We start from the raw sequence: 134,443 nt of genomic DNA on the forward strand, positions 1-134,443 counted from the left end.
TGCGTACAAGTGCAAATGCACATTTAGTTCTATGCAACTTTATCACTTGTGTAGATCCACATGACCACCACCACTACCACTGTCGAGATACAGAACTGTTCTGTTTTTGCTTTTTTTTGAGACAGTCTCACTCTGTCGCCCAGGCTGCAGTGCAGTGGTGCCATCTAGGCTCACTGCAACCTCCACCTCCCAGGTTCAAGCGATTCTCCTGCCTCGGCCTCCTGAGTAGCTGGGACTACAGGCATGAGCCACTACACCTGGCTAATTTTTTGTATTTTTAGTAGAGACAGGTTTCACCATGTTAGCCAGGCTGGTCTTGAACTCCTGAGTTCAAGTGATCCACCCACCTCGGCCTCCCAAAGTGCTGGAATTACAGGCGTGAGCCACCGTGCCCAGCCAAGATACAGAACTGTTCTATCACAAAGGTCTCATCTGGATTCTTGATGTTTCTCAACGTGCAACACTTAGACACATCAGAATCAGTTGAGTCTTTTGTTAAACGTGCAGATTCCTCCCAGCTCAGCTACTGAACCAGTGTGGGGCAAGAAGGCTGGGAATCTGGCCTTTACTTGAACTGGCCCTCATTTCTATCCATCCTCCCCTTTGTGGCCGCCAAGAGGATCCTCCTAAGACACAGCTCTCACTGTGTTTTTTCTGCAGCTTAAAGCTGTGTAGTGGCGCCCCCTGCTTTCAGGGTAGAGAAACCAAAGCCTTAGCAAACAAAGCCTTCTCCAGGCCGCACCTCCCTTCTTCCACTCACCCCACCCACTACAGTTCAATCCCTCCAAACTTCTCTAATTCCCAGAACGCCTTTGTTTTCATCAGGCTCATTTTGTTCATGCCGTTCCCTCTGCCTGGAATGTCCTGCCCACTCTTTTCTGCCTATTGCAACCCTATTCCACTACCCATTCTTACAGATGAGGACTTGGAGGTTGAGAGAGGTTTGGTGTCACCCAGCAAGTAAGGGCAGGGCGCACTGGAGGCCCCAACCCACCTGACTCCCAGGCTCCCGGTCTTACTGTTCGCCAGCTGTAATGGAGGCGCTGGGGGAGGCCATGGTCCCTCTTCGGAGCTGTCTGCTCACCTCCACTTGGGCCTACCTCCCCATCCACCTCTCAGGCGTCTCACCAGGACGGTTCCTCTTCCTCCCCTCCCAGACGAGCCAGGCAGGGATGAGGGGTCTGAGAGGAGGGAGGAAGGGAAACGGGATTGAGCCCAGGGGTAACCTGACTCTCTGCAGTGGGTCGTGTGGGGGCCAGGCACACTACGGAGGAGAGAGCCTGGAACAAATACCAAGGGACTCCCTTAAGCCGGGCCGGCGATGGGGGCTCCTGGAGGGAGAGAAGGAGCCGAGTGGAGTCAAGTCCCTCCTCTGCTGCCCCCTCCCTCCACGGCTCCCTCGCAACCCGAGCCGGGGGGCCTAAAAATAGCCCCCAGGCGCAATCGCCGGCCGCCCCGGTGACCTTCTGGGTAGCACAGGCCGAAGGCGGGCGGGCAGCAGGAAGGCAGGCCGCCGGCCCCCCAGACTTGTCTCCTAGGGCACTGTCCCGCGGGTGCCCCCGTGGCCGCCCAGTTCCAGCGTCCCCCCAGCCCAGGTCTCAGTGGCCATGCAGAAAGCCCGGGGCACGCGAGGCGAGGACGCGGGTACGAGGGCACCCCCCAGCCCCGGGGTGCCCCCGAAGAGGGCCAAGGTGGGGGCCGGCGGCGGGGCTCCTGTGGCCGTGGCCGGGACGCCGGTCTTCCTGCGGCCCCTGAAGAACGCGGCGGTGTGCGCGGGCAGCGACGTGCGGCTGCGGGTGGTGGTGAGCGGGACGCCCCAGCCCAGCCTCCGCTGGTTCCGGGATGGGCAGCTCCTGCCCGCGCCGGCCCCCGAGCCCAGCTGCCTGTGGCTGCGGCGCTGCGGGGCGCAGGACGCCGGTGTGTACAGCTGCACGGCCCAGAACGAGCGGGGCCGGGCCTCCTGCGAGGCGGTGCTCACAGTGCTGGAGGTCGGAGGTAAAGGGCAGGTGGGGGCCGCGCCCGGCAGGGGCGGGGTGCTCAGAGGTAGAGAAGGGCTGCCCAGGCCACGTGGGTAAGGTACTGGATACTGGTTCTTCCGCCTTCTTCCCAGGTGCCCTGGCTTCTCGGCTGCCCGGCCCCAGAAGTGAGATGAACAGCCAAGTGCAGGGAATGGGGTGTCAAGGTAGAGAGGCTCCCCACAGGAAGGTCAGAGGTCAAGGGGCAGCAAGCAGTTGATAAGCCAAGCATGAGACCCACTCCCGCCTCTCAGGGAATTCTGGGGTGGAAGTTCTTATCCTCCTGTAGAGAAAAGTCTCCTGGGGGAAAGGATGTCCTTCAGTTCCATAATTTAAATGTGAGATTGACACTCTGATCAGCCCCTTAAGAGGGAAGTGCATGTCTGAAGGAGGGGGCCAGCTCCTCTGGTCCAGGCTGCACTGTTGAAGGGATGGCTCAGAGCTCCCTGCAGGCCACTGCCGTGGCAGGGTTGATGTGGTCAGCTCTAGGCAGGGTGTGGAAGAGGCCTATGGGTGGCCACGTGTGAACAGGGTCCAGGGTAGGAGGAGGTGGAGCCAGGGCCAGGGCCCCATGGGCATGAATGGAGGTGAGTGCTTGAGAATCCACATGCAGGCGTGTGCCTGCATGGGTGCTGTGGAGGGCTCTGGATTCTGTGTGGTGGTGCGAACAGGTGAGGTATGGGCACGTGGAGCTGGAATGGGAAGCTCGTGGACCATGTCTACCTGAGCTTCCAGAGTGGATGTTTCCAGAGCATGGAAGAGGGATGCTCTGGACCAGTGCTTGTCCCCCGCCCATAGATTTCCAGGTGCAGTGTGAAGAAAAGGCTGAGGGTCTGAGGCAGAAGGGGAGGGCAGGAGGCTGGGCCCAGTGCTCATGGTCCAGCTGGGGCTGCCATGGAGGCCAGGCCAGGGCTGTTAGCCTTGGGTCCATTTGGGGGCTTCCTTTTTGATTTCCTCAGCCCTTGAGTATGCCAAATGGTTCTTCTCTAGCCAAAGGCAGAGCCTTGGGCAGGTTGCGCCTTGAGAAACAGAATTCTGAGGAAGTAGGCTACAGCTGGGAGAGATGGCAAGGAGCGGGAGGTTCACTCCCCTGGACATTTTTAAGAGGGACATGTCACTCCCCTGGGTGCTGCTGTGCAGGGGTAAATCCTTGGAGGCTGGGGAGGAGGCATAGGGAGGAAAGCCCTCAGCAGCAGGTGGGCAAGAAGGCTCTAAGACACAGCCGAGTCAGGAGAGGGAGCCGGGCTGGCCTCCCTCCATCGGCATCTCCTCTCCCCCAGCCCTGCTCTGCCCACCTTCCTGGAGTCTCTGTGGCCAGGCCTGGGCCAGAGAGGGCCAAGGCTGGCATCTCCTGGTTGGCCTAGCACCTGGATAGGTACAGGCTTCCCCAGCCTGGGGTCAGGGGATGGGGTGCATTCTAGCAGACTTCGGAGCTGGGGAAGGTGTGGACTCTTTGGGGATCTCAGCTCTGGTCCCCCCAGGGGCAAAGAGGGCTGAAAATAGAACATAGATCAAAGGGTAAGATAGATGAGTTGATGAGAATGTGACTGGGGGAGAGATTAGGGAAGGGAACAAAAGAGCTGAGAAGGAGAGTAACGGTCATAATATAAGGTTGGAAAGGCTCACAGAGAACTGCAGCTCCAAACACATCCTTTCACAGGCAAGGACACTGTGGGCCAAAGATCGGGAGCTCTGACTAAGATGTACTAGTCTAGTCAGAGACATAGCTAGTTATGGCCATCCCAGAACTAAGAACTCAGTCCTCCTGGTTTTGGCTCTGGGGGCCTTGTACTCCTCAAGAAGTTCTGGAGAGAGAGGAGAGAGCGAGAGAGGGAGGGAGAGTGCTGGGAAAGTAGCTGTCACATGATTGGCCCAGGCCTGGCATTTCTCAAGATGGGTGCCTCCTGGCCTGCCTTGGTCCGTCAAAGTGGGAAGCGGTGATGAGGTGTGAGAGCCCCCAGCAGGGCTGTTTGCTCAGCCCCTCTGCAGTCTTGGTGGTGTGGTCAGCAGTGCTGAGCCTGGCTGGGCATACCTAGACAGAGGCCAGGCTGACACTGTGCAGGCTGGGCTGCTCTGGTGGAACAGCAGGCATGAGAGGCTTGGGGTGAGAAAAGGGTCCTGGGTGCTGTGGGGCTGGATCGGGGCCCTTTGACATTCATATGAGAATAGGAAGAGGATTGGGCTGCAGCAAATAACCTTTGAGAACATGTCCTGATTGTGCAGATAGAAGGTAGCAGAATAGGTGGAGGCCTCAGTCTGTCCCACTGCAAAGAACCATGTGTGTAACTATTACACCTATCCCACATGCTTTGGAGGAGGGAGGGGCTTTGCTTTGGTGATGCTGAGGGACTGACTGGGTGAATCTGGCTTCCTATCCCTTCTGTTGCCCACCCCCACCAGCCCCTGCCCAGTGATAGCTCCTGCTCCAGGGCAGCCGGGCAAGCAGCTTGGCATTGCTCAGACTTACTCATGGAAAACTTTCTTGGTTGGAAACAACAGCAGGAGGACTTCAGGGTACTCGAGGAAGCCAAGCAAGGACCTGGCTGCAGAGGGAAGGACATGCTTTCCTGGCTGGGATTGCTGGCTCAATAAGACAAAGTGATGCTAGGTTCCTGGCACTCCTGAAGCCGGATATGTTAGCTCAAGGATGGAAGGATTTGGGCATGGCTCTGGGAAGTTGGGGTCATGAGAAGGCGAATGGGCTACAGCCTGGAAAGTTTGGAGGATGGGAAACTAGGGGTGGTGGTGTTGAGATTTGGGGGATGTAGAAATGAGGAAAGAATAGGAAACAAAGGGGGTGAAGATTGCAGAAATGCAGGATACTTGTAGAATCCTTAACATGCGTAAGTACCCTGTCTCATTTAATTATTTAATCTTCCAAACCCTAGGTTACTTTTATGACCATTATTCATATAGAAGAACTGGGGTTCAAAGAGGAAATTTACCGAAGTTCCCATGGCTAGTGAGGTGCCAGAGCCAGGTCTGAAAACCAGGTATCTAAGTCTGGGTCCATACTGCCTGTCCACAGAAAGAGAAGTGTGGGAAGACTGTCAAGGATTTATCATCATCACCATCTTTCTCGGTCAATATCTCCAAATCCATCTCTGGCCTAGTTTCCAAGATAGGCAGGCATTCTTCTTTTTCAAAATATCAGGCTCCCACCTGCACAGGCTGAGGAGCCACATGCAAATCCAGTGACCACAGCAAGTGCTACCCTCAAAGCTGTGGGTGTGCATGTGTGGCTGAAGGGCAGACCTGCACTAAAGGGCAAAGGGGAAGCAGGAGAAGGCACAGCCGAGAGAAGAGGTGAGCTTATGATGCTCACATGGTGTGTTAGTTGGAGCTTCATAGCTAGGGTCTGGAAGATTCTGGTGTTAATCAGAAGGGCCAAAGATCAATACATGGTAATGAACCATCCTGGGGACTTGAAGGCTTGGAGGGGAGAGCTTAGAGATAGGGAGAGAGGGCCAATTTAGGCAAGGAAAGGGTTGAGGAATGTACCAGAACCTGTGTTGAGGAATATTCTGCAGTTATTCTTTTTCACCTGGAATTTAGAATGTCTGGCTAGAAAAGCCAGGTGGAAAGTAGTATGGAGCTGGGAATGGGTATGGGGAGTGTCAACATGCATGCATGCCAAGTGCTGACCAGTGAGCGGAGGAGAGGCCAGAGTGGGAGCAGAGAGGAGCTCTGGGACCCTCTCCAGGGGAATCCTGAGTGGAATGAGAGATGGTCACTTTTCTGGCTAAAGACCTCTGGGGACAGAATATGGGTTAGGACAGAGAAGTGGGAAGGCTGGATGAATGGAAGCGGTTGCAGGAAGATGTAGTGTCCCATTCCCATCACTTTACCCTCTCCACCTGCAGCTCTGCCACCCCCTTCCATATTTATTGAGTGCCTACTATGTGCTTTCGATACACAAGTCAGGGGGTTGAGGGAGACCAAAATTTATGTCCTCCAGGGGATAACTTTCTAGTGAGGGGAGACAGACAATGCACAATAAACATAGTAAATACGGAAATTACATAGTATGTCAGAAATACAGAGCAGGGTGGTAAATGAGGGAAGGGAGAAACTGAACTGAGGCAGGAAAGAGGAGACAAATGGGAGGTGGGGTGGGAGCTTGTGGCATAGGATGGAGATTTGGATTTTCTCTGGTTAGAGGGAAATGCTGGCAGTGCAGAAATTGGAAGTCTGGGTTTGGGGGAGTGGCAGGGAGACACAGCTGCCCAGCTATGGGAGAAAAATGGGGCAATCTGGGGCCAGCTGGGGAGGCCCACCGGGAGAGCATGTTCCAGGCCAGCCCTTCAGGAGTGAGCAGTGCTGACCCAGAGCAGGAACACAGAATCCTGCTGGCCCCTCCTGGGCCCAGCTGTCCCGTCACTCACGCCCGCTGCCCATTGGTTATTTTTGCTACGGAATGTGCCAGCCCCTCGGATTCTCCTGGGGAACAGGGGCTCAAGTTACCCCCTCTCGTCACTCAGCTCCCCATCTGTGAGTGGGTGTGTTTAGGGGTGTATAGGGAAAGTGCCCATGGGTGTCCAGGGTCCTCTGGCTGGAAAGAGTGTGGACACACATATGTGCCCTCTCAGCACACGTCCCTGTGCATGTGTCTGTACTTGTAATTTGCTCTGATGATCTAGGAAACAAGAACACCTGTATGCACCCAGAATGTACAAGACATGACCTAAACTTTAGAATAAAAGAGCAGCCAGGTGCGGTGGCTCATGCCTATCATCCCAGCATTTTGGAAGGCGGAAGCAGGAGAATAGCTTGAGCCCAGGAGTTCGAGACCAGCTTGTGTAAGATAATGAGACTTCATCTCTACTTAATATTTTTGAAAAAATTAGCTGGGCATGATGGCATGCACCTGTAGTCTCAGGTACTTGGGGGGCTGAGGTGGGGGATCTCTTGAGCCCAAGAGGTCAAGGTTGCAGTGAGCCATGATGGCACTGCTGCATTCTAGCCTGGACAACAGAGTGAGACCTAGTCTCTAAAACAATAAAGAAATCTAAAATAATATAAAGGGGCCACAGACTCACATAACTGCAGGGGTCAAGTAGAAACTGAAAATGAGGGAGGTGCGCTGAGCTCAGGCATGATTGCTCCAGCCCAAACATTGTGCAGGCTGAACAAAACTCATCAGTCTGTCCCTGTATTTATTTTATTTTATTATTTATTTATTTATTTATTTGAAGCAGAGTCTTGCTCTGTCACCCAGGTTGGAGTGCAGTGGTGCGATCTCTGCTCACTACAACCTCGTCTCCTGGGCATAAGTGATTCTCATGTATCTGCCTAAGTTGGAATTCCGGCTCCCTCAATTTATTGGCTGTGTGACCTTGGGCAAGTAACCTCTCTGTGTCTTAGTCTCCCTCTTGTCATGAGGATTAAATGAGCTCATTCACATAGAGTGCTTAGCACAATGCCTGGCACATACCAAACATGCAATAACTGTTAATAGTTACTTAGTAGTCACAGCTCAGAAACCAGGATTGGCACTACCTGTGCTCACTGGGATGATAATTCCCATCTCCAGGACACATGGAGTTCCAGAACCTGTATGGCTTCGACTAAGTGATAGGACTTCTCTGAGACTCAGTCACTTGTCAGTTAAATGGGTATAGGATTATTCATAACGGTTTCAAGCTCATGGGATTATTGTAAATGACGTAACATTTGTAAAGTGCTTGGCATTTAGTAACTGCTAAAGAAACATAGCTATAATGGTCATGGGGAGGATAGAATTTTGTGTATGCAAAGTGTGCATAGTGCTGAATAGGGCAGGGGTCGGGTGGAACACACAAAAAATTTGGTGAGTGTGCTTCCCTGTGATTGAGAACACTGGCCAACTTTGTGAATAATGGGGGTACCTCTGTGCACCTTTGCTTGTGTGTGTGAATGTATGGGGGTAGGGGGCCGCGCATGGGACAATCAAGAGGTAAGGCAAGATAAAACCTTCTCTGGCTTTCTTGAGAAGCCTTAGGGTTTTCACAGTCTGAGTCCATGTTAACACGCAGTCCACACCGGCCAGGACCCTTGCCCTGCGTTTGACCTAGGCGCCCCCACCCGGCGCTTTGCCCTTCGGCGAGTTCGGTTCTGCCTGGCACAGTGTGTGTGCGCGCATGTTTGTGGAATGAGCAAGTCGAGATGCTGCTGACCTTCCAGAGAGGCCCCGTGGGAGGAGGTGAGGGTGGGAGGAGGCTGCGCTGGGCTGCCAGAAAGTGGCCTGAGCTAGAGGCCATTGCACCCCTTTCTGTGCCTCAGTTTCCTCATGTGTCTAGGGCTCAGGAGGCAGATGCAGGGTGGGTGTCCATGGCTCTCGGCGTCAGGTGACTGGTTGTTGTGTAGGGAGGCAGGTGAGGGCCTCCCCAGGGAAAGTAGGGGGACAGGACAAGGAAGGGGCCCCAGGTGGGGTGCAGGCTGGCGAGGGAGGGGCGGACTCCAGCGCCGCCGCCGCCGCTGCCGCCGCCGTCGCCGCCTTACCCCCACCCGGCTCCCGAGGCCCCAGGCTCCTTCCGCCACCCGCGCCGGCTCCCGCCCGCTCCCCAGCTCGCCCCCGGCCCCGCCTCCGACTCCGCCCCGCCCCCGCCCGTCCCCTCCTCGCCCGGCCGCCGGCCCGGCCCCCTCCCCCGCCATGAAGAAGCTGTGGGTGAAGAAGCGTTTCCAGGTGAGGGCTCCGGGGGCGGGCGGCGCCGGGAGGGGGCAGGGAGGCCTGGGCGCCCCGGAGGGAGGGCGGGTCACCGCAGCTGGGCCCGGTGGAGGGGGTGCTGGATCGACGCCTGCCCCACCCGAGCCCCGCCGAGGGCGGCGGGCCGGGCGCGATCTAGGGGCGCCCCGGTCTGTGTCCTGAGCGCGCAGGCCCCTCCCCGCGCTGAAGGGCAGACCCCCCGCTCCCCGATCGCCCGCAATCCCCGCGACCACCGGGGAAGGCCCCCGCTGCAGCGTTCGGCGTGGAGCGCCCACTTGCTTCTTTGCCACATCTTTTCTCTCCTCTGTCCAACCTCAACCCCGGGCCCCGGCCCCCTGCCTGGTCTGCCCCAGCCCCCTACTCTGGAGCTTTCCATCTTCCGGAGCTCCTGAAAGCAATGCGCACGGATCCGCGCTGAGCTCAATATATTCCCCAAGCCCTGCCCTGTCCTCCGCGCACCTGGGCCTCCTGCATTCGTGAGGCTCTGGCCCTCTGCCCCCATCATCCCTCCCCCACTCCCTTGACACCTACCCAGGTATCTGTCCTCCCCCCAGCAGGAATCTGTGCCCTCGTTCCTCCATCTCCCAGTCACTCAAGCACCCCGCCCCCCGCATCCCCATCTTCTCCTTCTCACTGAGCCTGACTACCTCGTCTTCTATCCTCTTTCTCTCGGGCTGTTGCCCTGGTCCCGGGCTGTGAGCCTCTGTCCGGTGGGATGTTCCAGCTTCCACCTGCAGCCTGCCGTTCTCTCCTTCCTCCCCCGCTCCTCCCAAGAGCCCAGCTGGGTACCCTGGAAGAAGGCAGGGGAGCCATTCCCTATAGGGGAAGCTGGTCACTCTGGGTCTCTGCCCACCTCCCCTCTCACACACACACTGGCCAGGGAATGAGTTTCTGCTTGATGTTGCAGGTCTGGATGGGAGGCACAGGGACCTTAGGAACAAGCCTCCCCCTCAACTACTCATTCTGGCTTTTCTCTTTCAGAAAACCGGCCATTCCCGCCGGGCCTTTGGCCGACTCACCCATGGTGCGTGGACCGTGGGCGTCCTTGCTGTAGCCCATGCCTACTCCTCCTCTTGGTCCCTGTCCCTCTGTGAGGCATTGAGGCCCTGAAGACAGCCCATGAGATGTGGGACCCTCCCACACACCCCCACACTTATCTACCACCCACCCGACCAGGCCCCCTGTGCCCTACAGCTGAGAGAGGACCCAGCAGCAGGGAGGGCGGCTCACTAGCACACCTCTGCATGGACTGGGTGCCCTGTTCTCCATGTGAGGCCTAATGGGAAGGAGTTCATTGCCATGCTTTGGCAACCAGTACATGGCTCCTGCTTGTCATGGCAGCCAGAGGGAAACTGAGGCACAGAACCTGCTAGAATCTGGGAAAGTTGAAAATACTCCCAGGAACCTTTGCTCCTAACCTAACCACTGGGCATTTTTGAGGACGATTCAACAGTAGAAGAGAGAGACCTTGAGGAAGGTGCCTGTCACATCATGATGCAGACAGATAAGGGGTTGGTTTGCAAGGAGGGGTCAAAGCACAATGCAAATATTGTAATAGAGGGTGGGCCTGACTCCTAATGGGAGGCCCAGGTCTGCGGCTGGACTGGACACAAGCAGGTGTGTGTGTGTGTATGTGGCCAGTGGCAGCACCAGTAAGTGCCAAGGATACCAGAACCACTGGGGCAGCTGGAATAACAAGCCCAAGTATGGGGGTCCCCAGTGCTGGGCACGTCCCAGGTATCTCCCTCCCCACCCATTGCCACAGGGCACCTCTGGGGACTGGGTACCTCACGCTCCTTCTGTCCTGACTGCCCTCCATGCCCTGCCCCACAAACGCTCTGATAACAGTCTGTCCCTGTCTCTCTCCTGCTGCTCCTATGGAAGCGAAGTTTTCCGCTCCTGCAGAAAGCAAAGTTACGGTAGGAAACTGGCTCCTGCTCTAGCCCCCCATGTCCCCTCCTTTCCCACGCGGCCCCGGCCTCTCCTCACCCTGCCTCAGCTGTACCCGATGCCTTCCAGCTGGTTTGGGGTAGAGGACAGGCTGGCCCTGCGGTTGGTCGAGTGCCCTGGCAGTACGACTCTGAGGTGACTCCTCTTTGTTCCTGGGGTACTGGAACCCAGACTTTAGAGCCTTGGAACCTAGGACCTGATGATTTTGGGGCTGCACAGGGGCTTAAGCTTTCACTGACAAGGGGAGGAGGGAGAAGGGAGGAGGCCCTGATAATCCATTAAGATATTGGCAGGCGGGGAGGGGGTGGCAGTTTGGAGGGCCCTACAGAGGTAAACGTGAGTAACCAGGGGCCCAGAGATGGAGCCAGGGCACTGGCATGGGAGGGGTTATCCTGAGCAGCCCAGGCTGGGCAGGGGATGTAGGGAGCAAAAGAGAGGAGGTGCTGGCAGCCCTGCCAGTGATAAGATGGAGCCTGCTGTTGGCAGGGAGGCAGAAGGCAATAGAGAAGAGTTGGAGGCAGAGGGAGGAGGGCCCTGCCCACACAGACCCCTTCTTCTCCAGACTCAGAGACTGCTGAGGATGACATCAGCGACGTGCAGGGGACCCAGCGCCTGGAGCTTCGGGATGACGGGGCCTTCAGCACCCCCACGGGTGAGCTCCTGGGGTGTACAAAGAGCAGGCAGGCGGGTTTCCCACAAGGGGTGCCTCAGTCTCACGGTGCTCCTTTCTCTAGGGGGCTCTGACACCCTGGTGGGCACCTCCCTGGACACACCCCCGACCTCCGTGACAGGCACCTCGGAGGAGCAAGTGAGCTGGTGGGGCAGCGGGCAGACAGTCCTGGAGCAGGAAGCGGGCAGTGGGGGTGGCACCCGCCGCCTCCCGGGCAGCCCAAGGCAAGCACAGGCAACCGGGGCCGGGCCACGGCACCTGGGGGTGGAGCCGCTGGTGCGGGCATCTCGAGCTAATCTGGTGGGCGCAAGCTGGGGGTCAGAGGATAGCCTTTCCGTGGCCAGTGACCTGTACGGCAGCGCATTCAGCCTGTACAGAGGACGGGCGCTCTCTATCCACGTGTAAGTAACGGCCTTACCTGGGCCCGAACTGCCCCATCTCACCACGCTGTCCTGCGCTGCCCTCACTGCTCAGTCAGCCTCCACCCATCACCCTGCCCCATCCATCTCTCTGTGCACTTCTTCACCCCCTGCTGCCACTCCATCTTCCCACACTGCTCCCTCCTCCTCCTGAGCCACCACCGCCCACATCCCCCTGCTCCCACCTGTCCTGGCTCACCATGCCATCTCCATGGTCTCCTGGACCCTGCTGTCCCTTCCTTGTCTCCTCCAATATCTCCAGTTTCTCAGGGGCCCTCTTCTGCCTCACCCATTCAGGCTCCAGTTGTCCCCAGGATCCCTCCCCCCACCCGGGGGCCCCCTCCGTGCCTGCTGTCTCAGCAGCTGCTGCCTTTTCATCTCTCTGCACATTCCTGTTCCCATGTGGGCCTTTTTCTGGGAGGAACAGAACCTTTCCACACGGCAGCTCCCGGGAGAGCAGGAGAGAGCAGGGGAACAAGCCAGCAAGCAGGAGAGAGAAGAGAGTGAGGTGGCCAGGGGCAGATGGGGCAAGGGGCCTGTGAAAGCAGGAGGCCATGGGCTGGGGGCGGCAGGGGGCTGGGAAAGGGAGGGGCTGGAAATGGGGCCAGGCCAGAGGGAGAGGGCGGGAGTGATGGTGGCAGGGGGCTTGCAATGATTTCTCTCATGGGAAACCCCTAAGTCCCCGAGGGTGGGGTTCAAGATTGTCCCGGGAGGGGGTGTGAGGAGCGGAAGTGTTGGAGGCACTGGAGCCATTTTTGGAGATTTGGGGCTCGCAGATACAGGAAAGAGTGCTATAGTGGAAGAGGGGAGTGGCTGAGGATAGAGGTACTGGGGCATTTGGGGAGCTGAGGGGGGCCTGGTTTGTGATGGGTATGGGTGTGGGGGCAGCTACCACCGTGCAGGAGAAAGAAGGGGCCTGGTGGGGGAGGCTGCTTTGAGGGTGGTTAGAGTAGGGCTAGTGATGGGCAGGGGAGAGGGCCAGGGCTGGGCCACGGCCAGGGGGAGGCTCCCTTGGCTTATCTTCTTGGCCTTACCCGGTGTTCCTGTGCCCTGGACTTGCCTTTCCCTCCCTGCCTTTCTTTACCAGGCCCCAGCCGGAGCCTGGAGTTGCTATGGCAACTTCGGAGGAACCCATTTCCTTAGTGATGTCTATGGTACAGAGACTGGCCTGGAGCTCAGAGCTGCCGGCAAGAGGCCTCCTCTGCTGTCCTCAATTTCTCTCCAGGCCTCACCCACTTCCCAGAGGCCCTTCCCTGGGGACTCTGCGGCCCTTCCCCCAGAGAAGACACTTCCTCCCTGCAGGTGGCTGGCTGGGGTTTCTGTCTCTCAGGCCACTCTGCATTGCCACCGCCCCTTTTAGCCCCAGTCAGAGGCGGGTCTGTCATGTGGGTGGCTGACTCAGGTAGGCTAAAACATCCTTAACTCGGGACCCCTAGAACTGCTCGTGGCTGGCACCCTACTCCTTGTCCTCCCTTCTGTACCCCTGGAAACCCAGACACTTTGGAGGGAATAAGGGCTCAGGATTCTGATTGCCTGGGTTTCAATCCTAGCAACAATCATTTCCCAGCTGTGTCACCTTGGTAAGGCACTTAACCTTTTTTATGCCTCAGTTTCTTCATCTGTAAATGGGGGTGATCACAGTTCTTACCTCACAGGGCTGTTGTATTAAATGACTCAATGCATTTTAAGCACTTGGTACAAGCCTGACACTCAGGAAATATTCAATGAGCTACAGATTTTTATTAAGCTCTCTCTGATGTGTCAGGTATGGTAATACATCTAATTCCTTTTTTTTTGCTAATCTTTATTTGTGATGTGCCCCCTCACCCGCTCCCCTCCCCCGTCCCCACAAGGGTCCAGATGGGGAAAACTGAGACCCAGCTCTTGGGCACCAAAGCTCTGTTAAGTGAAAGCGATACTCTGGGGTGACCGGCTCCTTCCCTCCTCCTTTTCTCCCACACTCCCTATTCAGGCCCACTTAGTAGCTATTTCTGAGCTGAGTTATTTCAGAGCATACCCCTGTGGGGGGCCTTCTGTGCTTCTCAGGGGGGATTTCCAAGGACTCAAGATAGCTTTCCCAGGGGAAGGGCAAGTCAAAGGCCTATGGGGGGCAGACTGAGCAAGGGGAGTAGGAGCCTGGGCATCCCGTTGCCACCTGCTGTGTCCCATCAGTGCTCGTGGTGGCAGCAGGTATAGGCTCAGGTCTACACAGCAGCTAGGGAATCCTAGGGATGGGGCACTGCCCCCCAAAGGCTTGTGCCTGGTCCAGAAGGCTGTTGCTTGGCTTCCAGGGACCACTAGGAAGGGGTGTGCCCTGCTGATGATGGGCAGGGGTGTGGGGGCCAGCTGGGGGCTGGAATGAGTGGGTGGCTGCATTCCTGAGAGCGCCCCTCCCCACCCCCCCCCCATTGTCTTCCCTCCCTACTTCATCCTTTGGGTCCTAAGCCTCATTCTTTTCTCTCCCTCATGCTCAGTTCTGTTTCCGCTGTTTCTCGGCTTCCAGGGCTGGGGGGAGGAGGCTGGCCCGAGTCCTGGGGCTGAGTCTGTACCAAGACCCAGCCATTAGCCCAATCTTGTGGTTCCAGAGCCGCCGGCCTCTCCCCAGCACCTGCTCTGGCTGTGCGCTCCTCGTGGGGTGGGGGGTGGGGGGCAGGAGGATCTGGCCCATGTCACCCCCAGCCTGCCCAGCATGCCCACCACCCAATTCGTGTCACAAGCTAAGGGTCTAGGAGAGGAGGCCCCCTGAATCTTCTACCCTTCTCCATCTTGGTTCTGCAGCAGCGTCCCTCAGAGCGGGTTGCGCAGGGAGGAGCCCGACCTTCAGCCTCAGCTGGCCAGCGAAGCCCCACGCCGCCCTGCCCAGCCCCCTCCCTCCAAATCCGCGCTGCTCCCCCCACCGTCCCCTCGGGTCGGGAAGCGGTCCCCGCCGGGACCCCCGGCCCAGCCCGTGGCCACCCCCACGTCGCCCCACCGCCGCACTCAGGAGCCTGTGCTGCCCGAGGACACCACCACCGAAGAGAAACGAGGGAAAAAGTCCAAATCGTCCGGGCCCTCCCTGGCGGGCACCGCGGAATCTCGACCCCAGACGCCACTGAGCGAGGCCTCAGGCCGACTGTCGGCGTTGGGCCGCTCGCCTAGGCTGGTGCGCGCGGGCTCCCGCATCCTGGACAAGCTGCAGTTCTTCGAGGAGCGACGGCGCAGCCTGGAGCGCAGCGACTCGCCGCCGGCGCCCCTGCGGCCCTGGGTGCCCCTGCGCAAGGCCCGCTCTCTGGAGCAGCCCAAGTCGGAGCGCGGCGCACCGTGGGGCACCCCCGGGGCCTCGCAGGAAGAACTGCGGGCGCCAGGCAGCGTGGCCGAGCGGCGCCTCCTGTTCCAGCAGAAAGCGGCCTCGCTGGACGAGCGCACGCGTCAGCGCAGCCCGGCCTCCGACCTCGAGCTGCGCTTCGCCCAGGAGCTGGGCCGCATCCGCCGCTCCACGTCGCGGGAGGAGCTGGTGCGCTCGCACGAGTCCCTGCGCGCCACGCTGCAGCGCGCCCCTTCCCCTCGAGAGCCCGGCGAGCCCCCGCTCTTCTCTCGGCCCTCCACCCCCAAGACATCGCGGGCCGTGAGCCCCGCCGCCGCCGCCCAGCCGCCCTCTCCGAGCAGCGCGGGGAAGCCGGGGGACGAGCCTGGGAGGCCCAGGAGCCGCGGGCCGGCGGGCAGGACAGAGCCGGGGGAAGGCCCGCAGCAGGAGGTTAGGCGTCGGGACCAATTCCCGCTGACCCGGAGCAGAGCCATCCAGGAGTGCAGGAGCCCTGTGCCGCCCCCCGCCGCCGATCTCCCAGAGGCCAGGACGAAAGCACCCCCTGGTCGGAAGCGGGAGCCCCCGGCGCAGGCCGTGCGCTTCCTGCCCTGGGCCACGCCGGGCCTGGAGGGCACTGCTGTACCCCAGACCTTGGAGAAGAACAGGGCGGGGCCCGAGGCAGAGAAGAGGCTGCGCAGAGGGCCGGAGGAGGACGGTCCCTGGGGGCCCTGGGACCGCCGAGGGGCCCGCAGCCAGGGCAAAGGTCGTCGGGCCCGGCCCACCTCCCCTGAGCTCGGTAAGGCCTCAGGGAGGGCTGACAAGGTGCCTGAACCCCGGTCGGGGGGCGTTTGTGGAGAGCCAGACTGCTCAGCAGGAGCGGAGGGGTCGGGGATTTCTCCTGGGGCTGCTAGCCGGCTGCAAGGGTGGGTTTGCCAGAGAAGTCACAGACACAGGCACAACTTTGAGTAAAGGACTGTGAAAGTCCTTGTGCTAGGAGTGCCACTGGTGAGGCGGAGCGTGAGTGTTGTGATGGAGGCTAGGTGAGACTGAGATGTGAGCTAAGACTGGTGCCCAGATGCCTGCCATAGCTCCCCTGGGTCCAGTGGCCTGCTAGGCTGTTGGATCAAGAACCACTACTGGGGGGATGCACTGGTGGGAACCTAAGGACCCCCCCTCCATACCCCCAATCCCTCTGTTGGGGAGAGATGGTAGATGGTCTGAAATAATTTGCAAATCCCTGTTACAGACACGCTTTGTACCAGATAACTCTTTACTCTGCCCCTCCCACCTGGGCACCATCCCCTGACCCATGTGTGGCCACCCAGCCTCCCCTTCTAGCCTCCTCACCCCAGGCTTACACCCTACGTGGCTGAGCTGACTGTGGTCCCTACACAATGCCTGCCTGTGTGTTGTCTCCCAACCTTCCCATGGGTGATGACAACATCACCAACAAGAGAATGGCTCTGCACCCACCCCTCATCCTGCACATCAACTTGAGGCCCACTCCTGGAGAGGCAGAGGAAGGTGTCCTTGACCCACTTCCACTGCTTCTCCAGAATAGATGCCTCTACCTGCTGCTCCTGGGAGATCCTGGCAGGATCTCTTTCGTTGCACTTACTACACTGTATTTTTCTTCATCAAAATTATTTTGCATTTAAGTATTACCACCTTAGAATCTTTAGAGATAACTAGGCCCCTGTCCATCATTCTCCTGGCCACCATTATTGCAAACACACAACTATATGCCAGCATTGTGTTAACTAGGCCCTTACAGATGTTATTTCATTTCAGCCTATATGTCAGTTTCAGAGGGTCTTTTCCCCTCCATCTTACAGATAACAAAACTGAGCCTCAGAGAGGCTAATTTGCCCAAGGTTTTGTAGCTAGGAAACAGCAGAATTGGGATTTTCACTGCTTTTTTGGCTACGTACATTGTCCTTTATCTAGCTTACGGAATGTCAGAGTTGGAGAATGCCCAGAGAGAGCCGTGACAGTGGAGTTTGTCATCTCTCTGTATGTATGAGCTTCCTGTAAGCAGGGACCACTGATCCTTCCTCTAGCGCTCTTGGTACCCATACAGTACTCAGTATGCTGGGAGTACAGGGTCACTATTTGGTGAACGGATGAAATCAAATCTGATCTTCGTAGGCCTCTCAGACCACCTACCATTCACTCTTTTGAATCCGATGGCTTCACACATTTGACAATTCACCTCGTGTTGCCCTGTGACACCGCTGTTATTGCTTAAGTCTTGGGTTGCTTTTAGCTTGTCCTTTGTCTGTTTGAAAGCTTGTGCCCCTCCAAGTGCCTTGCACAGGGCCTGGTATGCCATACACGATGGCTGATATATTAAAGACATACACAGTGTGGTCCTGTCTTTCTCCAGAAGCCAACGCTCTAATTGTGGATGAAGGTGAGGAACAGCCACACTAACATGGAGTCAAGGCTGCCCTGACCTGTTTTGAGAATGCGCCTTCTGACTTCCTTTGTTCCCTAAGGACATTCAGGAGGCAGACCCTCTTCTCCCCAAGTCCCTGCTTTCTAGAAGCCCCTCTGTCTGAGTTTGGCTTTCTAGGATGCAGGCCACCAGGACTCTCTCTCCCGCTGTCATCCCTGCAGGGATCATGGCCCCTTACCCCGTTATTCCTGTGTCCGGCAGAGTCTTCGGATGACTCCTACGTGTCTGCTGGAGAAGAGCCCCTAGAGGCCCCCGTGTTTGAGATCCCCCTGCAGAATGTGGTGGTGGCACCAGGGGCAGACGTGCTGCTCAAGTGTATCGTCACTGCCAACCCCCTGCCCCAAGGTGAGCTCCAGCACTGGGCCAAGGTGAGGTTGAGGTTGGGAGGGGGTGTGTGAGAAGGGAAGGGGAGGTTCCCCCGGACTCCTCCAAGGGAGGGGTGGGAAGGAGGGGAATTATCCCCTCCATGGGGGCTGCCCTGACTTGTGTGTGTGTTCGGGGACATTTCTCAGGACCCCCGAGAGAGGGGAGGGCAACCTGAGCTTCCCAAAATGAGGGCGGACTCTTCTGGATTCCCTGGGGTGCTGAGAGGAGAGGTTTGGGCTCCTGTGTGGTGTGTGGGGTAAGAGTGAGAGATTCTCAGTGGGCGCCTGTGGGCCGTGGTGAGCCGGGTCCCTGTGCCTCCCCACAGTGTCCTGGCACAAGGATGGGTCAGCGCTGCGCAGCGAGGGCCGCCTCCTCCTCCGGGCCGAGGGTGAGCGGCACACCCTGCTGCTCAGGGAGGCCAGGGCAGCGGACACCGGGAGCTATATGGCCACCGCCACCAACGAGCTGGGCCAGGCCACCTGTGCCGCCTCACTGACCGTGAGACCCGGTAGGGAGCCCATCAACCCTGGGGTTGGGTGGGGGCAAGCCGTGACTCTTCCCTGGCCCAGACCCCAATCCCCCTCCCTTCCCACTCTCAGCCTCAAGCTTGGGCACCCCGCCAGCGTACGCAGTCCATGCAATCCCTTCTGGGTGTCGGCAGCTCTGGTGAAAGCATTTTAAATGGCCCTGGCCTCAGGGCAGGGGCCAAATCCCCAAGGCGCACACAAGGCTGGCCAATTCATGAAGTCAGTGAAATTTGTGTTTAGCCATCCTCTAAATGCCATCCTCCCATGGCATTTCCCTGAACAGGGTCCTATGGGGAAAGCAAATTGTCCTTGAGTTTCCAAGAAAAAGAATCTCTCCGCTCACAGGGCTTAAGAGCCACCACAAGCCTTCTGAAGTCATTTCCCCTGTAAGACAGTCCCCCCTCCCAGTAAAAAGAGATGCTTTCGAGTGCCGCAAGCCACTTTCCCCCTACTTTTCTTGAACCCAAAGTCGTAGAAAGGGTACAGCCAAGAGCACTTCTCAGGGGCTGGCAGTGCCGAGGCCGCCTTGTTTTCTATTTTTGTGAAAGCCCTTACTTGGTGTCAGACTACTTTCTTTGGGATTCAGCCCAGTTTCTTTCTGGTTCAGCTGGATCAGTGTCGGTGTACATGGTCAGTTCAGCTCATTCAGCTTGCTGGGCCTGACAATGCACTGACCCCGGGCCTGGGGTTCGGGGAGGTGAGGATGGTCAGGGGACATTACAGAAGGAAAACACACTCAACCCTCAAGGGGGTTCCCCATTGGGTGACCAGACCTGGATCAGAGGACCTAGGTTGGGGGACAGTGCGGAGCAGATGAATCTAGTGCTGAGGACATCCGAGCAGTTGCTTAGTGTTCTGGGATGCCTGTGCTGAGAGACGTTGGCGCCCTGAAGGAGGCTGGGATTTAGACCGGCACGGGGAAGGCGGGACATGCCAAGAGGGGGAACAGCACATGGTGTTCTGTCCCTTTCTTCCATGAAGTGCTGCAGGAGACAAGATGGCAGAGCCTGTGTGCCTGTCCCAGGGCCTCAGCACCTGAGCAGTGAGGGAGTTCTTGACGCATCTGATCACAGTCTTGTGCTCCAGTAGAGCCTTTAGTTGCACAGTCTGGCTTGTGCCACTGCAGGTCTTCATCCTCCTTAGCTGCATATCCCTCCCAGGGGCCCATTTTCCAGGCTTTCTCCTCCTCCTACCCCTCCTACCCCGCTGAATCATGCCCATCCCTCCACCACATGCTTCTGTCCTTCCATCACCTCCGGGATCTGGCTTCTGACTCAGCTCCCAGCTCCCCTGAGGGGGCCCAGGCCTGGCTCCAGGACTCCAGTCAATACCTGGCTTGGGCTGAAATTTGGCGAGGGTTGGGATGGGGGGTGCCCCGATACTGACTCAGGGCCATTTGGGAGCCTTTTACGGTTGGAAAGGCAGCTTGGGGCGAGGCAGTTGTCAGCCCTTGACTGAGAGTTCTGTATTTGCGGCATAGAACCTCCTGAGCTTCAGTTTCCTCATTTGTAAATCGGAGATAATGACACCGTCCTCACGGATGAAAGCGAATGTGTGAACGAGCTTTATGAACTGTAAAGCTGTAGACAAATGTTAGTTGTTAGCGTTATTAACGGGAGATGTTGTGTACAAGAGCTCAGGTTTCTACAAGGATCTGGGAAGTAAGTGCCTTATCCTTCTCTGTCCCTTTCTTCAGCCCATCTGTGCCTTGGGGACTCCACCTCTCCCCTTGGAAGGCCCATATCCTGCAGACCCTCCATATTTCCCAGCCCCTGTGTCCTCAGCTCATCACAGCATCTCTGCACCTCTGCCCTGGGGAGCCAAAAAGCCTTCATCGCATTAATCTGTTGCATCAGGCATTGCAGCAAGACAGCCACCTCCTTAAGTCAGGCTGGCTCGGGGGCCCCAGGGCCTGGAGGGCAGGCATGTGGGTCCAGACTTGGCTCTGGCTGTTGTGGAGCAAGCTGACTTTCTTACCCTACAAGGCACTGTTTAGTCCAGAGTGGCTGGATGGGGGCCAGTGGACTTGAGAGCAGCAAAAGTGGGTGGAACCTGGGGATGGCACAGACATCTGGCAAGGGGTGGTCCCAGGCCTTGAGTCTGCAGGCAGTGAGGGGTGGGGCCAGGGGAGGCAGTCCAGCAGTTTGCCCGTGGGCCTGGTGGGGAGCAGGTAGAGGGAGGCAGTGGGCAGTGTATTGTGGGCAGTGTATTGTGGGAAGAGGCCTGCATGCAGCCACTGCCCTCTCTTTCTCCTCCCCCTCCCCGTCTTGCTCTTCACCCTCCCCCTGCCCAGTGCTATGGTAACCAGGGCTGGTTGCCCAGTCCCCTCTTGGGGTCCACCCCAACAGGGCCTGCTTTTGAGGGCCCACAGATCTCAATTCCTGGTTGGGAGCCATGGTAACCAGGGAATGGATAACTAGAGAATGCGGCCCCATGGACCACGGTTTAGGGGCAGGGTCTGTGCGGGCAGGAGCTGGTCCTCACCAGCTCCCCTGGTCCCTCCCACCCTTTCCACCCCACTGAATCATTCTGTTGAGACCAGAGCCGTTCTCCCAAAGCGGATGTGTGGATGGGGGCGGGTGGCTTGGGAGTGTGAGAAGTGTGCTTAACCAAAGCAAAGCATTCCCCACCGCTGCCCACATCCATCGCACAAGTATTTATTGAGTGCCAACCAGGTGCCAAGTGCTACAGCTCTCTAAACAGTTTCTTCTGTTTGGAGGGTGTCATAGACTTTCCCAAGCCCTTTCACATCTCTTTCCTGGCGATAACATTGTGCCATACATATCCCCTGGAGGGACGTGTGGCAGGTGGGGACTTTCTCATTTTACGGATGAGAAGACAAAAATATGGATAGAAAAGTGAGGTAGAGCTAGCACCAGGCCAGCAGCCTTTATTTAGCACTTGCAATCTGCCTAGAGATGTTATCAGCAACAAGTGATTTAGGGTGATGGAAATAACTGCCCATGAAGCAAATAAACTTAGTGTGGGGTGCAAATAAAAGTACATGACCAGGCCGGGCGCGGTGGATCACGCTTGTAATCCCAGCACTTTTGGAGGCTGAGGCGGGTGGATCACCTGAAGTCAGGAGTTCGAGACCAGCCTGGCCAACATGGCGAAACCTTGTCTCTACCAGAAATACAGAAATTAGCCAGGCGTGGTGGCATACGCCTACAATCCCAGCTACTCTGGGGGCTGAAACAGGAGAATCACTTGAACCCAGGAAGTGGAGGTTGCAATAAGCCGAGATCGTGCCACTGCACTCCAGCCTGGGTGATAAAGTGAGACTCTGTCTCAAAAAAATAATAAATAAATAAATAAATAAATAAATAAATAAAAAATACATGACCAATTAGCACTTATTGAGTGCTTCATATATACCAGGCCCTGTGTTGATCTGATTATTTTGTTTAATCCAGCCTTATGAGCTAGGTTCTATTATTATGCCTATGTTACGGATGAGGAAACTGAGACTTGGAAAACTTTAGCAAATTGCTCTCTGGACACAGTGGCTGACACCTGTAATCCCAGCAGTTTTGTCTGGAGCAGCATTCATCAATAGACATTTCTGTGATGATGGAGATGCTCTATATGTGTGTGGTCCAGTATGGTAGCCCTAGCCACATGTGGTTAGTGAGCCCTTGAAATGCAGCTGTGGTGACTGAGGAACTGCATTTTCAATTTAATTTCATTTTAATAACTGCGTTTAGATAGTCTCAGGTGGCTAGTGGCTGCCTTCTTGGGATGGTCAGCTCTAGGAGCTTAGGGCCAGCTAGAGGCTGGAGCTATGATTTGAAGCCCTATCTCGGTCTCTCAAGCCTACACTCCTAACCATGACACTGTCCCACCCCCGTTTCCTGTTGCCCTGAAGAAGTTTGAGGTTGAGTTGGAACTGAGCTCATGAGCTCACTGGGCGGGCACTGGTGATGCCCTCTGTGGATGGGTCGGACTAGGGGCTTTCTCTCCTTCCTCTGTTGACTCCCCACCTCCAGCACAGCTGTGGTCCTTTTGTTTCCTTGCATGCCTGATGTGAGCACACCCAGCTTCCCCACTGTGTGCCCCGAGAGGAGGCCCTCTGGGTGCTGGGCAGGAGGAAGTGGGAATATGGGAGGCCCCATGGGCCTGGGCCTCATGCTGCCCACCTCCAGTCCTTCCCTCAGCTACACGTCTCCTATATTTGAGCCCAAGATTCTTGCATTTTCCAGCCAAGACCTTGGCCTCTTCATTGTACCTCAGCTGGTCATGGTTTTCTTGGCTGTAAAGTGAGGATCTTCATACCAGACAGGCTACCTACCCGGTGAGATTCCTGAGGGTCTGTGAGGAGGGCAAGTTGGCTTAGGACACTTGGGACAGAGGATATAGCTCATCGAAGCACATTCTGGTCCCACTCATAGAATCAACATGACCACAGCAGAAAATTGGTTGTTTATTGGGGGCCATGAAAACAAAAACAAGGAAGAAAACCTTAGCATCCATGTCAGTCCCTGTCTTCTCTTGCCCCTGGTCTCTGGCCACCTGTGGCGTAGTTGCAGATTCTCCTTTGTGATGGCAGTGGCTGCCGATGGGGAGGATGCCACATGGCCCCCATCGTCAGTCCTCAATGGGGGTTTGGGCAACACCTGACAAAGCAGTGTGGCGTGGTCCCCTTGCCCAAACTCAGCCCTTCCTCTACCCTCCTGTCTGCCAGAAACAGGCCTGCCTGACAGGTGGCCTCCCCGAGGCTGGTACCTAGAATGGGGGCCATCACTCACAGCCTGTCAGAAGAATTGAGAGCTCATTTACTGTTGTTGCAGCCACTTTTCCTCACCTGGAGCAAACTAACATAATCATATGTAAGAAATTAATCATGACCGGGCGCAGTGGCTCACTCCTGTAATCCCAGCACTTTGGGAGGCCAAGCAGGCGGATCATGAGGTCAGGAGTACGAGACCAGCCTGACCAACATAGTGAAACCCTGTCTCTACTAAAAACACAAAAAATTAGCCAGGTGTGGTGATGGGCATCTCTAATTCCAGCTACTTGGGAGGCTGAGACAGGAGAATCACTTGAATCTGGGAGGCAGAGGTCGCAGTGAGCCAAGATCACACCATTGCACTCCAGACTGGGCGACAGTGCGAGACTCTGTCTCAAAAAAAAAAAAAAAAAAGAAAAGAAAAGAAAAGAAAAAAGAAAAATTAATCACTTTTGGGGCTAGGTCAGGCTGACCATGTGAAATGATCTGACGGCTTGTACATTTTGAACTAAGCCTGAAACATTCTCAGTCCAAGGGGAAGCATTCATGTCAGCACCCTGTGGAAATGCCCACCTCCTGGCCAGCCGTGTCCTCCCTTTCCCTGACTTTTTCACAGTGGGGTTACCACAGCAGACATTTCAAGAACTGCCTGTGGAGGACCTACTGAAACAGCATATGTGGAGGGCCAGCTGGGAAGGGCCAAGCCACAGGCAAATGCTGGCTAACCTGCAGCCTATCACTCCCTTCCTCAAGAATCATAAGGAGAAAAAACCGTTTATGGACTGGGTGCCGTGGCTCACACCTGTAATCCTAGCACTTTGGGAGGCCAAGGCAGGTGGATCACTTGAGGCCAGGAGTTTGAGACCAGTCTGGCCAACATAATGAAACCTCATCTCTACTAAGAATACAAAAATTAGCCAGATGTGGTGGTGGGAGCCTGTAATCCCAACTACTGAGGGAGGCCGAGGCAGGAGAATCGCTTGAACTTTGGAGGTGGAGGTTGCAGTGAGCTGAGATTACACCAGTGCACTCCAGCCTGGACGACAGACTGAGACTGTCTCAAAACAAAAACAAAAACAAAAACAAAAAGAATTGTAAAGAGTCCATCTTGCCTACAGAGTAAAGGCTGCGCACCTTCGGGTGGCCTCTACCATCTGCACCCATAGGGCAAAAGGAGCCAGAGGCCTGAGGCTGGCCCTCGGGTGGCAGTGGGAGGCACCTGCTTGAACAGTGGATGCTCCACTCCTTACTTCTTTACCCAGTTTATAGACAGACAGTTGAGCTATAGTCCTCTGCACACATGCCTTTTGCTTCCAACTTTTCTGCATGCACTTTCCTCTGCCTGGAATACTTTTCCCTTTTTCCTGCAAACTGCAATTCCACTACTGCCTCTTCCTTCAGTTCTCTCTTTTTCCCTGGGCCAAAAGTCATCTCCCACCTTCTGTACTCCCACGCCCCTTACCTGCTGCTCTCTTGCTACCTCATACTTCCTGCTTGCTCTTATAGTCACTTGTGTATCTGGCTTGTCTTCCCCACCACCCAGAAGGCTCCTGAGGACATGACCATGTCTTTGTCACTCCTTAGCACTGGCAGCTGTGCCTGGGGGCCCTCCTGGACGGTTAGGGGCTGTGTGGACTGCAGAGCTGTATGTGAGGTGGCAGTGAGTAGGCAGAGACCCCCATGACTTTTCAAGACCTTGAACAACATGGGTGACACACACAGGTGAGGCTAGGCATGACACCCAGCCACAAGGGTCATGAGGCTCTGCCTATGAGGGGAGCTTGGGAAAGAGACCATGGAGCGGTGGTCCTCAGAGTGGGGCCCCCAGACCAGCAGCATCAGCATCACCTGAGTATGTGTTAGAAATGCAGTTTCTTTTTTTTTTCCAATAAGCGTTTTGCACTCTAAGAAATGCAGATTATTGGCCCCCGACCTACTGAATCGGAAATTCCGTGGGTGGAGCCCAGCACTCTATGGTCTAAGGAGCCCTCCAGGTGATTCTGATGCACAGAAAACCTTGAGAACCACTGACTTAGAGTTAGAGATTGTGCCCAAGATGGGAGACTAGGTCGTGCCATGGGAAGCACATGGGCTGTGCAGCCAAACCTCCTAGGTTCAAAGCCCTGCTCTGAGGTTGACTGGCCCAGTGAAGAGGGGCTTAGTGATACCACCTCTTAGGGCTGTCCTCCTCCCATAAAGATCAGCAGTGGTCCCTAAGTTTTCATGTGCCTAAGAGTCACCTGGGGTGCTTTTTAAAATGCAGTTTCCTGACATCTCATTTCAGAAAATCTAATTCTGCAGGCTGGAGTAAGGTTGAGGAATCTATATTTTAAATAAGCCCGAGGTGGTCCTGATGTGAGTAGGTCAAGTAACATTCTGAGAAACCCTGAAGCAAAGGGCTGTGTGTGATACCTTTTATGTACTAGATATTCGCAGTGGTGGCTGCAACTCTGTCTATTGTGAGAACACATCAGGGGACACTGAAACAGTTGGGGCCGGTGGATGTGCTGGTCTGAGGAGAGGGAGTTCCCTGTGTGCTTTCCTAACGCCAGTATTTTCATCAAATGAGTTTGATCTGAGAGTGATGTTGAAAGGGCAGACATGAGCATGGGGTCAGCGTGGGAGATTGGGAGCCAGTGTGAAGGGGCGGTACTTCCGTGGTGGGTTGTTCAGAGCCATTGAGTGTATGTGCCTCTTAGGTTTAGGGGGGCACCTGCCCCCACCTTCCTGGCTGATGTAACTGTGTTTGCCACAGTGAGAGTTGGGCTTGTGGGTGGAGCAGGGCTGGGATGTCAGGGACTGGTTCCAAAGATGGTTTTTGCTATGGGGCCAGGGAAAAAGCTAGGTGGCACCAGATTCTGGTATGGAGCCTCAGGAATCCTCGATCAGCTTCCTTGGCCACTCACTTTTGGAGGTATGGAGGGGCAGAGGCTACTGCCTTGTCTGGAAGAGGCCTGGGCTGCTCTGACAGTCTCTCCAAGGGGCTTGAGGATGGGGGCTCGCTTGCTGGCTGGGTGCCCTCCAGCATGCTGTTCCCCTGGACACCACCAGGCGTCTCTGAGGCTCCCTGCAAACCTTGACCATCTGGCCTTCAGCTCTGCTTCCGCTCCCAGTCCCTGGGCCCGTGAGCCGCCTCAGTACTGTCCAGCCTGGAGGTGACCCTGGGGCAGGACTCCAGGCTCCACAGAGGGGTAGGACCGCCCGCCTGCGGGGCTGTGCCTGTGATCTCAGCATCAGCTGCCTTAAGCACCAAATGCCATTCTGACTCTTCTCCCCAACCCTACCTCAAGACAGCCAGCCTGAACCGTGGGTCCCTCCTCTGCCTGGCCCCCAGCCCTCCTTCCTTACTGGCCATGCTGGGAAACACATCATGGCTTGGGAATGTGGCCCCGGGTTGGGGGGTGAGGTGATAGGAAGAGGGAGAAGGACATGTGATCCCTGCTCAACAGCCCCCTTCTCTCAGGCTCTGTGTCCAAACCCCTTCCCCATCCCAGATACAAATGGGTTCTCATGATAAGGGGCCATTTGGGGGAGGCAGCCCCTGCTGTCCTCCCTAGTGGGGCCAATGGGTGGCGGGCAAGTTGCCAACAGGTGCCCCGGCGGTATGGGTCGGAAGGCTGGATGTGGGCTTAGGCCCTGTGGTGGCTGCTGGCCGGACCTTCCATGGCAGGGATGAGGGGCAGAGGTGGGATTCTGGGCCCCCTCAGATTCCTCCCCCATCTCTGTGAAGGAGGGCAAAGATCTTGACAGTTCTCTGATTTTCGGGGCCAAAGAAAACAGGTATGCCCTGGCTCTGTAGTATTTGAGGCTCGTTAGCACATTCCCAGGTCAGGGATCTTGGTGGTTCCGTCAGAGCAAGGGGCAACACAGGGAACATTTCCCACGGGCACCTCCTTTGGTGGACGTGTCAGAACAAATGGGTCAGAGCAAGCGTCTCGATTGGCACAGCGCAGTGCCACCCCTCCCCTGTCTTTCTTGGGGACGGAGGCCCCACACCTTGAGTCAAGGCGCCGCAGAGCGGGCTTTGCTCTTGTCAGAGTCTGAAGCCGTAAGGAGAAGAAAGGCAGGTCGCGCGGCTTGGGAGTGAGCAGAGTGGCTAAATCCAGACAGCCGCACTCCGCCCTCCCTCCCCTCTCCCCTCTCCTCCCCCTCCACACCAGGGCCCAGGCTGCCTGTGGTCTCGGCAGGCACCACCTTCCTAGCCAGCTGCCTGCCGGCCTGCCATCCAACCTCCTCCTTCCCCTCCTCAGGCGCCTTCCCCTCCCCCAGGGCCTTCTCCGTGCAGGGCCTCAGCTGGGTCAGCCGAGTGAGTGGGGCTGGGCAGGCTGGACAGGCCGGGCTCCTGCTCCCTGGGGAGCCACGCTGGGGTGGGCAGTGGGCAGGCAGCAGGAGGGCCTGGTGCCAGGGCAGAGCCTTCAGGACAGGCACAGGCTGGGGTCTGTGTGCAGAGCCTCGGGGTGAGTTGGGGTACAGCCCTGCTGGGGGCTTGGGGTGGGGGGACCCCGGGGAGAAGCCAGGGGGCTGTGGCAGTTTCATGTCTGTATTTGGCAGTCGGATAGGAGCCAGCTCAGCGAGACTGGGACCCTGGCCAGTTGCAGGGGAGGGCGTCAGGGCCCTGGGGACACCCCTCCCCCAAGGCTGACTCTGGTGCCCCCCTCCTCTTCCCCAGGCTGAGCTGCCCTTTTCTGTGGATGACTCCAGCTCTGCTTTCGTATCCCTGGAGCGTTTGGGGGTGCAGGATGTAGGGCCGTGGCCAACAGGTGCCCCTGGGGTTTGCACGGCAGGAAGCTGAGAAGGGAAAGGGGGAGGGGCAGGCTAGATGGTGCCGCCTCATTGGCCCTGGACCGAGGTCGGGATGTGACTTGTCTGCGGTGTGTGTTCCTCTGCACCAGGCCCAGCTCGCCCAAGAAATGGGCATCCTAGCCATGCTGGTCCAGGGTTCCATAGACCTGCTCCCGCTGCTTTTGGAGCCTGCAGTTGGTAGTTTAGGTCCCTAGTCCATGTCAGGAATGTGGGTTCCCTGCTCCGGTGGAATTCTCCCACCAGGCCCAGGAGTGGCCCCTCTGCTGCCAGAACCCTTTGCCCCAGGCCTTTCCCTAACGGTGTCCCCTCTGGGAGGATCAGCAGGGTCAGTGTTGGCAGAGCCAGTGGCAGAGGAGGTTCCAGGGGCTCAGGGAGGGGAAGCAGCTGGGCGAGGTCGCAGGAGCCTGGGGGTGAAGTCAGGGCAGGGCCAGCCTTCGGGGAGCTGCCCTAACTCCTGGGCTCTGGGCGACATTCCAGCCAGCTCTCCCAGGCTCTCTTCTTGCCTTCCTCCCTGGCAGCTATCTCTGTCTCTCTCCAGGTGGGTCTACATCCCCTTTTAGCAGCCCCATCACCTCCGACGAGGAGTACCTGAGCCCCCCAGAGGAGTTCCCAGAGCCTGGGGAGACCTGGCCCCGAACCCCCACCATGAAGCCCAGTCCCAGCCAGAACCGCCGTTCTTCTGACACTGGCTCCAAGGCACCCCCCACCTTCAAGGTCAGACCCCTGAGGCTGGGGCCCAGCCTCCTGTGTGCCCCTGTTCCTTTGGGTGCCCCCTTGTTCTTGGGGCCATGCTTAGGCACCAGCAAGACCTGGAACTTTGCTCCCATTCAAACCCTCTTACCCAGAGCCAGTCTCAGTCTGGCTGTGGAAGAGTCCTCCATCTCAGATTCCACAGCCCTCAGGACCCAAGGCTCTGCCCCGACTGTCTTCCCCTGACACTTTGGGGTACCCCCTTCAGGTCTCACTTATGGACCAGTCAGTAAGAGAAGGCCAAGATGTCATCATGAGCATCCGCGTGCAGGGCGAGCCCAAGCCTGTGGTCTCCTGGTGAGTAGCCGCACTTCCCACCACCCACCAGCGACTCTATGCCAGGCTTGGCTCTGGGAGGTCTGGCTTTGGGTGGAAGGAAATGGAAACCTGGTGGGCTTCCCCATGATCTGCCTCAGGGGCCTCATCTCAGGGACAGCAGTGTACTCCCCCCAGCACCCCGTCCGTTGCCCCATGTTCCAGGCTTATTTAGGGCTTCCCTTTCTGGGGAGGGGTTTGGGTCTCATGTCTGTCCATTTGGGATAAATGGCTGGGTGCGGTGGCTCACGTCTGTAATCCCAGCATTTTGAGAGGTGAGGCAAGTGGATCACTGGAGGCCAGGAGTTCGAGACCAGCCTGGCCAGCATGGCGAAGCCCTGTCTCTACTAAAAATACAAAAAATTAGCCAGATGTGGTGGTGTAAGCCTGTAATCCCAGCTACTTGGGAGGCTGAGGCAAGAGGATCACTTGACCCTGGGAGGTGGAAGCTGTAGTGAGCTGAGATCACACCATTGCACTCCAGCCTGGCTGACAGAGTGAGACCCTGTCTCAAAAACAAAATCACCCCCCTCCCAAAATTAGCAAGGAGCAAGACATTTCAGAGGCCAAGGAAGGAGGATTGCTTGAGCCAAGGAGTTCAAGACCAGCCTGGGTAACATAGTGAGACTCTGTCTCTACAAAAAAATTTTTTTAAATTAGCTGGACATGGTAGTACATGCCTGTAGGCCCACTTACCTATGAGGGTGAGGAGGAGGATCACTGGAGCCCAGGAGTTTCAGGTTGCAGTGAGCTATGATCACACCACTGCACTCCAGCCTGGACAATATAGCGAGACCCTGTTGCTGAAAAAAAAAACAAAACGCATAACAATTTGTTTCTGAGCTGCCAGCAGCCCAGAGTTAAATGTGGGTCTAAGCAGAGGGGCCTCGCTCATCCCGGGTGCCTGGAACATGGATTACTCAGCTTGCTAATTTTTTATTGGTTTGAATTCTGTTTTTAATTTTTAATTGATTGTCTGGTCCCCACTGTGATTTTTTTTTTTTAGATGGAGTTTCACTCTTTGTCACCCAGACTGGAGTGCAGTGGTGCGATCTGGGCTCACTGCAACCTCCGCCTCCTGGGTTTAAGGGATTCTCCTGCCTCAGCCTCCTGAGTAGCTGGGATTACAGGCATGTGCCACCACACCCAGCTAATTTTGTATTTTTTGTAGAGGCAGGATTTCTGGTCAGGCTGATCTCGAACTCCTGACCTCAGGTGATCCACCCACCTCGGCCTCCCAAAGTGCTGGGATTACAGGCATGAGCCACCGTGCCCAGCCCCCACTGTGATTTTTTTTTAACATTGTAAGTTTTTTCATATCCCTTTTGGGAAGTGGGAAAGCTATCTGTCCATTATAAATAAATAAAAATAAGACATGGGGAAGTTTAAGAATTATTAAGAGCTAAATAGGGTCAGGCATGAGGGCTCAATGTCTGTAATCCCAGCACTTTGGGAAGCCAAGAGAGGAGGATCATTTGAGCCCAGAAGTTCAAGACCAGCGTGGACAACATGGTGAAACCCTGTATCTACAAAAAATACAAAAATTAGCTGGGCATGGTGGCATGTGCCTGTAGTCCCAGCTACTCAGGAGGCTGAGGTGGGGGGATCGCTTGAGCCTCGGGAGGTAGAAGTTGCAGTGAGCTGTGATCGTGCCACTGCACTCCAGCCTCGGTGACAGAGGGAAACCCTGTTAAAAAAAAAAAAAAAAAAGAAAGAAAAGAAAAAAGAGCTAAATAGCATGGCTCCACTCTGAATGCAGCAGGGTTCCGAGAAGGGAGAGCTCCAGGCAGTTAGAAGTGACCTGGAAGCTCCTAGAGGTGGGTGGGATGGCAGAGTGGGGGTAAAAACCTAGCCCTGGAAACCAGGGATGCCCACGGTCAGTGGGACAGATCTGGGGACTGACTGGGCAAACTGCACAGGCAAGGAGAGGCCTGCACAGTGCTGCAGCCCCAGTTCCTGTGCACGCACATCAGGCCCCTGGGCCCTGGGACTGAGTTTTTGCCCCTCTAACAGGCTGAGAAACCGCCAGCCCGTGCGCCCAGACCAGCGGCGCTTTGCAGAGGAGGCTGAGGGTGGGCTGTGCCGGCTGCGGATCCTGGCTGCGGAGCGTGGCGATGCTGGTTTCTACACTTGCAAAGCGGTCAATGAGTATGGCGCTCGGCAGTGCGAGGCCCGCTTGGAGGTCCGAGGTGAGTACCTGATTTCTCCATGGACGCCCACCTGGCCCTGGCCCCTTCCTTACCCCACTGTCTGCTCTCACACAGCCTCAGTTAGAGGATGCCATCACTGAAAGGGCCTTAAGGGGCCCCTAGTCCAGCTGCTTATTATTATTGTTGAGTGAACCAAAGCCCAGAGACAGGAAGTGACCTGCCCAAAGCTGCACAGCACATTGTTCCGTGCTCAGCTTACTACACAACACCACCTTCCCTGTTGCTCCATCATGGAGCCCTGGCGGCAGCCAGAGACCCTGCATCTGCCACTGGCCAAGCTCTCTCTACACTCTTCTGAGCCTTTGTCACCCTGCTCTGCCCGGGACCCTCCCTCATCTCCCTCCCCCTCTCCTCTCGCCCCTTTGCCCACCCTCCCATCCCATTGCTGTGCAGAAGCTACTGTGAGGTAGTGGTGGGGAGAGTCTGGTGGCTGGACCCGTTCGGAGGGGCCCTTGGGGTGGCTTAGGCTTGTAGCATCACATGGACCCTAGGGTGCCAGGGTGAGCACAGCCGTGACGTGTGAAGAGGCCTGGGCCCCCAGAGCCTGGGGCATATTTGCAGGGGCCCTCTCAGGCAGCAGGAATGCCAGGCCCTGGCTAGGGGGCCCTCGAGAGCCGTGGGTTTTCCTCACCGAAGGCCACAAACGTTTATCCTGCCTTCCACCTCACCCTTCGCCTCAATGGCTCCTTGCTTCCTCTCCTCACTTCTCACTCGGCCCCCAGCCCCTGACCTTCCCCAAGGCTCAGAGCTCAGACCCTGACAGTCGTGGTCCCTCTGCTGGCCCCCCTGCCTCAGTTCCCCTCCTCTGTGCCTGCCGTTCCTGTAGTTGCCACTTCCTTGGTCTCCAGATTCTTCAGCCCTCCTCCCTGGCCTGCTTTCTCTCCAGGGCCTGGCTCTGCCTCGCTTCTCTGTATTAACCCATGTCTTCGGTGCTTCTTTCTCTTGGGGATTCCTTCGGACACCCTGAGGCTTTGGCGTGCTCCTGATCCCATGAATGCCTGGTTGCCCGGGGTCTCTGCCTGCCCAGGAACCCCAAGGAACCAGTCTCTGGCTAGCTGCCAGCCCTCGTAGCCCAGAGCTGACCTTGGGGGAGCCAAGAGTGGCAGTGCTGCCCTGGCAGTGTGAGAGGCAGCCCTCTATGCAGAAGGGCCCTAGCCAGGTCTGCGTGCCTGTGCGTGCATGTGTGCGTGTGCGTGCGTGCATGTGTGCATGTGCGTGTGTGTGTGTGCATGTGTGCATATGCATGTGTGTGCATGCATGTGTGTGCGTGCGTGTGCGTGCGTGTGTGTGTGTGTGTGCACGTGTGCGTGCATGTGTGTGTGTGCGCGTGCGTGTATGCTGCACTAACCTGCCGCTTGCTGACTGAGGTTTTTGTCTGTACACAGGCGAGTGAGCTCAGGGGGCCACCTGCGCTCCCCCCGCTACCCTCCGAGCCGCGCCCCTGTCTCAGGCACCTCTCGGACCTCGCTGTGTTTCACTGCCTCCTGCCCACAGACCCAGGCCCGCCGGCCCGGACCCGTCCCAGCCTCCCCTCCCCACCCCATGCAGCCCCCAGGGGGATAGCCCATGGGCCCCTGTGGACCCTCCCTCCCCAAGTGGACACATGGCTGTGCAGGCCAGGAGGCCCACAGATGGACTGAGTGCTGGGAAGGGGCGGCTGCGAGGGGTATCAACCCCCCAAGTCTCTCCCTGAAGGGGAGCACCGGGCGAGTGCATGTGCTACTGCTGCTACAGGCCTGTCTATCTGTTTGTCTGTCTGTGTGTCTGTGACAGTCAGGGAAGGATGCCTCGGAGCTGAGGTGGGGTGAGAAAGAGTGGGAGAGATTAGGGCATGGCATGGAGGGGCCCAAGGAGCAGGGGCTGTTGATAAGGACCTTACCAGGAAGGGTTAGGACACTGACCATTCTAGAAATGGGTTTCGAATGGCATAACACTTTCTATTCCACAAAAGACCAAAAGCCAGAGGCCCCGGGCTCTGTGCTGATGAACAGCCTGGCTGAGCCCTAGCCCTGGCGGGTTTGGGGCCCCCTCCTTCCCTGTCAGGGCTGGGGTGCTCTGTCTGGGAATGAGGGAGTTAACCAGGTTTGGTGCAGGAGCAGGGGCAGGGGGCCACTGTAGTGAGCGTGGAGAGATTTGGAAACACCTATTTCTTAACTCAAATAAAGTCCAGTTTGTACCCAGCTGGTGTGTTGTGTTGTTTTTTTTCCCCGCCGCTGTCTCTGCCACCGCGTGGCCCTCTCGGTTTCCCCTCCCTCAGTTCCCTCTTGCCTCCATGAGTCACCCTCCCTGGCCCCGCTTGGATTGCCATCTCGAAGCCAGGTCTGGGCATGCCTTGCTGTCCTGGCCAGGTGGGTGGGCTTTCCCCATCTCCAGAGAACAAAATGCATCTCTCTCTCTGTGTCTGTCTGTCTCTCTGTGCGTGCGTATGTGTGTCTCCCTCACCCTGTGTGTCTCTGCTCTGTGTGTGGCCCCCGTGGCTGCTTTCCCCTCAGCACACCCTGAAAGCCGGTCCCTGGCCGTGCTGGCCCCCCTGCAGGACGTGGACGTGGGGGCCGGGGAGATGGCGCTGTTTGAGTGCCTGGTGGCGGGGCCCACTGACGTGGAGGTGGATTGGCTGTGCCGTGGCCGCCTGCTGCAGCCTGCACTGCTCAAATGCAAGATGCATTTTGATGGCCGCAAATGCAAGCTGCTGCTTACATCTGTACATGAGGACGACAGTGGCGTCTACACCTGCAAGCTCAGCACGGCCAAAGGTAACTCCCCACTCAGGCCTTGGGCTGCCGTGGGTGCCCAAGAGCTGGAGGGAGGGGACTGGAGGTGCACAGTAAGATGCCCGGGAAACGGAGCTCCAACCCCTAGGGGAAGGGGGGTAGGGTGGGAGCTAGTACATTGCCCTGGCCTCAGTAAAATGTGCACTTAGAATAGGGCGTAGCACAAAGGAAAGGCCAAAACAGGGTTAACTGTTCCTAGGAGGGAGTGTGTCTGCTGAGGTAAACGTGGGTTCCCACGCCTGCCCTGCAAGTCACCAGCCACATAACTTTGAACAAGTCACTTCATCTCTCTGAGCTTTAGCCTGTTCATCTGTAGAACAGGGATGGTGATCATTCCTCCTCTGTAGAGGGATTGGTAGGATTAATGAGATAGTGTATGTGAAGAACAAAGCACAGGGCCTGTCACAGGGCCTTTCCAGGAGAGGGTAGGGCACTGACCATTCCAGAAATGGGTTTCAAATGGCACACCTTCCTAATAAGTGCCAGCCATTGTTACCACTGATGCTATCTCTGACCTGGGCCTGCCCTCATGGAAGGGCAGAGATTATGGCACCTGCCTCACTATTTGTGGGTGACGAAGACCTAAGTGGAAGCTGGAGGGGCTTTAGAAGCAGGAGGGTGCATCGGGTCAGCATAAGGGACCCTTATCTCCTCCAGAAGCTTCTTTGGGGGTTGGTAGAATGGGGCCAAGGGGCATCTGCTCTGGGTCTGGGGCAGTTGGCTAGGAGCATGGGCATGACCCCAGCACAGAGGAGAATTCTGAGAAGGAGATGGAGGAGGGGTGGGCTTGGCTTCTAGGACCCTCTCAGAGCTCGGCTGTGCTTCATCCAGGGTGGGCAGGGTGAGAGGAGGAGTGGGGAGCTGGGGCCAGGCCCTGGGCTCCTATGGAGTCCCCAGCCCACCATGGCAGTCTGCACCCACCCTTGCTGACCTCCACCCTCTCGAGTTCTAGTCTCTGGATCTGTGCCCACTTCCTCCCCTGAGTACCCAGAGCCTTTGCTGGGCTCTGTCCAGGCTCCAGCTTCCTGCTCAGCCTTAGGTCAGGAGTGGTGGGTTGGGATGCCTGGGCCTCCTTGGCCTTCCCTATCTCTGAGCTGCCCCCTGCCCCGCAGATGAGCTGACCTGCAGTGCCCGGCTGACCGTGCGGCCCTCGTTGGCACCCCTGTTCACACGGCTGCTGGAAGATGTGGAGGTGTTGGAGGGCCGAGCTGCCCGCTTCGACTGCAAGATCAGCGGCACCCCGCCCCCTGTTGTTACCTGGACTCATTTTGGTACGGCCCCTGTGCTGCAGGTGTTGAGGGCCCCACAAGGGTCCAGGTGGGGATGGGGTGCACCCAGAGGGCAGGGCCCCTCACTGTGCCTGCTCTGCATTCCCACCTCTCCCTTCTGCAGGCCGCCCCATGGAGGAGAGTGAGAACTTGCGGCTGCGGCAGGATGGGGGTCTGCACTCACTGCACATTGCCCATGTGGGCAGCGAGGACGAGGGGCTCTATGCGGTCAGTGCTGTTAACACCCATGGCCAGGCCCACTGCTCAGCCCAGCTGTATGTAGAAGAGCCCCGGACAGCCGCCTCAGGCCCCAGGTACCACCGGGGTCCCAAACGATGCTGGGGCTGCCTGTGAGGGGCCAGCCCGGCCCTGGGGTGGGAGGCATGGCCCTGGGCCTCTGGGCAGCCATGTGATCTTGCAGCTCGAAGCTGGAGAAGATGCCATCCATTCCCGAGGAGCCAGAGCAGGGTGAGCTGGAGCGGCTGTCCATTCCCGACTTCCTGCGGCCACTGCAGGACCTGGAGGTGGGACTGGCCAAGGAGGCCATGCTAGAGTGCCAGGTGACCGGCCTGCCCTACCCCACCATCAGCTGGTTCCACAATGGCCACCGCATCCAGAGCAGCGACGACCGGCGCATGACACAGTGTACGTGTCCGGGTAGGACCCCGGGAGTGTCCCCTGCAGCACCCTCTTGGCTTGCAATGCCCTGCCCCTCTCCCCAACTTTCCCCAGGCCTTTCCTCTGTAGCCTGACCATAGATGGGGTGCCTGGGGGAAGGGAACCCGGAGGGACTGTGAGGTCATTGCCTCCCCTGCAAGCCCACACAGCACTCATCTGCTGAGTCACCCCTCAGTGCCTGTTAGCACTGACTGGGCAGGCAGTACAGCCTGCTACTAACCCGCATCAGGCCCATGAGCAAGTTACAGAAGCCCTCTGTGCCTCAGTTTCTCATCTGTAATTGGGTTGTTACGAGACTAAATCAGTTAATGCATATAAGCCCTAGAGCAGGGCCTGGCACCTGGCAAGCAGTTGTGAAATCTCACTATTCTTGTTTTAGTAGCCATTATCATCAGCGGTGGTACTTCCTGGAGACATTGCAGTGAAAAAGCAGGTGTGGGCAGTGTCTGGCATGGAAGGGATGCTCTGTCCAGGGTTGCTAACAAACAGCAAATAAAGAAGAAGGGGCCAGGGGAGACACAGAGGAATGTATTTGGGTTGGTGTCCTCTTAGCCTGGGATACTTTCTTATGGGAGCATCTCAGTTCCATCCTTGGAGGAATCTGAATCTTGTGTGAGAACGTCTGCCCACCTCCCATAAGACAGTGCCCACTCTTTGACCCACGATGGTTTCCTCTTACGGCTGCAACATGACAAAGATCACCTTCATTAAGTGCTTTCTAAGTGCCAGGCCCTGAGAGCTGAAGGTGTGACAAGGACCATCTTACCTTGCCACAGGCCTGTAAGGTGGGTACTATTAGCCCCATTTACAGATGGGGAAACTGAGGCTTAGAGAGATACAGGAAGCTGCCCAGAGGCAAAAAAGGACTGTCTGACACTGGTGCCCAGCTCTTAACCAGGATGTCCCTGTCACCTATGCTACATTCTCCCTGCCTGCCCGCCTGCCCATCTCCAGTGATGCCACCCTGGCTCCGACCGCTGCCCACAGCCTCCCATGGCTGTCATTCTCAGCAGCAGGCCTCCCTGTCTCCCAGTCTGCTCTGAGGCCCTGGGTGAGTGTCTGTCTCAGGATCTAAGCTGGCGTCTCCGCTTCTGCCTGTATCTGGGGTCACTGGCAGCCCTTGGCTTCTCTTCTCTTATAAATAGTGTCAGCAGAGATAAATGAATGGGTGACTGTTCTATGCGGAGATAACTGCAAAGAGAAGGGAGGGATGTCTGGGGACAGCCCTGACATGAAGGAGGACAGTGCAGGCCTCTTCTCTGTGTCCTCGCCAGAGACAGCCTCCTTATCATCCAGGGAGCAGGGAGTAGGGAAAGAGCTTTGGAATCACATGGTACCAAGGTCAAGCTATCATTTATTAGCCGTGTGACCTTGAACAAGTCAATATCTCTGACCTCATTGGTAAAATGGGGATAATTTTTTAGGGTTGTTGCGAGGATTCGCGGGGGGGAAAGCATGTCAGGTACCTGGTATAGGCTGGGCACAGAGCAGGCAATTCTTGTAATATATCATAGAATGTATTTGGCACTTACTGTGTGTGAGGTTCTGGGTCTGGTGGGACAAGCAGATCTGACAACGTCAGCCCTCTCTTTAAGGAGCTTGCAGGCCAGGTCAGGAGCTATGACTGATGCAAGAGGAAGAGCCCCTGCCCATGAAAGGCAGGGTGGGCCAGTGCCCATCAATGTGCTGGCGAGAGGGTTGGGGTCCTGGGAGGAGTCAGAGGATGAGGGGTAGAGAGCGGGCCAGGGGCAGGGGGGCTTCATGGGCTGTACCCACTTAAACTATGTCTTGAAGGACAAGGAAGCCTTAGGTAAGAGGAGAGCATTCCACAAGGGAGGAATGTTGTGAGCAATGACCTGGAGATGGAACTCAGTGGCTCGTTCAGGGGCCTGATAGTTTGCCAGCATCAAGATGCAGAGGAGCAGCAGAGACGTGGCTGGCAGGGAGTTTGGGTTGAGGGCTTTGCTGTCCTCCTGGAGGGCTTCCCTGAAGCTGTGCTGGAGACAGAATGGCAGTGGCCTTGGGGATGGAGAAGAAGGGCTTAGGGGAGGGGCCTTGGGAACAAAGCTTTGTTCGAGTTTTGACATAGAGGTTGTGACCATGCAGAGGTGGGGAGACGAGGGGCCAGTCAACAGAGGCAGGGACCCCAGAGGGTGGCCCAGTGTAGGAGGAAGAGAAGATGATAAGTTGCCTGGCCTGACACACTGGAGGGACAGACCAGAGGGGCCAGGGCAGATGTATACTTGGAAGCCAGCCCGGGCCCGGACCCAGAGTTTGCTGCACTGTGGATGCACTTCCTGCTGCCTGCCCCATCCTTGCCCCATCCTTCCCCACTCGCCTCCTCCCTGCAGTGGATGGGGGTGAGGGAACAGGCCCGGGATGGCATGGGCCTACCCCTCAAGGTATCCTCCGGGCTCAGGCCCAGTGTCACTGTCCCTCCCCCACCAGACAGGGATGTCCATCGCTTGGTGTTCCCTGCCGTGGGGCCTCAGCACGCCGGTGTCTACAAGAGCGTCATTGCCAACAAGCTGGGCAAAGCTGCCTGCTATGCCCACCTGTATGTCACAGGTGAGGCAGGCACCCTCGTGGTCAGCTGCACGCACATCCTGGCCTCTGGCACTACATGGGGGCTCAGGGAAAGGGGCCTCCACCCAGCTCCCTTCCCCTCCATCCCCTGGGGACCCTCCTGCCTTGCCCCTGCCCCTGTGGCTGAGCCCCCGGGCCCTAGCCTCCTGCCCTGAGGCTCAGTGATCTTGTGGGGCTGTTGGGCCCTTGGACCCAGCAGACATTTGACCTGTGGCTTTCAGATGTGGTCCCAGGCCCTCCAGATGGTGCCCCGCAGGTGGTGGCTGTGACGGGGAGGATGGTCACACTCACATGGAACCCCCCCAGGAGTCTGGACATGGCCATCGGTGGGTCAGCGCTGCACAGGGTGGTGGGTGGGGAAAGGGTGTGGACACGGCAGGCTCAGGCAGGTCACCCTGGGGGCCAGGCCCCAGAAGCAGATGGGCAGGGGCAGGAGCTGATGGAATGCTGGCGGGAACAGCTTTGCCCGTCTTCTCTCCACGTTGCATGGGGCTCTTGCTCTGGGTCAGGAGAGGAGGCACGGGGCACCGCCACATTCCCTTCCCATCCTCAGAGTGGGTGCCTGGGTCGGGACTTGCAAATGCTCTGTCCTCCTCTTGTCCAGGACCTCCTCCCACTCCGCCTCAGTTTCCCAACCTCAGGTATCAAGGAATCAAGTTCAATTCCTGCCCCATCTGTGCCTGTACTGGTACCTTGTTGGCTCTAAACCTCCCAGGGAAGTGGCTGGGCAAGAGCAGATGGGGGGGACAGGCAGGAAGCAACAGTAGAGACTGAGGAACGTCCTCAGAGCAGACTAATGATGAGTTCCAGGGTCCTGGGCCAGCTGGATGGGGAGGGGTTGCTGCACCTGCAACAGCAGGCTCTAGTAGCTCCTCTCCCGCCAGACCCGGACTCCCTGACGTACACAGTGCAGCACCAGGTGCTGGGCTCGGACCAGTGGACGGCACTGGTCACAGGCCTACGGGAGCCAGGGTGGGCGGCCACGGGGCTGCGTAAGGGGGTCCAGCACATCTTCCGGGTCCTCAGCACCACTGTCAAGAGCAGCAGCAAGCCCTCGCCCCCTTCTGAGCCTGTGCAGCTGCTGGAGCACGGTGAGCCTGGGTGCTCCTGTCAGGTGGGGGTGGGAGCTGCTGGGATGGGGAATGGGACCCTGTGGTGGAGGCTCAAGGGCTGGCCTGGACATGGTAACTGGCAGGAGCAGCCTGGCCGGGGGGGACCTTGGCCCATCTGTACATTTCCTTCTCCCTCCTGAAAGCAGCAGGGCACAGTGGCTGAAGCTCAGGCTTTGGGATCGGCCTGCTGGGGTCCAACCCCACAAGCCCAGCTTTGCCACTCCCTGGCTGTGTTCCCTGGACAAATTGCTAAACCTCTCTGAGCTTCAGCTTCCCCATCTGTAAAAATGGAACTCAAGTGTTGATGAGGGGTGTTAAAGGAGTGGCAGGTGCTGAGGACCTGGCGTCAAGCCCAGCACAGAGCCTGCGCTGTCCTCCCAGGCCCACCCCTGGAGGAGGCCCCTGCCGTGCTGGACAAACCGGACATCGTGTATGTGGTGGAGGGACAGCCTGCCAGCGTCACCGTCACATTCAACCATGTGGAGGCCCAGGTCGTCTGGAGGAGGTGGGCCCCTTTCCCACATGTGGCAGCCCAGGTCTGGCCCAGCCTGGCCAGAATGCCCTGGGGCAAGATCTGGGTGACCTCCCTGTCATGTGTCCCCAGCTGCCGAGGGGCCCTCCTAGAGGCACGGGCAGGTGTGTACGAGCTGAGTCAGCCAGATGATGACCAGTACTGTCTTCGGATCTGCCGGGTGAGCCGCCGGGACATGGGGGCCCTCACCTGCACCGCGCGAAACCGTCACGGCACGCAGACCTGCTCAGTCACATTGGAGCTGGCAGGTGGGTGACAGCGGGCCTTCTTCTTAGCCTCCCTCCAAGGCCCAAAGCTCTCTCTTCACACCCGCCAGGTACACAACCCACCTGACACTGCTGCAGATCCAAACCCATGTCCTCTGGTCAGGCCTGTCCATGTCATGGCTATACAAATACCATACTAGTAATAATGACAACAATCATACTAATGAGATTTATTGGCCAGACGCAGTGGCTCACACCTGTAATCTCAGCACTTTGGGAGGCCAACACGGGTGGATTACCTGAGGTCAGCAGTTCGTGACCAGCCTCGCCAACATGGTGAAACCCCGTCTCTACTAAAAATACAAAAATTAGCTGGGCATGGTGGCAGGCACCTGTAGTCCCAGCTACTTGGGAGGCTGAGGCAGGAGAATCACTTGAACCTGGGAAGCAGAGGTTGCAGTGAGCCGAGATCGCTCCATTGCACTCCAGCCTGGGCAACAAGAGCAAAACTCTGTCTCAAAAAAAAAAAAAAAAAGATGTATTGAGCCTAGTGTGTGCCAGTCTCAGTACTAAGCACTAAGCACTTTACGTGTATTGCCTTATTTAATGTTTACATCAGCCTTGTGAGATGGGGTTGGTTATTATCCCCATTTTACAGATGAGGAAACTGAGGCTGAGGCTAAGAGGAACTGGCCCAAGTTCACAGAACCTAATAAGTACAGGATTTGGGTTCAAGTGTGGCTGCCTGACTCCTAGCTCCTGTGTTAAACATAATAGGAAACAGTATCTCAGATATAACAAACATGGGAAGACCAAGTTGGTTTTTAAAGAAACTCATGAGCATATCTTATCACTGGACTGCCAGCCCTGAGAATCCTGGCCGCCCTTTGGCACAAGCCTGTTTGACAGAGCCTCCCAATGTTTGCAGCAAGGATTCTTTTTTTTTTTTTTTTTTTTGAGACAGTCGTCTCACTCTGTCACCCACACCATCTCGGCTCACTGCAACCTCCACCTCCCAGGTTCGAGTGATTCTTGTGCCTCAGGCTGCCAAGTAGCTGGGACTACAGGTGTGCACAACCATGCCCAGCTAATTTTTTGTATTTTTAGTAGAGATGGGGTTTTGCTATGTTGGCGAGGCTGGTCTGGAACTCCTGGCCTCAAGTAATCCATCCACCTCGGCTTCCAAAAGGGCTGAGATTATAGGTGTGAGCCACCGCGCCGGGCCTTAGGATTCTTTTTATAATTTCTCCTTTAAAGATGTAGTCTCTCAAACTAGTTACTACCTAATGCATTAGGTAGTAACTGGTTTTCTAATTTGTTAATTAACTCTAGACATATGTAATCGCCACTCGGAACTCCTGATCAACATGGGCTAAACAGGGTTACCTGCTGAGTAAATACAATGCCAACCAAAAGCAAAGAAAGTGACATTTTACTTAGCACAGGCAATCTTATCATAGGTAAATGGACATTTTCTGGTGCTTTCAAAAAACCATTGAAGCTCACTTGAAACTTTCCGGTGCTTTGACCTTCACAGACTGCCCCCACCACCTCCCAGCCCATGGGGGACAGGATTCCTAGAGGGGAGGGGAGGCATCTGTGAAGTGGAAGATCAGTGGCAATAGGGTGTGTAACAAAGAGACAGGGAACTCTTCTGGCCCTGCTGTGAAGATGGTGGGGGTGCTGGGCACTCTTTTAAGTGTCTCCTTCCTTGCCTGCCCTGTCCCTAGCATTCTCCACTCAGTCTCCACTTTACTTCTTGACAATTCATCTTCAGGACTCACTTTCTTCCCAGATATAGGTGGAGCCCTGAAGTTTGGGGAGCCCCTGGCCCTGAGAGCCCTGCAGCACAGCCTAGCTGGAGCAGTGACCGATGGAGCCCCATTTGAGCCCAGCCAGCCAGGGCTCAGACGGGGCTGGGTCTTGCACTGACACTCCTATTCCACTAGACCCCACCCCACCACACCCAGACAGGGCAAGTGGAGTGGTGGCCCCCCTTCCTCCACGTCAACCTCACTGCAGTGTCTTCCCCACCCCCAGGATGGCCTCCCCCGTTGTCTGTGTGCCTGTGAAGGGTGGGGGTCCACACCCGACCGCCCTGCCTTCCCAAGTGCCTGACTCATCCTACTTCTCCTCAAGCTGAGATGCTCAAACACGCTGGGGTGGGGGGTGGGGGCTGGGGGGGACACCTGGAAGTCACAGGCTCCTTTGCAAAGCACATTGCAATATGTATTTAATTCCATCATGAGAATTAGAAGCTGCTTTACCAGGAAATCATATGACCACGTGATATGTATGGAGAATGAAATCACAACCACATGTGGGAGATACTGAGATTCCATTTCTAGATGGTTTGGTTAGTATTTGGGGGTTACTTGTTTGTTCATCTTGCCATCTCCCAGATGCTATTAATAGAAGCCCCTCTAAACGTTTTTCAAAGATTCAGTGAAAAAACTTCAAGATAGAGGCAATGCCATCCATGAGCTTAATTCAGGGTCACAGGCTGAGCCACCTGCAGGGGCCAAGTTCAGGTAGTCAGAAGCCAGCGGGTGGCCCTGTGAAGAAGGGCGGCCACCCACAGGGGGCAGCATTGAGCCACTCCTCGCCTGCTGATTCATGCAGCGAGGGGAACGACTCAGGATGGCCAGTCCTGATTTTTCAAGAGAGGCAGAAAATCCAGATTTCTTTTGAAAATCTCCTAATTTCAAAGCTGCCAAATGAATACAGAAGGTCAAACAAAGCAAGCCTGCACCTTGTGCCAGGTTTCCTGAGATTTGGAGAACATCACGTTTGGATTTACGGGGCGGGGCGGAGCTTGGTCCAGGCGGGGAACTCTGTTGTCCCAGTTGGTGGGGGATGGGGAGTGGTGGCTTGCAGGGAGGCAGGGGTCTAGCGTTCTGATTGAGCCAGTCGCTGATGGGGGATCTGGGGAGGGGCTGAGGAGGCAGGGTAAAGCCAACCCTTTGCCCCTCTCTTCCTATCCCTATCCCCATGTGTTTCAGAGGCCCCTCGGTTTGAGTCCATCATGGAGGACGTGGAGGTGGGGGCTGGGGAAACTGCTCGCTTTGCCGTGGTGGTCGAGGGAAAACCACTGCCGGACATCATGTGGTACAAGGTCAGAGTGTGCTGCTGGCTGAGCCTGGGGGAGGGAGGAGGGGGCTCCCTGGGGGCATGGGAGAGTCCTGGGAGGCCTTAGGAGGGCGGAGCCCGGGCAGAGGCGTGGTTAGGAGGAGGAAAGGGGATGCAGGAGACTGACTAGCTGAGGGGTGCAGGGCTTTCTGTGGGAGATAAGGGAGGAGCTGATTCTGGCCCCTGGCGAGAGATGCGCTGCCCAGAGTAGGAGATGAGGGCGGGGCCTGGTACAGCGGCTCCTGGCCCCAAGGTAGAGGTGAGGCCAGGCCCAGGCTGAAGGTGAGACCCAACTCTGCAGGACGAGGTGCTGCTGACCGAGAGCAGCCATGTGAGCTTCGTGTACGAGGAGAATGAGTGCTCCCTGGTGGTGCTCAGCACGGGGGCCCAGGATGGAGGTGTCTACACCTGCACCGCCCGGAACCTGGCGGGCGAGGTCTCCTGCAAAGCAGAGTTGGCTGTGCATTCAGGTGGGCAGGAGTTCCGGAGAAAGGTAAAGCGCCCACCCCCTGGAATCTGATGTGACCCCCCATGCTCTGCCCAGGAAGCAGCCAGCCCTGGACTCGAGCCACCACACCCCCAGCCCAGCACCCCGCCTTGAGCCCCCCACATTCTTGCACCTCTTCTCTCTCCTTCCTCTGTCCACCTGTCCCAGTCTCTGGCCTGCTGGCTTTCTTCCCCTCCCGCCTAACACCATGACATCTCTGCCCCAGCTCAGACAGCTATGGAAGTCGAGGGGATCGGGGAGGATGAGGACCATCGAGGAAGGAGACTCAGCGACTTTTATGACATCCACCAGGAGATCGGCAGGTGTGGGGCTAGGAGGGAAGCCAGTGGGGGCCGAGAGAGGCTGCTGAGTCTGAGGGCTGGGAGGGGTGGAGAGGGCCACAGTGATGGCTGATCTCTGACCCCCTCCCTGTGTCAACCAGGGGTGCTTTCTCCTACTTGCGGCGCGTAGTGGAGCGTAGCTCCGGCCTGGAGTTTGCGGCCAAGTTCATCCCCAGCCAGGCCAAGCCAAAGGCATCAGCGCGTCGGGAGGCTCGGCTGCTGGCCAGGCTCCAGCATGACTGTGTTCTCTACTTCCATGAGGCCTTCGAGAGGCGCCGGGGACTGGTCATTGTCACCGAGCTGTATCCTGGGACAGGCTAAGGGCTAGGGGGATCCATGCCTAAATGACTGGTCCTTGTAACATCCAATAGGCAACATGTTTTACAGTTTACAAAGTAGTCCCATTCACAATTGGGAGGGATACATCTGGAGACTTCTATGAAAACCAACAGTTTTAGCCCATTGTTAGCTTAAATTTGCATAGCACTTAATGTGTGCCTGGCAGTGTTCTAAGAGTTTTACAAATATTAACCTATTTAATCCTCATATATTCCTATGTCCTGGAATTTTATTATTAACTTGTATTATCCCCATTTTACAGGTGAAGAGACAGGCATGGAGAGGTTAAATTACTTGCCTGAGGTCACAGAGCCAGCAAATGGCCTATGCTTTTCATCATGAAATGCAGTACAGTGCATCTGCATATTTGTAGTGACCCCATTTCAGATCAATACTTGGCTTTATTTGGAGGTTGTTTTCATAAGGAACAGATTTTACCCTTTCATGAAGGCTGTGGTTAAGCAAAGGCACATTGAGGTAAGGATGCTGGGTGATTGGCTCATCACCCCAGTAGCAGGGTGACTGTAACCTGCACATGAGCCTCCTGCCTGCACTGTTTGAATTCAAACCTCAGCAAAATGACAAATTATTCCATGTCATGGACCTTCTAGGTCATTCTCAAATAGAGTCAAGAAGTGCCATCCACAGTCAACAAAATTCTGCTGTAATTTGATCCCTATAAATGCTTTACAGGGTGGGCAGGAGAGGAAATGTTATTCCTATGTTACTCCTGGGAGAACCTAGGCTCAGAGAGGTGAAGTGACTTGTATGAGATCCCACAGAAAGTGGGAGTTCAAGCAGGGATGACCCACCTGTGCCCTCAGAGGACAAGAGGTGGGGAGGGGGTACACGTGGAGGAGGGGAGAGACAGTCTCTGACTAGTATCAAGTCTTCTGTAAGGGGAAGGAGAACCCCATGCTGAGCTGGGACCTGCCCTGAGCTCTGGGCTGGGCCGGGCAGTTGGCACTGGGCACTGTTCTCCTTGATCTGGGATGTAGCTGCACAGAGGAGCTGCTGGAGCGAATGGCCAGGAAACCCACCGTGTGTGAGTCTGAGGTGAGGGCAGTGGGTGGCAGGGGCCAGGTTGGGCACCAGCCTTCACCCACCTGAGCTTTGAGAACCAACAAATGGGTCCTGAGTGTGCCATCTGTGCCCACAGGAAGCCAGGGGTGGAGGTGGAGAGCACTGTTAGGCAGGCAGCAGAGTCCCCACCCAATGATACCAGACCCCCGTCTATCTGGGACTTGCGCTGTTCTCTCTAAATCTCAGCAAACCCACCCCAGCTCCTAACTGTTGTTTCCCACTCTTCATCACATAAACATCCCCCAAACATTTCTCCTGGAAGGAGCCCCACCTAGATTTTATTGATCTCACTGCAGCCCGGCCACGTCAGGCTGTACATGTTGCGCACTGCACAATTTTACTTATTACCATGCAATGGCTCCTCCCTATAATTGTGCTGTACCCTCCGGTGCATATGGTAGCCTTGGATCTTTGCAACCCCAAACCTGTGTTTCAGCCCCTTCCATGAGCCATCTGAAGGCTACCCCACAGGCACAGCCTGACTGCTTGCCGCCCTGGAGGTGTTCAGACATACACCACCCTACCCCCACAGACTCTGGGCCCCCTATTTCCACAGATCCGGGGCTATATGCGGCAGGTGCTAGAGGGAATACACTACTTGCACCAGAGCCACGTTCTGCACCTCGATGTCAAGGTGAGGTGGGGACTGGAGAGCAGACAACCCCTGTGGGAGCCAGGAGTGGAGCGTCCTTCCTTGTTCATTCGGCCCGCACACCTCGCCTTGTGTCTTCCAGCCTGAGAACCTGCTGGTGTGGGATGGTGCCGTGGGCGAAGAGCAGGTGCGGATCTGTGACTTTGGGAATGCCCAGGAGCTGACTCCAGGAGAGCCCCAGTACTGCCAGTATGGCACACCTGAGTTTGTAGCACCCGAAATTGTCAATCAGAGCCCCGTGTCTGGAGTCACTGACATCTGGTAAGGCTGGCATGCTAGGCTGGGTGGACCAGGGCAGCTGCCCTTGGGGCTGTGCTGGGGACGCGCTCACTGGCAGGGAGATTTACCAAGCCTGGATTCCTTCTGACGGTGGGCTGGAGGCATTTGCAGGGTCTCCTGCCCGTGTTACTCCTTGCCCCTTGTGAGTCAGGGCTGCCCCATTCTCTCAAGGCCTCAGCCTTGTTAGTCCTTGACTCCTTGTCTGCCCTGGAAGCTGGGCCTTCCCCTCAGCAGCCAGCATGCCTCCTCCAGTGAGGCAGACATGGTCCCATTGGTTTCCTGGGCTTCCTGGGCCAGTCCTGCCATGACCCTGGACTTCTCCAGGCATATCTGGATCTGGGTTCAGGGTCCTCCCTGAAGCCACTCCTGTGCCCGTTGTCCATGGCAGTGTTCCCAGGGAGGTAACAGCTCATTCAGGTCAGCAGTAGCAAAGAACTGCTCCCTTCCAGTTGGAGGGGGGGTGGTCCTCTTACCCATCACTGTCCTTTCCCTACAGGCCCGTGGGCGTTGTTGCCTTCCTCTGGTAAGGACCCCTCTGCAGTGTCCCAGCAGTCTCCTGGGAGGTCCACCCCTAACCTTTGCAGGGCTGCAGCCCACCCACTTCTCTTCCGCACCCCCCACTCCTTGCACCGCAAGGAGCCTCATGTGCATGAAGGTGGACACCCCTGTCTGCATGCCCACACTCTGCTTGTCCCCACACCCCTCCGTAAGAGGTGAGCACCCTAGATGGAGAGAGCCCAGCGCAGGCTTAGGGCCATGGAGGCAGGGAACTCTTTGGCTCTGAGTGTCCAAAACTTGGACTAGAAGGGAGTGGAGCTCAGGATGGGCACATCCCGTTGGCACCAACTCTTCACTCATGGAGAGGCCACACTGGAGGAGGGATGGAACAGGTCCTCTAAAGCACAGGCCACTAGGCCCCAAGGCAGCACCACTTCCCTGCCCATCAGGGGGCTGGGGAGGGGACAGGGCAGGAGAGAGTCTGCAGCCTCACCTCTTACCCAGATTTGCCCAGCCTTTGTCATTCTCACAACCCCAGAGCCTCCATCTGTCTCCAGCCCTGTGCCCCCACTGGCATTCCTCTTTGTCCCTGCCTGCCCCTCATGACAGCCCTCTTCACCCCTGCAGTCTAACAGGAATCTCCCCGTTTGTTGGGGAAAATGACCGGACAACATTGATGAACATCCGAAACTACAACGTGGCCTTCGAGGAGACCACATTCCTGAGCCTGAGCAGGGAGGCCCGGGGCTTCCTCATCAAAGTGTTGGTGCAGGACCAGCTGTGAGTACAAGGCCCTGGGAGCCCCAACCTGCAGGGTCACCCTCATACCACCTGCCTGCTACTCCCCAACTCCTGCCCCTCAACATGCAAGCCCCCAACTCCTTAGGAGCCCTGTTTGCTCAAACAGTTATTGACTCACTGATGGCTGTATGATAAATCCCTTCTTAATCCTCATTCATTCACAGGAGACCTACCGCAGAGGAGACCCTAGAACATCCTTGGTTCAAAGTGAGTCTAGTCTGCAAAGTGGTGGCATAAAAGGTGGAGGGAGAGAGAATGTTACTAACAGCTCTATTTATTGAGTACCTACTGTGTGCAGTAACCACGTTAGGCATTGTATGTACATATGACCTATTAGCCTCACAATAGCTTTGCAAAGGAAGGCATTAGTCCCATTTTGTTGACAAGGAAACAGGCTCAAATCAGTGATGGAGTTGGGGGTATATATACTGGACTCCAGGGCATACATCTGAACGTCTCCATCCTGGGCGTCCTCAGTGGAGTTCTCCCCCATGCTTGAGACCAGACGCTGGTCTTCCTGATTTCTGTCTGTCCATGTCTGTCCTGCACTGGTCCCATACAATAGCGTTGGAGGTGACCAGGCAAGCTCAGCCCCTTGGTTATGAGCTTCATGTGGGCAGGTTCTCGGTTCTCACTCATTCATCTTCAAACCCCAGTGCCTCAGGGCACAGTGCCAGGCATTGATGGGGTCTTGGGGATTTGGGAGGGGGGGGTTCAGCAAATGAGTCTGGAAAGAGCGTCTGAATAAACTGTTCATGGAGGGTTGTGCCAGGTCACTTGAAGGCTGAGGTCATTCTGGTATCAGGAGTTGAATTAAGAGCCTTCTTTCGGCCGGGCGCGGTGGCTCACGCCTGTAATCCCAGCACTTTGGGAGGCTGAGGCGGGCGGATCACGAGGTCAGGAGATCGAGACCATCCTGGCTAACACGGCGAAACCCCGTCTCTACTAAAAATACAAAAAATTAGCCGGGCGAGGTGGCGGGCGCCTGTAGTCCCAGCTACTCGGGAGGCTGAGGCAGGAGAATGGCGTGAACCCCAGGGGGCGGAGCCTGCAGTGAGCCGAGATCGTGCCACTGCACTCCAGCCTGGGCGACAGTGAGACTCTGTCTCAAAAAAAAAAAAAAAAAAAAAAAAAAAAGAGCCTTCTTTCTCAGACTGGAAATGAGCTCCAGAAGAGAGAGCCTGGGTGGGTAGCTGAGGGAAGCATCCATTTTGGTCTGGACCACCAAGGCTCCAGATGTCTGGGGTGTTGGCCCTACATAGAGACAGAGGGGAGCTGGGGAGCCGGGGCCCAGGTAAGGGGCCTAAGAGCACAGGCCTCCCAGGGCAGCTGGTTTACCAGGACAGGGCCATGAGCCTGGGTGGAAGCTCAGAAGCCTCCCTCTGGGAGCCACCAGCTTCCTGCCTCTCCCCTGGGGGGTTCAGGGGATTTGTCCTTAGGTGTGCACCTTGGCTGTAGGCATTGTCCTGACAGACCCAAGGGGAAGGGGACCCCCAGGAGCCCAGACTCAGTGCTGCTCGATCCACTCTCTCCTGCCACCCTGCCCCACGGACTTTGTCTCTCAGTTGCCAAACCTGGAGGGTCTAGGTTGACAGCTTTTCCTCAAGCCCTCTTTCCTGGGTTTGCAGACTCAGGCAAAGGGCGCGGAGGTGAGCACAGATCACCTGAAGCTATTCCTCTCCCGGCGGAGGTGGCAGGTGAGTGTGGCAGGCCAGCCTCTGTGCTTTCCACCTTCTCTCTAGCACTGCCTTCCCCCTCCTGTGGGCCTTCATCTCCTGCTCCTGTCTTCTCGCTTTCACTGGCCCCATGCCCAGCTTCCTGCCTGTTCCCTGACCCTGTGCATGCTCAGGCCTCTCCCCCAGGGCTGAGGTGGGCCTGGGGGGGACAATCCTGCCCCAGGGGTCCCTCAGGTCTGACTCCAGTACCCTGTCTCCAGCGCTCCCAGATCAGCTACAAATGCCACCTGGTGCTGCGCCCCATCCCCGAGCTGCTGAGGGCCCCCCCAGAGCGGGTGTGGGTGACCATGCCCAGAAGGCCACCCCCCAGTGGGGGGCTCTCATCCTCCTCGGATTCTGAAGAGGAAGAGCTGGAAGAGCTGCCCTCAGTGCCCCGCCCACTGCAGCCCGAGTTCTCCGGCTCGCGGGTGTCCCTCACGGACATTCCCACTGAGGATGAGGCCCTGGGGACCCCAGAGACTGGGGCTGCCACTCCCATGGACTGGCAGGAGCAGGGAAGGGCTCCCTCTCAGGACCAGGAGGCTCCCAGCCCGGAGGCCCTCCCCTCTCCAGGCCAGGAGCCCGCAGCTGGGGCTAGCCCCAGGCGGGGAGAGCTCCGCAGGGGCAGCTCGGCTGAGAGCGCCCTGCCCCGGGCCGGGCCGCGGGAGCCGGGCCGGGGCCTGCACAAGGCGGCGTCTGTGGAGCTGCCGCAGCGCCGGAGCCCCAGCCCGGGAGCCACCCGCCTGGCCCGGGGAGGCCTGGGTGAGGGCGAGTATGCCCAGAGGCTGCAGGCCCTGCGCCAGCGGCTGCTGCGGGCAGGCCCCGAGGAGGGCAAGGTCAGCGGCCTCAGGGGTCCCCTGCTGGAGAGCCTGGGGGGCCGTGCTCGGGACCCCCGGATGGCACGAGCTGCCTCCAGCGAGGCAGCGCCCCACCACCAGCCCCCACTCGAGAACCGGGGCCTGCAAAAGAGCAGCAGCTTCTCCCAGGGTGAGGCGGAGCCCCGGGGCCGGCACCGCCGAGCGGGGGCGCCCCTCGAGATCCCCGTGGCCAGGCTTGGGGCCCGTAGGCTACAGGAGTCTCCTTCCCTGTCTGCCCTCAGCGAGGCCCAGCCATCCAGCCCTGCACGACCCAGCGGCCCCAAACCCAGTGCCCCTAAGTCTGCAGAACCTTCTGCCACCACACCTAGTGATGCTCCGCAGCCACCCGCACCCCAGCCTGACCAAGACAAGGCCCCAGAGCCCAGGCCAGAACCAGTCCAAGCCTCCAAGCCTGCACCCCCCGCCGAGGCCCTAAAAACCCTAGCGCTGCCCCTCACACCCTATGCCCAGATCATTCAGTCCCTCCAGCTGTCAGGCCACGCCCAGGGCCCCCCGCAAGGCCCTGCCGCGCCGCCTTCAGAGCCCAAGCCCCACGCTGCTGTCTTTGCCAGGGTGGCCTCCCCACCTCCGGGAGCCCCCGAGAAGCGTGTGCCCTCAGCCGGGGGTCCTCCGGTGCTAGCCGAGAAAACCCGAGTTCCCACGGTGCCCCCCAGGCCAGGCAGCAGTCTCAGCAGCAGCATCGAAAACCTGGAGTCGGAGGCCGTGTTCGAGGCCAAGTTCAAGCGCAGCCGCGAGTCGCCCCTGTCGCTGGGGCTGCGGCTGCTGAGCCGCTCGCGCTCGGAGGAGCGCGGCCCCTTTCGCGGAGCCGAGGAGGAGGATGGCATATACCGGCCCAGCCCGGCGGGGACCCCGCTGGAGCTGGTGCGACGGCCTGAGCGCTCGCGTTCGGTGCAGGACCTCAGGGCGGTCGGGGAGCCGGGCCTCGTCCGCCGCCTCTCGCTGTCACTGTCCCAGCGGCTGCGGCGGACCCCTCCCGCGCAGCGCCACCCGGCCTGGGAGGCCCGCGGCGGGGACGGAGAGAGCTCGGAGGGCGGGAGCTCGGCGCGGGGCTCCCCGGTGCTGGCGATGCGCAGGCGGCTGAGCTCCACCCTGGAACGGCTGTCGAGCCGATTGCAGCGCAGCGGCAGCAGCGAGGACTCGGGGGGCGCGTCGGGCCGCAGCACGCCGCTGTTCGGACGGCTTCTCAGGGCCACGTCCGAGGGCGAGAGTCTGCGGCGCCTTGGCCTTCCGCACAACCAGTTGGCCGCCCAGGCCAGCGCCACAACGCCTTCCGCCGAGTCCCTGGGCTCCGAGGCCAGCGCCACGTCGGGTTCCTCAGGTGAGGAGGGGCAGGGGTAGGGCAGCAGGTGCCGAGGAGGGTGGGGTGCGCTGGAGAGAGGCTGTGGGAAGAGCAGAGGGCTGGGGACACCCACCAGGGGCAGGCTGAGGCCCCGAGGGTGGAATCAACAGAGCTGGAGGGGAGGAAAGCAGGAATGGCAGCAGGGCTGGGTGGGCTAGGTGATCCTTCTGGTTCTCTGGGCTGAGGGCTGCAGAAAGGTGGGAACTTGCTGGTACTGACAGCAAATACTCACGGGCCTGGGTCTTCACAGCCCCAGGGGAAAGCCGAAGCCAGCTCCGCTGGGGTTTCTCTCGGCCGCGGAAGGACAAGGGGTTATCGCCACCAAACCTCTCTGCCAGCGTCCAGGAGGCGTTGGGTCACCAGTACGTGCGCAGTGAGTCAGGTAATAGAGGCCTGCTGGGTGAGGACCCTCCTGCACTCCCGTACCCCCATCAGGGAGCAGTCATGGCTGGTGAGAGGTGGGCCACCTTGACAAGCCTAGTGGAAGGGGTCTGCTCAGACAACTATAACAATAGCAGTAGCTGCCATTCATTAGATAAGCTGACTGTTCTATTAAACACTTTACAAGCACTGCCTCATTCAATCCTGCAGCATTGTTTGGGAAATGTTAGTATCATTGTCTCTATTGTACAGGTGAGGAAACGGGCTTAGTGATGCTAAGGATCAGTCCAAGTCGCAGGGCTAGTAAGTGGAGCAGCTAAAGTTGGACTGTGTGACCTTCTGCAGCCAGGTTCCTGAAACAGCTTCAGGACACCATACTTATGTCTGTCTGGGGCTGGCCTCCTCTCTCCTGGGAGACCCTAGAATGTTTCTGTAACTGGCTGTACTTTTCAAGGAGCTCAAGATATAGGGCCCTCCTGCTCCCACAGTCCCCCTTTAGATGTGTGTGTGCTTGGGTGTGTACCCAAAGACACTCAATTTCTCTCCAGCCTAGAGGACCACGACCTGGATTGTGCCCCCTAAGTCTCCATTGCTCTGCAGCTCCGAACACCTGACTGCTCCTCCCTGACCCTTCTGCACAGAAAAGCAGCCTTCCGCGCTCTTTGCTAGCTCTTTGCTAGCTCTTTGCCCTCTTCTGTTTCTCTGCCCGAGTGTCCTGGAGCTCCAGATAGGGAGGCATTCCCCACGTGGCGTTACCCCATCCCCCCGATAAAGGGGCATTACTCAAGGATGACAAGCAAAGGCTTCGGGAGGTTGGGGTTTCCAGGCCAGCATGCAGGAAAGGAGCGAGTCCATGAAGCCAGGCCACCAGTCCTGTTCTTCCCCCATTTCCTGGTAAAACTCAGAATAGAGTGGTTGTCGAGTCTTGCCTCAGCTGGGCTTATAGGGATTGTGTCCAGCCTTGGCCAGGGCAAAGGGGGCTGCACTGAGAGAAAAGGAAGGAGGGAAGGGCTGCTGGTGGGGAGGGGAGGGTGGAGAATGAGGGGGAAAGAAAGCGATCAGCCAGCAGAGAGGCCTGGGGACAGCTGATCCCTTTCCACCTGGGGCCTCCCTCCCGGCCCAGTTTTGCTTATGCAGCTGATTTCCTGCCTAGGCAGTGTCCCCTTACCTCATCCTCTCCCTGTTGCCTGCAGAAACAAGGCTGTCCCAGTCCACTTTAACAACCAGGGCTGGCCCCTAGGAATGGGGGTGGGGCTGGCGGGGCTGGCAGGGCTGGGCCCGGATCACTTTCACCTCTGAGAGAGGTGGCCTCTCTCTCTCTCTCCGTGCTACCCAGTACCCTCACTTGGCCTGGAGGCAGCCATTGAGAAACTGTGTTCACATTGCCTTGTTGGAGCCTCAGTGTGGGACCCCTCCTTGGGGAGCAGTGGGGTACAGCGGGAAGGGGGCACACTGCCATCCTGATCACCACACCTGCTGAGTACTCCTTTCCTGCCTGGCTCATCCCCACTCCCAGTCCCCCACAATTCTTCAGACAGGCAGCAGCTGGGGCTCCCAAGGCTCCTCAGCTTTCTCTGCCCAGGTGAATAAAATCCACCTCCAAGTCCTCCCCTATCCCCACCCTTCACCCACCACCCCCATGGCCGAACTGGGATTCTTCTAAAGGGACATTCCCAGGGATCATGCACTCAAATCCTCAGGGCACTAAGGAGGCACAGGCTGGCTACATTGGAGGAAGGAAAACTGGTCGCATCCCTAGCCCTGTGTGTGCACAGCCACCAGCTAGCTGTGAAGGCAGCTTCTCTGCTTTGCTGAAACAGCCTTTCTCTGGGGGTCTGCTCCAGGCTTCTCTGCTGGCCATATTATAGAGATAATGATAACAACAAGAAAAGTTAGTATTTATGATCAGTTACTCTATGGCAGACACTTTACATGCCTCGTAATCGTCACAGCAAGAATCCTGTGGGCGCGGTATTATTTTCCTTGATTTACAGATTAGAAATGGAGCTTCTGAGAGAGTAAATGACTTGCCCAAGGTCAGGCAGATACTGTCTCTTGCCCCTTCAAAAGCTCTCACCACTTAATTGACCTGAAGTAGTATACAGAAGACCTACGACCCTGTCCCCGGATGGCAGGTGGGAAGAGGGGCCAGGAGGCCGACACGCTTCCAGGGTCTGCCCACAGTTTTCCTAGACTGCAGCTCTTTTGAGACTGCACATTCTGATAGAACATTCTTCATTTGGTCCCATCTCAGCTCGGGTCACTAACTCATCTCAATTCTCTTCTCACTTGCCCTATGGTGCCCCAGAGAGGGTGGGTCTTGCAGGATCTTAACCATTATAGTTTTTCAGTATTTGTTTGCTTTTATTTTATTTAACAAATGCTTATAGACCACCTACTTAGTGCCAGGCCCTGCTCTAAGTGATTTACAAACCCATGACATAAGTAGCATCGTCAATAGTCAGTGCAAGGAAAAGGCAGTTGTGCACACAGTGAGGGCCTGGGGAAAGTGATGCTTGCCCCAAAGAAAACTATCGAAGGCACGGCGTGGGGTTCCACTTTCCACATCCGCCTGGGAAGAGACAAAGTTTCACGCTGCTTCCTGATGGCTGTTTGCAGGCCTTCTCCACTCCTCCCTCAGCGGTAAGTGGGCCAGGGTCCCTACAGACAGATGGCCGTCTCTGCTTTTCCTCCAGACTTCCCCCCAGTCTTCCACATCAAACTCAAGGACCAGGTGCTGCTGGAGGGGGAGGCAGCCACCCTGCTCTGCCTGCCAGCGGCCTGCCCTGCACCGCACATCTCCTGGATGAAAGGTAAGGAGACTCTGCCTCCCACAGAGAGGGAGGCCAGCAAGTGGCCCCGAGCCCAGGGGATGGGAGGGGCTAGGCTGGGGTGGGGACTGAGCACAGTTGGGGGGATGCTGGAATGGGGAGTGAGTGAGGGGGCCTGGATATGTGCTACCTCACTCAGCAGCTCCTCCTGCTCCTCCCTGTCCCCAGACAAGAAGTCCTTGAGGTCAGAGCCCTCAGTGATCATCGTGTCCTGCAAAGATGGGCGGCAGCTGCTCAGCATCCCCCGGGCGGGCAAGTGGCATGCCGGGCTCTATGAGTGCTCGGCCACCAACGTCCTGGGCAGCATCACCAGCTCCTGTACCGTGGCTGTGGCCCGTGAGCCTGGGGCAGGGCCCCAGGGGGGTAGTGATGGGGATGGCGGGACAGGGCTTGAGGGGCTCTTAGCTAGGGAGTAGGGGCTCACTGGGACTCTTCTTTCTCTTGCCAGGAGTCCCAGGAAAGCTAGCTCCTCCAGAGGTACCCCAGACCTACCAGGACACGGCGCTGGTGCTGTGGAAGCCAGGAGACAGCCGGGCACCTTGCACGTATACGCTGGAGCGGCGAGTGGATGGTGAGGATGGGGCAGCTGGAGGGTGCGGGGAGCGGCAGGGGGAGGGGAGAGGAGTCTGGTAAGGCCAGTGCCCTCCCAGGCTCCACAGATAGCACTGTGGGAGCTGGGGCTACCCCTTCTGTGACCTCAGCCCCTCCCTCATACTGCCTATAGGGGAGTCTGTGTGGCACCCTGTGAGCTCAGGCATCCCCGACTGTTACTACAACGTGACCCACCTGCCAGTTGGCGTGACTGTGAGGTTCCGTGTGGCCTGTGCCAACCGTGCCGGGCAGGGGCCCTTCAGCAACCCTTCTGAGAAGGTCTTTGTCAGGGGTACTCAAGGTCAGTGCAATAGTGTGGGGTGGGAGGAGGAAGGGGGCCCTGAGCCTAGGGTTCTTGTGGAGCACCATGGCCTTGCCCCAAGGCACCACGGTAATGATTTTCTCTCTCTCTTAGATTCTTCAGCTGTGCCATCTGCTACCCACCAAGAAGCCCCTGTCACCTCAGGGCCAGCCAGGGCCCCGCCTCCTGACTCTCCTACCTCACTGGCCCCACCCCTAGCTCCTGCTGCCCCCACACCCCCGTCAGTCACTGTCAGCCCCTCATCTCCCCCCACGTCCCCCAGCCAGGCCTTGTCCTCACTCAAGGCTGTGGGTCCACCACCCCAAACCCCTCCACGAAGACACAGGGGCCTGCAGGCTGCCCGGCCAACAGAGCCCACCCTACCCAGTACCCACGTCACCCCAAGTGAGCCCAGGTCTTTCGTCCTTGATACTGGGACCCCAACCCCAGCCTCCACTCCTCAAGGGGTTAAACCAGTGTCTTCCTCTACTCCTGTGTATGTGGTGACTTCCTTTGTGTCTGCACCACCAGCCCCTGAGCCCCCAGCCCCTGAGCCCCCTCCTGAGCCTACCAAGGTGACTGTGCGGAGCCTCAGCCCGGCCAAGGAGGTGGTCAGTTCCCCTGGGAGCAGTCCCCGAAGCTCTCCCAGGCCTGAGGGTACCACTCTTCGACAGGGCCCCCCTCAGAAACCCTACACCTTCTTGGAGGAGAAAGCCAGGCAAGCAGGGCTGGGGAAGGGAAGAGGACAGAGGGGAGTGGGCCAAATGTCTGTAGCACATGGCTTCGGAGAGAAGACCAGACTGTCCTGGCTGGGGTTGGGGGAGGTGCTGAGACCTGGGTTATTAGAATGATTGAGTTTAAATATGCCAGACACTGCACTGCGTGCTTTAGCCATATGATCTCATCAAATCTTCACAACTCTGAGAGACACTGCGCTATTAGCATCACCCATTTCACAGATGGTTAGAGAAGCTATGGGATTTACCTAAGGTACAGAGCCAGTGAGTGGCGAAGCTGGGACTCGAACCCTGGTTTCTAGGATTGAACTCTGGAGCCCACACTGGAACCACTGCATTCTTGTCCCTAGGGGTCCCTGCTCTCCTCCATTAGTCCTCACTATGGAAGTGTCCCCCTCCTCTCCTCTGAGCCTGTGGTGTCCCTCCCCCCGACACACAGGGGCCGCTTTGGTGTTGTGCGAGCGTGCCGGGAGAACGCCACGGGGCGAACGTTCGTGGCCAAGATTGTGCCCTATGCTGCCGAGGGCAAGCGGCGGGTCCTGCAGGAGTACGAGGTGCTGCGGACCCTGCACCACGAGCGGATCATGTCCCTGCATGAGGCCTACATCACCCCTCGGTACCTCGTGCTCATTGCTGAGAGCTGCGGTAACCGGGAACTCCTCTGTGGGCTCAGTGACAGGTAGCTGGGCGTTCTGGGGGAGTAGGGAGGAAGAGGTAGGGGAGGCTGGGCCGGGTATCATCTGCTCCACCCCTGCCCTCCCAGGTTCCGGTATTCCGAGGACGACGTGGCCACTTACGTGGTGCAGCTGCTACAAGGCCTGGACTACCTCCACGGCCGCCACGTGCTCCACCTAGACATCAAGCCAGATAACCTGCTGCTGGCCCCTGACAACGCCCTCAAGATCGTGGACTTTGGCAGTGCCCAGCCCTACAACCCCCAGGCCCTTAGGCCCCTTGGCCACCGCACGGGCACGCTGGAGTTCATGGGTGAGGGGACCAGCTGCCAGCCAGGGTGGGGACAGAGCACTGCCAGAGAGGCAGCAGCCAGGGCTCACCCCACTTCACTTACATATGTGCCACTTATTGAGTGATTACTGTATGCAAGCAATGAACAAAGTATGTGGATTGATCTTTACAATAACCCTGGAGTGTGGCATAATATTAGCCCCTTTTACAGATGAGGAAACTGAGGTGTACTGATGTTAAGGATTTGTGCAATCAGACAATTATAAATGCTAGCGGCAGGATTCGCTACAGCCAAAAAGACAGGAGAATCAATTATTATTTTATTTAAATAAGGAGAACCAGCTACCATCGAGCAACCTGCTAAATGCTTGACATTCATGATCTCTCTTCCTTAGTGTGGTTCTACAGGCCACACTTTATGAATGAGGCTATGGAGAGCCAGGCAGGTTTAATAAATCGCCCAGGGTCCCATAGCTAGAAGGGGCAGGTCCGGGATTAGAGCCAGCCAGGCTGATTCTGAAGGCTTTTAATCTTGGTGTCAGCCACACTCTTTGTGAATGGGAGCCATACCTTGGAGCTGATCCAAGGGAGCTTGTCACCTTGCTTCTCAGCCCCTCTGGAGTTTTGGGGACCCTGCCACTTTGTGCCAGGGTTAATTCCTCAGGTGTCCCATATGTCTCTTGGGGTATGTCACCACCTCTGTCTTGCCTACTGGCCTTCTGGGCCTGCCACTCTGGTCATTCCCATGGTCTGGTGACCTGGACATTGTCCTGCTGCTCAAGCACCTAGGGACCTCCCCCGCCCCCACTTCCCTGCCACCAGGAAGCTGGGTCATCTTGGCCTCTGTCTCCTGTCAGCTCCAGAGATGGTGAAGGGAGAACCCATCGGCTCTGCCACGGACATCTGGGGAGCGGGTGTGCTCACTTACATTATGTGAGTGTCCCCTACCCCGCCGCAGCCCTCTCTGCCCACACAGTGAGCTCCGGACTCACCTTCTGCTGACACCCTCTCCCCCGTGCCCCACCTCCCCTGTACACACATCCACACCGCACACTCACACTCAGGTGCACAGTAGCACGGCCCTGAGCACTGTGCACCCAACACCAATGTCCTTCTGGGTCTGGGTGTTGGCCTCCAGTCTGCATATGTCAATCAAGCTATCTTCCCCAACAGGCTCAGTGGGCGCTCCCCGTTCTATGAGCCAGACCCCCAGGAAACGGAGGCTCGGATTGTGGGTGGCCGCTTTGATGCCTTCCAGCTATACCCCAACACATCCCAGAGTGCCACCCTCTTCTTGCGAAAGGTCCTCTCAGTACATCCCTGGTGAGTGAGCCCCACACCTGCCATCCCCCAGTGTTACCTGCCCCTGGCCCGGCCTGTGCCAGAGGTCTCCCAGCTCCTCCCCTGCTCCTAGGAAGAAGTCTGCTGCTTCTACTAAATGGTCATACTACTACCATTTAAAGCCCGAGGCAGCCCCCTGCAAGGCAGAATCACTGTCCCCATTCCAGAGATTGGGGAATTGAGCTCTTGAGCTGCCCAAGATCACACACATAGGGGTGGATCCAGGATTGGGACATGGGTCTGCGGGAGGACAGAGCCCCGGCAGCTCCCAGAGCTTCCTTCCAGGCTCATCATCCCTGGCTCTGCCTGGCAGGAGCCGGCCCTCCCTGCAGGACTGCCTGGCCCACCCATGGTTGCAGGACGCCTACCTGATGAAGCTGCGCCGCCAGACGCTCACCTTCACCACCAACCGGCTCAAAGAGTTCCTGGGCGAGCAGCGGCGGCGCCGGGCTGAGGCTGCCACCCGCCACAAGGTGCTGCTGCGCTCCTACCCTGGCGGCCCCTAGAGGCACGGACCACAGCCAGGCCTCGGGCTTCAACTGGGGTTCCCACCAATGCCACGGGACATTCCAGGGCCCACGCTGAGCCAGGCGGGCCTGGGGCTTCGGTTACCACCAGCAGCAACATCTGGCCGGGCTCTTACCTCATAGACCTTCAAGGACAGAGACCCCAGGGCCTCGACCTGATGCCACCCCAGGCCAAAGCCAGAGTGGGAGACCCATTGGCCAGGCTGGGCAGGGTGGGAACAGGCAGAGGGACAAGAGGGGAATGGGGAAGTGGAGAGGAAAAGAAGTCGAGGGACAGGAAGGGGGAGGCTCTAGGAAGGTTCTGGGCTGGGGGTCAGTGCATCTCAGGGAGAACCAAGGAAGGTGGGCATGGCTGGAGAGGAGGAAAAGGAAGGAGTCCCGGGTGTCAGGGCAGTGGGCTGGGAGTCAGTGTGGCAAAGCGGGGGCAGGACACAGATACAGTGGCAGGGGCCCAGGGCCGGGACGTGAGAGAAGGCAGTGAGGCGGCGGAGGGAGAAGAGAGGACTCAGGTGGAGGTGGGGTGGGTCAGCTGTGAGCATCCCTCAGAGGAGAAACGTGGAGAGCTGGAGGCCAGCGGTCACTCACACTCGCTCTCTCCTCCTGTCCAGTGGATACAGCCCCAGGCGCTCTCTGCTGGCCCAAAGATGTCCCCACTGCCCCTCCATGGCCTTTGGCCTTCTTCCCATTCATATTTATTTATTTATTGACTTTTATGAAGTTTCCCCTTCCATCCGATCCCTACTGCCCATGTTGTCCTGACCATCCCTCCCAGCCATCCAGCTGTCTGTCTGTCTGTCACAAAGAAATAAAAATGGCAAGCAGCATAACCTGTGTGTCTATTGGGAGGGATGGCTGGAGGGGAAGATGGCTGGTGAGGGGTGAGTCCAGGACAGGGGCATTTAGCCCTCTCTGGGCATTCCCCAACACATACATTCAGGAATATACCAGCTAGCACTTTGGGTCCTTCCAACCCCCTCCCCTGACCCTCCTGGCCCCTCGCCTCTCCTTATTCCTGGAGGGAGGGGAGACTGTGGTCTGCTTCTCCCCTTGCAGTTTCCGGAATGCTGGCAGATCCACTGAACCCCCGCAACCAGGCTCTGGTAGCCCCCACCTCTTGTCACATGTTCCCTCATCACAATGTAGGGGATGCTGGGCTCTGAAATAGGCCAGCCCTCACCCCAATCCTGGCTCAGCCTCGTTCACTCTGCCCAGAAGACAGGCAGGAGCTCTGGTCCTGACCCCTGGAGCAGAGTGGGTTTCATCCTAATGGTTGGCGAGAGTAGGTAGTGTGAGGAGCTGCAGAAGAAACCAGGACAGGGAGGCTAAGGTGGCTGGATCACCTGAGGTCAGGAGTTCAAGACCAGCCTGGCCAACATGATGAAACCCTGTCTCTACTAAAAATACAAAAATTAGCCAGGCGTGGTGGTGCATACCTGTAATCTCAGCTACTCAGGAGGCTGAGGCAGGAGAATCGCTTAAACCTGGGAGGTGGAGGTTGCAATGAGCCAAGATTGCACCACTGCACTCCAGCCTGGGTGACAGAGCGAGACTCCATCTCAAAAAGAAACACTAGGACAGGCCCACACCCCTCGCCCTCCATGTCACAGCACAAATCAGAGCACATGGAGAGCACCAGCTGGGAGTGCTCTGGTCTGCTGTGTCCAGCATTTTCCTAGGGCTGAGGGGACACATCAGCCTGGACCTTCTGTCCACATGGCAAGTTAGGAGGTCTGCTGGGTGCTAAAGCACCTCAATTCTAGCCACACCCCTGCAGTGCCATAGAATGGTCACTGGGACCTAGGACTGAGCTGCCCTGCCCTGAGGTTGGGGACGAGGGGTTGGGGGGTTGGCAGGGACCCAGATCTCCTTGCCTCCAGAGGAAATGTTCCCCTCATCCCCACCTTCAAAATTCTGTTCTTGGCAAAGTAAAAGGAACAAAGCCTCTGACCAGGGGAGAGAGAGTTGACACTGCTGTGTTTCTGATGGAGGTTGAGGGCCCCTTGGCTCCAGCTCAGACAACCCTTTTGCCCAGCCCAGCCCAGCCTCTCTAGCTTCTCAGAACCCCAGGGAAGAGGCAAGCCCGATCATCATAAAATAACAGGATGTTAAAGCCAGCTGGAAGGGACCAGAACGACACCTTGCCTACCTGTCATTTTAGCGATGAAGATATACAGTTTGCCTGTGAGAATCTCCAATCCCCTACACACTGCAAGTGTTTTGTATAAAAATGAGGTGCCTGAACTCATATCTTGATAAATGGTAAAATTCCTCTCCCGTCCCCCCTCTGATCTTGAGCTCCCTTCCCATCTCCATTGGAAATGGCATGTGAACTGCTTGTTCCAAACCCAGAGGAGCAAAGGTAATTTATGTCAGCCGAGCTATGTCAAAATTGCTCTGATCAAAAGGTGACAGTGCCCCCATACTAGGGCGGGTAGTTCCAATGAATGGAAGCAATGCTTCTGCCCGGTGCCCGGCCTGGGCAGACTGGCCTCCAGGCAATCCCCAGAGGGGTTAACTGAACCCCTTCACCCCAGGTGGTCTGATGCCCCTATGCACCAATTTATGCCCTCAAAAAGGCATTGGGCAGACCTAGGGTTGGGGCCAGTAGTGGTGCTAATCTCCAAGGACAATGCAGTCTAAACAGCCCCTACCATGTGACACCGAGGGGAGTGAGTGGGGATGGGGAAGGCATGGAGGGGCTGCTATTCTCAAAAATTTTTCCCATCCCCTCCCGGTTTATCTCAGTTTACCGCCAGGGGGCACAGTGTGGAAGTGACAACCCTGGACTCCTGGGGTTGGGGGTAAGGGAAGAGTAAGGAGCTTCTGGATTGGTCTTGACAGCCACGTGGCCCTGTTGCCATTAGCTGTAGGGGCCCTGAGGCCCAAGCCCGATGCTACTCTGGCTTTATTCAGGGACACCCCCAAAACACTCAAACCCCTTAACCAACAGGGTGTGTTGTCTGACTATCCAGAGCCCAACCTGAGTGAAAAGCTGCCCCAGCAGGAAGCTGGATCTCTTGTCAGCTAGGGGCTGAATCTGGTCCTCCTGGGAGTTGGATGGATACCCTCTGCCCTGGGAGGGGACAGGGCAGCATCCAGCTGTCCAGCTGTCCAGGTGCTGACGCGAGGTGCACCTCAGAGCCGCTCGGGTTTCCCCCCACGGGCCTAGCCCAGCGGCTGAGCCAGCATCCCAGGCATCCGCAGGCTAAATAAAGAACCTGCCTGAGTCAGAGGGAGGTGGATGGGGTCCCGGGGGGCTTGGGGCAACCACGCCAAACAAGGCAAGGAGGGGAGCGATGTATAAAACCAGGCCCAGGGCTGAGCACCTGCCTGCACCCCTGCTGTGCCATCCAGAAGGGCTCTGTGCTGCCTGCAATCCAGCCAGTCGACTCAAGTCCCTAGGTCAACCCCTCCACGGTGAGTCCGATCCTCAGAGAAGCCGCAGACACCCCCATTCCTCTACCCCCCTGAATGTTCTGACCAGGGAGGAAAAGGTGGGAGCTGAAGGTGGGAGCCTCTGTCTCAGCCTGGACCCCCATATTTGTCGCCCACTCCCCAGATGTCTAAAGCAGCTCCTGCCAAAAAGCCAGTGGCTGCGGCCCCACCTCCTGGATGTACCCTGGACATCAATGACCCACAGGTCCAGAGTGCGGCCATTCGCATCCAGGCCTCTTACCGGGGCCACAGGTGAGAGGGAACCCCGGAGCCCTGTGGAGGAAGAGAGCTGCAGAGAGCGCATTCTTGAATGGGGTTTGGGTAAGGGCTGAGCAGCGTCAGGAGCCTTTAGAATGAGTGGTCTTAGGGGAAGGGTCGTTACTGAGGTATGGAGGAGTGGCCGGCAGGAATGCATCATCCTATCAGGGCAGCAGTTAAGGAGCAGTCCTCTTCCCTACCAAGCCACACGTTTAGGGGTCTGGCGGGCCCAGGGGGCAGGTAGGAGATGGTGCGCTCGCTAAGGGCTGTGGCCGGGCCTGTCTTGGGAGCTCTGGGCCCTGACTCGGCCCGCGGGTAGGTCCCGGAAGGAGCTGCGGGAGAAGGGGCCGCCGCGGGTGCTGGAGCCGCTGAAGGACGTGGTGCTGATCGAGGGCAGCGCGGCCAAGCTCACTTGCCGCATTTCGGCTTTCCCGGACCCATTCATCCGCTGGAGTAAGGACGGCAAGGAGCTACGTGACGGGCCCAAGTACCGCTACGTCTTCGAGGACCCTGACGTGGTGGCACTGGTGGTACGCGACGGCGAGCTGGCAGACCTGGGCCAGTACAGCATCAACGTCACCAACCCCTTCGGCCAGTGCTCTGACTCAGCGCGCATCCTCGTGGAAGGTACGCGTGCCCCGGGCTCAGCGCCAGGGCGCAGACCAGCACCACTCAGCCAGAGCCCGCAGCCCTGTCCAGCTGCGCGTGTTTACCTCTGGGCCTAGTTACAGGGTCCCCGCCAGCCCAGCTCTGGGCACGGCCTGGGGCGCATCGCCGCGCCAGCCAAGTGCATCCTTCCCTACCTTGGGATCCAGCTCCACCCGGGCTGAGCAGTCAGCTGTAGGCTTCCATCACGCGGCTCCGAGTCCCCAAGGTCACACAGCAAGCCAGAGGCAGAGCCAGGGTTGGACTCGGGTCTTCTGGCTCCCAACTCTGGGCAATTTCCACTACCCGGAGCGGTCTCTGAGGCACCGCGAGATGTGTGAACATTCAGGGGCTTTCGCCCGCCTTATCTCTCTTGATCCTCTATTCGACCCCGAGAAGCAGGAGAGGCAGGGATAAGTCCCTTTAACAGCCAAGGAGATGAAATCAGAGAGGCTAATGATTTGCTCAACGTCACACTGCGAGTTTAAACGCATCTGTATTTAGTGCCGGGTATTAGCTGGTGAGGTGATGCCCTGCCTCATCTCCGGGTCCTTCACGGAGTTTCGCTCCCCTTTCCTTCCGCTAGTCCCGGCGAAGATTCAAAAGGGACCCGACAACACTAAGGCGCGCAAAGGCACCACCGTGACGCTGACTGCGGAGATCCTAGGAGAGCCTGCGCCCGACGTGGGCTGGACCAAGGACGGGGAGGACATCGAGGAGGATGACAGGCGAGGGCCGGGACCTGTGGCACGGGCAGGGCCTGGGGCTGGAACCTGGGTAGGACTGAGCCCAGAAATCTGACTGGAGTGACGGGGGCGGGGACTGGGCGGCGAGGAACAGAGCTGGCTAAGGAGCCCGGTCCAGTGCGCCCGTGTACTGACCACGGCTCCGCCCTCCTCCCCGCCGCCCCTCCGCAGGGTGTTCTTCGAGATCGGCAGCACCACCACGACGCTGACCATTCGCCGGGCCACGCCCCAGGACAGCGGCAAGTACGAGGTGTACGTGGAGAACAGCCTGGGCATGGACCAGAGCTTCGCTCGCGTGGACGTGGCCTGAACGGCACCCCCGGACCTTCCGCCCTGGCGCCGAGCCCGGGGGTGGTGGGACCCACAGCCCTCCTCCAGCTTGCTTAATAAAGCTGCTCTCTGACCCTCCGCGTCTGTCCTGCTCTTCCGCGTCGCCATTCCCTCTCCCCCGCACCCGCGCCCACACGTATTCCAGACCCCCACGCCAAGGTCACAGCCTGTTGGAGTCACAGGGAGGTCTGGAGAGCGCCTAGCGCCGTGCTGCATTTCAGACAGTCAAACTGATAGAGTTGCCCTAGCCGTCCAAGGTGCCCTGACTTCCCAGGGGTACCGGCGGCTGGGCCCGGGACTCCGCCTTCTCTTTTGCGCGCCTCCAGCCCCAGCCCCTCGTGGCTGTTTGCCCCTGGCCCCGCCCCTTCCAGGGCTGGCCACACACTCCTGCTGTCCTTAGTCCCGTTTTCCTCTGGGACCCAGTTCCTCACTTCGGCTGCTGCCCCGAGGCCCATTCCCCAACAGCTGGGGTCCCAGTCTTAAGTTCCAGGTTGTGCTTCTCAGGCCCCACCCTTCTTCGCATTTAACCCCGCCCCGCGATCCCTTGGTCACGCCCCCGGACTTCAGCACCTCTCTCCTCTCCCATAAAGTTAGAAAGCGGGGAAAGGTTCAGACTACAATTCCCGGCAGACCCTGCGAATGAGTTCTCGCGACTTGCGAGAAGACACGTGCGCGGAAGGAGCTTGCAGTAGCGGGCGGCAGAGCTGGAGTAAAGGGAGCTAGTGGTAAAGGGAGCTGGTGGAGGGGTGGCGGCAGGGGTAAGGGGCAGGGGACGGCCTCTAGACGGAGAGCGGGCTCCGAGGTCCTGGCTGGCCCTCGGTGCGCCCGCGCCTGTGTTGGTCCCACAATCCCTGGCAATGAGAGGCCAGGGTTTATTGGACAGAGTCAGTTGTGGGGTTCAGAGGGTCAGCAATCAATCAATCCTCCGAATCCAGAGATTTAGACCCAGTCGTCCGTATTAGGACTGGAGGCGGGTCAATAGGTTCAGTGTTTGAGATGCCAAGGGAACCTGTCTTTTGATTTGGGGTTCAACGTACAGAGGTTAGTTTTAGGATTCATGTTCAGCATATAGAGGATTTTTGCTGGGATTAGGGGCTCATCAAATTCAGATCAGTGTTAGTTCAGTACTTGGGAGTTACGTTCAGGATTTAAGTTAAATATCTGAGGCTCACTCGGGGTTTGCTGTTCAATATTCAGGGTTCACTATTCGGATTCAGGGCTTAATATCTAGAATGAAGACGCAAGACTTTGGGAATCAGTGGGTTTGAGGCTTCAGTATTTTGAGGTTTGGGTCTGAGAAGGGAGTCTCTGCCAGGTTTCTGAATTTGCAGAATTTGTTCATGGCCAGAGGGAAGTCTTTTAGAGATCAAATTGTGGGGTGTGGATTTCAGAATTTGGGAGGAATCACCGTGAGGTTTGAAGGCCAACTGGAATCTGGGTTGGGATTTGGGATGTGTGGGATTTGTGAGGTTCTGTCCAGGCAGGGACTATATTGAGCTTTGGGTTTACATCTTGGGGGAGGGCTAAGTGCTGCTATTTGGGGTTTGGGGTTTGGTTGGGGTGTGAGATCTGAGCTTGATTTCTCTGCTGGGATTTGAGATGTGTGGGATTTGTGAGGTGTTGGGTCCAGGCAGAGACTATATTGAGCTTTGGGTTTACATCTTGGGAGAGGGCTAAGTGTTGCTATTTGGGTTTTGGGGCTTGGTTGGGGTAGGAGATCTGAGCTTGATTTCTCTGTTGGAATTTGAAGTTTAGGTAGCAGTCACCATTATGCTCAAAGCGGTGATCCTGATTGGAGGCCCTCAAAAGGGTGAGGTGCCAGGGGAATGGGGGGAGGATGTTGGGCTGGAGTGGTAGGCGGGATGGGGGCAGAGGAAGGCAGGAGGCCGAAATGTTCTCTCTTCTCTCCCAGGAACTCGCTTCAGACCTTTGTCTTTTGAGGTGCCCAAACCACTGTTTCCTGTGGCAGGGGTCCCTATGATCCAACACCATATTGAAGCCTGTGCCCAGGTAACCTCAGGGGCTCCCCTCTCTCACCTCACTTCCTGTTCATCTTCATGCTGTGTTTCCCCCTTTCCCAACCATGATCTCTTCCCACCAGGCATAACTCCAAGGACCATCATTCACAGATGACAATGTGAATGGCACCCCCTCAAGTTATGCTGTGCAGCTGCCCTGCTGTCTTCCCCTAATCTAGTTTCTCATCTGGCCTCTTCCTGCTCAGATTTCACTCCTATTTTTAAAATATGGAATGTGAGATCAGGCAAGGATCTTGGAGACGATGTAAAGCCGTAGCATGGAGACTCTTAATGATAACCAAGCACAAATTCATATCCTTGATCACTGTGATGGTCATTTCTTTATTGCTTTTCGTATTGAGCCAGGCAAGGTTTTGGTTTGAATTCAGTCTCTGCCTGCTGTGAGGCCTGCAACAAATAACACACCCTTTCTGACACTCAGTTTCCTTATGTGTCAAATGGGGGTGATTAGACCTACCTTGTTGGGTGGTGAAGCTTAGAAATGATATTTGTAAAATGGCTAGTACAACATAGACCCTTGATAAATGGTACCCTTACTTCATGCTGATCTTAAGCTTAGGCTGATAGATAATAAAAATGGGGGTGGGGGGAATGGATCAATGCAGCTTGGTAGGCAAAGTCTTTCTTAGAGTGAGTCCCAGTTCAGGTTGGTGGGGGTAATAATAATTGATTGAAAGATCAGGCCTGGCATGGTAGCTCATGTCTGTAATCCCAGTGCTTTTTGAGGCCAAGTTGGGAGGATCACTTGAGGCCAGAAGTTCTAGCCTAGCTTTGGCAACATCAAGAGACCCCTTCTCTACAAAAAGTTTAAAAACTAGCTAGATGTGATGGCCTGGCTGTAGTCCTAGCTGCTCTAGAGGCTGACGCAGGTGGTGACATGGCTGTAGTCCTCAATACTCAGGAGGCTGAGGTGGGAGGATCGCTTGAGCCCAGGAGGTGGAGGCTGCAGTGAGCCAAAATCATGCCACTGCACTCCAGCCTGGGCAACAGAGCGAGACCCTTTTTCACAAAAATAAAACAAAACGAAAAAAGATCAGGCCTCTGACTTCCTCCAGATTGCTCATTGTCCATAGGAGAAAATAGCCCAGAGTGGTGAGTGCCCTGGGGCCCCACAGCTGAGACTGAAACTGGTTTCTGGACTTTGGACCAGCATCAAGGATTTCCCCAACATCCCCTCCTATTAGATATTCTTCCTCCCAGCCTCTTCCCTTGTCCTCAGGTCCCTGGGATGCAGGAGATTCTGCTCATTGGCTTCTACCAACCTGATGAGCCCCTCACCCAGTTCCTAGAAGCCGCCCAGCAGGAGTTTAACCTTCCAGTCAGGTGTTTGTGCACACAATTTTATATGGGGGGCGGGGGTGGGGAGGCCCTAGGCCTCTGAGTTCTTGGGAGTGGGTTGAGTCAGCATTTGCCAGAGTTCATCCTCACCTACTAGAAGGATTCTTATTTGGACATCGCTGAATCCCTGAATATATAGAGTTTCTCTGTGGGCGTTGGGCAGGAGTACTCCTGGGAGCGAGCGGTGGGGGTCAAGTGCCCTGGCTTATGGTATCTATTTCCTAAGATCCACTGAGCTGGCTCTCGGGTCCCTGGGGACAGGTACCTGCAGGAATTTGCCCCCCTAGGCACAGGGGGTGGTCTCTACCATTTTCGAGACCAGATCCTGGCTGGGAGCCCCGAGGCATTCTTCGTGCTCAATGCTGATGTCTGCTCCGACTTCCCCTTGAGTGCTATGTTGGAAGCCCACCGACGCCAGCGTCACCCTTTCTTACTCCTTGGCACTACGGTGAGGGGGTCAGGAGGGCTGGAGGGTGTAGAGGAGGTGATCCCAAGAGCTTCCCGGAATTCAGGGTGTTGGGGAGGCAGGGGCGCTCCGGGAGTTGGTGTGGGAGCTGGCGTCAGGAGGGAGATGCGCTGCTCTGGCAGGCATGGAGGTGTTAGTGGAGACCCCGAGCCCTCTGGCTGTTCAGAAGTAGGGAGGGGGAGAGCAGCTGTCAGTTTCCACCCTTGCTGAAGGCCTGTCAGTGGCAGAGCTGCATGCCAGGTGCTGTAGGGGAGGGAAAGAAAGAAAAAACAGACGTGGCTGCCCTGGAGCAGGCAGGTCACTGTCTCAGGTGTGTCTGTCTTTCAGGCTAACAGGACGCAATCCCTCAACTACGGCTGCATCGTTGAGAATCCACAGACACACGAGGTGAGAGCAGAGAGGGGGCTGGGTGGGTGCCTACTCTGTGTCATCATCCCCTCTACCTCAGGCCTCTAGAGAATGCTGGCACAGTATGGGGTGGGCCCTAGTCTTGTCAGACAGGTGAGACACTCCCGATTAATCATCTTATATCCCTTTAAGAGAGATTGACCAGGGGGAGGGGGAAATAGATAATTTCCCTGGGAGTGGTGCTGTAATAAATGTATGCACAGTGCATGATGGGAACACCAAGGGGGTCCCAACCCAGCCTTACCGGGGTGGGAGTAGGGAGGGCTTCCTGGAGGAAGCAAGGTCTGAGCGGAGTCCCATTTGTCTAGATGACAGAGGAGACAGGAAGGTGCTACAGGCAGAGAGAATGGCAGGTGTAAACGCCTGGAAGCAGGAAATAACATACCGGAGGCAGGAGCATGATAGGCAAGGCAGCAGGGCTCTGTCTTGGTTTGTGAAACTCCCTTCTCCTAAGCCCCTCGACTTTCACATTCATTCATTCATTCATTTATTCATTTATTTATTTATTTATTTTGAGACAAGGTCTCACTTTGTCTTCCAGGCTGGAGTGCAGTGGCACGATCTTGGGTCACTGCATCCTCGACCTCCCAGGTTTAAGCCATCCTCCCACTTCAGCCCCCCAAGTAGCTGGGACTATAGGCGTGAGCCACCACGCCCAGCAAATTTTTTTTTTTTTTTTTTTTTTTGAGACAGAGTCTCACTCTGTTGCCCAGGCTGGAGTGCAGTGGTGCCATCTCGGCTCACTGCAGCCTCTGCCTCCTGGGTTCAAGCCGTTCTCCTGCCTTAGCCTCCTGAGTAGCTGGAATTACAGTCATGTGCCAGGCTAATTTTTGTATTTTTAGTAGAGACAGGCTTTCGTCATATTGCCCAGGCTGGTCTCGAACTCCTGAGCTCAAGTGATCCACCTACTTCAGCCTTCCAAAGTGCTAGGATTATAGGCATGAGCCACCACCATACCTGGCATCACATACCCCTTTTATTTGTTTGCGCTTTAATATAAAACATACATATAAACACGCACACACACATGCATGTACACACCTCTACACATATAGTTTTGTGCTCAGCACCAGGTAGGTGTGAGAGAAACAGAGCCAAATGGGTGCAGTCCCTGCCTCTTGGGCACTGTCAGTCTAATAGGAGTGACAGAATCAAAAGACAACCTTTGCAAATGACACAATGCCATGGGTGAGGCGTGGCCAGAGTTCAGGAGTGCCCAGGCATGAATAGCTAACTCTGGGGCCAGCAAGAGAGGACGCACAGAAAGAGTGACAGTGTCACCTGGGTTTGGAAAGGTGGGCTTTCCAGATGAAGAGATGAGAAAGGCCATTCCAGGCACAGGCATGCAGTCGGGTGGAAATGCATCTGAGAGGTAAGCGGTGGGGAGGATCAGGCAGGGAAAGCCAGGGACTTTGGATTTATCTGAAGGTGAATCAAGTGAAGGGCAGTCATCTCAGGGTTTAAAGCCAGGCAGCAGGAGGATGCGGACGCGCACTGCATTTTAGCCAGGCCACCCTGGCAGCGGGGAGGAGAAGCAGGAAGGGTCTGGAAATCAGGTCTTAGGGGACTGTGGCGGTAGTCCCTTCTTCTACTGAACCCAGCCTGCTCTGTCCTCAGGTATTGCACTATGTGGAGAAACCCAGCACATTTATCAGTGACATCATCAACTGCGGCATCTACCTCTTTTCTCCTGAAGCCCTGAAGCCTCTTCGGGATGTCTTCCAGCGTAATCAGCAGGATGGGCAATTGTGAGGCAGGCCCCATAGCCCTGTGACCCCAAGTACCCCCAGTCGCGGACCCCAACACATACCAGTCTCTGCAGGCTCCATCTCAACTTGCTCACCTTCCTCCTCCCCTCTCCCTTCTCCACTTGCCATCTCCAGCAGAGCCTCCTGAGTCCCTCCCCTTCTAACCTCATTCTGTCCCTCTTCCTTATCCATCCCAGTTCCTCCTCTGTCACTGCCTGCCCACTCCCCTTCTGGTTCATTTCTCCTAAGCCCTGAGTGTCCCAGAGACGTCTTTCAGAACAGACGGCAACACACAATTGGGCGCACACACGCTCGGGTGCAGACGTGTGCACGTGCACACACAGACAGACATGCACACTCTCAGGCTGAGGCTCCCCTTGGAACATAGCACCTAGAGCCCTGCTTGCCAGTCCCAGGGTCTTCCCTCCTAGGGCTAGAAGCTGTTCCCTTCTAGGGATCCTTGCCTTACCCCCACATCGCCCCATCTAAGGCCTCCTCTGCTCATAGCCATTTCTCACTCCCACCCATGTCTCTGCTTCCCTCTCCATCTCTCCTGGCCTGTCTGTCTCTGTCTCTGCTGAGCTGGCATCTCTACCATCTCTCTCCCCCTCTCTTTCTGTGACTGTCTCTGCCCTCACCAGCTGCCTTGCTCTGGGGTGAGTCTGTCTGTGTTTCATTCCATCCAATGAGGGGGAGGGTAACTTGGAAGGGGTGAAGGGCTGAATGGGGATGAGAATGTGAAAATGGGGGGAACTCCTTCTGGAAATGGGGCAGGGATGGGAAGCAGGCCTCTGCCTGGGGCTCCTTTGTGACAGCACCCACCCAAGCGGGGGCTGGGTGGGAGAGGTTCCTGGGATGTGAGCAGCCCTTTGGAGAGGACCGGACCAGACCTGGAGAGAGGGGCTTAGAGAGGTGGTAGGAATCCTCCCACTCCTGTCCCTGGGAGACTGTGTTAGCCCCACAGTCGGGGCTCAGCTGGGGGACTGATGTCAGCATTCTTCCTCTTTGCCAGGGAGGACTCACCAGGCTTGTGGCCAGGAGCAGGTACCATCCGCCTAGAGCAGGATGTGTTTTCAGCCCTGGCAGGGCAGGGCCAGATATACGTGCATCTCACTGATGGTATCTGGAGCCAGATCAAGTCCGCAGGGTATGGAAGGCTGGGTCCCCTGGGGATTGAAACTTTGGGGTGGTGGGCACAGGCCCTGCTGACCCCTGAGCCCCTTCCCCCCTTGTGGCCCCCAGTTCAGCCCTCTACGCCTCCCGCCTGTACCTGAGCCGATACCAGGACACTCACCCAGAACGGCTGGCCAAGCACACCCCAGGGGGCCCATGGATCCGAGGTACCCAGCCTGCCCCAATTCCTAACCTTTGGCTTCCACCCTAGTCTCTCTGCCCTCTGAACCAGGATTCTTGACCTCAAGTCCAGAGTTAAAGCCTCAATCCCTGCCCCTTCTGATCAAATTTGGTTTGGGATATTTGCCCCCAGGGCCTCTCTTCTGCTTCTAGGGAATGTGTACATCCACCCGACCGCCAAGGTGGCCCCCTCGGCTGTGGTGAGCGCTGGTCCCAGCCCCAGGGAGGGAAGGGTGGTGGTCGGATGGATGGAGGATGCCCACGCTACCTGAGTTCTGGGTGCCAGTTTCTTCACTTTGTCACAGCCTATTGTGTGTCCTCGAGCAGGTCACTTCTGCCTTATCTGTTCTAGAAGGGAGTTGGATTTGGGGATCCTCCAAGTCCCTCCAGGGTTTATGGTGTGTGCTTCTCTCCACAGCTGGGCCCCAATGTCTCCATCGGGAAGGGGGTGACCGTGGGTGAGGGTGTGCGGCTCCGGGAGAGCATTGTCCTCCATGGAGCCACGTTGCAGGTAGGTACGAGCATACATAGCAGCATGTGACACCCCAAGAGGCTGTGGGGAGGGCCCAGGCATCCCCCCAAGAACAGAGAAGGGTGAACGCCATGGGCTCTGCATTTGGACGCACCTCACACTCTCTGGTTCCTGCTGCCTCCTGCCCCTTCCCCTTACCTTTCACCGTCCTCTTTGGCAGGAGCACACGTGTGTTCTGCATAGCATCGTGGGCTGGGGGAGCACCGTGGGACGCTGGGCCCGCGTGGAGGGTACCCCCAATGACCCCAACCCCAATGATCCCCGAGCCCGCATGGACAGTGAGAGCCTCTTCAAGGACGGGAAGCTGCTGCCTGCCATCACCATCCTGGGTATGGCTTCCCGGGGGCCAGGGCTGGGGGAACCCCACAGCTGATGGCCAGTGGCCCCGGGGAGCATTCGTTCCTCCGTGTGCACACGTGTTTCTTCTTTTAGCGAATAGTTACCAAGGGCCTGCTGTGTGCCAGGCCCTGTGTGAGTCACCAGGGGCATGAGACCAGGGGCACAGATGGGCAGGAGGGGTCCCTCCCTGCTGGCAGTGGCCCCCAGCTCCCTGCCCCTGTCTCCCCTCCCATGACCTCCCCTGGTGCTCTCATCCATGCTGCAGGCTGCCGAGTCCGGATCCCTGCCGAGGTGCTCATCCTGAACTCGATTGTTCTGCCACACAAGGAACTGAGCCGAAGCTTCACCAACCAGATCATCCTCTGAGTGGGGCTGCCAGAAGGCCCCCAGCTCCTACCCACTCCCCTTGGGGCTGCCGCCTGCTTGGCCAGCCTCTGTCCAGAAAGGACCAGAGAAAGCCAGGCAGGATTGTCACACGCCGGGGAGCAATGTGGGTGGCCTGGGGACTCCTGGGTTTTCTCCCTCCCGACTCCCTAATAAACCCCGTGAACCTTGGAGCCAGCACGGACTGTACTTATGTCTGGGCTAGGGGTGGGGGCGGAAGCGGGGCAGCTGAGTCAGGCCCCCCCACATTAGCATTTAAATTGGAGTCGTTGCTGTGGGCTCATGAATAATGAATCTGGAGCCCTGGTAAATCTCCCCCTCCCACTGCCTCGGCCTCGTGCTGCTCGGGAGGAAGGCCCTCAAGGCTCCCCAGCCTCCCTGGCACCCCCCTTCACCCCTGCCTCCCTGCATCCCTGTTCCTCCTCACCGGGCCTGGCTCAGGCCCCCATGTGCAAGGATTCCGAAGGGAAGGGTGAAGGATTTCGGTTGGGCAGCGGGCACAGGAACCGGGGCCACAGGCCTAGAGGCTGATCCCCACCGCCCGCTCTGCTTGGTTCCCGCCGAGCCCAGCCCTGGCCGGTTTTCCGCTTTGCCAGCTCCATCTGCTCCCAGCTTGGCTTTTGGCAGGGTGGGGGTTTCACCTCTGCCGGAGGCCTCATGTCTGTCTTCTACTCCCCTGGCAGGCTGGGTGGGCCTGAGCCGGTGCCATTCTCTTCGGAAGCACAGTGGGAGGTACCCTGTTCTGGGAAGGCCCTTACCACCTCCTGTCTCCCGGCCCTGCCCTTTGGGAGGTTTCAGCCCTCCTCTCCCAGCCATCTCATGTTTGCCCATGACCCCCATGTGCCCCTCTCGGTGCCCCCCTTCCCCAGCTGTGGGTGCGGAGCTGTGTTGCCAGACGAGCTGGTAATGATCGTAATCTGCTAATTGAGAGGAATCTAATTACCCAAAGAGAATAGGGGGTGCAGGGCGTGGGTGGGAGAAAGGAGGGGTCCTGGCAGCAGGCAGGGGTGGCAGGCAGCAGGGTGCTGGGGCCTTGTTATCAGCACCAGGCTCTGGGACAGAACCCGGCTCTGGGACAGAACCCAGGGTTTCATAGGTTCATAGCCCGGCAGTTAGGAAGCTGTGCTTTCTCAGGAGCTGGACTGAGGGTGACTTGGGGATTGGGCCAGATGTGACCTCCCAGGCCTCTCAGGTCCTGTGGGCTGTGTGCCAACATGTAGGGAACGATCTACACAGTGTGGGGTTTAGCAGTCCTGACCTATAAGCTGTCCCTAGTTCCTCAGTTCCTCCTGTCCCGGCCTCCAGCCCAGACCTTCATTATCTCTCTTCATGGGAGTGGGAGGGGCTGCAGGTCCCCACTCTGGGCTGGGGTCATCACCCCAAGGAAGGGGCTGGGAAAGGGTGGGCCATAGGACCAGGGGCTAGGTCCCTTCCCTCTCCTCCCCCTAGTCCTGACCCTTCTGTTCCGAGTGGTTGGCAGAGGCCATGGCAGCTCCATCATAAATATGATAATTTAATTATTTTCTCAGCAAAACACCGTGAAATCCAATAAGTCTGTGTCAGGCCCTGGCCCCCGGGATCCCCCTCCTAGACCCAGGGGGGTGGGGACATGGTGGGGAGAGGCAGTGGAAGGGGAAAGGGTCAGTGTTTGAAGGGGGGTGCCGCTAGCGAAGCTGAGGTCTTTGTAACATGCCCCCCAGATTGAAGGAGTCACCGTTGTTGGGGGAGTCTAAGAAGGACATGCCCCCCCACTCCTTCCCAGCCCACTTCTGTGCTGGGAGGGACCTAAAGTCCCATCCATCCCTGAGAGACCCGAAATGGAGCACCTGCCCTTGGACGGGGTGCAGGGAGCCCCCTTGTCCACCGCTGCTGGGACCCTGTGCCCAACGATCATTGGCCGTGTAGAGGTAGGAGGGCGCCAGCCCGGGGAGGGTCTGGGAAGGGAGAAACAAGAGGGAACTGGGGTGGGAAGTGGGGGATGAGCGGGGGAGGGATGCGGGGGAGGGGTGCGCTCCTGCCATTAGTGCTTCTTTCAGTTTCCATAAAAAGATTATTCTGTAAAATCAGCGAGGGGGAGCAAGCTGGGGGCCGGGGAGGGGGGTGGGTCCCTGGCACCAAGCTGGATGGGGCGACAGGGGAGGAGAGCCGGGGACAGGGACTGAGTGTGGAGAGAAATTTGGATGGGCTTCAGGAGCCAGCCGAGGGGGAAAGGCTGAGCCAAGAACACAGACTAGGGGGAGGCTGGCCAGGACAGGGTGAGGTGGGGGCAGAGCCCTCATCTCCCTCCCGTCCCCTAGGCCAGGCTGCCAGGGGGCTCAGTCCCACCTCCATCTCAATCCCCTCCCCCTGGCACTTAGCAGCCATTATCGGGGGAGCAGATTGCAGCCCCCTCCCCCTCTCTGGGAAGCAGGCACAGCTGGGGCCCCACCACATCTGCTGCATCCGCACGGAGCACAGCTGGGTGTGCCTAGAGCTGCACTCCCCAAAACACAAAGGGGGTGGAAAGGGGTGGGCGGGAGCCAAGGAGAGCCCAGACCCCTGAGACAGACACACTGACACCTCTGCCAACAGACACATACTCCTTGAGGCGAAGCTACACCCACCGACACACGCTCCCTCGTGTGCAGAGACGGGAGAACTGGCAAACATGCAATTACCCGGCCCCGCCCGCCACCCCCGCTCCCCTTCCCCAGCCCCTCCTGCTCCCCTTCCTTCCCCGAGGCTCCCCTCTGCCGCCATGGCCACCTCTGAACTGCCCTGGTCTCTGGTCTGGAGGGAGTGGGGGGCCTCACCCACCCCAAGTACATCCTGGGAGGCTCAGAGAGCAGGAGGGCAGGGGGTGGTGAGGAGTGTCTGAGTTCGAGGGGTGATCCCTGGGAAGCCATCTGCCCTCCTTCCAAGCCCACACCCCTCCCCATGAAGAAGCCCCCTCTGAAACTGATCTTTGCCACAGCCTGGGCACTACAAGGTCTCGGTGCCAGCACTGATCGCTGCGGCACCCTTGTGCTCCACTGGCCACCTCAAGGGGGTGCTGTGTGTTCTCAGTCTAGCCTTCAGCTCAGCTGCTAGGGTTGGCCCCTGCCACTGCCCCCACCCCAAAATCCGCCCGTTCTCGACCCTCGGTAGTGCGTCCCTCTGCTGCCCCTGACATGCATGGGGTGTGGGGGGCGGGGACTCCGTCAATGGCAGAAAAGTCCCCGTCTCCCAGGACAGAGGAGAGAAGGATCAGGAATTCCCTCTCTCCCCGTCGATGACCACCTCTTGGCCCCTGATGAAACCCTGCCGTCTTCACAGCTCTCACTTTTCCCACTTATCTCCTTGGCCCTAGTATCTTGCCCTCAACCTTCTCCTCCCTGCTCCCCCCCCCATTCCCACACCGCTCTCCACATGCCCCTCGGAGCTCTAATCCCTCCTGCTGCTGTGCCGCCTTATCTGCTCCCAGCAGCTTTCGCTGCTGCAAAGTCCTCTCCCCCTCCTTCCTGGATCTTCTCCCTCTCCTTCCTCGGCTTTCTCCGCTCTCTGACCAGCACCCCCTCCCGGCCAGCCTGTCACTGCCACTCAGGCCCCCACTGTGGCTATTGGCTGACACTGCCTCTGTACCCCATGCCCTTTGCCCTCTCTGCAGCCTCAGCTCCGAGGTTGTCAGCTGCACACCCACTCCCACGATGGCTGCGTCCATCCCAGCCCTCCCCCGCAGGCCCCACAGAGTTTGTTAGTTTCTGGCCAGCCAGGATTTTTCATCTTCCTGCCCTCCCTTTCCTGGTGTCTTCCCCACTTCCTCCTGATGCCCCCATCCCATCTTGGACCCGTTGCCTTGGCTTGGGAGTACCCGAAAGGAGATAGGAAGTGTTGGTATGAGACTTGGGAGAAGGTGCTGGGCTGGGCTGGCCCTAGAAAGATGGGGTGGGGATGCAAGGAGTACTGGCGGACAGTGGGGGCAGGGCCTGGCGGTGGGACGCTAACCCTCTTCAGTCGCCTCAGATCACGTTCGGGCCTCCCCACCCCCCTTCTCTGGGACTCTCATTAACCGCTTCTCCTGCCTCGTCCGCGGCATAAATAACCCAGATAAATCAGCCGCCGTCCGCCCCCCGCCCCTCGGCCCCCGCACGGCCCGTTTGTCACTGCTGTGTGCTCACCAGCCAGGCCTGGCCCAGCTCCGGCCCCAGCCCCCCCATCCTTGTCCCTTCCCGCCCACATCTGTCCCACACTGGCTCATCACTTGGTCCGCACCAGGGCCAGGTGTCTGGGCTGGGGAGGGTGTCCTCTGGGCGCAGGGGGAGGCTGGGCACCTTTTGGAGAATGCTGTCTAGGAGTTCGGGGGGTCACAGCATTTATGAATGGGGCCAGCCAGGCAAGGAATCTGGGCATCAGCTTGGGGGTTCCTGTGCTTTGAGAAAGCACCCTTGGAACCCCCCAGGTTGGATCCTGGGAGGTCTCTGGGTCTGTCTTTGGGGCATATTGCCCAAACAAAATCTCTGTGCCTCCTCCCAGGAACCTGGAGCCAGAAACCCACTGCTCTCCCTGTCTCTCTCCTGCTCTGCATGCACCCGCCCCCCAACTCCGCCCTGTTACCAAACCTCGTCCCAGTCCATCTAGCACTCATTCTCACTGTCAGGAAGCTCATCCCCTGAAGGGCGGAGGCGGGTGAATTGGACTGGGAATAAATCTGAGGAATAGGGACAACCGGAGAGCAGAGGAACCTGGGATGAGGCTTCACATTCTGACCCCGCAACACCCAGCTCCCCCGCACTCCCAGTCCAGGGTCCCTAACAGCCCCGCCCCCTTTGCTCACACCCAGCTCAGGGCCTGGCCAGCCACACTTGTCCCTGATGCCTCACTGCAAGGGGCAGCTGGTCCCCCGGGAGTGGGTGGGGGAAGAAAGGAGGGGTGGGGGAGCTTGGGCGCAGGGCTGGGGTGGGGGTGGGGAAGAAGCTGGGCCGGGCCCCAGGGACCAGCTGGGCAATGAGCCGGGGAAGCAGCCGGGAGGCTAAATGAGGGAGATTATCACCCAACTGCAGCCGGGCAGAGAGGGAGGCAGGCAGGGAAGCGGGGAGAGGGAGGAGAGAGGGGACGGGGCCAGAGGCGAAGGGGGTATAGAGAGACAGGGAGGGGGCCAGAGGGCCTGGTGAGAAGTGGAGGGAAAGGTCAAGAGATGAGCTGGAAGGATGGGGGCCCTCCCTCAGAACATCACCAGATTCCTGGAGATCTGGGAGACTGGAGGCTGGGGGCTTGGGGACAATTGGAGACAGCTGGCTGTGGGGCAGTGGTGGGGGTGTGCATGCAGCTAATTGCTGCTCCACTTCCTGGCAGCCTGGAGCTCCCCTCACAGCACCCCCCACATGCCCCTTATACCCAGTTACCACCCAATTTCTTTCCTTATAGAGGTTGAAGGCGTCCTGCCTACCCTCAGGAGGAAAGAGGATGTGATTTGTCTCATGATGGAGGCCAGTATGTTGTCGGGGAAGTGCGACCCCAAGATCTCAATGGATGGTGGGGGAATTTAGAGATATGTATGCACTCCAGGGTAGCAACGAGTGCTGCGGAAAGTTTGGGGGGCAGTTCCCCGCTTTCTTGGCAGAGTCCCAGACTAAAGTAACCTTAAAAAGCAATTAAATCACCTTTTAAAAAAAACAGTAAAGAAAAATCAATATTAGGAGAAAGGGGAAGGGAGAGAAGGATGGGGAGGAACAGTGGGGGGAGTTCTGGAAAGGTCTGGAAGTCTACCAGGGAGGGAAGAGCATAGGAGGAGGCTGCCTGGGCATAGGACAGAGAGAGGGGGCTGTCTGTGGTCACTTGGCCACTTTCAGTGCTAACTCAGTGGCTTTGTCCAATGCCAATCCCACTCTCCCTTCTGGGACACTATGTCCCAGCCAGATGCATCACCCTGCCCCAGGGGTCTTATCTTCCCAGCTTGGGGAACCAGCTGACCCAGACTCATTGGAGGCTTGTGGGGAAGCCCAGCTGTGGGGTCCCTGGGGAAGCCACTTTGCCTAAAGGCTAGGGACAACCTAAGCAGGGCACCACGCGTGGCCAGGGCTGGGTGTGTGGGCAGGCTCCATGCTGGGGTGACCCTGATGGGGCCTGACCTGGCCTTGCAGCCAGGGTGGGCAAAGTGGCTTCCAGCTGCCAAGGGAGCCATCCCTGGACCCCTCCCCTGGGGCCAGGCAGAGGCTGCGGGGCCAGGCCTGACGCAGGGGGCGGAGTGGCTGTTGGGCCGCGGGTGGACCTCGGGCTCTAATCCCCAGCAGCTGCTGTTTCCCTCAGATCGATTCCCTTCTCACTTTTTTTTCAGCTGCTGGTTCCGCGGCTTGGATCGATGGAGCCACCTCCCCCCGCCCGTCCACGCTTCCTCTCCCTGCTGCTCATTAGCGCCCCGATTAATCAGCCCCCCTTTCCTCCCAGGGACAAGGGCTTCCTCCCCCGTGAAGGCACATGCTCTCACATGGGGCCCCAGAGCACAAGCACTGATTCTTGCCACCCCTACCCTGGGGGCATGGATGCATCCCCTCCTGGCCAGTCAACTGAGGCTCCCATCCCCACCTATGATGATGGCCCACATGCCTGTTCCCCTCCACAAGAACACAGCAGACCCCTTACGGCTCTCCTGCCCCACTCTGCCAGGCACCCCTCAAACCCGTTTCTTTAGGAGAGCATTCGCTCCCATTGATGCCCAGCACATCTTCCTGCTCCCTTCCACGCCCCCACTGGGGCTCTTCCTCTCCCTCCATTGCATGTCCCGTCCCCCTACATATAGAGCACCCCCAAAGCACACCTCCCCTTTGCTCCCTGGCTTGCTTACCCAACACCCCTCCCCCAAAGCCTGGTTGTGGCAAGGGATTTGGGGAACATTTGGGGAAGCAAAGTGGCCACAGATATGCAAGCTGGCCAGGGTGCTCTCTGTCCCAGACATATGAATGACTGAGATTGGGGTTGGGGGCAAAATGAGGGTGAGGGCAGCCAGCCTCCCAGAGGGCACAGGGGCATGATGGGTGTTGAAGTCTGGAGCAAAGCTCCAGGGAAGCTGAGAATCTTGGAGTCACAGTTGTTCCCTGGTCTGTCTAGCCTGCCCTCCTCTGCCCCCCTCCCTCCCTCATTCAAACAAGTGGCTCTCTCAAGGAGTTTCTGGAAGCTGCTGTGAGTCGGGTAGTGGGATCAGGTGGTGGCTGGGTGCTGGAGTCAGGAATCTCAGAGGCCAGGAGGTGGGGGGATAGAGTTGGCTGACCCTTCATGGGGTGTGGGCCAGGAAAGTGGCAAAGAATGAGCTGAGGACCCTGGGCATGGCACCCTTCCCTGGGTGGCCAGGGAGTGGGGAGATCTGGGGACCCAGTGAGCGGCTAGGGTGCAGCAGGAGTTTGGGGGATAGCCCCAGTCTCGGGATCCCTGTCCTGGGCTGGGGACTGCCCCCTCCCCTGGCCTGGCTCCTGACGCCCGTGCTGCCGGTGAAACGCTGTTGACATGTCCTGAATTATTAAGCACGGGGTGGGCTCCGGAGCACATGCTGAGTGGAGCGGCTGGGGCTGCGCGGCGTGGCGGAGCAGCGCTCGCTCCCTCGCTCACTCGCTCGCTCGCAGGGACACACGCAGGGGCTGACAGCTGTGCTGGTGCTGATAAGGGAAGCCACAAGGAGACGATCGAGGAGAGAGACAAGCGGCAGCAGAGGCAGCAGCGGCAGAGGCAGCACCAGGGCTGCGGAGCTGCTGGGAGTGGGAGTGACTCCCCCACCTCGGGCCCCCACCCTGTCCCTGTCCTCCTCCCGCTTGCCCTGAGTTTAGAAGAGCAGCCACTGCCACCACCGCCACTCGGGAGGGCACCAGGGCTGCTGGCTAGGGAGGGACAGGGCAGGGAGGCTCTGGCCAGTCCCAGCAGCCGGGGACAGATGCCGATCGAGATTGTGTGCAAAATCAAATTTGCTGAGGAGGATGCGAAACCCAAGGAGAAGGAGGCAGGGGATGAGCAGAGCCTCCTCGGGGCTGCTCCAGGGGCAGCAGCCCCCCGGGACCTGGCCACCTTTGCCAGCACCAGCACCCTGCATGGACTGGGCCGGGCCTGTGGCCCAGGCCCCCACGGACTGCGCAGAACCCTGTGGGCACTGGCCCTACTCACCTCGCTGGCTGCCTTCCTGTACCAGGCGGCTGGCCTGGCCCGGGGCTACCTGACCCGGCCTCACCTGGTGGCAATGGACCCTGCTGCCCCAGCCCCAGTGGCGGGCTTCCCGGCTGTCACCCTCTGCAATATCAACCGCTTCCGGCATTCGGCACTCAGCGATGCCGACATCTTCCACCTGGCCAATCTGACAGGGCTGCCCCCCAAAGACCGGGATGGGCACCGTGCCGCTGGCCTGCGCTACCCAGAGCCTGACATGGTAGACATCCTCAACCGCACTGGCCACCAGCTCGCCGACATGCTCAAGAGCTGCAACTTCAGTGGGCATCACTGCTCCGCCAGCAACTTCTCTGTGGTGAGTTCTGCCAGCTGGGCTGCCTGGCCTTGGATGGCCGGAGGCTGGGGAGCAGGGAGGAGTGGTGGCAGTGGTGGATAGGGGCATCCTCAACAGGGCTTCCCTTCTTTCCGCCACCAGAGGCTGGCCTCATGTTTCTCCAAGCCTGGCGTCTCCCTCTGGCTTCCCAGCCATGGAGCAGTGGCCGCTCATAGGGGCTTACCCTGGGGCGCCTGCTGCTCCTCTGCTTGGTTTTGCTGCTGCTGCAGTGCCCAGGTCTGGGAGTTGGGGTGGGGGTTCCTGGGCATGGGCCCAGGTGTCCTGGAGCTGGCTGGCTTGCAGGGAAGGCACGCACCATCCCAAGGCCAGACCAACTGACTCCCACTTTTCTCTTGCTCCCTTTTTCTTCTGAGGCTACTGGATTCTTCCCACCAAACGAAGGAGATGGGGAGGGGAGGTTTGGGGGCTCCATCTAGGGAAGGACCCCGGGCGGCCTCCTGGGGAGCTGGCCTGGTGGGCAGGCTGGAGAGAGCTGGTCTTCAGGACACTGGGTGCCAGTGTCTCTTCTGGATCTCTGTGTGTCTCTCACATGCCCGCCTCACAGACTCGCTCACACATCGCTCTTTCATTCTGCCCTCCAGCCCTCCCGGGGGCCAGTCCCCCTCTGTCTCCTGTTCTAGCGGCTCCCATGCCCAGCTCTGGCTCTTACACTGGGAATCACTGGTTCACTCTTATGTGCATAACTCACCCTCACTGCTGCCCCAGCAGGGGTGCATGCGCACATGCACACGCACACACACACACACACACGCACTGCTGGGGGACATAGTTTCCTGCACACTCCCTCTCTCACACACACTCACTGTCCCTGTCACTACACTCACATGCACACCTGCACACCCACACCCAGAGAGCTACTCATCTCCATGTCTAGCTCCCAGCTCTCGCTTAGCTGCCAAGGACAGGGTCCCACTGTGGATGCCATCCCTTCTCATGACACCCCCACCCCCATCTATCCCAACCGCTGCTCCCCATTTGGAGACTGCTGGCGCCATCTCTCACCTACGTGTGAGCACAAACACACGCACCCTCTCCGGGAGAGGGGTGTGAGCTTGGGCTGCTCTCGCATGCACGCCTCCCACAGTCAGGTATGTGAGGAGGTGGGCGTGTCTTGTACACCGCCTGTCTGTCAGGGCTCCATTCACCCATAGTCACAGGGTATCTAGTATTCATGGCGCTCGAGATGCTTGTCCCCAGTCCACAGTTTGCTCCCAGCGTTGTGTGTGTGTGCGCATATGTTTCATCCTTGTTGCCACTGCCCAGTGCATATGCAAATGTTTGGCGTCAACATGGTACCCACTCCGGCCCAGCCTCCAGCAGCCAGCCCCAGTGATAGGGACCCCCGCCAGGTTCTCACTCACCCGCTGCCTCAGGATCACCAGGAAACATGCTCCAGCCAACGAGGTTCCTGGCCCCCACCATGCCTGCAGTGTCTGGGGCCTCCTGCCATTGGGCAGGGGAGTTAGGTAGAAATAGAGGGACAGGAGCGGGAACATTGTGCAGGGAGAAGAGTCGGGGGCATTGGCCTGTTGTCTGGCTGTACACCCCCTCTCCTAGGGAAAAGCACTGTTCCCCAAAGCAAGGGTTGGTAGAGTCCCCGAGGAGGAGGTGGGATATGGAGGGTGAGTGTGGCCTTTGGGATCCATAGGGCTCTGCTGTCCTCAATCCTCACCACTCCGTATTGGGGGCTGGGCAGAGCTCAGTCTCAGCAGGTGCTGTTGGGGCAGAAATCAATGGGATCTTTGTGTCCCGGAGCGGGAGTCGGGGGTGGGCAGGAAAGGGGAAGGGTGATGAGACCTCAGTGGGAGGAAAGGAGAGGAAGAGCTGGAGGGGGTGAGGAAGTAAGGGGAGGGAGGCAGAGGGTTCTGCTTGGTCTCCAGGCTAGGAGGTGGTGCCTGGAGGATACAGGAACGGGGATCCCCTGATCAAGGCTGGTGAGTCCCCGGAATCCTGGGGATGGCCCGGAGTGTGGGTGGATTTCCCACAGGCCCTCTGGTACCCTGGGGCTGGAGAAAGGAGGATGGTAGAAGTCCATGGGCTGAGGTTCTGGCCCTGGTGCAGGACAGTGAGGAGTAGAGGGCATAGCTAGCATTGGGGGACAGGAATTCCCCTTTGGGATTTCCGTTTCCCCTGTCTCCAGCCCAGCCTCCTACCCTTCTGCACACACTGCATCCCCCGTCTGCTGAGTAACTGTCTTGGGTCTGGCATTCAAGGGCTGAGTCTGCTGCAGATTCACCAGGGTCTGGAATTACAGATTGGGCTGGGGGCTCATGATCCATGGCAGTGGGGAAGATGGGGTGTATTACAGGGGAAAGACTGGAGAATGGGCATGGAGATGAAGATATGGGGCCTCCAAAAAGGACATGAGGTCCATAATCAGCTCTGTGGTGAGGACCTGGAGTCAATGATGGGGATTTGGGGTCTATGGTGGGGAGATGGGTATGTAAGCTGGTTGGTGGGGAGCCTGCCGGGGTATGGGTGGTGAGATGGTCAGAGACAGGGACAGGCTTCACCAAGGGGCTGTTATGTGTTTTCTGTTGCTTTCCCTGTTTCCTCCTTCCCACTCCCCACTCTGCTGTGACCTTTCCTCTGGAATCCAAGTTAATAAATGTCACATTTTCCAGCCTATTTTTACTCCGGGTAATGTGCCCTCCCCCAGTCCCCTCTGCTGCTGCTCTTGCTTCTGTTACCACTGCAATCGCTCTCCCCCCACGCTCCCTAATATCCCTTCATGCACTCCCAATCAGTCAGTCAATCAATCAACATGGAGTTCTGCATGCCTACTATGTGTTGGGCTCCTTGCTCAGAGCTGTGGAGGACAGCAAAGACGGGAAGCCCTGTCCCCAGTCCCTGTCCTCAAGCAGCCTATAGTCTCATGGTAGAGTGGGGACAGGGACACTCAGAAGTTTAAGCAACCATGCAAGAGTTAATCAGCCATGCAAGTGGTGTCATAAGGTGCTAGGATCAATTGCCCGACGAGGTGCATGGATAGTAAGAGGCTGAGTTCAGAGAGGGAGAGGCCATTCTGGGTGGAGGAGAGCTGGGAGGGCCTAGAGGATGAGGCAGGCTGGGCACAGTTTGGAGAGAAGAGGGAAGAGGGGAGAGAGGAGAGGGCCCTGGGAGGTGGGCCCCGTATGTTTGCTGTGCACGGCGGCTAGCTCCAGCTAGTTTACCTCTGCTCCTCTCTTCTTCTCCCTCCCCTCCTCACTCAGTCTCATACCATCTCACTCCCACCCATTCCACCACCTGTATGTCCCCCACCCCCAGCCTTGTAGACAGCTCTCCCTTCCTCCCTGATTCCTGCCGCCATCTGCTACCCACACCCCCTTCCTCCAAGCCCCAGTTCTACCTTCCCCACTGCAGCCTGCTCTCAGCCTGCCCTCTTACTAAAAGGCAGAAATCACTCTTTCTCCCTAGGCTTCATTTCTTGAGCTGTAAAATGCAAGGGTGGCTCTAAAATTCAGCGTCTCCTCTCACCTGGGGACCACCAGGATTCGAACCTCGGCTCTACCCGTTAAGCTGTGTGGCCGTGGGGAAGCCAAAAAGCTTCTGTGAGCATCAGTTTGTGTATTCTTTAAATAGGATATTAGAACCTAAAAATTGGGGGTGGTTGTGAGGAGTAAAGAGATGCTCCTAAGAGCTTAGCACACTACCTGGCACACACATCGTATACTCTGTGTAAGCGTCAGCTGTTATAAATGCCGCCACTCCAACTCCTGGCTATCTTTAACCTGACTGTTCTCAGCACCACCTACTGGTTTCCGACCCATGTACTGGCATCTTCGTTACTCTCCATTACCTAGTCATCTGCCTGCTTTTGACCCTCTGGCCCACACCCTCCTCTGCCCTGTACTAGCATTCCCATTCTATCCAGCCCTCCAAAATATGCATGCACATGTGCATAGGTGCAGGAGTGTGCACACACTGTATAGATCAGTGCTGGCCAATAGAACATTCTGTGGTGATGGACACGCTCTGCACCTGTGCTTGTCCAACATGGTAGTCACTAGCCACATGTGGCCGTTGAGCACTTGAAATGCGATTAGTGCGACAGAGAAAATGAATTTTAAATTCAAATAGCCACACGTGGCTATAGGCTGCCGTGTTGGACAGCACAGCTCTGGATGGCCCTAGGAATGAGATTGTCTGGGTAGGGCAGGACTGGGATTACAACTGGGACCACAGGATATAAGGTGTAGCTGCGGGCTGTGATTGGAAGTCGGGCCATCTACTCTGTGGGCTGCGATCTCAGGTGGAGCTGAGGATAGGGCGTGTGTCTGAGGGCTGGGGGCAGTGGGGTGTCTGGAAACCCCACGTGAGCAAAGGTGCTTTCTTCCCAGGTGCAGGACATGACCTTGGTCTGTTCCACGCTACTGTCTGGAAAATTGAGGCTGGGGGAGGTGAAGAAGCCCTGAGGAGGCATGGGTAGGAGCCAGCCCCGCTCCTCAGGGTCCTCAAGGGTCCAGGCAGCCCCGGGGGGCCAGGAGCCTGGGGCCCTGTGGGTGCCTCACTATCTCCATCCGCTATGGGCTCTCTGGTCTCCCTCCCCCTCCCGACCCTCCTTCCCCACACGCTGGTGACTGCCGTGACTATTAATCACTCGCCCTGTTCTCTTCCTCTCTACTAATCAGGCACAATTAGACAAGGCCTCTTCCAGCTGGGCAGTCCCCCTCCCTGCCCTCCTCTCTCCTCTCCCTGCCCCACCCAGCCGCCAGCCAGGACAGCTCTGAGGCACAGAAAGCATGCAAGCCCTCTCTCTCTCTCTCTGGCTGTCCCAGGACCCAGTTTTCAGGCTCCTCAGCACCCACTCCTTCTGTCCCAGCGACTTCCTTAGCCCCTTCTCTTCCCAGTGTGTGGTCAGGCCAATACTGACAGTCTCTGCCCTCCACCCGCTACACTTGGCTCCTCCCACACTCCATCCCAACTCCACACCTTTGCCACCGGGTTGGAGGTTCCAAGGGCTGCCCCTTGCCCCATTGGCTGTGGAAGGGAGAGGGTGCCCACTGAGGTGGGTCCAAGCCTCTTATCTACCACACAGGCGTCCCTCTGACTCCCCCTGCCTGTCCAGCCCTCTGTTCCCCGTGGTCCCAGCTTCTCCTGAGGCATGAGCCTTAAGCACATTTAGTTCAACATCTGGTTCAGGGCTGATCCTGCCCTCAGGAGCCAGGCAGGTCAGGTTGGGGTGGGGGGATACAGTAGGGAAGGGTGGGGTCTGAGGAGAACTGAAGACCACTTAGTCTTGAAGGACACAGCTGCTCCTCAGCCCCAGCTAACTGTTGCCCTGTGTGAGGAGCCCAGCATGGCTGGGTCTTCCAGTTTGTCAAAAGCAGCTCCAAATCGTGATTATTTTAATAGAACAGTAACTGATTTAAAAAATACTGAGGGCTGCCAACCCCTCAGATTGCAGAACCAGGTGCACCCACCCTCCCCACCTTCCACCCCACACCAGCTGCGGCTCAGACCCTCCTGGAGGGGTGCTGTCAGCCTGCCTGCTTGGGCAGTGGAGTGGGTAGAGGGGATGTAAGTGGTGTGGCCCAGCAGGGAAGGGCAGGGACTGTTACTGTCTCAGAGGGCTGGTCTTCAAGGGCAGTGGGAGGGCCGTGAGGGACATGCCCCACCCAGCCCCACTCAGCAGCCCTGTGGCCTCTTCATTAATCAGGAATCAGCCCCGAGCTGGGCTCATTATCAGCTCAGCTTCTCAGACACTGCCGGAAGATGCTGATTAGCGTTTGAAGAAATGGCCCCACGTCCTGTCCCCCTCTGATCCTCCCTCTGTCTCCCCTGCCTGCACTCCTTCCTGGACCCCCACCCCTGCCCTTCTGCTTCTTGGGAGGAATCTGCTCCCTCTTGTGGCTGGCGGCAGGGCTGCCTCTGCTAGGTCCAGGCAGGGGGCAGGAAGGATCAGGAATGGAGAGGCAGGGGCACCCAGGGTGCACTACAGGGAGCATTAGAATGCCAAGACCCAAGCTACTCAGTCTCCGAGTCGTCAGTGGGTCCCATGGGCAGGCGGGAGGGAGTGAAGGGGGTGGAGCCTGAGGTGGTCCAAGAGAGATGGACAGCCACCCTGGAGGAGGGGACAGAGGCCGGCCTCAGGCTGCTGAGTTATAAGTGTTCCCTGCCCTTCCAGGGTGGCCCTGCAGCCCACCTCCTTTGAGCAGCTGGGAAGAGGAGGTGGGAACGGCCAGCACTGGGGGCAGGAGGCCCGAGGGGAGAAGATCTGCCACTTTTGTTTTTTGATTTTTTTGCAAATCATGGTGGAAACTTAGGGTCTTGAGAAGGATGAGTGAGGGTGGGAAGGCAGGAGGAGGACACAGGGGCAGAGACCCTGAGAGTGGAGATGGGAAGGTTCAGTGGTGTGTTTTCCAGGAAGAGGTGGGCAGGGGTCTGCACTTCTTCCCCTGGCTCCTAGGCTGGGGCTGGCAGCGCTGGAAAGCCAACCCACCCCTCAAATGCTCACCATGCCCTTGGGACACCCGTGGGTGTTGGGTTGGAGGGGGAGCAGTTCCAGAGAGATAGGCACGGGCTGCAGCAGCCGAGGCGGCAGCAAGAGTTCAGAGAGGAGCCACGGGATGATTAAGGGGAAATGGAGGATTGATTTAGGAGGAAAGATTAAAGGAGCTAAATCCGTGGCGCTTGGCTCAGCGGTGACTAAGCGTGGACAGGATAATAGCTTACAAATGTGTGGAAGGTGTAAATACCAAACGGGGGGAGGGGAGGCGGCTCGGCGGGCCCGGGGGGGTGGGGTGGGGGCTAGGCAGGCCCCCGGGAGGGCTGGGAACCCCTGGGCGACTGCCCGGTGGGGCCGGCCCCTCCCCAGTGGGGGCTCACGGGGGAAGGAAACGGGACATTGGGGAGCCCCGGTTTCCCAGTATGGGTTCCGTTTCTGGCCGCAGCCTCCCGGGCCTCGTGCTGATTTCCATGTCTCACTCCCGACTGGCTGGGGATCTGAGGTCGCGGGTTCAAATCCCACCCGAGCACCCAAGTCCCTCAGTGCCCCCCACCCCCGGCCTCGGGCCTTTCGGCAGCTTCAGGCCCGCCAGCCAGGCTCGGCTCCGCATCCATCTCCTCAGGACCCCCGCCCCTGTCGCCTCCTCCCCGGCCGCGGCGGGGGCGGGCGGCGGTGTCTCCCTCCGCGGTGGAAGCCTCTGGCGCTGCTGTGTGCGGAGGTCACTTTGCCGAGGAGCCGGGAGCCGGGGGAATGCAAATGAGGCAGACCCAGGGAGGAGAGCGGAGGAGCCCGGAGGAGATGGGAGGGAGGGCGCTCGGGAGCCGTGATGGATGCCTGGCCCGCGGGAGGAAGCGGAGGGCGGCGAGGCGCGCGAGCCGGTGGGTGCGGCCCTCTGGGTGCGGGTGGGCCAGGCCTGGGCGGCCAGGCTGTGTGTGCGGGAAAGGGCGGGGGGCCAGAGCTCCTGGCGGGCGCACACCCACCCACCGTCCCCGTCGCCTCCTTCTGTCTTGTCTCCTGAACTCCCGCCTGGCTGTGGGTGTGTGCTCCACTGTGTAAGCAAAACTCTTGACGAGGAACTTTGCATCGAGGGGCGGGAATGTCAGGGAAGGACTTACTTACCAATTCACCAATTAAAAATTGACTTTCTAGGGTGTAAGGCCTAAGCGGTCGCTGCCCGGGGAATGGTTTTGACTGTTTACCTGGGTCCCGGAGGCCTTCATGCTCCCGTTCTCCTCTCCTGTGGAAGCGCGGCGCCCGCCGGGGACCACAGCCTTCTTCCACGGCCCCCAAGCCTCCCTGGCTCCTAGGGCTCCCCTGTCCCTTCCACCACAGCTCACACATTTACATTTGAACAAACACCCGCAGCCATTGCCTCCTAGATCCACCGTAGGGAGGAAGTGGCCCTGAAAAGCTCATGGGTGGCGATGGAGGCGGGGAGGTGGGGGGTCCCTCTATGCACGTGTAGAACTAGGCCTGCTGAGGGCGCTGTGTCTTCCTCTTTCTTGAGTGTGGCATGGTCTGATGCCCCTCCTGGGTGAGCCAGGTGGCTTGTTTAGAGAAGTTTTTGCTGACCCTGCAAGCCAAATTGAGCTCCTGTTCCACCGTAGTGGCCTTGGCTAGGTCACCCCATCACTACAAGGATCACAACTAGTAACAATTTATCCATTTGTGTGACTGGTGGATTTGTGAACACGCCTGGTGCAGTTCAAAGTGTTTATGTTGTAAGTGCCCCATAAGCCTTTTTTTTTTTTTTGAGACAGGGTCACGCTCTTATTGCCCAGGCTGGAGTGCAGTGATGCCATCACGGGGGCTTCCTGCAGCCTCAACCTCCTGGGCTCAAGAGATCCTCCCACCTCAGCCTCCTGAATAGCTGGGACTACATGTGTGAGCCACCATGCCTGGCGAATTTATTATTTGTAGAGACGAGGTCTCGCTATGTTGCCTAGATTGGTCTCAAATTCTTGGGCTCAATTGATCCTCCCACCTTGGCCTCCTAAAGTGCCAGGATTTACAAGTGTGAGCCACCGTGCCTAGCCCATAAGTACTTTGAATGAATGAATGTCTCTGCAGCCAGACAGCAAACTCCTTGAGGGCAGAGCCTGTCTGTTTTGTTCTCTGTTGTATGTCCAGCACCAAGCACATGGTGCCTGACACTGCTGAGCACAGGCTCAGTGAATAGTGTTGGACAAAGTAAGTGTTGTTTGAACATTCACCAGTTCTTGAGTGCCTACTATTTGTAGGTACTGTGTGCCAGGTGTATGTCACACAGTGGCTATGGGTGGACTCCAAGGCCACACTCCTTGGTCCCGTCAGCTTCCTTATCCTCTCTGTACCTCCGTTACCCTGTCTGTAAAATGAAAACGATAGGACTACTGCCATATAGGATTTTTGTGAGGGTTAAGGGGTTAATCTATATAAAGTGCTTAGAAATGTGCCTGGCACAGAGGTAAGCACTAAATAAATATTAGTGGTTGCTATGATTTACATACATTCTGTCTTTCCTCATAACACCTTTGAAGGGTGCCTGTTGTTACTCCCATTTTACAGATGAAAAATGGAGGATCAGAGAGGTTAATTGATTGAATCTGAATCCCACAGACTTAACTAAGGGCAAGGCCCAGATGTAAACTAGGTTGGGCTTTCCATCTGGTAGGAGAGCCATATCTCAGAGCCTGGGGGTTTCGCTGTGACAGAGCTCCATCCTCTAAGCCGCTCCCAAATTGCAGAGAGCCTGCAAGGTGCTTGATGCCCTGTGAGGATGCACCCAGTGGGGATCCAAGATAAAAATGGCTGCACCATCCTGGCAGGAAGCTCCATTCCCCAAAGGGCCTCACCCCTCCCTCGAGCACCTGCCAGGAATCACTGAATTGATCTCTAATCCTCTCATGTAACTTTAGGAGGAGGAATTACCATTCCCCTTTTACAGATGAGCAAACCGAGGCTCAGAGAGGTTCAATCACACATCTGAGGTTGTTTGTCCAAAGTTGGTGGGAGAGGCTGGATTTGAACCCTGTTCTGTCAGCCTACAAAATATATGCCCCTTTCCCCATGTTATGAGCCTCCTGTGTATCCATTTCCAGCATCACGTAGTGATCCATCTCTGCCCTAGCTTGGTTCATGCTGGTCTCTACAAAACCTTTATTACTGGTGCACGTATATGACTGCACTTTGCAAATGCCTTTCACATACTTCCTCTCTTTTGAGATGTACAACTAATCTGTGAAATAAGCAGGGATTTCTGTCTCTGCTTGACACATGAAGAAACTGAGGCCCAGAGAAGTTGATAAATCACTTTACTAACCTAAGTCACACAGGTTGTCAGTGGTGGAGCTGGAGCTGAAACCAGGGCCTGCTGACTCCCAGGGAGGTGATGTTGGCCCGTGAACCTGGGGTCCACTTCTGAATCTGCCCCTGTTTTCTGCATGCCCTTGGATCTGAACCTTGCCGTCTCTAGGCTTGTTTCTGCCTTTGTACAATGAGTGACTGGACTGAGTGACCTCGAAGTTCTGAGCAGCGCAGACACGTCAGGCATTTTGGTTGGTGCCATCTTCCTTCCTCTGCCCCTGGAAAGGATAGGGAAGGAAGAGGCTTTGAACCTGGATACTGGGCCACCCCTGAATAAAGCCAGGCCCTGGGAGCTGTTCCATCCCAGGGTGCTGGTCACAGTCCAGGGCAGATGAAGATGCACCCCATTCCACTGGCCCACTCTGGACCTAGGGGCAGAAGAGTTCATTCCAGGGGTACCTAAGAGAGAGGCATGGGGGTGGACCCCGTCAAGGGGAGAGCTGATAGAATTTGGGGGAAGGGACACCATGGAAGAATGTCAGGGGAAGTGCCGGGACCAGAGGCAGGGTGCCCAGAAGGCAGTGGAGATAAAGCCCAGGCCGAAGATTAGCTCTGGGATTAGCCTGGCCTCGGAAGCTCCTGGCTGCTGCTTATCTCCTGGAGGCCCAGGGCCCTCTCCCCACCACAGCTCTGAGCCCTGGCCCCGCTAATTGCCTGTTAACCCTGTGGGCTCTGCGAGGGAGGGAGGATGCAAGCAAGCCAGCCAGGGAGAGCTTTCTGGAGAAATGGAAGCTGTGAATAGATGGAGCTCCGAGGGCTGAGAGAAGCCACCGCTCTCATGAGGAGCAAGCTCTGGACAACTCTATCCCAACCCCTCATCACTGTCTCAGGCAGACCCTGAGAGAGAGAGGGGCCAGGGAGAAGGAGGTGGAGGGCACCTGGAGAGGGGTTCCTGGCATGTTGGGTCAGGGTGGGGAGCCTCAGGCCCAGGGGAAAGTCTAGGAGGAAGACAAGAGGCTGAGACTCCACAGCCAGACTAAGGGATGGACAGAGAAGGAAGAAAATAGGATAGAGAATGCAGTGGGCAAGGGACAAAAAGGCCAGGGGGCATCCAGGACAATGGTAGAGAAAGAGGCCAAGGGGATGGACAGGTCAACAGAGGGCAGGGACAGAGAAACAGAGTCCAAGTGGATAACTGATCAGGGGTAGGGACAGACGGGCCTGGCAGATAGGAAAGGACTTGAGAGACAGACTGAGATCAGGAAACAGAGGCTAGCGAGGCAGACAGACCCAGGCCGGGGTTCAGGCCAACACTAAAGGGGAAGTGATCAGAGAAGGACAGGCAGGCGCTGGCCAGAAGGAAGGTGGGGGAGGGGACCCGAGGGTCTGTGTGCAGCACAGACATAGTCCTGTCTAGGAGCTGTCAGCCAAGGCTGGGAGGGGCTTTGGGAGGCCACATGCCCCAGCTAGGGCCAGGAGCATGGGCCTGGAGGTAAGGCAGAGAAAGAGGGAGGGCCAGACCAAAGGAGGAGGTGGGGGTCTGAGATGGGGACAGGTCCCAGAGGCTGAGAGCCGGTGATCTGGAGATAGCCCCTCTGCCATCAGGACACTCCCTGGCCCACGACCTTCCCCTTTCTGTGACTGGACCCTGGACTCTCAACTCCTTTGCATACCGCCCCCCCTTTCTGGGCCAGTCCATGGGGAGGGAGCAGTGGACAACCTGTGGGACCTTGTGGCAGAGCTGCCGTGCCGTCTCCATGGAAGAAGCTGTGGGCTGTGCTGCCACCAGAGTTCTGCCACTTAGGAGCTGATGGCTCCACCCGCCCCTGCCTGCCTGGCCCAGGGACTGTCTCCTGGGCAACGCTGTGCTTTGACCAGCAGTCAGGACTGACCCGGGCTGTGCAGGTGGCCTCCTCCTGCCAGTCTGGCCGGTCCATTCCCTGCAGAGTATCCCTGAGACCCAGACAACTTCCACCCATCTCCCTTTGTCACCCCGACTCTGCACAGCCACCTTGAGGGTTTGTGTGCCAAGGAACCACCACCCTCGCCAGCTGGGCATTCGTTCTGCCCTGTGTGGGGTGGGCTCGGTCCCATGTAGCATGTGTCTGTGTGTGTCTGTTGGAGGTACCAGGTAGGGATGCTGCTCCAGCCCCTCCGAGAGTCAGGAGCCTCCAAAAGCCATTCATTCACTGAACACCCACCAGGTGTTCTATAAGCACCTACTGTGCTTTGACCTGGGGTTCAGTTCTGTTTGAATCTCGGCTGTCATTTATTTGCTGTGTGCCCTTAGCCAAGTCACTTTCCTTCTCTGAGCTTCAGGTACCTAATCATTAAATGGGGGAAAAAACACTTAGCTCATATGGGTTTCTTGGAGACTCAAAGGAGAAAATAGATCAAAAGCACCTATCACAGGACTTGGTACAAAGTCGGGATGTTTGATAGTTTTTGCTTTCCTTCCTCCCACCTCATACCTCCTTCTGCAAATCTTGCTGGGCTCTGGGGATGCCAAGAGGGAAACAGGACTCCTGGTCACATGGAGTTCATGGTCCCATGGGTGAGGCTGAGCTTCAGAGAGACCATAATGGTGCCTGGCAGTCAGGGCTCTGCCGAGGTGGTGCTGAATGCTGAGGGACACGAGTGAGGAGCTCATAACGTGGGTACGCCACGTCGCCCATGCCTTCTTTAGCCTTTCAACTGGAGCGTATATGCAAAACTGGCTGTGTCAGCAAGAGCTGATTCTAGCATCTTCTTGGTTTGAAATAGGAAGAGGTTGAGTACTTTCAGATTTCTACAAATACTAATATATGCCTCCCATCTGCATTTCCCCCACACCACCAGGACCCAGGAATTTTGTTGTTGTTGTTGTTTTTTTTGAGACGGAGTCTCGCTCTGTCGCCCAGGCTGGAGTGCAGTGGCGTGATCTCAGCTCACTGCAACCTCCACCTCCTGGGTTCAAGTGATTCTCCTATCTCAGCCCCCTGAGTAGCTGGGACTACAGGCACCCACCACCACACCCAGCTAATTTTTGTATTTTTAGTAGAGATGGGAGTTTCACCATATTGGCTGGGCTGGTCTCGAACTCCTGACCTTGTGATCCGCCCGCCTCAGCCTCCCAAAGTGTTGGGATTACATGCATGAGTCCCGGGGTCTGGACTTTTTTTTTTTTTGAGATGGAGTCTCGCTCTGTTGCCCAGACTGGAGTGCAGTGGTGTGATCTCAGCTCACTGCAACCTCCGCCTCCTGAGTTCAAGCGATTCTCCTACCTCAGCCTCCCGAGTAGCTGGGATTACAGGTGCCCACCACGACACCCAGCTAATTTTTGTATTTTTAGTAGAGATGTGGTTTCACCATGTTGGTCAGGCTGGTCTCGAACTCCTGACCTCAAGTGATCTGCCCTCCTCGGTCTCCCAAAGTGCTGGGATTACAGGTGTGAGCCACTGCACCTGGATGGGACAGAGGAATCTTGCACCAGGCCCACTTCAGAGTTCCTCCACCTCCAGTGACTTGCCATAAGAGCACAGGTCTAGAGTCGGGCTGTCTTGCTGGGTTCTCCTCCTTCACCTAGTGCCTTTCTACTCACAGTGTGGTCCATGGACTCTCAGCCTTGTCCAACTCCCTCCCCACATCTGTTCTACCAGAATCTGCACTTTAAAAAGATCCCCCTGATTTGTGTGCACAATAGCTTTTAAGCCCTGGGCTTGAAAATCTTGGGAAACCAGTTGAATTCTCTGAGCCTCCATTTCTTTCTCTGTAGAATGGGGAGATAATAGTACCCACCTCACAGGGTAGTTGTGAGGATTCATCCAGATAGAGCATGTGAAGCGTTTAGCACAGTGCACGGGGCATACTGAGTGCTCCTGAGCTGTCCATGACACCCACTCCTGCCCCACAGATGGACACATAGCAGGGAGGAAGACAGGGGTGATACCTGTGGGGTCAAGGACTTGAAACTGGGAGCTGGTAAAGGTGTGTGGGGGATGTTGAGGGAAGGAGAAGACTTGGGGGACAGGCAAGGAATTGAAGGGAAGCCGATATGGAGAAGAAAGGGTGAGGAAGGTACAGAGGAACGATGCAGAAGGGAAGGAGGAATGGGAGAAGAGAAGGGGACGGGACTGGGGCCCATTCCTGTCTCATCTACCTGGATGGGGCTGGGGCAGGAGCTGGGTCCCGAGGTAGGGTAGGCTTGGGGTGGGGGTTGCCAGCAATGGTTTGTGGGAGCAGCTGGAGCCTCGCCCCTGGATGAGGTGCACCTCTCCTTCTTCCCAGCCGTGTGACTTTGGATGTCACTTCACTTCTCTGAGCTGTGATGTCTTCATCTGGAGTAGTCGGGATAACTACACCTAGCTGGTACTGAGGGGATGTGTGCAACGGTAGACGGCACTATGTTCTGTAAACTCAGGGAGCTTTGTTTGTGGTGCACACGTTTTTGTTTCGGGAACGGGAAGCAGGGTGGCTGGGTGGTAGAAGAACGGTGGGAGAGGGGAGGATCAGAGCTGCGACTCCCAGAGCACTGCAGCAGGGTGGTCTAGTTCTCAGGCATGGGGACTTCACCCTGCCCCCAGGAGGTCTCAGGAGGACTCTCGGTTGGTTCGCTGCCCTCCACCCAGCCTCTCTCCCTTCTGCACTCCCCCTGTGAAGCCAGGCATTCAGGATCTCTTTTTCTTTCCACACCGCTTCCTGCCGTTTCTTCCAGCTTTTACCAGTGGGAAATGTTCCCAAGGAGAGGGGAGCGGGAGCGGGAGAGAGTGATTGAGTGCGCCGACCCCTTCCCCCCAGGGAAGGTGCTGCCTGTGATGGGTTTGACCCAGGGGCTCAGCTCTGTTAGGGAAGCCTGGCAGAGGGGAACTAGAACCGCCTTTCCCTCAGCCTGTTCTCCACCCCTGCCGCTGCGCAGCTCCCGGTGGCAGCTAAATCCCCAGCGGGAGCCTGGGCTTCCATCTCCGGGGCGCCAGCGCCATCTGCTGTCCATGCAGGAGAACTCTCCGCAGAGAAAAAGGGAGCCGGGCTTCTGTGCTGCAGAGACTGCTTATTCAAGTGTCCCTTGTGCCCTGCACTGGGCCAGAGGCTGGGGACACCAGACAGGCTCACTACTCCTGTGCAGCATACATGCTCATTGAGGGAGATGGACAATGGACAGGAGACAAGTAGATGAACAAGATCATCTCAGGTCTTGATAAGTACCTTGAGCAAACCAACAGACGTGGTTGCATGGACGGTGACACTGAATGTGGCTGTGTGATGTAGGAGTGTGACATGCTGAGGCTTCAGCGATGGGCAGCTAGCCATACCAAGAGTGTGTGTGCGGGGGCATTCCAGGAGAGGGGACAATAACAACAAAAGCCCGAGGAGAAAAGGAGTCCAGGTGTCTGAACTTGTCACAGAGATGTGGGGGAGGTGGTGGGAGAGGCAGGCAAGGGCCACATCACATGGGCACTTTTGGGTTAGGGAAGGAGCATGACTTCATTATGTGGGAAGTGGGAAGCTATTGTTGGGTAAGTCAGTGAGTGGTTTCACTGGATCTGAGCACTGTGGACTGGGCACCATGGCTTCCGGTAGGGAGGGGCAAGGGTGGACCAAGGTGGGAGAGCAGTTAGGAGGAGATGGCAAAATGGGGGTTACTGGAGAAGGAAGGAAAGTGGATGGATTCTAAATGTATTTCAGAAGTGGCCTGGAGGTTGGATGTGGTGGCTCATGCTTGTAATCCCAGCACTTTGGGAAGTCAAAGCAGAAGGATTGCTTGGGCCCAGGAGTTCAAGACCAGCCTGGGCAACATGGCAAGACCCTGTCTCTACAAAAATAAAATAAAAAATAAAAAAAATTAGCTGGGCTTGGTGGCATATGCTTATAATCCCAGCTGCTTGTCAAGCTGCTGAAGCAGGAGGACGGCTTGAGCCTAGAAGGTTGAGGCTGCTGTGAGCTGAGATCGTGCCACTGCATACCAGCCTGGGCAACAGAGCAAGATCATATCGCAAAAAAAAAAAAAAAAAAAAAAAAAAAAAAAGAAGAAGAAGAAGAAAAAGAAGTGTCCCAGGACTAGCTATTGGCTTCGATGCAGGAGTGATGGAAGGGGAGATTTCAGAAATTCCGACTTGAGAAACTGGGTGGATATAGTGGGGTGGTTTACTAAGGAGGAGGAAAATGGTAGGGGGCAGGCAGGGTTTGGGAAGGTGTTGATGTGCTGTTAGGTTGGAGATGCCTTTTAGTCATCTAAAGGAGGCCATCAGTAGAAAAGTTGGTGCTCATTGGAGAGGCTGGGCTATACATTGCTTGCTAGGATATGGGACTGGAGTGTCCAAGCAGATCTGGTGGCCCTCAGCAGGGAGCAGGGAACTTCGGAGTTGCCTTGGCCACTCCTTTCATCTCCCCTCCTGCTCTCTCACCCCACCTCCCAGGTCTATACTCGCTATGGGAAGTGTTACACCTTCAACGCGGACCCGCGGAGCTCGCTGCCCAGCCGGGCAGGGGGCATGGGCAGTGGCCTGGAGATCATGCTGGACGTCCAGCAGGAGGAGTACCTGCCCATCTGGAGGGAAACAAGTACGCAGGCCGGAAAGGGACAAGGGCCACCTTGGGGACTGGGGCCTGGGCCCTCTGCCTGGGATGGGTTTCCAAAGGTCCCCATCTCTGCTGTGCAGATGAGACGTCGTTTGAGGCAGGTATTCGGGTGCAGATCCACAGCCAGGAGGAGCCGCCCTACATCCACCAGCTGGGGTTCGGGGTGTCCCCAGGCTTCCAGACCTTTGTGTCCTGTCAGGAACAGCGGGTGAGCACCTCCTGCCAGGCCCTGGATTGGGCACAGGGCTCGCCTTTGGGCTCAGAGGGTATGCGGAGCAAACCTGCCCTCTAGAAGCTCACAACCTGCCAGCTGTGTTGACTTTGCTGGGGCTGTGGGCACTGGAGGACCAGGTGGGATTCCTGAGCATGACCTCATCATGCCCCACCTCTGCAGCTGACCTACCTGCCCCAGCCCTGGGGCAACTGCCGCGCAGAGAGTGAGCTCAGGGAGCCTGAGCTTCAGGGCTACTCGGCCTACAGTGTGTCTGCCTGCCGGCTGCGCTGTGAAAAGGAGGCCGTGCTTCAGCGCTGCCACTGCCGGATGGTGCACATGCCAGGTGGGCACCCCACCCCCAGCCAGCCCTCCATGCCACCCTGCTAGGCTCCAGAGCCTCCCGGGGCAAGGCATTGCTCATGTGCACAGGCAGGTGCATGTATACAACATGTGTGTGTTTCTGTACTCGTGTGAGTGTGAGTGTTTGGGATTTTTAAACATGGTTTCACATATGCATGTGGGAATGCCAGCATGCAGATGCCTGTGTGCATGTTAATATGTATTTGTGTACGTGCATGCTCACTTATATCCGTGGTTGTGTATTTGTGGGGGTTGTGTGTGTGGTGTTCAAGCACATTTATGCAAATGTGTGCATATGTGTGTGCATGCATGTATGTGCTTACATTTGGGCATGTGGGGGACGGGGGAAATTATCGTAGATTCCAGGAATAATCTTCTCTCCTTTCAGGCAATGAGACCATCTGCCCACCAAATATCTACATCGAGTGTGCCGACCACACACTGGGTCCGTGCTGCCTACCCTTTCCTACCTCTCCATCAGCCTCTTCATGTCTCTGTCCACTCTTCTCCTCACTGTCTTGGCTCCTCCCCTCTCAATCTCTTCCTGGAGGGTTCTTCCTGGGGGTTGAGCCTTAGCCCATACTTCAGTGGGGTCGGGGAGAGGTCTGCAGACCTCTGCAGGTACAGACACTTGGGTAAGTGGAGGCAGCAGGGTGGGGGGTTGCAGAGAAGCCAGTACTGGGAGTGAAGGTCTGGGCTTCGCATCTTGGTTCAGCCAACGAGCTCACCCACTTTGAGAAAGTGAAATGACTTCTCTCTTGGTCTCAGGAAAAATGCATTGCTGGCTATCGGTGTGGGTAAGGCAAACCCCATCTGTCCACAGATCTTGCCTGATCTGCAGTTCATCCATCTATCCATCCATTCATCGATTCGCGCATTCTCCAGACCTTTACAGCCTGTGCTGGGTACTGGAGGTGAGAGTGGGGGCGACAGCCCTGCCCTTGGAGAGCTTACACCCCGGCAGGGCTGTGGACAGCCATTCCCACACAGCTTGTCAACTCCTGGAGAGGGGAGCCTCGGGTGTGCGGCAAGGCCCCAAGGAGGGGTGTGCAGCCCTAGCCTGGGAAGGTAGGGAGGATTCCTAGAGGAAGGGACACATTAGCTGAGGCTTGATGGGTGTATAAGAGTCAGATGCAAAGGGGGACATACACTAAAGACCTGTGGCCAGAAAGAGCATGCTGTGTCCAGGGCACTGAAAGATCTGTGTGGCTGCAGGGCAGAGAACAGGGGAGGGAGTAGAAAGAGTGGAGGAGGAAGGCCAGGCACAGTGGCTCACAAGTGTAGACCCAGCACTTTGGGAGGCCAGGGTCTGTGGATCACTTGAGCCCAGTAGTTCAAGACCAGACTGGGCAACATGGTGAGACCCTGTCTCTGCAAAAAATAAAAAAGTGAACTGGGTGTGGTGGTGCACATCTATAGTCCCACCTATTCGGGAGGCTGAGGCAAGAGGATAGGCTTGAGCCTGGGAGGTCGAGGCTGCAGTGAGCTGGGATCACACCATTGCACTCTAGTCTGAGCTACAGAGTTACTCTGTCTCAAAAAAAAAAAAAAAAAAAAAAAAAAAAGAGGGAGGCTCTAGGAAGTCAACAAAGGCCTCTGGCAAGGCAGGAATGCCAGGTGAGTCCAATGAGATAGGAGGGGAGGAGACTCAAAGCCAGGGACTGGCTGAGCTGGCTGCAGTAATCCAGACACCTGGGGCCTTGGGGCTGGGTTTGAGACACTGGGCAGCCACACACATATCCAGCCCTTCTCTGTCCCCCACACCACCTGCGTCTGTCACAGGGGTGATTGGAGGTGTTTAGTGAAGGAACAGACGTGTGATCAGGAGTAAGGAGCCTGCAAGGCACAGTGGAAGACCACAGAGCTAGCAACATGGGGAGCCTTCATTCCCACCAGGCCTGCAGGAGGAGAGAGACCTGTGGCTGTCCGAGAGGGCTGACTGACAGCAGCATGGCTGGAGGAGCACAGCCTCTGCCACCTACGGCCTGGCAGTGAGGAAGCCAGGCAGGAGAAATACCCTGGCATCTCTTCCCTCTCACCTTCTGTTTCTGCTGGGGCCTCCTGTTGGCCAAACCCAACCCAAAGCCAGAGGACAAGGGAGTTTAGGTGATGCATTTGGTGGAGATCAGCCTCGTAGGGTGCAGAGCAAGGTGGAAGAGTGGAGAGTGGATCTGAAGGCGCAGGCAGAGAAAGCCCAGCACATTGATCCTGGGAAGCTTGTCGGTCTATTTGTTCTTCTGTTCGCCCATCCTTCGATCTGGCCATCTGCCATCCATCCATCCATCCATCCATCCATCCATCCATCCATCCATCCATGCATGCATCCCAGCATCCTCTCCACACCTCCTTGTGTGTCTGAGGCCTCACATAGTTGATTAGCTCTGGTGGATGGGCTCTGTTCTCCCTCTGGGCCACGAGGACCCCCCCAGTCGCAGGGGGTTGGGAGGGTGCTGGGGGGTTCTGCTTACACTTGCTCTCCGGAGCAGTCTGAAGCTGGTTCAGGTGGGGACCTGCAGCCAGTCCCCTCTAGGAAGCACTGGGGCTGGCCAGTAAAGGCCCTCAGTGTGGGTGTGCCTGCCTCAGGACGGCCCCTGGGCCTCCTCTCTGCAGTTGGTGGGCCACTGGACCACCCTTCTCCAACTCCCACTGTAGCTGCTACCTCTGTGTTGCAGACTCCCTGGGTGGGGGCCCCGAGGGCCCGTGCTTCTGCCCCACCCCCTGCAACCTGACGCGCTACGGGAAAGAGATCTCCATGGTCAGGATCCCCAACAGGGGCTCAGCCCGGTACCTGGCGAGGAAGTACAACCGCAACGAGACCTACATACGGTATGTGTGTGTGTGTGTGTGTGGGGGGGGGGGGGTGGCTGTGTGACTGTGTGTGTGTACGTGTGTGTGAGTGTATGTGTGTATGTGTTTGTATGTGGGTGTGGGTGTGTATGTGGGTGTGTACGTGTGTGCACGCATGTTTGTATCTGTGTGGGGGGTGTGTATGTGTGTGTTTCTTGTGGGTGTGTGAGTGTATGTGTATGTGTGTGATGTGTGTGTGCACGCACACTTATGCGTGTGTGTATCTGTGAATGGGTATGTGTGTGAGAGAATGTGTGTGTGTGGGTCTGTATGTGTGTGTGTGTGTGTGGTGGAGGCCGCCCTCAGCAGGTGCTGGGCATGGTGGAGGTGGGGAGAGGGCTGCATCTCTGTGATGAGTCTTCTACCACGAATGCTTTTCATAGCTCTATTCTTCTTCTTCTTCTTCTTTTTTTTTTTTGAGACAGAGTCTTGCTCTGTCGCCCAGGCTGGAGTGCAGTGGCACAATCTTGGCTCACTGCAACCTCTACCTCCCAGGTTCAAGCGATTCTCCTCCCTCAGCCTCCCAAGTAGCTGGGATTATAGGCACCCACAACCATACCCAGCTAATTTTTGTCTTTTTAGTAGAGATGGAGTTTCACCATGTTGGCCAGGCTGGTCTTGAACTCCTGACCTCAAGTGATCTGCTGTCCTTGGCCTCCCAAAGTGCTGGGGTTACAGGTGTAAGCCACCTTGCCTGGCCACAGCCCTTTTCTTCTAAGCAGCCCCACTCATTGCTCAAGTCACATTCAGTGTCTCCACCTCCAGGGAAGCCCTTCCAGGTCCAAACGCCTTTCATCTGAGCTCCCAGCACCTGTACAGATCTCCATCATTACACATATGCCACATTTCAGAGTGCTTTGCTTATGCGTCTTTCTTCCCTGCACTGAGGGAGAGGGACAGGATGAGACAGGAGAGGAACCCAGTACCCTGCAGGGGGAGGCAGGAGGGACTGCCCTGAGCCTTGGGTCTGGTCCCCTCCAGCCAGTCTACACTTGTGGAGCATGGTCTGGGTGCCAGGCTCAGTGCTGGGTTCCGTGGGGACAGATGATTACAACACAAAACCCATGCCACAATTTGTCAGTGAGCCCACGTTTGATCACGTAGGACTGATTCTCAGGCCCCAGTCGGAGAGGGATGCTGGGGAGGCGTGAGCTGGCCTCTGAGGGCCCTGGGTTTGGGTCTGCGAGAGGAGGCGATGGGGAGGCGTCCAGTGAGAGGACGTGGGGCGGTGGGGTGGTGTGGCACAGGGCGGTGGTGTGGTGTGGTGTGGAGCCTGAGCCATAGGCAGCTGTGTGGAGAAAGCAGAAAAGACGGTGGCTGGGGAAGAAGGTGCCGGGGACAGGCCACCAGCTGCCCAGGACACCGAGAAGGGGCATTGTGGAGTGGACTGACAGGCAACAGGGGTCACTGAAGGGTCCGCAGAGGCGTAAGGAGGAGGCAAAGGCAACACCACTGGCTGCTTTAGAGGAAGAAGGAGGGTTTCCTTCAGGTCCAGGAGTTGTGTTTTGCTCTCCCAGGCCCTTTGCTACCCCTCAAAAGATGAAGCTAACACACATCTGGGACTGCCTCCCCTCACAGCCTTGGGGAGTCCAGGGGGTAGTCACTGACTTCCCCATGTAGTGGTCTCTGATCAGGATTTGCTGGATCCGGGATGCCCCTGCCAGCCTTCTCAGGAAGAGAGGCCCACACGGATACCCTGCTTCCTGTCTCCACAGGGAGAACTTCCTGGTCCTAGACGTCTTCTTTGAGGCCCTGACTTCTGAAGCTATGGAGCAGCGAGCGGCCTATGGCCTGTCAGCCCTGCTGGGTGAGACTGGTGTCCCTGCCCCCAGCTTGTGTGGGAGTGGATCGGCCCAGCTGCTCCCTCTGACACTGCTCTCCTGCTTCCCAGGAGACCTCGGGGGACAGATGGGCCTGTTCATTGGGGCCAGCATCCTCACATTGCTGGAGATCCTCGACTACATCTATGAGGCAAGGGCCCCGGGGAAGGCAGGGTGGGAGTGGGGGCTGTGGGCAAAGCAGAAGGGGGTAGTGCGGGGTGCCTGGTGGAGCTGGCCTGGCTGGAAAGTCAGGTTCAGGGTTCTCTGCCAGGGTCCCCTGACTGGCTGGCAGGCCTGAGGGCTCAGAGTCAGGAGAAGGGGATGGGTGAGGAGGAGGAGGGTGTCCTACTGGGAGTTTGCTGTGGCAGTAAGTCCTAGGGGCAGCTGGGCATGGTAAGGCTCATGCTTCTCCTCAACCAAATTTCCTGAGCCCACTGCTGTCCCCCACCCTGAACCCCAAGGTGTCCTGGGATCGACTGAAGCGGGTATGGAGGCGTCCCAAGACCCCCCTGCGGACCTCCACTGGGGGCATTTCCACTTTGGGGCTTCAGGAGCTGAAGGAACAGGTGAGGACAAGCTCTACAGAGCATGCAGCCACACCTCCCCAGGACTGAATACGTCCATGGTTTCTGAACCAGCCTGTGGAGGGGGCCCTGGAGCCTCTGCCCGAGGTGACAAGGAAAGGCTGGCGGTGTGAGCCCTGGGGGCACCACTTGAGCTCTCCCTGTCCCACTCTCTCTGTCTCCGGCAGAGTCCCTGCCCCCACAAGTTCTCCCTGTCCCACTCTCTCTTCTCTTTCTCCTGCAGAGTCCCTGCCCGAGCCGGGGTCGAGCCGAGGGTGGGGGGCCCAGCAGTCTGCTCCCCAACCACCACCACCCCCACGGTCCCCCAGGAGGTCTCTTTGAAGATTTCGCTTGCTAGGATGGTGCTGTGACTGAAAGGACCCAGGAGTCTGGGACCCCTCCTGGGATCCCCAGCACATTCTCCTGCTCCTGGGAAAGGCCTGGGGGAGGTGCTCACTGCGAGGGCCAGGACTCAGTTCCTGCTCTCATCCTCCCCTGCCCTGATGTCAGCTGCTTTGCACAAAGGTCCTTCTTGTCCACACCCCTTACCCCCAGGCTGGTGCCCCGGGAGGGCTGGAGACCAGGCCACGGGCCCTCATGGAGAGGAAGGGAAGGAAGGAGAGAGGGAGGGGGAGGATACAGCCCATCCCAGCCGGTGAGGGGGAGCCCTCTGTACATTTGTATATATTTAGGGAAAGCCGGGTGGGGGGGATACAGATGTAGAAGGTGGGTAGGGCTACAGGGGTGGGTGATTTAGGGACAGCCAGGGTCCCAGCCCCAATGTCAGCAGGACAGGGAGAGCCCCAGGACTCAGGAGTGCTGGGCTGGTCCTACTTCCTGCCCCTCTCCAGGCCCAGCTCCCCTCTTGGCAGGGGGAGAGGATGGCCCAGCAGGCCTGGCCCAGCTCCCAGTTCCCCCTGCACCAGCCCCACCCCTTGAGTCCCTTCTATAGGGAGGGGGCAGGAGACCTTCCAGACTTCGGCTGAGCTTGGAGGGTGGGAAGGGAGCCTTCTCAGGCCTCTCTCCCTCCAGTCTGATTTTATAAAGTGCTGACGAGATTGGGAATAAAGAGGCATAAAGAATTCTCTGTGTGTATGTGTGACCAAGCACGCACTGGGGGCTGGGGTGAGGCTGGGCACATGCATGACTTGGTCCCAGGTGAAAGGAAAGGCAGGTCCCAGCAGGGGCAGGGGAGCCTGCGGTGCTCAGCCAGTCCTCCCTCCCCCACGCCTGCCTACCCTTTCAAAACCTCTGAATCACGAGTCCACACTTGGCCAGTTTATTAAAGGCAGGGAGCTTCGGCAGGGTCCAAAAGGGAGAAGTTGGGAGATGCCCCCTCCTCAGCTCCCCGCTTCCCCAACAACTCATCTACAGCCCAGCCCCCAGGGCCCAGAGGCAGGGCTGGCGTCAGGCAGACTGTACTGCATAAATACGTGGAGGCCACAGCCCGAATCAGCAGCGTCGGGGGGCAGGGAAACTGGGTTTGGGACGAGAAGGGGGTGGCTCTGGGGGTACCTCCCCCAGTGCTTGTCCAGAGCCCAGGGACCCACAAAGCCAGAGAGGGGACCAGTGGGCCAGCTTGGGGTCTGGCTACGGCCAGCCCTGTCCAGCGAGGCTGGCAGGTGGCTCTGGTTTTGGGGGAGGAGTGGGGTGGGGTGTGGCCATGTCATGGCCCACGGGGACAGGGTGGGGTCAGGTGCTGTTGCCCTGCTCCTGCTCAAAGAGTAGCATGGCCAGCTGGGTTCGGGAGCCGAGGCCCTCAAGCACACTCTGGCGGCAGCGGTGGTACAGGTCCTCACTGAGCCTCGCACTGCACGTCTGGGCCCGGTAGCGCTGCAGCAGCGCCGGCTCCACCGCCCGCAGCACATGCAGACTGGAGAAGTGGAGGAACAGCTCGTACACGTCCAGGCTCTCCAGCAGCTCCTCTTCTTGTTCTGAGGCTGCCGCCAGGCGCCCACGGGCTGCCACGTAATCGGAGTTGTAGAAGCAGGCCTCGCTGGCTGCCTGGCGATCAAAGCGGCCAGTGTCACGGCCCAGCTCTGGGGGCCCAGGCCCTTGTGGTGGGGCCACAGCTGGGTGGAAGGCTTGGAAGTGCATGGGAAAGAAGGCCTGCCAGCCGGAGATGGCATGCATGCGGCAGCGGTTCAGGAAGTCAGGCGTGAGCACCGTGTCTGGCCCAGCCAGCAGGAACAGTGTGTCCAGTGGGTGCTTCTTGGAGAGTAGATCCATGAGGCGCAGTGGTGAGGGTGCGGCTGTCTGCACACTGAGCCATGGCACCCGGGCGCTGGGGAAACGCCGCTCCAGCTCTGCCACGTGGGCCTTGACAGGTGCGAAGACATCTGCGTGGGCTGCGCGCTGGGCCTGGCGCGGCTCATACAGTAGCAGCAGGGTCAGGGCTGCCGCAGCATCACCAGGCTCCAGTGCTGCAGTGGCAAAGGCCTCCAGGAAGCCAGGGGCCAGGTCACGCTCAGCTGCAGCTAGAGGCAGCAGCACAGTGAGACGCGAGGCCTCGGTGACATAGGGCACAGGCAAGATCTCCACACGGCTCAGCGGCCGGAGCAGCTGCACTCGGCGAGTGAGGGGCCGGCGGCCTCCCTGGGGGGTCAGTGCCTCCAGCTGCAAATCCAGCGTGTATTCCATACCCCGGGCTGGATCAAAGCGTCGGTAGCCATTCACCAGCTGCTGCTTCTGGAGCCGCAAGGCCGGGTGGTAGCGGCGGTTGAGCTCCTCCAGAGCTGTCCCCAGAACATCGGCCACATCAGCCCGGTCAGCCCCACGCAGTGGGCAGCGGGGTGAGCCATCAGCGCAGGAGAAAGCATGCTGCTCCGTGAAGTAGTCCCAGCGCAGCACCTCAAAGCGGGAGGCCGGGCGGGATGGTGCTGGAATGCCCACAGGCCAGGCAGCTGCCCGGTCCCCATCAACGGCCAGACGGCTGGTATTCTGGATCTCCCACTGGATCAGAGAAACAGGCCATGAGCAAGGGACAGACCAGAGGGAGCAGCACACAGCTGGGGGACTGGGTAGGCAGCAGGTGCCACTCAGGATGGGCCCCTCGTCCCCTGCCAACCTCTGCCCACCCAGGGGCCATACCTATCATTTCCCCAGCATAGACAGCCTGGAGGCTCATCAGAGAATGTAGAAACAGGCAAGGGCTGGGAAGTAGTTTTGTTCTGTGATTCTAGTTATAACTTCTCATTTCTCTGGGATCTCTGTGACCTCTCAGATCCTGTCCCCCTCACCTGTAACTCCTGGATCTCCTGGTACGTGCGTTCCAGTTCAGCTCGGGCGAAAGCCTTGTGCAGCTGGTACATGTGCACAGGGTCACGCACAGGGTGGGCTGTCAGGGCACTTCGGAAACGAGGGTCCCCCTCCTGCACTGGCTCCCCAGGGCTCAGCTCCAGATGGCTATAGTGCACCCCCTGGGGAGAGGAAGGGAAGGGATCTGTGATGAGCTGGCACTGTCTTCCATTGTCTCATAGTGAGTGTCTCATCTCCTCAGCCTATGACCTGTTGTGGACCTGCAGTCTGAGGGTTTAAGTCTACCTTGACCAGTTGTGAGTCTGTGTGACCTTCAGCATGCCTCTGCTAGCTCATCTGAGAAATGGGCATGCGTCCTGTCTCAGAGCTGTCCAAGGGCTAAAAGAGTAACTAACATCAAATGCCTATTATGTACAAGGCTCCCTTATTTTCTCTAATCCCTGTAACAACCTCGAGCAATAATTATTTCCATTGGCACAGAGGAAGATACTGAAGCCCAGGATATTTAGTAATTTACCGGGGGTCACAGGGATAGAAAATAAATGTCCGAATTGGCATGGAAAACCAGGCCTGTATCTCCACCATCCCTTTGCCTCTCAGAGGGATTTGAACATGACAAGGAGGTATCAGTGGGATAGCTTATCATCCCACCTCGTGGTCACCAGTGCAGCCCACCCCAGTGGCATCGAGAATGCAGCGACCCAGCCACTCGTCAGGGCGCGCACTGACGATGTCGTTGCGGCAGCCTTCCAGGTGGGGGCGCAGTTGCTGCAGCAGCATGCGCGAGAGCAGCACCCCAAAGCCTCCGTGGCAGTAGCGGCCGGGGGTGGGCTCTCCGCCGATGAAGTCCTGGGGCCGGCCCAGGTACAGGTGGGCGGCGGAGGCCAGGCTGAGGTGGCCAGTTAGGCGTGCCAGGCCGTGAGCCTCGGTGTAGGTGGTGTCAGGCACCAGGAAGAACCAGTCAAAGTCGTCGCCGTGCTGCTCCAGCAGGTGGCGCAGCGCCAGGTGCAGGTGCCCGATGGGTCGCTCCTCGCCCAGCGTCACCACCGCCATGCCAGGTGGGGCCCGGCGGCCCCGTGCGCCCGTCAGGAACACCACACGCTCCAGCCGGTGCCCCAGGGTGCGGTTCACGGCCACGCCCAGCGTGGGCAGCGTGGCCTGAGAGGTCAGCACCGCCACAAGCAGCCTCTGCCTGATGCCCAGCTCCGTGCTGATGTAGCGGGTCCTAGGGGAGGAGATGGCACAAGCTTATCAAAAAGACAACGGGGCGGGGGGTCGGGGGGTGGTCAGCACAGACTTTGGCACGTCGCGTCTTCTCTGCATCTGTTTTCTCACCTATGAATAGGTTAAGAATAAACCCTCTCTCCCAGAGGTCATGAGGATTTAAACGAAATGGTCTTACCCAGGTAGTGCTTTGCATTTGGGAGATGGTAATACCCACCGAGACAGGAGAGAGATACTGTGGGTCTGACTCCGGGGTTCGCTACTTAGTAGTTATGTCCTTGAGCATGTTATTTAACCTGAGCCATCTGTAAAATGGGACTGATTATATCTGTTTAAAGCACCCAGCCAAACGCTGGACACACCATGTATCTACTCATTTCTATATAAATATGCCATTATGCCACAAATGCCGCACATAAATGATATAAAGGAACGTTTGGCATAGGAGTGTACTGAGTGTTTTTGCGGGGAGGGGCAAACTGAACTCAGGTGCTCTAGGAACTTACCTTTGGTAAGGCAGAAGGTAAATTGCAGAACCAGCATTTGATCCCAATGTTACTTAGAAATTATTTCAACTCATCAGCAGAGACATTAATGATATGGGTACATTCCTCCCTCCCCCATCTCACCCTGAGGTGGCCCTTGTAACCCACTCAGGAACAAGAGATCCAGGTAAATCCTAGTTCTCGCCTTTCTCTTTCCCTGTCTCTATACACTCACCCTATATACAAGTCATTTCTCTAACACCAGCAGCTCAGCCAGGGAGCTAGTAGGATCTCTGGGGAGCCATCGGGTCGACCCGGTTTAGGACACAGGCCAGCAAGTTCAGCCCAGGCCGGGATAGGGCCCAGAGAAAGTCTCGGACTGGCCCCACGGCTCTCGGGAAGGCAGGGCCATCGGAAGTTATCGGGGCCCAAAGACTTCCTGGCTCGCCAGCCCCTTCCTTCCGGAGCCCGACCCGGGCCCGGGCGACTTCCCCGCGCGCGTCCCGGCCGCTGCCCAGGGGGTGGAGCGGGCGCAGCCGATCACTACCTGACGGCCTTTTTGGCGGCCTGGCCGGGCTGTGCGGGGTGGTAGGGCAAGACGCGCGGCTCCCAATTCTCCCCGGCGCCTTCGCCGGCCCCGGGCTTCTCGCGCTCCGCTCCGGGCTGCACCGAGTTGGGTCGGCGCGCCGCGTTGGTGTTGCCGCGCAGCGGCAGCTCAGAGTCTCCAGGTTGGGGCGGGCCTGGGCCGCATGGCTCCTCCACCCAGGTGACGCTGAGCAGGCTCAGGGTGAAGCCCAGGGAGATGCCCACGGCCACGGGCCCTGCGGGCCGCAGCACCGACAGCAGCAGCGATGCCCGCATGGCGCCCGGACCGCGGGTCCCGGGCCCCGGCGAAGCCCCAGAACAGCCAGGGGAGGCTCCGAGGGGGCGGGACCGGGGAGGGGGCGGATCCGGAGGGCTCGGGCCCCGCGGGCGGGCCCGCTCCCTCCCCGCAGAGCAGAGCCAGCGGCCCGAGCCGAATCCCCGGAGCCGCGCCTCGATTCCCCTCCAGCAGCTGCTCTGGGCTGCGCAGGGTTCTTGCGCTCTGCACTGGAGCCTCAGCCGCGGCCGCAGCTGTCCGACGTGTCACTGCAAGGGCCCCGCCCCCGGGGTGGGGTCTCGGGCTCCCGCTACCGGAGAGGGAGGAGAAGGGGGAGGTTAAAGGGGAAGGACCCCCCGGAAGTGCCCCCTCCTCAGTGCGGGAGAGGGAGACGCTGGGGGCGGAGTCCCCTGCCTCCCGCGGCTTGGTTGGTGCGTCCCAGGTGACGTCAGAAGCAGCCCGCCCCTGCCTGGATGGTGCGCCCTGAGTGACGTCAGGAGCAGAGGCCGGAGCTGTCCATCAGCACCAAAGGCCGCGGGCGGGCTCAGGGCATGGGGCCGCGGTTCTGGGGCGGCCCGAGCCCCGGCTCCTGCGCCTTCCCCTTCCCCAGGCCGAGCCTGAGTTCCCGGACGCAGCAGGACTGGAGTGCCAGCCGGTGTTGGAGGTGGAGCGGCGCCGCCACCGCGCCGACACCATTCTCTCCGGCCCAGCAGCCCCCTTCCTTGCACGACGGACTTTCCCTGGACCCCAGTCAGTTGGAGCCTCTGGCGCCCCGCAACCCCGGCCCCTCGGGCCTCTGCACAGCCTCTTTCACTCAGAAGCTCAGGTCGCCTCCAGCCCAGGTAAATCTTGGACAATCCCATATTGAGCCGCCCACAGATGAATCTCTTGGCTGCCTCCTTCTCACTGGCAGCACGCTCCCTTCATCCCCCCTGACTCCCGTCCCTCTTTTAACTTCATCCCAGCCTCCACTAGCCAGGCACTTTTGTTTCCCTTTGTCTTTGCTCCCCACTCCAGAGATGCTTCCAGAGCTGCACAAATGTGGATACCACTCCTTTGTCCACTGTCCTTGCTGAGTTCTCCCAATCCCTCTCCCACCCCCATCCTGGTGAGGACCCAGGACTCCTCCGTGACCCCAACTTTCCCTCTGTCAGGTTAAGTTGGGAGGGTGACTCCCTTCTATTCCCAGCACTATGCCGGGGACTGTGGCAACACTGCGGTTCCAGCTGCTGCCCCCTGAGCCAGATGATGCCTTCTGGGGTGCACCTTGTGAACAGCCCCTGGAGCGCAGGTACCAGGCACTGCCGGCCCTCGTCTGCATCATGTGCTGTTTGTTTGGAGTCGTCTACTGCTTCTTCGGTGAGATCCCCATCTCATCCCTCACCTGGGCTCCCCAGTGTTTCCCCGAGTTCTTTTTCTGGCCCCCCCAAGTCTTCTCTGAATCCCTCTACCATCATGAATAATTCTTCCTTTTCTTTCATCCCACACATTTATAGATTGTCTAGACTCTAGATTATAGGAAACACAGGTTTTTGGATTAAGCACACCTGAGTTTGAATTTACTTAGCTTTGCAGTTACTAATTGTGATGTCTTGGACACATTAATCTGTCTGAGCCTCAGTTTTCTCATCTGAACAATGATTACAATATTTGTCCCATGTAGTGTTATAATTAGTAAGCATTCAATAAATAGTAGCTATTGTGAGGATGTGTTTGGGTAACTGTGCTAGGTAGCCACTGAAAACGCTTAGCAGGGTTATTACACATGGTCCCTTACCACAGGGCGTATTGTCTGACAGGGAGGAGACTCCCTGGAGCATTTACACCTGGGATACATATTAGAGTGGGCTGGATGGTGGTCACACACATCCATCCAGCCTACAAGGCAGGCTCTGGTAATCAGAGCTGCTGTGAATACTTGTACAGGACGGGTACTAAATAAGCGAGCTCAGCTGAGTGGACAAGTGGGGGCTAAAGTCCAGCTCATGCTCTACCTGACAAACTCTGGGCCTTGGCACAAAGCTGCTTTGCCTAGAGAAAGGCGCACCTTTTTCTAATATGCATAAAGGTGCCAGATGGGCTAGTGGCCCAGTGTAATGGGAGTAAGTGACCAGTGGCTTTGGAGCAAGAGTTGCAGAACTTCAGAGAGCAGAGTGAGCTCTATAGGCTGGGGGCCCAAGGAAAGCCTCCGGGAGGAGAATTATAGGTGAGTGGGACCAGTGGGGGCAAATGAGGCTTGGGGGCTGGGGTTCCAGGTTGGGCAGAGGTAGTGCAAGACTTATGTTCTGCAGCCTCCCCTACAATGGGTGGGTAGACAGGGTTGGGAGCCAGATGGTCCCTCCCATTCCTCCCCCAAACTCTAGGCTGAACAACTGAAGAGTAGGCAGGAGGAAGTGCCCCCCGCAAGGGTTCAGGACACGTTCTGGGCCTCCGAGGATTCTGTATCACTTCACCCCCTCCATATCTGTACCCACTCCCTCTGCATGTTGCTCAGTGTAGCCTCATATTCCCTCTCCTGGGCTTCCTGACATCCTACCCCTCTTGGATGTCACTACTCCCAGGCTCATGGACTCTGAGCCCTTGTCCACCCCCTACTCCTCTCTCTGATCATGGAGCCTCCTGGACTCTCATACTTCCCCCCGACTCCTGGAAGTGACTCTCCTCTGTTATCTTTCTCTTTGGCTCTCCCTGACTCCTTGACCCCCATCTCTTGATTTCTATCTTTCCAACTATTCAGTCTCCACTTCCCTCACCCTTTCAGGTATCTCTAATGGGCCTAATGGCCCTATAACCTCCTTATTTCTGAAACTCCACAAACACTATTTCCTTCTCTTTGATTTTGTGTGACCTCAGGTAAGCCTTAGTGACCTCCACCTCCCCTCACCTCCAGTTATGTCATTACCTTCCATCTCTCTGACCCCCTCTATTACTCCTAGTTTTGATCCCTGATTACTCCTTTCTAATTCCTATAACCTCATCATCTGATCACCCCTCCCCATACTGTGATCCCAGTAATTCCTTGTTTTGGTCTCGGTGTTCCTCTCTTGGAAATCGTTTTATACTCTTGATGATTCTATTTCTGTCAATCTCCCTAACCTACAAATACCTCATTTTCTGGGACAACTCCCCAGTAATGCTGCTACTCTGTCCTCTTTGTAACCTTTCAGTGGTGCCATATCTCTGAAGCCCTGTGACCCCCAAAGACTCATCTTTCTGAACCTGTGTGACCCTCACCTCTCAAGTTTTTTTGTTTTTTTTTTTCGGACAGAGTCTCTCTCTGTCACCCAGGCTGGAATGCAATGGTGCGATCTTGGTGCACTGCAACCTCTGCCTCCTGGGTTCAAGCGATTCTCCTGCCTCAGCCTCCTGAGTAGCTGGGATTACAGGTGCACGCCACCATGCCCGGCTAATTTTTTGTATTTTTAGTAGAGACGTGGTTTCACCACGTTGGTCAGGCTGGTCTCAAACTCCTGACCTCGTGATTCACCCACGTCGGCCTCCCATAGTGCTGCCACCACGCCTGGCCCTCGAGTTTATTACGATTTCCAAATACCTCATCTCTGTGAGTAATCCCTTCTCAAAGACCCCAATGACTCTTTTGCTGATCCCCTTGGGACCCCAGTGACTTATCTCTCTGAATCCTATGATCCCAAAGATACCAATCCACGAATTCACTCTTGACTCAAAAGATTTATCCTAACTCCTGTGATCCTCAAATACATCAACCCTCATGATCTCAACGGTTATGTTTGCCTTCTCATTGACCGCCAACAGCCATATCTCTCTAACCTCCCCTGAACTCAATGGCCCCATCACTGATGCCTTCATGACCCCAGTGACCCTCAATTCTCTGACCTTAGTGTTTTTCTCTCTGGTTCCCCTGGGATCCCATGTCCTTGACCCCTCAGACCTGCTCCCTCCAGCCTGGTGCCCTCATCTTGGCCCCTCACTAGCCCCTGTTCCCCTCCAGGTTACCGCTGCTTCAAGGCAGTGCTCTTCCTCACTGGGTTGCTGTTTGGCTCGGTGGTCATCTTCCTCCTGTGCTACCGAGAGCGGGTGCTAGAGACACAGCTGAGTGCTGGGGCGAGCGCGGGCATCGCTCTGGGCATCGGGCTGCTCTGCGGGCTGGTGGCCATGCTAGTGCGCAGCGTGGGCCTCTTCCTGGTGGGGCTGCTGCTCGGCCTGCTGCTCGCAGCTGCTGCCCTGCTGGGCTCCGCACCCTACTACCAGCCAGGCTCCGTGTGGGGTCCACTGGGGCTGCTGCTAGGGGGCGGCCTGCTCTGTGCCCTGCTCACTCTGCGCTGGCCCCGCCCACTCACCACCCTGGCCACCGCCGTGACTGGTGCTGCACTCATCGCCACTGCCGCTGACTACTTTGCCGAGCTGCTACTGCTGGGGCGCTACGTGGTGGAGCGACTCCGGGCCGCTCCTGTGCCCCCACTCTGCTGGCGAAGCTGGGCCCTGCTGGCACTCTGGCCCCTGCTCAGCCTGATGGGCGTTCTGGTGCAGTGGAGGGTGACAGCTGAGGGAGACTCCCACACGGAAGGTAAGCGGGCACAGGCCAAGGTGGACATGAGAGGAGTGGGTGGTCAGGGATGGGTTGGGGGCCGAGTGACTGGGGAGTGGGGGACAGCAGCAGAAGGTCTTGATGGCGGTAGACAGCTGACCTGCTCAGGGTCTGGGAGAATAGCACCCAGGTGCCATCATTCATTCCACAACAACATATGGAGTGTGGGCTCCACCCCATTCCAGGCACCAGGGATACAGCAGAGATAACACAGACAAGGTTCCTGTCCTTACGGGTATACATTCAAGGCAGGCAGGAGACAGAAAACAGAGATGCAAACAAACAACATGATTCCAGTTGTGTAGAGTGATATGACAGAGACATTGTGCAGGATAATGTGAAAGAGTGACCTATGGAAGCTATTAGTTAGGGTGGTCAGGGAAGGCTGCTTGAAGGAGGTGATATGTAAGCAGGCACTTGAAGGCTAAGGGGCCGGCCATGCAAAGAGCTAGAGAAGAGGGAACAGCAAGGGCGAGGGCCCTGAGAAGGAATGAGCTCAGCTTGCTTGAGGAAGTGGGGCAGGAGTATGGGAGGTGAGGTGTGGGAGCCAGGGTGATTGCATGGACCCTCTGGGTCATAAGCAGCACTCCACATTTTATTAGAAGGGCAGTGAGACACCACTGGAGGGTTTAAAGTAGGGGAGGATAGAATATAATTTAGCTTTTGGGATGCTCATTCTGCTGCCGAGTGTAGAAAGCACTGGAGGGAGCAAGTGTGGGGGAAACCAGTGAAGCAGCAGCTGTGATTGTCCAGTGGAAAGATGATGACGGCTGGCCTAGGTGACTGGGAGAGGGATGACAGCCTGGAAGGCAGTACCTGGAAGCCTAGGAATCTTCCATAAAGACCTATGGAAGAAAAGAACAACAGCGGGAAGTCCCCTCTGAGAGGTAGGAGACCAGGAAAGGAAGTGACAGGGTGGGAGTAAGAGGTTATGGACAAGAGGAATCTGGAAGCCTAGAGCCCCAGGTGGGAAGAGAGAGGGAGGGCTCAGGGGAAATAAGGCGCACAGTCCTCTGAGTTCCTTCTCTACCCATCCCACCACAGTGGTCATCAGCCGGCAGCGCCGACGCGTGCAACTGATGCGGATTCGGCAGCAGGAAGACCGCAAGGAGAAAAGGCGGAAAAAGAGACCTCCTCGGGCTCCCCCAAGAGGTCCCCGGGCTCCTCCCAGGCCTGGGCCACCAGACCCTGCTTATCGGCGCAGGCCAGTGCCCATCAAACGCTTCAATGGAGACGTCCTCTCCCCGGTGAGCTCCCTGAGCCCATCCTGCCAGAATGAGAAGGAAGTGTGGAAACTCTGTCCAAACAGGACTGGGCTTTCCCCACTGGCTGGTTGCTAATCTAGAAGGTCTGTTTGTCCATGGACTGTTTGTCCATGCATCGGAGCCCATGCACCAGGGGCTTGGCGGGTCCAGCTGGTGGGGGGATTGGGGGAAGGTACCTGAGTATGGGTTTTAAGTGGGATATGGTATGTGGTGGGGTCTCAGGGCTGTGGACTCGGTCTATGGCAGTCTATAGAAGTGTCAGGCTTGTGGGAATTCACGAAGAGGTGGCTTTTAGGGCAGGATTCTGCGGTGGGACTCACACCTATGTTTGCTCCCCCACAGAGCTATATCCAGAGCTTCCGAGACCGGCAGACTGGGAGCTCCCTGAGCTCCTTCATGGCCTCACCCACAGATGCGGACTACGAGTATGGGTCCCGGGGACCTCTGACAGCCTGCTCAGGCCCCCCGGTGCGGGTATAGCCATATCTGCCTGTCTAGACTCTGCAGTCACCAGCTCTGCCAGCTCGAGGAGGCCTGCTAGGCTGCCACTCAGCCTCCTGGCTTTGGCTGTCCCTCTCCCCAGCCTGGAGAGGGCTGGCCTGGTCACTAGAAGGGAGGATTGTCTCAGGCGAGTCTTGGCCTGAGAGGAAAGCCCCCTCCCAAGCTCCCAAGAGGCTCCTGAGGAACTCGGGGTGTGAACCCCACTGGGGTGTGCTCAGGGTTGTGAGTGTGTTGCCCGTGTGTCTGTGTGTATGTGTGGGGGTGGGCGGGCTTGGAGTGGACGCTGGGACCCTTGCCTTAGATTTCTGGCTGGTAGGGTTTCTCCAGGCTCAGCCCCACCTCCTCACCCCCTGCTGGGGTCCCATGGGCCACCTCCTGCATGTCTCCGCGGAGGGGCTACCTTCCTTCCCATCGCCCTGCCTCCCAGCCAGACTCATCTAAGGGTTCTTGTCCTTGTCTATGGGGCAAACTGTAGCACCCCTCACCCTGGTCCCCTGGCCTCTGCAAAGCCACCAGCCTGAGGGCAGTGGCAGGAGATGGGGGTGGGGGGTGCTGCTCTGGGCTGGGTTGGGAAGGGAGTTGGGGAGGGGTTTAAATGCACGGTGCATGTCTGGTGTCTGTCATGCCAACCTGGACACCTCATGCTTCTGTCTCCCCCACCCCACTCTGTTTTACATCTTTTATAAATGTGCCAAACTGCGTGGCCTCTGCCAGGAATGGTGGTCTTTGGTGGCTGGCACTTTCACAGGCCAGGTACAAGCACTACAGCCCTTGGTCCCCAGTGTCGTTCACTGCACAAGGGCTCCAGGCAAGGTCTGCCCTCCCACATCACTCAGAGAGGCAAAGAAATGAGCTGTAGCACTTTTATTGTTTCCTGACACCTCTGGTTTCCTTGTCTCTCTACCCCTGCCCAGGGTAAGGGCAAACGCCTTCCAAGCTGTCCAAGGGCACTCGCCTGGCCTGGTTAGGTCCTCCTAGTTACCTGTAGAGGAATGACTCCACATGGGGCTGGGGAGAGAGTGGGTACCACCTTCCTCTCCCCTGGCAGAGCCTGGACACCAGTACAGGAAGAGCTGGGCCCCCAGGCTCTGCCCTACCCTTTCTGGGCCTTGGTCAGGGCTGTCTTGGTGGCAGGAAGGTGGGGGTCAGCTAGGGGTGGGGCACAGCGCAGCACCTGAAGGGAATGCTGGGATTTGGGATAGAAGGTGGCATGTCTCCTATGTGGAAGAGGAAAGAAAGAGGCTTCTGCCAAGGCTGACATGGAACTTGCTGAGATGGGCAGAGGCAAGCTGGGCAGAGGGCAGGAGGGAGGAGGGACAGGCTGGAGGAAGGCAGTGTTGGTGAAGTGGGGAGGAAAGGAACTGGTAGAAACAGGGCTGTTCAAGAGAGACAAACATGGTCCAGTGGCAGGAGAGAGAAGCCTGGCAAGAAGGGGCGTAGAAAGGTGGCAACAGCTGACCAGGAGCAGCTGATCTGAGCCAAGCAGTTCCAGGGCTTTCCAGCCCTGGGTGTGCTCTACCCCTCCCCTCCCCCATCCCCACCTCCTACATATCCCAGGACCCGTTGCCACCCCAAGTCCTAGAAAGCCTCCCATAGGTGTGGCTTAACCCATCAGCTCCCAGGCGCCCTCATCCTCCTACCTCTGCTCAGTTGGCTTTACTCACCCTCTACCAGCAGCCGTGTGTGGGCGCTGTCCTGGCCGGCCTGGCAGCAGTAGGTGCCTTGGTCCTCAGGTCGAACGTCATGGATGACCAGGCTGTGGGTGGGGCCGTGGCTGCGCATCTCATACTTATCTCCCGGGCACAGCTCGGCCCCCTCCCGCAGCCAGCACACGTGGCCCCCCGAGCGGGACACAGTCACCTCCAGCACCGCCCGGCGGCCCACCAGAACGGTCTTCTCGCGAGGGGGGTGGCGGCACATCTGGAGAGGCAATGCTGGGGGTAGGGGGCGGGGGCTTAAGTTAATAGGGACACGCATGGCCCCCAGGAGAAGAGATGCATCTTCCCTCCCTGAAGCCTCCACTCCTGGCCTTAGCCCTCTATGCCACCAGTCCGTTCCCTTGCACCTCAGACCCAAAGTCTCCTCTTCCCGGGGAAACGCGCTGCCCTCTGTGACCTGGCCCAGGAGAGCCCCTCGGGGGGAGGGGAAGAGAGAGCGGCAGCGTTCTTGGGGCCAGCCCCAAGTCCGTCAGTCCCATGGCAGGAGAGGCAGGATGTACTCTCTCTGTCGCTCCCGCCCCAGGTGCTTACCCTCCACTTCCAGTAGAGCCAAGGACTGGGCGGGCCCCGCCTGGAAGCGGACTTCACCGGCGTCCTCGGCGCGCAGCTCGCTAAGCACCAGAATGTGTTTCTTCCCTGGGGGTGAGGGGGTCGCTAGAGAGGCCGGAGCCACCTCTGAGGAGCGTTGGGGACGAAGGTGGGGGCGCAGCAGGCCCCTGGGTCGGTTCGGACGCCGTTAGTGTATGCTAGGGTGGGCGGAACAGGGATGCGGAGCGGGAAGACTAGCAGTCCGAGACTCGGGGCTGGGGGTGGGGGAAAGACCGGGGACGAGGCTCACAGGGCCGTGGGGCGGGGCCCGTCCGAGCCAGGGGCGGGGCTTGTCCCGATGGGGCGGGATCTGTTCGAGCCTGGGCGGGGCAGCGAGGGGCCCGAAAGGGTAACCAGGCGGCCAGACCTTCCTGTCGGATGCGGACGTGGGCTCCGGGTCTCAGCGGGCGGCCTCCGAGCTCCCAGCGCCCCGTGGTCTCGACCTCCGACACGGTGCACTCGAACGTGGCGCAGTCGCCTTCGCGGGCGCTCACCGACCGCAGCTCGGAGAGCACCGCCACCGTACGCTCTGGGGCGGAGCCCGGGGCGTGAGCGGGGCGGGGCAGAGGGCAGGTACCGGTCACGCCCCCTCCACGCCCCTTTTCTAGAAGCACGCGCGGTCAGCAGGGTCGGGTTAAGACCGCTCCGCAAGTCTCGCTCCCAAAGCAGTGCCCAGCCACCGCATCACCCCATACCCACCGCGCACGGTCAGGCGGACCGGTCCGGCGCGGGCCGTCCCCACTGCGCAGCTGTAGGTCCCGGCGTCCGAGAGGCCGCAGCGCCGCAGCTGGAGAAGGCGGCGCGTGCCGAGGGCCTGGAGCCGGAGCCGCGGGCTAGACGTGAGCGCGCTCCCGTCCTAGGGGCGGGAGTTGCAGAGGGTCGGGGCGAGCCCGGCTGGGCACAGGCGACCCCGGCCCTGGCAGGCGGCGACACCCTTTGTTGATGCCAAGCGGTCTCGAGGCGCGTTTATGCGTGTCTCGTGTTCCCAGGCTGGGGTCGGACTGTCCCCAAGCCTTTGGGGCTGTGCCAGGAGCCTCTTTGAAAAAGCGTCACCCTTTGGGGACCTTAGGGCCGCCAAGGTGCTCAGGAAGCCCAGAGCCAGGTATCGATCACAGGGGACATGGGCACGGATTCTGGAGTTAGGCAAACCTGGATTCAAATATGGGCTCTACCTATTGTCTGCCCTTGGGTAGGTAATTTTTCCCACTGAGCATCAGTTTCCTGATAGGTATTACAGTGACAAGACCTACCTCCTAGAGTCGTCCTTGGAGTAAGGGATTAAATATAATGCAAATCTTAAAACAGTGCCAGGCACATCTGCTCAAGGAGTATTAGTTGTTTCTGTCTGGGGCATTATTATTGTTGGTGTTACATTGAAGTGGGCTTGGATGGGGCTGGGATCTGACCTTCTCCCAGGTAACATCAGCCAAAGCTTGGGAAAGCTCGCACTCGAACGTAGCTGTGTCGCCCTCGGTCACCTCTAGGTCCTGTGGCCCCCGCACGATGGTCACTGGGACCTCTAGGGGTGGGAGAGGGAGGACAGTGCAGAGGGAGCAGGATGGGGACCCATCTTGCAGGGACAAGGAGGGCATACACTTGGGCACAGCGGGCAGTAGAGGACACTATCGAGTGGGGGATGAGCTGGGACAAGTGGTCCAAGAAGGATCTGTCAGTGGTGGGGGTGGGGGGAGGTGGGCAGGGCCACAGGGCCAATGGGTTAGGAGTGGCCAACTGGGAGTCACACTTTAAGGTGGTCAGTGGGGGAGAAGCTGGGGGCCAGAGGGCAATGGGGAAACGAGCAGAGATGCCAGTGGAGTGGTCAGTGGGAACATCCTGGGGCTGGAAGTAAAAATGGGGCACACTCAAGCAGAGTTGCTAGTGATGTCGCCCTTAGGCAGTCAGTGGATTCGAGGGACTGGAGTGGTCACAGGGCCCACACTTAGGCGGGCAGAGGGAGCCATAGCAGGCAGTGTAGTCAGTAGGGTCACAGAGTGGTCAGTGGGGTGGTGTGCAGGCAGGCAGACAGCAGTGACCACAATGGCATAGGCACGCTCACGGTAGCAGAGTCAGTGGTTGGGTGAGCCTTGGGCAGTCAGGGGCCACACTCAGGCAGAGGATTCTGGGGCCACACAGGGCCTATGAGTCAGGGGGGTCACACTCTGGCAGGGATGTCAATGAGGGCCACACTGAGACAGGCATGGTCAGTGGGGGTCACACGAGTCGGGGGTCAGTATTCATGCCTGGGGTAAGTAGGGCCACACAGGTCAGCAGGCAGGCTGTGGTCCTGGAGGCCACACCTCTCACGACGAGTCTGGCTGCGCAGCGCAGGGAATCCGCCGTGAAGGAGACGCAGCCTGAGTCGGCCAGGCCCAGGCCGTTGAGTACCAGTCGGTGACAGTGGCCCTCCGAGTGGATGTGACACTTGGGCCCTGGATACAGCCGTACTCCACCCCGGGCCCACTCCCCGGTCACACCTTCCTGGGACAGCTCCAGCTGGAAGGTGGCACTGCCCCCCTCACTGACGGTCACATCCTCCAGAGGCCGCAGCACCCTCAGCTGCCTCGCTGGCCGGGGGAGATGGAGAGAGGGAGGATGAGGCCTCCAGCTCTGGGCAGGGGTTGCAGTCGATCCTCATCCCTTGGCCCTGCCTACACCCCTCAACACCCAACCTAAGGTCCTGACCAAAAAAGTTCAGAACCAGTGTTCAGGAAGAAAGGGGCACAGTGGACAGATTGGCGGTGGGAGGGCTGTATCAGGGTTAGGAGATGAGGGCACAGGAAGGGGGAGAAGTGTGGTTAGGCGGTCGTGGAGTCTGGGTGAGGGGTGCTGTGACACTTGAAGGAGCACAGAATTTGGAGTCAGACACACTAGGAATGGAACCTCGCTCTACCACATGGTTTGTGTGCTATGTGATCTTTGGCAAATGGCCTGACCTCTCTGGGCCCCAGTTGCCCCAGCTGTACAAGGTAAATAACATTGGGACACAGGTTTATTGTGATGATTTCTTGAATGAAATGTTAGAAGAGATGTGTCACCAATGACAACCATTCACCAAGCTCTGTGTAAGAATTTTCATGTTATCTCAGTTAATGTTCCCAGAGACACTTGAGACGGGGATCAACCCCATTTTTAAAATTTGAGACAGGGTCTTGCTGTCACCCAGGCTGGAATGCCGTGACATGATCATAGCTCACTACAGCCTCAAACTCCTGGGTTCAAGCAATCCTTCTGCCTCAGCCTCCCTAGTAACTACCATGCCTGGCTAGTTTTTTTTTTTTTTTTTTTTTTGTGGAGATGGGTTCTTGCTGTGTTGCCCAGGATGGCCTCGAACTCCTGGCCTCAAGGGATCCTCCTGCCTTGGCCTCCCAAAGTGTTAGGATTATAGGTGTGAGCCACTGCACCTGGTCTCAGCCCCATTTTTAAGGAGACTTGGCTCAGAGAGGTTAACTTGCATGAGATCACACAGGAAACAGAGGGCTCCAGCTTTGGGTGGGAGGTGTGGGGTGCTGTTTGCCAGCCATCCCTGCTACTTAAGTGGGTATGTGTATCCCTAGAATACATGACTGAAGGATGCCCATGGCAAGTCTTTCTGGAGAATATTTGTGTTTATAGCAAAGCGAACTTGGAAATATGCAATGGAATGCAAAATCCACATGGACTTCTAAGGTAAATAAAAAATATTAGAAAAAGAAAAGTTTTGCTTTGGGCAAGCTGCTGCTGGGACAGCCATGGGTGACTTTTCTCAGCGGTGAGGGGCACTTTGGTGGGGGCCTGAGGGACTCCAGGACAGCCAGAAAAGGCTGTGCTGTAGGGTGGGTAATGCATTAAGAGAGGACAGGGCACTCACGCCTCACGCTGAGCCTGGCCAGGGTGCGATCGTGGTGGCTCTCGCAGCCGTAGGTGCCCTGGTCGGCCAGTATGACACCATGGATGAAGAGGCGGTGGATGTGCCCATCCTGGGCCATGGACAGGCGAGAGTCGTGGGGCAGGGGCTGCCCACCTCGCACCCAGCGCACGGCCCCTGCTGCACCCACTCGGCCTGTCTCCACTTCGAGACACACGTCCTGGCCTTCCTCTGCCCGCACATCCTGCAACCGCCGTAGGAACAGCAGCTCTGTCTCTGGTGGGGAAGAAGGAGGAGGCCATGGAGCCTGGTGGGGTTGGAGGCTGGCCCCTTGCTCCATCCCACTGGTCTGTCCCTAGGTGGACAGGCAAGGCTGCTGGGATCCAGGTTGGGAGTACAGGCACGGGACACAGAGCATCTCATCCTCATCAGGACCTAACCTCGAACATGGAGCCGGGCACTTGTGGCCGTGCTCCCTGCCCGCACAGTCACGGTCCCCGCATCCTCCAGTTGGCAGCCTCGCAAGGTTAAGATGTGGCTTGAACCATTCTGGGCCATCTCCACCTGGGGCCCTGGAGTGATGACGGCCCCATTGTGCAGCCAGGTGACATCGGCATCTGGTGGGGAGACTTCACACCGGAACGTGGCATCATCGCCCTCATGGACAGTGAGTGGTGTCAGCTCCGAGACCAGCTTCACCGGCAGTGGCTCTGAGGGGCACGGTCAGGCAGTGAGCTAGGCTGGGTCTTTTCTCCTCTCTCCTTTTCATCCCCTCCTCAGAATACAGGCCCTCATCCCCAGTCATTTAACAAACCTTCTGTGAGGACCTACTATGTATTGACCACACGGGTGGCCCAAAGGACAAGAAGCCAGCTCCCTGCCACTCCTTTTAGTCAGTTCCTCATCATCCTAGCCTAGCACCCCACCTCGATGACACCCTAATAATATCATTTACCAGGGACCCTATTTACAGCATTTACTTGTCACAACAGGCCTATAAGAAAAGCACTATCTCCTCTTTTCAGAGCTGGGGCTTAGACAGGTTGAACAACCTGGCCAATGTCACACAGCTACTGGGGCACAGAATCTAGGCTGGAACCTGGCTGGGTGGACTCTAGAGCCCCTGCTTTTAACCACTGGTCTATGCTGCTCTCAACATGAGGGTTTCTGGAAAGAGAAGCCCTGAGCCCCTATCCAAGTGATGGTCATGCACGCACTGGTTGGAGCCAGAAGCAGCAAAGCGGGGGTGGAGGAGTAAGGGGGCCCTAGAATGTGGCAGATGGTCCTTGGGGTGCCAGAGTCCACAGGGTGTGAGGGGTACACTGTTACCTTCCACACTGACAAGGAAGATGCGGCTGTCCTGGGGCGCGTCGCACAGGTACTCCCCAGCGTCCCTGCTCTGTGCCCTCTGGACTCGCAGCACCTGCCTGGCCCCGGCCTGCTCCAGCTGCACCCGCCCCTGGCTTGCCAGTCGCTCCCCATCCTTGTACCAGCGCACAGGGCCCCCTGGCCCGGAGAGGTGCACCACCAGCTCTAGGTCCCCGCCTGGGGTGCTCCGAACCCTCGTCTGGGCTGCCTCGGGAGCTACCACCCGCACAGGGGGCTCTGTGGAGTCAGAGCTGGAGGTCACTGGGAGGGAGAGGCTCAGGGCTTTGAGGAGGGCAGGGGGAGGCATGAGGGGGCGGGTACTGAGAGAAGTGGGGCCAGGGATGGGCAGGGCATGCTGGAAAAGCAGGAATCCTACAGGGTTTGCGGTGCCGCTCTCAGGCTTAGTGCCCAGGCTGTACTCACCAGCCACCTGGACGGTGAAGCTGAGGCTCGGGGCTCCTGGGGCTGCTCCAGACTGGCAGGTGTAGAGCCCTGCATGGGCTGGGCCTGCAGCCTGGATGCAAAGGACTCGGCGGGGGCCCTCGGCATGGAGCTTTAGGCCCTCGCCCTCCTGCACGGGCCTCCCATTGTGGCTCCAGACCACGGGGGCGCCAGCCCGGGACAGTTCACAGCTCAGCATCACTGGCTCCCCGGGGGCCACACAGAGTGGGCTTGGGGTTGTCTCTGGAGCAAGGAACTGCACTGGGGGCTCTGGACAAGAGAGGAGGGTGTCAGCCCATGCTTGCCCTTGCCTCCCTGCCCTGGGTTGGCCAGGAGCACCCACCAGCCAGGATGACATTGAAGGTGATGGCCTCATCCCGGGTCTCACACACATACTCCCCAGCGTCCTCAGGCTGGGCGTGGGGCAGGGTCAGGGTGCGGGTGGGCCCCTCGGCACCCAGCTGCAGGGTGTCTGATGCCTCCACTTCCAGCCCGTCCTTGTACCAGCGCACCTGAGACCCAGCTGGGGCCACCTCACAGCGCAGCTCCACACGCCCCGGAGCCCCAAAATGCAGGTCCAGGGAGCGGGCTGCTGGGTGCACAATCCTCTCTGGTGGGGCTGGTGGGTGGGCAGAGAGAGGGGCACATGGGCTTGGCCAGCAGGCCTCTCCTGCCTTACCCTCCAGATCCTCAGCCCTCCCCCCTGGCAGCACAGCTCTTGAGAACAGTGCCAGCTGCAGTCCATGGAGCAGCTGCTGTGTGCCAGGCACTGTCCTAAGAACCGTGTGTTTTTTCAATCAGTTACTCTGACCACCCTCAAGAGGTGCACAGCTGCTGGCTGCACTTCACAGCTGAGGACCTGAGGCCTCTTTAGAAGAAACTGACTTGCCTAAGGTCACACAGACAGAAAGAGGCAGATCTAGACTCACACCCAGATCTACACACCCCACTCCACACCCACCCCCACTTCCTATCCCCTTTCCCTGCCTTGCCTCTGATGCACTCGTTACCACCTGACAAACCATCTCTTTTATTTTTTGTCTGTCCACCCTCTCCAGAGTTTAAACTCTGTGAAGACAGGAGGTTTAGTCTTATTGGTTCACTACTGTATCCCCAGCATCTAAAACAGTGCCAAGCACACAGTAGTTGCTCAATGAGTATTGAATGAATGGATGAACGAACGAATGGTTCTAATTGCTGGGCACCCTCCCACCAGGCCTCTGGTCCTGACCTGATGTGGCTAAGTAGGATTCTGATGGCCGAACACGAGGAAGCTGGATAAGGGGAAGGCTGGGGATGGGGTGGGGGAGGTGGGGCTAGGTGGGTGTCTGTCTCTTAGCCCCCTACCTCTCTACCTCCTCTGTGTGCTGCAGAGACTGCCCACCTGTGACAGTGACAGTGAAGAAGGCCGAGTCATCTCCAGCGTCGCATACAAACTCGCCCCCGTCCTCGGGCTGGGCAGCAGGTAGCACCAGGCGGCAGCGTGGCCCATCCCTCTCCAGCACCAGGGCCTCGCTCTCCTCCACTTCCAGCCCGTCCTTGTACCAGCGCACAGGGGCATCCTCCCGAGACAGTTCACACATCAGCACCACACACTCCAAGGTCACGGCGATCAAGGTCACCTCATCGTGAGGGTATATGATCCGCACTGGGGGTTCTGCAGGATGGGGACAACCACAGCCTGTCACAAGCTCACCGTCAGCCTCTCTGGAGCCATTTGGCAGCATGAAGTCCCCATCACCCACATAATAATGAGAATAACGAGAAAAATAATAATAATAAGCAATAATAGGTCCACAATTTGTTCTCTGAAATCCCTGGGGCCAGAGGGTGTTACAGAATCCAGAATGCTTTGGATTCCAGAAATCATGCATTTCTCATCTATCACATACCTTCCTCAGCCCCCACAGGAGCCTCCCCCTTCATCAGTCACGTTAACATGTCTGTGGTATAACACATATTACATTCACCCTAAGCAGGATATCTTGAAAGATACAGAATCTTATAGATACAAGAATATATCTATAAGACACTCATATCTTATAGATATACAGCTATAGCTATATTCACCCTTGGCAGGATAATTAAAGCATAGAAACAGCTTCAGAGCAATCAAGCTCAGGTTTTCCTGAAATGACCTGGAATACAAAACTTACAAAAAGCCTTTCGATTTTGAGAGTTTTGGAATTTTGGAACTATGGATAAAGGATGGTGGATCCGCAATAGCAAATGTTGATATGACACTTCCTAAGGTCCAGGAACAGTCCCAAGCACTTGAAACATTTAACTTTCACGGCAATCCTAAGAGGAAGGCAATGTTTTATCCCCATTTTCCATATAAGGGACTGGGCACAGAGTGATTATACAACTTCCTTAAGGTCACAGCTAGCCACACCCACTCTGGGGCAGGAGGAGGAAATACCCTCTGTTAAAGGGAGGGTTCAGGCCCCACAGGTATTGGCAGGAATTCCAAGCCAAGGCTTGCAGGAACTCAGTAATGCTTTTTGCATTCAACATCTGTCTGAGAGTTCCCCAGGGGTGCTAAATGCTGATTCTGGGAGCTCATCTCCAAGTTCTGGTCACTCTTCTGCAGAAAGGGGACCATGTCAATATTAGAGGTGACCAGCGCATGGAGGCCAGGCCTGCCCACACTCCCGCTGCCCCCAGGTACCCCCAGAATCTTCAAGTTTCTGGGAGACTAGTGCTCCATTAGCCTCTCGCCCCCTGGTGGCTGGGCTGAGGAACTGCTAGCTTCCCAGTCGGAGGCCAGGGTTGGGGGGTGGGGGCTGGGGGTGGTTTATAGGGGCACGCATGGGCCGAGGTAACCACAAGCTGCCACTCAGCCCCCTGGCCTCCACGGAGACTCCTGCCTTGAGCCACACAACCCGCCTCCCCCATGGGCTTGCTTGCTCCAAGGGTCTGGGGGATGCAGGCTGGTCCTCTGGGGCTGAGCAAGGCCAGGAGAGACCAGAATGCAGCTGCCTGAGGAGTGGGGAAGGTGATGAGGGCAGTGGAGTGAGGACAGGGTGCAGTGTTGGGACCGGGGTGGCTGCCCAGCCCCGGGACCTCAGCTTGGTGTCAGAGTTGATTCGTTCTGGCCTAGAGCAGAGGTGGTGTTTGTGTGAACTTCCCTGTGAAGAGACTGGTGTTTTGTGGGGAGCCTGAGCGTGGGCTGGAGTTTGTGTCGCTGTGGCCATTCTGTCTGGCCACGGCTGGGTGGGAGAGGGTGAAGGTGATTACTACAGGGCAGAATGTGTGCAGAAGGCCTCTCAGGCATTGTGAGCTTGTGTGTGCAGGGTGCACTAACTGGGGTGCAGGGAGTGGGGGGCCCTAAACAGCTCAGCATGGGGCGTGACTTTCAGGGCAAGGCTGGGAGACGACAGGATTGTGGCCGCAGTAGGATGGGGGCTCCCGTGCAGCCACTGGGGTTCTGTGCCACCCAGAGCTGCCTAGCCCTATGGACCCCCAGCCCCGGACACACACACTGGGCTGGGCGCTGTGAGCCATCGCCCCGAGGCCTCCGGCACTGAACCTCCGTCACTTCCACAGTTGTCCTGTGCTTCTCCCGCTTTGAAAATTCTCCCCCAATCTCCTGCCCACACCCCACCCCACTTAGCTCCAGTATCAGCTTCGAAAGCACTTCCCGTCGCCTGGCCAGGGTGGTGGCTCCCAGCCCCAGGGTCCCTAGAGTGGCCCTTGACAACCCATGCTCTAAGATCCTGGAACGCGTCTGGCTTTCCTGCCAGGCTGTGCAGTCCTGGAGGGAAGCGGCCGTGTCTGCGCGCTGCTGGCTCCTGTGTGTGGAACGGCGACTTTCTCCGAGGCCCTCCCTGACCCTCCTGCTCTGCGCTCTTGAGCCCTCTGCCCTTGGCCCTCACAGTACTTATCACCAGGTGTCACTGTACATTTATTTGCATGTTTATTGGTTTAACACAGGGGTCGCAAACTCAAATGCCCACAGGGACCAGGTTAGGATAGTGGCTGAAGCAGTTTGGGGAGAGGCAAAAAGCAATGGCAGGGAGGTGGGACAGAGGAATGTGGGCCCCAAACTATGGGGGCAGCTGCTACTCAGTGCCAGCTGTTCGTCGCCATGGGGGGAAGAGGGACCAGAGCCGCCGGGTCTTCGGCTTTTTCAAGAGGACGCATAACTCCGGATTGTTATTTGAACTGTCCTGACTTTGGTAAGACTCTGCAGACCAAACAAAGCACATGTGTGGAATGCGCAAGGCCCCAGGACTGCCCGTTTGCGACCCCTGGTTAACAACTGCCTCCTCACCTAGCCTGGCAGCTCATTCAGAATAGGGACCGTGTTTGCATTACTCACCTGCTACTCCCAGTGCCTGATCCAGGGAAAGTGCTCGGTGAATGAGCTGTGGAGCAGAGCTAGGCCTGGCCTTGGGCACCGGGGAGGGGCTTGTTTCCTTGAATAGGGGCCCTGGGCTCATCGCAGCAAGAACCCTGGCACATGCACCTGCAGCCCACACCTCCCGCCTCCCCGGGGTGCTAGCTGGGGCTATGTGGCCAGGGCTCAGGGCTGTCTCTGTGACCCCGGGTAGCTGGGCTGGGCCCACACCTGTGACGGTGACAGTGAAGGAGGCCGACTCATCGTCAATTTCACACAAGTACTCGCCGGAGTCCTCGAGCTGGACGGCGGGCAGCACCAGGCGGCGGACGGTGTCTTCCTTCTGCAGGAGCAGCGCGGGGCTCTCCACCACCTCCTCTCCATCCTTGGTCCAGCGCACCTCTGCCCAGGGCCGGCACAGCTCACAAGTCAGCACCACACGCTCCAGGCGCACAGCTGCCACATACACCTTGCCGCTGGGATACACGATCCATGAGGAGACGTCTGGAGGACAGGGACAGCCACTGCTGGGCATGAGGGGTGGGCCAGGTGTGCCCTGCCGCCCTCCTTGATCCTGGTGTGTCCCCTACCCCTGGAAAGTAGGCCATGTGTTGAAGAGGGACCTTCCTGAGACCACATCTCACAGCAGCTGACAGTTACTCACAGCTAGAGACACACGAATACAGCTGTCACAAAGCACAGCAGACTTTGTGCTGCACAGGAGCTGCACAGAGGGGACCACGGGGTCAGCCTCGGCTGTAGAAATGCTCCACATTCTCTGGGTTGGGATAGGGATGGTATGAAGGGTGGAACTGAGGAGAAGAGGGCTGGGAGGAGGAGCTGGGGGTCTCCTCCTCCAAGATTTTTTTGCCCCTCTAGTGCCTGAGAGCACCGGCCCTAGACTCTGCCCTACACTGCAATAGACTCACTGTCCCCAGAGATTTCCCTTGGTACAGGTTTTCAGGAGAACAGAGAAAGCAGGCCTTCCTTAGCCAAGACCAATGTGCTTATGATAACATGCTTCCTGAGTGTGACTAGACCACAGCTTGAGGAGAAAGGGAGGAGGTCTGATCTGCCAGGGGGAGGGCAGCAGGGGCGGGGAACAGTGGCCCAGGAGTGAAGGTGTGGCAGCTGCCCCAGCGGGAGCAGGGGCACCTTCCCCTGTGCCTCCGAGGCCCACCTGGCCCCCCACCTGTGATGGTGACGGTGAAGTAGGCACGCTCATCTCCAGCGACGCACTGAAACTCGCCCCCGTCTGAGGGCTGGGTGGCGGGCAGCACCAGGCGGCGATGGGGCCCCTCATTCTCCAGCACCACGAAGTCACTCTCCTCCACCTCCTGCCCATCCTTGTACCAATGCACAGGGGCGTCCTCTCGGTCCACCTCACAGGCCAGCATGACACACTCGGAAGTTATGGCATGCACGAATACATGTTCTCGGGGGTCCACGATGTGCACGGGGGGATCTGGGTGGGGAGCAGAGATGGCATTGCACAGACACCCCCGCACAATGAGTCCAAACTAGCTGTGTGGCCAGGAGACACTGTTTCTGCACAAGAGGACACTGGGGGAGGGCTAAGGTCTTGCTGTGCAGGGACTCAGGGACAATGACAAGGAATGCTGAGGGCATGGCAGGTGAGGCATGGCAGGAGATCATGTGGCACCAGAGTGCTCTTTGGGTCCCCCAAAGGATCAGAGGTGGCGGGGTGAGTACATGGAGAGAAAGAAGCACAGAGAGTTCACAGAGTGGCAGCCACCATTTGTCTAGGCTGAAGGGAGGTCACTGTCGTAAGTCACATCAGGGCCATGCTTACTGCCTCATTACAAGAAAGACCCCAGGGCGGGCAGGAGGTGAAGGATGATCCAACAAGTGGCAACAGTGAGACAGCCACTCTCCAGGTAGTGGGTTCCCTGTCACTGGGTGCCTTCAGGCAGAGGCCACAGTGTGGCCCCTGGCAACAGTGTGGAAAACAGGACTCCCACTGAGTGAGATGAGTGGGATCTGTGGTTCCCAAGCTGCTCTCTCAGAGAGTCTGCACTTGTTAAGAGAGGATCTTCAGGCTCCAACCTGGATACTGGGGCTCTGGACAGTCCAGGGATTTATAACCAGCTTCCAGGAGCTTCCTAAAGCAGCCAGCCTATGGACTGCCTTGTGAGAACCATGGGGCGACTGCACTTGATGCTTCTGTTTGACTCTATCTGAGGCAGCAGGAACAGAACAATCCTGTGTGTGTCTCCAAGCTATGGTGTGACAGAGGTCACATAACCTCTTACAGCCTCTGTTTCTTTGCCTGTGAACTGGAGATATATTGCCCCTCATCTAGTTGTGAAGATTAAATGAAAGACTGTATATTGAAAATACTTAGCATAGTGCTTGGCTCAGAGTAAGTGTCCAAAAAGTGTTTGCTGCCATCTCTCTTCCCCTTAATTGCATTTTGTTGCCCCACCCAACCCAGCAGAGGCTATGTGGACAGTGAGACAGTGTTAGTGTATCAGGGGTTTAGGAGGCAAAGGCACGCTGTGCGTGGCACACACCTATAATCCCAGCTGCTCAGGAGGCTGAGGAAGGAGGATCGTTTGAGCACAGGAGTTCAAGGCCAGCCTGGGCAACAGTGAGACCCTCGTCTTAAAAAAAAAGAAAGAAAGAAAGAAATCCAGGCATGGTGGCTCACACCTATAATCCCAGCATTTTGGGAGGCTGAGGCAGGCAGATCACTTGAGGTCAGGGGTGACTTAACCAACATAGTGAAACCCTATCTCTACCAAATAATAAAAAAATTAGCTGGGCGTGGTGGCATGCACCTGTAGTTCCAGCTACTTGGGAGGCTGAGGTGAGAGAATCGCTTTAACCCAGGAGGCGGAGGTTGCAATGAGCTGAGATCGCACCACTGCCCTCCAGCCAGGGCAACAGAGTGAGACCCTGTCTCCAAAAAAAAAAAAAAAAAAAAAAAGCAAGTGCAGAGTTATCTGAAACATGTCCCCTAGGCCACTGAGCTCTCCCTGTAAAGGACTCCCCCAAGTAGGCAGCAGACCAGAGGGCATGGCTTATGCGGCCCCACAATCAGCCTTGGCTGGAAGAGCCCAGGCTGGCATGCTTCCTGACCTTGGACAGTGACGCCGAAGAAGGCCGAGACCCCTTCTGTCCTGCACTCAAACTCGCCACTGTCCTGGACTTTGGCTTCAGGCAGGATCAGACGGTGTTTGCGCCCATCCATCTTCATCACCAGCAATTCGCTCTCCTCCACCTTCTGCCCATCCTTGTACCAGGTCGCCGGGAAGTCCACCCTTGAGAGCTCACAGGTCAGCACCACTCGCTCTGAGGTTGTGAAGGTCAATGACATCTTGTCCTGGGGGCTCAGGATGTGCACCGGGCTCTCTGTGTGGGGAGAAGTACAGATAAGCACCCCTCCCTCTGGTGCATGGGCTCAGTGTCGGATGCATCAGAGGGAACAACTGCTGTTGTTGGGGTTTTTAAAATAGGCTTAGGCTTACACACCAATCCTTAAGAGCAGTGCCTTGGCTGTGCATAAGAATTCCTAGGGAGCCTGCTAAAAAATGCAGAATTCTTGGATTCCCAAGCATGCAGGGGCCAGGAAATCTGCATTATAAACCAGCCCTCCAGGTGGTTCTGATGTCAGTGAACTGGAATCCCATTTTGGAAATGCTGCTCTGGTTGCTGGTCAGGTCTCACCTGGCCCCTCTGCCTGCGATGCTGACAGTGAGTCACCCCAAGACCCTGTGCATGGGTGCCAACAGATTCCTTGATTGGTCTTACAAACTCCAGCAATGGTGACATGGCAAATGCTAGCGTGATCCTTGAACTTTGAGTGCCCCACCTCCAGCTGTTCTCCTCAGGGATGCCTCGTTCCCCTCCTTCCCCCTTTCAACAGGTAGCACAGTGTGATCAGGAGCCAGACTGCTTGGGTTCATAATTCAGCACCTGTGCTCATTAGCTCCGTACTTTGAGCAAGTCACTTAACTTATCTGGCCTGTTTCCCCAGCTATAAAATGGGAATATCAAAAGAACCTATCTTAAGTTTGAGATAAGCCTGGTCAACATGGTGAAGCCCCATCTCTGCTAAAATACAAAAACGAGCTGGGCATGGTGATGCACGTCTGTAGTCCCAGCTACTCAGGAGGCTGAGGCAGGAGAATCTCTTGAACCCACAAAGTGGAGGTTGCAATGAGCCGAGATCGCGCCATTGCACTCCAGCCTGGGCGACAGAGTGAGACTCCATCTCAAAAAAAAAAAAAAAAAAAAAAAACCATCTTATAGGGCCATTGAGAAGATTGTGTTAATGTATGTAAGGTGATTGGGACTGTGCCTGGCAGGTAGAAAGTTGCCACAACAATGTCAACAATTAGACAACATGATAGGAGGCAGTCAGGGACTAGCAACCAGGGTCTGTGTCTTTCAAATGAGATGACAAATGTGACAGGATTCTGTAAACCACAAAGCACTCCAGAGAATTGGGATATGATGCTGACATATATCAAGATAACAAGGGGTGCCCTGGATGTTGCATGTGGGTTGAAATTGGCCTTCCGGACCTCTGAGCCCTCAACCTCAGCCCATCACGGATGCTCCTTGCTCTCCTGGCCCAGATACAAGAGATAAGAACAGCATCTGCCTCGTTTTGCCAACAGGACTTCTGTGTCTTGACCCTCTCTGCCCACTCAGGTCCCCACCGGCACCAACCTTGGATTGTGAGGGCAGCTGAGTCCTGCACGCCGGGGCAGCTGAAGCCGACCAGGGCACCGCTGTCCTGGTGCTTGACGGCATGCAGGATGAGTCTGTGCTGCAGACCCTTATGCTCCATACGGTACCGCAGGGCCCCAGGTTCCACCTGGCCCTCCGGCTCGTTACTCTTGAGCTCTTCCCCATTAAGGAACCAGGTACCCTGGATGATGGTGGAGAGATCGAGGGAGAAGACGGCATCTTCCCCGTCGTATACCTGCACATCCTCCAGACCTGCCACCAGGCGAGCTGTGGGCACTGAGGCAGGGACAGAGTGCAGCTGTCAGAACTAGAAGGTGTGGCAGAGGGCAGAGGCTGGCGGATGGCAGGCCTGTGAGAGGACCAGCACTGAGGGCTGGGGAAGGGAGGAGAAGTGATGGGCGGGTCTGGCAGGACCAACTTACCAAGGTGAGCAGAACCGTGGAACACCACGTGGGGACTACGGCCATGTCCGCTGACTGTGCAGACGCGGAAGCGGTAGTCACCCTCGGAAGGCACACAGTCGCCCGGCACCTCTACGGCTCCGGCTTTCTCGATGCTGAAGCACTGAATCCAGTCTTCAGAGCCCACTTCCTGCCGCTCCAGCCGGTAGATGAATGGGGTCTCGGGAGCTGGCTCGGGAGGCTTCCAGGTCAACAGGACCGTGTTCTTGTGGCCCTTGAACATCTCTGCCGATATGGGGGGTCCTGGGGGACTGTGCTTGACACCTGAGACCAAGGCAGGGATGTGTTCCGGCCTTGCTCGGGCCTCCACAGCCTTCCACCTTAAATCTACTTCACCAACCCAGCTCCGGCATCTGGCCAACCTCTGCCCTGCCTCGCCTGTCCAGAGGCCTTCCTGCCCTCACATTTTACTCTGAGAAGCGTAGTGGTACGGGAGTTGCCCAGGCTAAAGGTGACCTCTCCAGCATCCTCTCGGGTGACCCCTGGAAGGACCAGGGCATGCATGTGGCCTGAGCTACTCTGGCAGATGACCGGCAGCTCCTCCCCATCACGGCTCCAGCGTCCCTCGACCCCAGCCTCTAGAGTTTCCACTAGCAGCACCGCGTTCTCTCCTTCCAGGACATCGAGCTTCCGGGGCAGGCGCT

The 134,443-nt window shown here is 57.5% G+C and overlaps 7 protein-coding genes across 26 annotated transcripts in view; 5 read left to right on the top strand and 2 right to left on the bottom strand.

Annotated features, from left to right (window-relative positions):
• The first annotated feature begins 8,604 nt into the window (after window positions 1–8,604).
• Window positions 8,605–60,373, top strand: SPEG (striated muscle enriched protein kinase). 9 transcript variants are annotated; one of them, XM_030802466.1, is made up of 43 exons: window positions 8,605–8,679; window positions 9,682–9,724; window positions 10,585–10,619; window positions 11,213–11,302; window positions 11,385–11,544; window positions 14,518–15,818; window positions 17,682–17,825; window positions 18,172–18,354; window positions 28,444–28,619; window positions 28,864–28,952; window positions 30,984–31,159; window positions 33,673–33,933; window positions 35,064–35,222; window positions 35,344–35,533; window positions 35,641–35,864; window positions 38,346–38,465; window positions 38,705–38,809; window positions 39,368–39,574; window positions 39,977–40,100; window positions 40,200–40,375; window positions 43,336–43,448; window positions 43,764–43,932; window positions 44,176–44,272; window positions 44,392–44,592; window positions 45,628–45,685; window positions 46,269–46,346; window positions 46,447–46,625; window positions 47,140–47,166; window positions 47,769–47,921; window positions 48,107–48,149; window positions 49,571–49,639; window positions 49,879–51,853; window positions 52,125–52,256; window positions 54,952–55,068; window positions 55,255–55,422; window positions 55,535–55,657; window positions 55,811–55,978; window positions 56,093–56,696; window positions 57,155–57,394; window positions 57,479–57,702; window positions 58,539–58,614; window positions 58,855–59,004; window positions 59,336–60,373. In XM_030802466.1, exons 8-43 carry the CDS (start codon window positions 18,291–18,293, stop codon window positions 59,526–59,528), a joined length of 7,428 nt encoding a protein of 2,475 aa, XP_030658326.1. In that variant the 5' UTR covers window positions 8,605–8,679; window positions 9,682–9,724; window positions 10,585–10,619; window positions 11,213–11,302; window positions 11,385–11,544; window positions 14,518–15,818; window positions 17,682–17,825; window positions 18,172–18,290; the 3' UTR covers window positions 59,529–60,373. The 9 variants fall into 9 exon arrangements, 7 of the variants coding, with proteins under 7 accessions (XP_030658326.1, XP_030658322.1, XP_030658324.1 ...); XM_030802462.1 differs by having other exon boundaries at window positions 10,590–10,619; window positions 11,385–11,721; XM_030802464.1 differs by having other exon boundaries at window positions 10,590–10,619.
• Window positions 60,374–63,108: 2,735 nt separating this feature from the next.
• SPEGNB (SPEG neighbor) lies at window positions 63,109–65,041 on the top strand. The gene is made up of 4 exons (XM_030802469.1): window positions 63,109–63,236; window positions 63,562–63,869; window positions 64,474–64,615; window positions 64,805–65,041. The coding sequence occupies exons 1-4, from the start codon at window positions 63,109–63,111 to the stop codon at window positions 64,941–64,943; spliced, it is 717 nt and encodes a 238-aa protein (XP_030658329.1). The 3' UTR covers window positions 64,944–65,041.
• A 573-nt stretch (window positions 65,042–65,614) lies between these two features.
• On the top strand, window positions 65,615–73,747 carry GMPPA (GDP-mannose pyrophosphorylase A). 7 transcript variants are annotated; one of them, XM_030802470.1, is made up of 14 exons: window positions 65,615–65,688; window positions 66,714–66,773; window positions 66,876–66,973; window positions 68,222–68,325; window positions 68,602–68,788; window positions 69,134–69,193; window positions 70,832–70,962; window positions 71,604–71,618; window positions 71,975–72,109; window positions 72,205–72,302; window positions 72,469–72,515; window positions 72,734–72,826; window positions 73,008–73,176; window positions 73,452–73,747. In XM_030802470.1, exons 2-14 carry the CDS (start codon window positions 66,734–66,736, stop codon window positions 73,550–73,552), a joined length of 1,278 nt encoding a protein of 425 aa, XP_030658330.1. In that variant the 5' UTR covers window positions 65,615–65,688; window positions 66,714–66,733; the 3' UTR covers window positions 73,553–73,747. The 7 variants fall into 7 exon arrangements, with proteins under 7 accessions (XP_030658330.1, XP_030658334.1, XP_030658331.1 ...); XM_030802471.1 differs by having other exon boundaries at window positions 65,628–65,688; window positions 66,719–66,773; XM_030802473.1 differs by having other exon boundaries at window positions 65,632–66,004.
• Window positions 73,748–81,065: 7,318 nt separating this feature from the next.
• Window positions 81,066–105,241, top strand: ASIC4 (acid sensing ion channel subunit family member 4). The gene is made up of 10 exons (XM_003272410.3): window positions 81,066–82,028; window positions 98,193–98,337; window positions 98,436–98,563; window positions 98,750–98,912; window positions 99,318–99,374; window positions 101,602–101,755; window positions 103,492–103,583; window positions 103,668–103,747; window positions 104,058–104,162; window positions 104,404–105,241. The coding sequence occupies exons 1-10, from the start codon at window positions 81,066–81,068 to the stop codon at window positions 104,515–104,517; spliced, it is 2,001 nt and encodes a 666-aa protein (XP_003272458.1). The 3' UTR covers window positions 104,518–105,241.
• Window positions 105,242–105,415: 174 nt separating this feature from the next.
• CHPF (chondroitin polymerizing factor) lies at window positions 105,416–110,258 on the bottom strand. The gene is made up of 4 exons (XM_030802483.1): window positions 109,674–110,258; window positions 108,069–108,642; window positions 107,399–107,578; window positions 105,416–107,111 (listed from the first exon to the last, which is right to left on the bottom strand). Exons 1-4 carry the CDS (start codon window positions 109,985–109,987, stop codon window positions 105,852–105,854), a joined length of 2,328 nt encoding a protein of 775 aa, XP_030658343.1. The 5' UTR covers window positions 109,988–110,258; the 3' UTR covers window positions 105,416–105,851.
• A 214-nt stretch (window positions 110,259–110,472) lies between these two features.
• On the top strand, window positions 110,473–117,035 carry TMEM198 (transmembrane protein 198). 2 transcript variants are annotated; one of them, XM_003272414.4, is made up of 5 exons: window positions 110,473–110,827; window positions 111,140–111,344; window positions 113,956–114,531; window positions 115,597–115,799; window positions 116,160–117,035. In XM_003272414.4, the coding sequence occupies exons 2-5, from the start codon at window positions 111,179–111,181 to the stop codon at window positions 116,295–116,297; spliced, it is 1,083 nt and encodes a 360-aa protein (XP_003272462.1). In that variant the 5' UTR covers window positions 110,473–110,827; window positions 111,140–111,178; the 3' UTR covers window positions 116,298–117,035. The 2 variants fall into 2 exon arrangements, with proteins under 2 accessions (XP_003272462.1, XP_030658344.1); XM_030802484.1 differs by having other exon boundaries at window positions 110,499–110,827; window positions 111,175–111,344.
• Window positions 115,127–134,443, bottom strand: part of OBSL1 (obscurin like cytoskeletal adaptor 1) — a 23,377-nt gene continuing 4,060 nt past the window's right edge. The window contains exons 3-21 of one of the 5 annotated variants that reach the window (XM_030802477.1): window positions 134,204–134,443; window positions 133,761–134,063; window positions 133,318–133,614; window positions 131,722–131,994; window positions 129,812–130,084; window positions 128,851–129,123; window positions 125,662–125,934; window positions 124,621–124,896; window positions 124,260–124,547; window positions 123,798–124,073; window positions 122,909–123,178; window positions 122,472–122,744; window positions 120,922–121,188; window positions 120,031–120,143; window positions 119,324–119,480; window positions 118,992–119,153; window positions 118,568–118,672; window positions 117,983–118,252; window positions 115,127–115,397 (exon numbers count right to left, since the gene is read on the bottom strand). The exon at window positions 134,204–134,443 is cut by the window's right edge and continues 12 nt beyond it. In XM_030802477.1, the coding sequence (XP_030658337.1) occupies window positions 115,225–115,397; window positions 117,983–118,252; window positions 118,568–118,672; window positions 118,992–119,153; window positions 119,324–119,480; window positions 120,031–120,143; window positions 120,922–121,188; window positions 122,472–122,744; window positions 122,909–123,178; window positions 123,798–124,073; window positions 124,260–124,547; window positions 124,621–124,896; window positions 125,662–125,934; window positions 128,851–129,123; window positions 129,812–130,084; window positions 131,722–131,994; window positions 133,318–133,614; window positions 133,761–134,063; window positions 134,204–134,443 (4,562 nt within the window). In that variant the 3' untranslated portion in view covers window positions 115,127–115,224. The other 4 variants (XM_030802479.1, XM_030802478.1, XM_030802480.1 and 1 more) reach the window with 4 other exon arrangements.

This window comes from Nomascus leucogenys, chromosome 22a (assembly GCF_006542625.1).
Source record: "Nomascus leucogenys isolate Asia chromosome 22a, Asia_NLE_v1, whole genome shotgun sequence".
NCBI lineage: Eukaryota > Metazoa > Chordata > Mammalia > Primates > Hylobatidae > Nomascus > Nomascus leucogenys.

What these genes read in the sequence shown, in the direction of transcription:
- SPEG (XM_030802462.1), top strand. Translation starts at nt 8,647, where the DNA reads ATGAAGAAGCTGTGGGTGAAGAAGCGTTTCCAG. An exon ending in CTCACTGACCGTGAGACCCG is followed by an intron (nt 18,355 to 28,443) that starts GTAGGGAGCCCA and finishes GTCTCTCTCCAG; the next exon opens with GTGGGTCTACATCCCCTTTT. An exon ending in AGAGTTGGCTGTGCATTCAG is followed by an intron (nt 43,933 to 44,175) that starts GTGGGCAGGAGT and finishes TCTCTGCCCCAG; the next exon opens with CTCAGACAGCTATGGAAGTC.
- SPEGNB (XM_030802469.1), top strand. Translation starts at nt 63,109, where the DNA reads ATGTCTAAAGCAGCTCCTGCCAAAAAGCCAGTGGCTGCGGCCCCACCT. An exon ending in GCCTCTTACCGGGGCCACAG is followed by an intron (nt 63,237 to 63,561) that starts GTGAGAGGGAAC and finishes GCCCGCGGGTAG; the next exon opens with GTCCCGGAAGGAGCTGCGGG. An exon ending in AGCGCGCATCCTCGTGGAAG is followed by an intron (nt 63,870 to 64,473) that starts GTACGCGTGCCC and finishes TCCTTCCGCTAG; the next exon opens with TCCCGGCGAAGATTCAAAAG.
- GMPPA (XM_030802470.1), top strand. Translation starts at nt 66,734, where the DNA reads ATGCTCAAAGCGGTGATCCTGATTGGAGGCCCTCAAAAGG. An exon ending in GAGTTTAACCTTCCAGTCAG is followed by an intron (nt 68,326 to 68,601) that starts GTGTTTGTGCAC and finishes CCCTGGGGACAG; the next exon opens with GTACCTGCAGGAATTTGCCC. An exon ending in AGGTGGCCCCCTCGGCTGTG is followed by an intron (nt 72,516 to 72,733) that starts GTGAGCGCTGGT and finishes TTCTCTCCACAG; the next exon opens with CTGGGCCCCAATGTCTCCAT.
- ASIC4 (XM_003272410.3), top strand. Translation starts at nt 81,066, where the DNA reads ATGCTGAGTGGAGCGGCTGGGGCTGCGCGGCGTGGCGGAGCAGCGCTC. An exon ending in CCGGATGGTGCACATGCCAG is followed by an intron (nt 98,913 to 99,317) that starts GTGGGCACCCCA and finishes CTCTCCTTTCAG; the next exon opens with GCAATGAGACCATCTGCCCA. An exon ending in TGGCCTGTCAGCCCTGCTGG is followed by an intron (nt 103,584 to 103,667) that starts GTGAGACTGGTG and finishes CCTGCTTCCCAG; the next exon opens with GAGACCTCGGGGGACAGATG.
- CHPF (XM_030802483.1), bottom strand. Translation starts at nt 109,987, where the DNA reads ATGCGGGCATCGCTGCTGCTGTCGGTGCTGCGGCCCGCAGGGCCCGTG. An exon ending in GCTGCACTGGTGACCACGAG is followed by an intron (nt 107,579 to 108,068) that starts GTGGGATGATAA and finishes TCCTCTCCCCAG; the next exon opens with GGGGTGCACTATAGCCATCT. An exon ending in AGGAGATCCAGGAGTTACAG is followed by an intron (nt 107,112 to 107,398) that starts GTGAGGGGGACA and finishes TCTCTGATCCAG; the next exon opens with TGGGAGATCCAGAATACCAG.
- TMEM198 (XM_003272414.4), top strand. Translation starts at nt 111,179, where the DNA reads ATGCCGGGGACTGTGGCAACACTGCGGTTCCAGCTGCTGCCCCCTGAG. An exon ending in GGGAGACTCCCACACGGAAG is followed by an intron (nt 114,532 to 115,596) that starts GTAAGCGGGCAC and finishes ATCCCACCACAG; the next exon opens with TGGTCATCAGCCGGCAGCGC. An exon ending in ATGGAGACGTCCTCTCCCCG is followed by an intron (nt 115,800 to 116,159) that starts GTGAGCTCCCTG and finishes GCTCCCCCACAG; the next exon opens with AGCTATATCCAGAGCTTCCG.